The sequence below is a fragment of the Nomascus leucogenys genome, chromosome 18, assembly GCF_006542625.1.
Source record: "Nomascus leucogenys isolate Asia chromosome 18, Asia_NLE_v1, whole genome shotgun sequence".
NCBI classification, from domain to species: Eukaryota; Metazoa; Chordata; class Mammalia; order Primates; family Hylobatidae; genus Nomascus; species Nomascus leucogenys.
In genome coordinates this window covers 100,121,039-100,256,315 of record NC_044398.1, presented here as the reverse complement: position 1 = coordinate 100,256,315, position 135,277 = coordinate 100,121,039, and the positions used below count along the sequence as shown (strand labels likewise).

The window sequence follows — 135,277 nt, the reverse complement described above, 5'->3', positions numbered from 1 at the left end:
TGCACAGCCCAGGGGCTCTCAGCCCCACTCCCTGCCTGCTGCCCTGCCGGGCCCACACAGCTACCTGGAGCCCACCGCGGGGTCTCCTGCCTTGTGGGAGATGTTTCAGGGAACCAAGGTAACAAAGCAGGCCCTACAGTACTAGATGTGAATGGGCCACTGAGTCCAGGTACACCAAGACCTCCTGCAGGGCTCCTGGTACTCAGAAAAACCATCACACTATGGTTAGGGTTTAGAGTCTACAGAGAGAAAGGACTTAGGTTAAAATCAGCAAAGGAAAAGGCACACAGGGCAGAGTGCCAGAGAGACCAGGAGGAAGGCTGCAGTGAGCACTCCAAGGGAGGCCTATGCACGCGCCTCATTCCCCGAGCATGGAAGTGTGACAACCAGGGACGCTGGCCTGAGCCTCAGCGGCAGGGTTTTACTAGAGGTTGGTGGTGCCTGGAGCAGCTGCATGGCTGACGCTAGTCAGTCAGCCTCCAGCCCCTCCAGAGGTCCCCTGATACCACATGGCTTGAGGCCCCACCATCAGTTATGTTTTGAGCACCAGCTGTCTGGCGGGGCCCAGGGATCCAAGTAAGCAGAGGCATTCTTATGAGGCAAGACATTGAAGATCGTAGAGGTTTGGATGGGTAGCATCGGAACACCCCAAGTCTATTGGGTTAACCGGCTGCTGTAAGGCTACCCCGCGGCTCTTATAGCAAAAGGATCATATTTTTCCGAGTTTCCATTACTAGGAATGCAAATAATAGCATGGCTGGGTGAGGTGCGGTGGCTCACGCCTGTCATCTCGGCACTTTGGGAGGCTGAGGTGGGCGGATCACTTGAGCTCAAGAGTTCAAGACCAGCCTGGCCAACGTGGCGAAACCCCCGCCTCTACTAAAAATACAACAATTAGCCGGGTGTGGTGGCAGGCACCTGTAATCCCAGCTACTCAGGAGGCTGAGGTAGGAGAATCGCTTGAACCCAAGAGGCAGAGGTTGCAGTGAGCCAAGATGGTGCTACTGCACTCCAGTCTGGGCGACAGGGCAAAAACTCCGTCTCAAAAAAAAAAACAAAAGAATAACCTATATAAACTATGTTCTAACTGCAACGAGGTTTTTCTTTTTCCCTGGCAGTTACGCAAGCACTGGCCTAGAGATAAGCAATATTAAACCAATTACAACTCATCCATCGACAGACACTGGATAACTGACTTCCCTGTTCCACAAGCCATAACTACAGCTTTGATTGGACAAGAAACTGATTTCAGTCACTTTCTCCTGGTAAGAGGCCTCCAATCAAGGGTTGGTTCTGACTGGTTTCCAGAGGCTGTGCACTTGAGTGCTTTGGTGTCCTGAAAAGACCTTTTGATATATAGGACTTAATGTAATGCATTTAAATGTTAAGTTGCCACCCCAGCGTGAACATGGGATGCATGCAACATACATGCTTGCTTATCACAACTGCGTGCAACTCCCTTTCATAAATATTTATAGTTCCTCCTATATCCTGTTGAGCATGCGTATGTGACAACTGGTTCAGAATAAATTCTTGTCTTACGCACTCCTCCCTCGAAGTGCCTGTTAATAGTCTCTGCTGGATGCTGCACTTATGGCCTGCAGACTGCAACTATTTATTTATTTAGAGACAGAGTCTTGCTGTGTTACCCATGCTGGAGTGCAGTAGCACAATCTTGACTCACTGCAACCTCCGCCTCCCGGTTTCAAGCTATCCTCCTGCCTTAGCTTCCCAAGTAGCTGGGATTACAGGTGCGCACCACCACGCCCAGCTAATTTTTGTGGAGACGGGGTTTCACCACGTTGACCAGGCTGGTCTCCAACTCCTGACCTCAAGTGATCTGCCCACCTCGGACTCCCAAAGTGCTGGGATAACAGGCCTGAGCCACTGCACCTGGCCTGCAACCCTTTGTAAGAAATAGCCTCCTTGGGCCAGGTTCACGCCATTCTCCTGCCTCAGCCTCCTGAGTAGCTGGGACTACAGGCGCCCGCCACCATGCCTGACTAATTTTTTGTATTTTTAGTAGAGAGGGGGTTTCACCGTGTTAGCCAGGATGGTCTCGATCTCCTGATCTCGTGATCCACCCGCCTCGGCCTCCCAAAGTGCTAGGATTACAGGCGTGAGCCACTGCACTCGGCCTAGAAATGTGAATTATTAATTTGAGTATTTAGAATATTATTTTTTGTGTATGGATATCTAAGAACTCTGATGGGGATACAACAGCTTCTGCCTCTCACATCTTCTCAGTGGAATGTGAATTTATCAGTGTAAAATATGCCTATATTTCATACTTAAGACTGCTAACTTGGGTCTTGTTTTATCTAATGTTAATATTTCCACATCTGCTTTCATTCTGCTTGCAAACTGCTTTACCAATATATTTTTTGACTCAATATAAAAATAATAGAAAGAAATTACTAAAAAATTATTAACTACCTCATTAAGCTTCTACTTATTGGAATACATACATTGGAACACACTCTCTGGAATACTTGTAATATTGTAAAGCATTCCCATTAACAGCACCATCAATGTTTGTGATTTCAGAAGAAACCCAAATTTCACATGATTCACAGATGCCTTTCAGGATCATGGCACATACCAGCTGCTTGAGACTTATTTTGAGTTTGTTCTCAGAAATTGTGTTTGAGAATTCCTAGATCAGAGAAGTGAGTTTCACAATAATCTCATCTGAAGACGTCACAGCAGTTGTCATCAGCATAATCATCATCATTATCAATGAGCTGTTATTTAAAACTCACACCCAGGCTGGACAAGGTGGCTCACGCCTGTAATCCCAGCACTTTGGGAGGCCAAGTTGGGCAGATCACTTGAGGTCAGGAGTTTGAGACCAGCCTGGCCAACATGATGAAACCCCATCTCTACTAAAAATGCAAAAATTAGCCAGGCGTGGTGGCACACGCCCGTAATCCCAGCTACTCGGGAGGCTGAGACAGAAGAATCACTTGAACCCGGGAGGCAGAGGTTGCAATGAGCCAAGATCATGCCACTGCACTCCAGCCTGGGCAGTAGAATGAGACTCCATCTCCAAAAATAAAAATAAAATAAAAATTTTTTAAAAATAAATGTTACTTTCTAAGAAACTGGATTTGTCAACCTCTTTCTTCAGCTTCTCAAATACCTTGAACTTTGGGGTAAGTTTGCATAGACCTGCTCACCACAAAACACCTACCAGGACTGAATCATGAAGAAATAGAAAATCTGTAACTCAGCCAGGTGCAGTGGCTCACACTTGTAATCCCAGCACTTTAGGAGGCCAAGGCAGGTGGATCACCTGAGGTTAGGAGTTTGAGACCACCCTGGCCAACGTGGTGAAACCCAGTCTCTACTAAAAATACAAAAATTAGCTAGGCATGGTGGCACATGCCTGTAGTCTCAGCTATTTGAGAGGCTGAGGCAAGAGAATCGCTTGAACCCGGGGGTTTTAGTAAACTGAGATCTTGCCACTGCACTTCAGCCTAGGTGACAGAGCGAGACTCCATCTCAACAATAGAAAAAAGAAAACCTGTAACTAGTAAGGATACTGAATCAGTAATTTTTTAGAAGTCCCAAAAACAACAAAAATACCAGGACCAGATGACTTCACTGGTAAATTCTACAAAACATTTAAAGAAAACTTGGCCGGGCGCTGTGGCTCACACCCGTAATCCCAGTCCTTTGAGAGGCCGAGGCGGGCGGATCATGAGGTCAGGATATCGAGACCGTCCTGGCTAACACGGTAAAACCCTGTCTCTACTAAAAAAATACAAAACCAAAATTAGCCGGGCATGGTGGCAGGCGCCTGTAGTCCCAGCAACTTGGGAGGCTGAGGTGGGAGAATGGCGTGAACCCGGGAGGCAGAACTTGCAGAGAACTGAGATCGCACCACTGTGCTCCAGCCTGGGTGACAGGGCAAGACTCCATCTCAAAAAAAAAAAAAAAAAAAAAGGCAAGGCAAAGAGGGTACGGATCAACATATCCCTGATGAATATTGATGTAAGGTGGGTGAAGTGACTCATGACTGTAATTCTAGCTGTTTGGGAGGCGGAGGTGGGAAGATGAGGTGAACCCTTGAGGAGTTTGAAATGAGCCAGGGCAATATAGCAAGGCTCCTTCTCTACAAAACATTTTAAAAACAGCCAGACACAGTGGCATGTGCCTGTGATCCCAGCTGCTCAGGAGAGTGAGGAAGAAGGACGCTTGAGCCCAGCAGCTCCAGGCTACAGAGATCACACCACTGCATTCCAGCCTGGGTGACAGAGACAGACCCTGTATCTCAAAAAAAAAAAAAAGTTAAAATATTGATGTAAAACTCAACAAAATACTAGCAAACCAAATTCAAAGACACATTAAAAATATTTTATAACATATCCAAGTGGGATTTATCCTTGGGATACAAGAATGAGTGAACATATGAAAACCAAGAAATGTTAATGAAATATGCCATTATTAACAGAACAAAGGACAAAAATCACATGATCATCTCAATTGATGCAGAAAAAGCATCTGACTAAATTCAACACCCTTTCATGATAAACTAGGAATAGAAAGAAAGTAAGCCAGGCATGGTGGTTCACACCTATAATCCCAGTATTTTGAGAGGTGGAGGCAGGCCGATCACTTGACCCCAGGAGTTCCAGCCCAGCCTGGGGAACATGGCAAAACCCTGTCTCTACAAAAAATACAAAAATTAGCTGAGCATGGTGGCACACACCTGAAGTCCCAGCTACTTGGGAGGCTGAGGTAGGTGACTCACTCGAGCCTGGAAGATAGAGGCTGCAATGAGCTGCAATAACGCCATTGCACTCTAGTCTGGGCGACAGATGAAGACCTTGAAAAAAAAAAAAGAAAGAAAGAAAGAAAAGAAAGAAAGAAAAGGAAAGAAAGGAAGGAAGGAAGGAAGGAAGGAAGGAAGGAAGGAAGGAAGGAAGGAAGAAAGAAAGACAAGACCTTAACACAGTAAAGCCCACAGCAAAAATCATACTCGATGATGAAAAACTGAAAGCTTTTCCTCTAAGATCAGGAACAAGGCAAGGATGCCCAGTTTTACCAACGCCATGCAACATTGTACTGAAACTTCTAGCCAGAATAATTAGACAAAAAACAAAACAAAAAAAAAGACATGCAAATCAGAAAGGAAGAAGTAAAATATTTCCATTTGCAGATGACATCTTGTTTGTAGAAGTCTCTAAGGATGTCACACAAGGCCGGGCACGGTGGCTCACGCTTGCAATCCCAGCACTTTGGGAGGCCGAGGCAGGCGGATCACGAGGTCAAGAGATCGAGACCATCCTGGCTAACACGGTGAAACCCCATCTCTGCTTAAAAAAAAGAAATACAAAAAATTAGCCAGGCGTAGTGGTACGAGCCTGTAGTCCCAGCTACTTGGGAGGCTGAGGCAGGAGAATGGTGTGAACCCGGGAGGCGGAGCCTGCAGCGAGCCAAGATCGCGCCACTGCACTCCAGCCTGGGCAACAGAGCGAGACTCTGTCTCAAGAAAAGGAAAAAAAAAAAAAAAACAAAGAAAAATTCCTAGAAATTCCCAGGGTGTGAATAAAATTCCTGAAGGAAAACCTACGGGAAAAGTTCCAAGACATTGGATTGGGCAATGATTTCTTGGATATGACATGAAAAGCACAGGCAACAAAAGCAGAAATAGACAAGCGGGAATACATCAAACAAAAACTTCTGTGCAGCAAAGGAAATGATCCACAGGGTGAAAAGGCAACATATGGAATAGGAAAAAAAAAAATTGCAAACCATATGTCAGATAAAGGGCTGATAACCAGAATACATAAAGAACTACAGACCAATAACAAATAAATAATCCAATTTAAAAATGGACAAAGGACTTGACAGACATTTCTCCAAAGAAGTTATACAAATGTGCTAACAGGCACATGAAAAGATGCTCAGCATTACTAATTGTCAGAGAATTGCAAATTCAAATGACGACAAAATATTCCCTCACACCCATTAGGATGATCATTATCAAAAAACAGAAAATTGGGAGGCTGAGGCAGGAGAATTGCTTGAACTCGGGGGGTGGGGGGCAGAGGTTACAGTGAGCTGAGATCGTGCCATTGCACTCCAGCCTGAGTGACAGGGTGCGACTCCATCTCAAAACAACAAAACAAAACAAAAAATAGAAAATTACAGGTGTGGGTGAGGATGCAGAAAATTTGGAACACTTGTGTGCTGTTGATGGGATTGTAAAAATGGTGCGGCCACTATGGCAAACAGTATGGGGGTTCCTCGAAAAATTAAAAATAGAATTACCATATGATCCAGCAGTCCACTTCTGGGTATATATTCCCAGGAACTGAAAACAGGATCTCAGAACAATATTTGCACACTCATGTTCATTGCAGCATTATTCACAATAGCCAAGATATGAAAACAACCCAAATGTCCATCAACGGACAAACGGATAAAGAAAATGTCGTATACAACAGAATATTATTATTATTGTTATTTTCAGACAGAGTCTTGCTCTGTTGCCCAGGCTGGATTGCAGTGGTGCAGTATTAGCTCACTGCAACCTCCACCTCTCGGGTTCAAGCAATTCTCCTGCCTTAGCCTCCTGAGTAGCTGAGACTACAGGCACATGCCACTACACCTGGCTAAATTTTTGTATCTTTTTTTTTTTTTTAGTACAGACAGGGTTTCACCGTGTTAGCGAGGATGGCCTCAATCTCCTGACCTCGAGATCCACCTGCCTCGGCCTCCCAACGTGCTGAGACTACAGGCGTGAGCCACCGTGCCCAGCCTATTATTATCATTATTATTATTATGATTCGAGATGGAGTTTCGCTCATTGCCCAGGCTGGACTGCAATGTTACAATTTCGGCTCACTGCAAACTCCATCTCCAGGTTCAAGCGATTCTCCTGCCTCAGCCTCCTGAGCAGCTGGGACTGATGGGCACCACCACGCCCAACTAATTTTTGTATTTTTAGTAGAGATGGGGTTTCACTATATTGGCCAGGCTGGTCAGGAACTCCTGACAGAATATTATTTACCCTTAAAAAAGAATGAAATTCTTTCATCTGCTACAACGTGGATGGATCTTGAGGACCTTATGCTAAGTGAAATAAGCTAGTTATAGAACGAAAAATATTGCAAAATTCCACTTATATGAGGTATTTAAAGTAACGAACTCATCGAAGCAGCAAGTAAAATGGTGGCTGCCAGGAGCTGGGGGAGAGGGACACACAGAGCTGTTGTTCAAGTAAGAGAGTTTCAGTCAAGCAAGATGAAAATGCTCTAGAGATCTGTTTACAGCAATCTGCATATAGTTAACAATACTATACCATCCACTTAAAAATTAAGAGGTTATATTTGTTTATTGTGTGTTTTGTTTTTTTTTTGAGACTGAACAGTCTTGCTCTGTTGCCCTGGCTGAAGTGCATTGGCGCGATCTCGGCTCACTGTAACCTCTGCTTCCCAGGTTCAAGCGATTCTTCTGCCTCAGCCGCCCAAGGAGCTGGGATTACAGGCACGCGCCACCACGCATGGCTAATTTTTTGTATTTTTAGTAGAGACAGGGTTTCGCCATGTTGGCCAGGCTGATCTTGAACTCCCGACCTCAGGTGATCCACCTTCCTCAGCCTCCCAAAGTGCTGGGATTGCAGCCACCGCGCCCGGCCAAGATGGTACCTTTGTGTTGTGTGTTTTTTACTACTAAAAAAAAAAAAAAGAGTGGGGCTGAAGGGGAAGTGGGTTTAGCTGAGGGTCTGTGCCTCAGTTTCTCAACATAGGAGCTGAGACGGGGTTGGGTCTGGGGGCTCTTTCCCTCCTCTCCCAAAGATCCAATGTCCAATATTTAACCAGTTGCAGACCCTCCCCTGAAAAAAGCCCATTTTGCCGTGAGAATCCATTTCTTTAACCCAAGCCCTCAGGTGTCCTCAGATCTCCAACCTCCCCCTTCACCCCAAATTGCAACAGGCAGAGACCCAGCTCCCGCTGAACAGGGAGTCCATCCTCCTAGCTGGCTTCCCTCGCAGTGCTTGGCCAAGTCCCCCGGGATGGCTGCATATTCTGAGGGTCCATTGTCACTCTCTTACTGGTCCAGGTCTCCAGCTGCACCCAACCCTGACAGAGAGGGTCGCTGCCCACCTGGCCTTGTCCCCCCTATGCCCTCTCAGGGCAGCCAACCTGGTGTAACAGAAGATTCTGGAGGCTCAGGGAGGGTGGGAGTGTACCTCTTTTATTCTTGCAGGACTTTCCTATTATTTGTCATCTGCTGGGCACTGTGCCAAGCTCTGCATGGTTAACCCCGTTAACCTTTACCACAACCTACCGGGTGGATTTTGCAGATGAGGAAAGCAGGGTAGGTGAGGCTTCAACAGCTCTCCCAAGGACTCAAAGCTGGAGACAGGGGTGCCAAAGCCCAGTTGCAGAGAGCTGGTCTTGAGTGTGGTCCTAAAACGGGGACAGCAGAGGTCAGGCCTGAAGGCCACCCTCTACGTTGCATCCAGATGCTGGCTCTGTGTCCCCACCAGCCCCCTCCTCTGTGTCCCTCAGCCTCATCCCCAGTCTGCCACCCTGCTCAGCTTTGGACACTTATTCCCAAATCCTCAGTACCAGCTCTGTGCTGGGCACTGTTCTGCCCACTGGAGAATGTTATGCACTGAAATGTTTGTGTCCCCTCCAAAATTCATATATTAAAGCCTTACTCACTGGTGTGACTGTATTTGCCCTTATGGAAGTAATTAAGGTTAAACGGGGTCACAAGAGTAGGACCCTGCCAGGCACGGTGGCTCATGCCTGTAATCCCCGCACTTTGGGAGGCCAAGGCGGGTGGATCATCTGAAGTCAGGAGTTTGAGACCAGCCTGACCAACATGGAGAAACCCTGTCTCTACTAGAAGTACAAAATTAGCTGGGCGTGGTGGCGCATGCCTGTAATCCTAGCTACTTGGGAGACTGAAGCAGAAGAATCGCTTGAAACCGGGAGGCGGAGGTTGCGGTGAGCCGAGATTGTGCCACTGCACTCCAGCCTGGGCAACAAGAGCAAAACCCTGTCTTAAAAAAAAAAAAAAAAAAAAAGAGTAGGACCCTAATACAATAGAATTCGTGTCCTTATGAGACAGGATTTGTTCCCTTGACTGTGACCCCCTTCGTGGGCAGGAACTGGAGTGGCTCGTTTCAATCAGCTGTCATTCGTGGATGGCTAAGTATTAACAGTTCAGTGAAGGATCAGGGTGACAGCCTCCTGCACCTGCCTTTTTTGACACCTGAGTTCTTGTTCAGTGTCCAGGAAGAATCAGGTCACACAAGCTATTTGGAGGGTAGTGTATGCGGAGGATTTCAATGGGTGATAAAAGTGGCTGTCAGCAGGGTGGGGAATTGGAAAGGGCATGGTGCGGAAGGAAGGTGATCTTTCCCTGAAGCCGCGCCATCTGAAGTTAGCCGCATCTATCTGTAGCTGAAGCTCAGCCGCATGTATCCCCAAGGCTCAGCAGCTTGTATCCCTGCTGGTCAGCTGCTTGTGTTGCTCTTTTCTTCCTTTTTTTCTGCCAGGTGGTCTGGTTTTTACCGGTACAGGTTAGGGGGCGGGGTGGGCCAAGAAGGCAATCATTTGGGCAGAAAAACAGGGTCAGCTGTTCTCAATTAGCGCTGGGGATCCAGGCTTGAAGGTGGGGTTTAACTGGGAGCCCAGCCGTTCTGTGTCACTCGTAGGAAGTGACAAGAGTGCAACCTGTCTCCCTCCCTCCCCTCATGCACACAGAGGCCACGGAAGCACACAGCGAGATGCAGGCCACCCAAAACGCCAAGAAAAGTGGCCTTACAATGAAAACTCTTACCGGCACCTTGATCTTGGAATTCCCAGGCTCTAGAGTCATGAGCAATAAATTTCTGTTGTTTAAGCCCCCTCGGCTGTGGTTTTTGTTTATGGCAGCCCAAGCGGACTCCTACAGGGACACAGACCCAGACCCTGATGCTGGAGGAGAGACAAGAGGATGTAAATCAAACCTCCTCAAGTCCCTGTCAAAGGACAACTATGGGCTGGCCTCGGTGGCACAGGCCTATAACCCCAGCACTTTGGGAGACTAAGGCAAGAGGATCTCCTGAGCCCAGGAGTTCGAGAACAAGTTGGGCATCATTGCAAGACCCCATCTCTAGAAAAACAAATTGCTAGGTGCTGTGGCATGCACCTGTGGTCCCAACTACTTGGGAAGCTGAGGTGGCAGGATCACTTGAGCCCAGAGGTCAAGGATGCAGGCAGTTGTGATTGCACCACTGCACTCCAGCCTGGGTGACAGAGCAAGACCCTGTCTCTCTCTTTTTTGAGACAGAATCTCACTGTGTCACCCAGGCTGGAGTGCAGTGGCACAATCTCGGCTCACTGCAACTTCCACCTCCCGGGTTCAAGCAATTCTTGTGCTTCAGCCTCCCAAGTGGCTGAGATTACAGGCACCCGCCATCAGGCCCGGCTAATTTTTGTATTTTTAGTAGAGATGAGGTTTCACCATGTTGGCCAGGCTGGTCTCAAACTCCTGACCTCAAATGATCCACCCATCTTGGCTTCCCAAAATGCAAGGATTACAGGCGTGAGCTACCATGCTCTTTAAAAAAAGAAAAAAAAACATGTCTCTTTAAAAAAAACATGTCTCTTTAAAAAAAGAAAAAAAACAACAAAAAGAAAAAAGTAAAAAAAAAAAAAAAAGAAAAAAGTACAACTATGGCAGGGCTGCAAAGGAGGCAGGAGGAGGTGGCAGAGCAGAAGGCTGAGGGACAAGAGGAGCTGACTATGCAGAGAGGGACTTGACAGACTTCTAGGCAGCGAGCACAGTGTGTGAGCCCAAGAGGGAACTAAAGGGCCCTGGATCATCCAGGCCCCGGTCCTCCACAGGCCTCGAGAGAAGGGGAGTCCCTGTCCCCTGACCCCAGCATCTTGCTCTGTCCCGGCCACCCCAAACCAAAGAGTGCACTGGTCCCCAAGGTCAAGTCCCAGCTACTTGGGAGGCTGAGGCAGGAGAATGGCGTGAACCCGGGAGGCGGAGCTTGCAGTGAGCCAAGATAGCGCCACTGCACTCCAGCCTGGGTGACAGAGCGAGACTCCTTCTCAAAAAACAAACAAAAAAAAAAAACGAAAAAAAAAAAAAAAAAAAAAAAAAAAAAGAAATTTTGTAAATTTATGACTGTAATCTCCTTCAAAGAGACTAGGAATCTCAAGAAAATAAAATAGTGCTTGGCCGGGCGCGATGGCTCACGCCTGCAATCCCAGCACTTTGGGAGGCTGAGGCGGGCAGATCACGACGTCAGGAGATCGAGACCATCCTGGCTAACACGGTCAAACTCCCTCTCTACTAAAAATACAAAAAATTAGCCGGGCGTGGTGGCGGGTGCCTGTAGTCCCAGCTACTCGGAAGGCTGAGGCAGGAGAATGCCGTGAACCTGGGAGGCGGAGCTGGCAGTGAGCCGAGATCGCCCCACTGCACTCCAGCCTGGACGAAGGAGCGAGACTCCGTCTCAAAAAAAAAAAAAAAAAGAAAGAAAATGAAACGAGTGCTTTTCTCTGTTTGCTTTTTAGAGATGGGGGTGGGTGGGGGGAGTCTCACTATGTTGCCCAGGGCTAGTGTTGAACTCCTGGGCCTCAAGCATCCCAAAGTGCGGGGATTACAGATGTAAGCCACCACAGCTGGCCTCAATTAGTGCTTTAAACGCTCTCTAAACCCTTACATCACAAAGAATATCCCTCCTCCCCCTGCAGAAAAGAAAGGGGTGGCTGGACGGTATCGACCTCAACAGGTGTGCTACACCAAGGCCAGAAAGAGCTGCTGAAGGAGGAGGTGCCCACGTGGCTTGGACGCGGGCTATGCCAGCTGCACGTGGAAGGCCATTCCTCGCAGCACTCACTTCCAGTGTTTCACACCTGCTTGTCCTGGGCACAGGAAGCAGGGCATGTTTCAGAGGCTCAGAGCCAAGTACTTTTGGGGTCTGGGTACTGCACAGAGAGGGCCCAGGCACTTGTTCTGCTTGCCGTGTGCCCCACCACGCCTGCGCTGAGGACCAGCCTCAGTCCATCCTGCCCAGAAGGCTGGGAGCACACATGCGGCCTGGAAGCCAGAAGGCCTCTCAAGAGACCCTGCTTGCAGCCCTGTGGGAGGTGTTGGATGAGGGCTGGGGTCTCCAGATAAAAAGGTAATTCGAGAAACCCTCCCAGGCAGCTGGGAGGTGGGAGGCTATGGCATTAACCCCAGGTTCTGTCCTTCCTGAAGGTCTGGTCTCCCTCTGGAGGGCAGGATGCTTTTGCAGACATCGTCCTCACCCCCCTACCCTGTTCCCACCCTCCCTAGCACCTGTCCTGGCTGGTAATTGTCTAGTTATTTGTAATGTAAGCTCCAGGAAGCCAGTGTGCAAATGGGAGGGGCTCCACTCACCAAAGCTTCCCAGTCTTGGGCCCCAGGCCAGGCAGGTCTGGAGGAAGGCTTGCACCACAGGGTCCCCCACCAGGCCATGGAACTGGAAGCTGAAGGCCCACAGAAGCCACTGCCTGGGAGAACAAGCATAGGCAAGTGTGCCCATCATGGATTGTCACAGAGCGGAGGGAAAAGAGGCCACAGGAAGGACCAGCCCTGGAAGGCCCAACAAAGGAGTTGTGATGTCAACCTGACGGTGTCTGGAAGAGTTTCAAGCAGTTCAGAAGTTTGCATTTTAGGAACATCACTCCGAGGTGACAGCCACTAGGATGTCAGCGATGGCTGTCTCTGGGGGTGGTGCCCCGTGTGCTTTTTTTCTTTTTGCTGATCTGTATGTTTTCTGCAGTGAATGTGGTTTACCTGTGCATGTTATCTTCCTAGGGCTGCCATAAGTCACCATGAACTTGGTGGCTTCAAAGCACAAAAGTGGGCTCCCCTACAGCTCTGGAGGCCAGAAGGCAGAGACCAAGGTGTGGACAGGGTCGTGCCCCCTCCAAAGGCTCTGGGAGAGGATCTGCAGGGCCTCTTCCAGCTTCTGGCTCCTCCTGGAGATCCCTGGCATGGGCACCACTCCAATCTCTGCCTGGGTCTCCTACGGCCTCTTCCCCGGGGTGCCTGTGTCCTCTTCTTGTAAGGATGTCAGTAATTGGATTTAGGGCCTACCCTAAATTCATGATGATTTCATCTTCAGATCTTTAACTCAATTATATCTGCAAAATCTCTTATTCCAAATAAGGTCACCTTCTGAATGTCTAGGTGGTTGTGAAGTTTTGGGGCACCACCGTCCACCACACTACAATGAATAATAGAAATAAAGTTCAAAGGGAAACTAAAAAATCATTCTAGGGCTGGGTGCCATGGCTCACACCTGTAATCCCAGCACTTTGGGAGGTTAAGGCAGGAGGATAGTTTCAGCCCAGGAGTTCAAGACCAGCCTGGGCAACACAGGGAGACACAATCTATACAAAAAACTCCACCTCTACTAAAAATACAAAAATTAGCTGGGTGGTGGCGTACACCTGTAATCCCAGCTACTTGGGAGTCTGAGGCACAAGAATTGTAGTGCGTGGAGATCGTGCCACTGCACTCCAGCCCGGGTTAGGAGTGAGACTCTGTCTCAAAAAAAGACAAAAGACACGAAGAGAAATTTCTCCAAAGAAGATGTACAAACAGCTAACAAGCACATGAAAAGATTCTCAGCATCATCAGTCATTAGGGTACTGCAAACCAGGTTTTGTCACTATTCATGGGCATTAAATGTGCTGACTCACGCACAAAACATTCCATAAGGAATATCAGTGGATGTACAGGAAAGGGTCTTATTGGAGGTGCTGGGGTCTTTAACCAGAAAGGAAAAGCCTTTGCCACTTTGCTATGCCACTCCAGAGGTGCGTTTGGCTTACAGAAGCACCGTCCACAGATGCACAGTTCAGACACTCAAACCTGCGATCACATCTCCTGCAAGAGATGGGGGTGGTGGGGGTGGGTCTCCCAGCTCTAGCATCTGAGATGAGTACATCCTCCCATGGGCAAGTGAAAAACAAATCTTAAAGCCGGATGCGGGCCGGGTGTGGTGGCTCACGCCTGTTAATACCAGCACTTTGGGAGGCTGAGGTGGGCATATCACCTTAGGTCAGGAAATCGAGACCAGCCTGACCAAATATAGTGAAACCTCGTCTTTACTAAAAATATAAAAATTAGCCAGGCGTGGTGGCACACGCCTGTAATCCCAGCTACTCGGGAGACTGAGACAGGAGAATCACTTCAACCTGAGAGACAGGCTGCAGTGAGCCGACATCACGCCATTGCACTCCAGCCTGGGTGACAAGAGTGAAACCACGTCAAAAAAAAAAAAAAAAAAGAACAACAACAACAACAAAAAACAAGGGCCAGATAGGGTGTCATGCACGGGTAGTCCCAGCTACTTGGGTGGCTGAGGTCAGAGGATCGCTTGGGCCCCAAATTCGAGAACAGCCTGGGCAAGACCCTGCCTCTTAAAAACACCCCCAAATCGTAATATCAAATATAAATCCTTGCACTCAAATGGACAGTTCATTACGTGGTACCGCGTCCTGTTGCGGATCAAGGCCACCTGAGTTGGTTAGGACAGCTAAGCGGGACGTCCAAAGCTGCTCGCCAGCGGTGGGGCTAGATATGAACTTGTGCCCGAGCAGCCCAGCGTCTTACAACTCTGCTGTGAGGAAGGCTGGCTGATTATGAGGCCCAGAATCACGGGCTTAGAAACATTAACAGGAAGTACGGTACCGAAAAGTGGAAACTTTAAGGTGCTTATTATTTTCCTCCTGCCTTGTTCCTGTATGCGCCGCTTCACCGGCATCACGTCCCGGGTCTGGTGGGACCCCGGCCTGACTGCCCTACCGGAAGCTAAGAGAACTCCTCCCCCAGGGGCAGCAGTCGGGCCTCGGCCCGGTCTACAGCGAGAGAGCGTGGCCAATGCCATGGGTAGCTGGTTGGGCCTCTGGTGCAGGTCTAGGGCCTGCAGCCAGGCTCGAGGCCTCCGGGGGTGCCCGCTGGCTGGGGTCTGAGGCGGCTTCTCTCGGGTACGGGAAGGTGGACTGTTGTGCAGCCGTGGGCTCGCTCGGGAAACCCACAGTCACACGAAAGCGGCAACACCACCGCGCCTGGGATATCATCTCCCAACATGGAGAGACAAAATGGCCGCCGCGCCCCGAGCCGAAATTACATCCGGGCTCCGCGACACGCCCGAACCACAACTCCCAGAATGCTCTGCATCGACAGCGGAGACGAGACGCGCTCGGGTACCGCTTAGCTGGCGCTAGGCCCTGTGCTCCTCCCCTCAGCGGAAGGCCTACGAATACGCGGTGTCTTACGTCGCTTCCTCCGTTCTTCGTTGCACTGGCCAACGGGACGCTTAGTCTTTCGGCAACGGGGTGAAACCTTCCTTGTGCCTGAAAAAACGGTACTTCCCGGTGTGGTTTCGGCGCCTGCGCAAAAGCCCGCGGGGCGCACTCCAGTTCCCGGCAGGCCCCGCGACGCGCGTTTGCGTGCTGACGCACGCAGTTAGTCGTGCTGACGTGCAGCACGGCCCAGGCGGGGTGCGAGTGGCGCAGTCGGAGCCCGCTGCGGCCCCTGAGGAAGCGAGGAGGCGTCGGCGTCGGCTGAGGCGGGCGGACCGGCGAGGCGAGGCGGCGGCCCCAGACCCCGAGGGACTCAGAGCTCGAGCAGCGGCAGCGGCGGCGGCAAGACCTCTCCCCCTCGGAGGCGGCGGGCGGAGGCGGCGGGTGAGAGGGTGAGGGAGCCAGCGAGCCGAGTGGGGGAGGGGCGGCGGCTCCGGCGCGAGGCCAAAGCGCGCGGAGAACGGCCCAGGCCGCCGAGCTCCTCCGCGCGCACGCGCGCTCTCTGTCCTTCGCTGGCGCGGACGCCCTCGCCTCCCTTCCCCCTTCCCGCCGTTCCTGTCGCGCGCGGGCTTCGACCCCCCCCGCCCCTCCCCCATGACAACGGCGCTCGCTGCCGCCTGTACTCGGGTTCGCGAGCGCCCTTGGCGAGGGGGGAGCGCGCGCGCCTCGGCTTCACTCCTCCCCCCCACACTTGCGGCCGAGGTGGCCTTCCCGCAGCTGCTGCTTTCAGCCCTTAAGTGGCGGGGAAGGGGCGGCGGCGGGGGGCCTGCTCCTGGACCCTCGCCCCCGGTTCCAGATCTCCTTTCCTCGGGCTTCTCTTCGGCGTTGGGCTGCCCGTGCCGGGGGCCTCCCAGACTGCGGGACGCCGCGCAGCCCCCTCCCCCATTCCGCAAGGGCGAAAATAGGCCCCCGGCGCTGCGGGGAGGGCCTTGAACTCCGTGGGCCGGATTTAAATGGTTTAGGACTCCTGGCTATCAGTCTTTGAGTTGTTAGCGGCGGGGAGAAACCCCAAATCTTAAAAACTGTGAAGAAAGTGAACGTGTTCCGTTTACACTTGTAAGGTAGACCCTGCGTTCCCTTTTTACACTTTTTCACCGTCTCCCGAGAATTCGTGTTAAAACTAAGGAGGCTTTTGGAGACCTTCGTTGGGAAGAAAACGCCGGACTCATAAGTTTTCTGGTTGGTTTCAGGCGTTATTTGGCACACAGCTCTTCTGAAGCTTGGTTTCCACTCGGCTTCAGTTAGGACGAATCTGGATCAGAATTTCCGAGTGTTGGTTGCCTTTCATCCTAAGTGCGTGGGCTTAGGGCTCTTCTAAAGCTACTATTTTCGCTTTCTGGGTTCTTTGTGTCCACTCAGCCGCGCTGGAGCGCCCCGGTGCTGAGCTGGCTGTGCTTGCCGATGTCCATTTTCTTGGACAACCCTTGTCTCCCCTTTTGGTACCGTTTCCTTTTTCGCATATTTTAATGTTGAATTTAAATATGTCTTTCTACTTCCTTGTTATCTTACCACTCAGATAATTTCCCAACAGAAAAGGGTCTTTTTGTCTTCCTTTGTACCTTTCACTTTCTGCTTTTAGCTTGGGTACCTTTTGCATATCCACTGTCTGTGGCCCCCACTTTAAGAGTTTTATAATATCGTTTGGTTTGGTGATTTGTGTGTGGTGTTGATCTTCCTACTTTGTGTCTTAACACACCCCTTAGATGCTGTGGGATCGTCGTCTTTTTTTGTGGGGTAGGGGTGGCTCATTCCCTAAAAGTTCTCCGAAACATTGTGACCTAATATCCCTTGCTTAGCACCTACTGGTTTTCTTTTTTTTTTTTCTGAGACGGAGTCTAGCTCTGTTGCCAGGCTGGAGTGCAGTGGCGCGGTCTCGGCTTACTGCAACCTTTCCCCTCCCAGGTTCAAGCGATTCTCCTGCTTCAGCCTCCGGAGTTGGCTGGGATTACAGGCAGTCGCCGCTGCCCAGCTAATTTTTGTATTTTTAGTAGAGACGGAGTTTCACCGTGTTGGCCAGGCTGGTGTCAATCTCCTGACCTGGTGATCCGCCCACCTCGGCCTCCCCAAGTGCTGGTATCATAGGCGTGAGCCACCGTACCCGGCCTGGTTTTCCCTTCTTAAGGAGTGGGAGGATTTTTGTGTGAGGTGGTATGGAAGTGTGGGTGAATGGTTAAGCTGAAGAATTAATTGCAGGTCAAAAACATGCTGCAGGGGAAGCAGAAATTAGGTGGGGTAGGGGAGAGGCAAAGAAGGACCTAGTTTTAAACTGTGAGGAGAAGTGGTACTAGAAGATGAAAATGAGGATTGGGGTGTAGAGAAATTGATTTTTTGAGCCATAAAGTTTTTCATTTTTTTCCTGGATTTCTGCTTGCCTTATCCAGGTTTAGCCTCTTCTGTCACCTTCTGCTTTCGATATTGGGTCTGCTACTGGGATTGGGTAGGGACCCATCCTTAGGCTGGGCACACACTCTGTGTGCGCGTGCATGCGCTAGTATATTTTTCCAAACATTTGTATGATGCTGCTTCATTTTGGAATTTTCTAAATGCATCCTTCCCTTCTATCCAGTTCTTACACATCTTTAATTACTCTCTCCACTTTGCCTATTCTGTAGGGTTTTTTCTCAGTAGTTTTTCCTCATATGTGTATGTTCTAGGAAACTATCTTGGAGAGGATGAGGATGAAAGAGTGTATGTAATAGGAGAAGGGAATAGAGTATGTGTAGCCAAGGAATCTAACCAGAAAAGCTGTCACTTGAGAACTTTTCAGAATCACGTTAGGGTTGGGACAAGTTGAAAGGCTGGAACCTGGGAGGAGGCATGGGGTTAACACAGGAGAGAAGGAAGAGGCAGGGCTGGGAGATAAAAACTAGGAAATGCTATCCAGGGGATTGGTGGGGAAAGCCAACAGTTGGACATTAATGAAAGTGGGGTGTAGAGAGGGTTTGTAGATAGATTTAGGGCAAGGTATATGGAGAAGGTATGGGAACGGTTGGAACAGAGGAGACTGGTTTGATGTGTTTAAATAGAGCAGAGTTGAAAACAGGTAATATTTGACAGCTGGCAAGACTTGGAGGAACTGCAAATTGTGGTAAATCCTATTGAGAGGAAGGAAATTGAAGGAATAAAATATCAGGATAGTTGATAGGATCTTTAAATATTTGGAATCAAGGAAATGGCCCTTACCTGGGAGGTGAAGCATATGACGATTATCCAAGGCTCGTGTGTGTTTCTCATGTGCATGCTGGCCTTTAGTTGGGGCGTGAGGCTGCACTTTCTGAACCAACTAGTCTGCTGTTCAGATACCTAGGGGCTGTGTAGTTTATTTCGTATTTATATAGGGTGGTCTGAAATCCTTAGGTAAGTTTTTGAGAGAGTCTTTGGACATGGACTAGAGGCCGTTGGGTGCCACAGATCTATGTCTGGTATTTGTTGTGACCAGGAGGCCTTGGTTGGTTACCAGAGGTTAGGAGTTAGAGTAGTTGGTAAAGACACCACTTGTGCATTTTGGGGCCAAAGGAGAACAAAAAGGGACAGTGTGGAGAGATTTTAGAGGAACAAAATCTTTGTTTGCCTAGGGTGGAAAAAGAAGAAAATTTAGGTGCAGGGAGGGATTATTTAGAACTCCGTGCAAGGGCATTGAGAGAAAGGTTAAGAACTGGGCTGTGATTTGGTAGAAAGAAAATTTGGAAGGAGGAAGTGGTTTTCTTGGGAGACCAGGAGGATGGTGGAGCATTATACAGCAAAGACTTAGTGTGAAGATAAATGTTGAATTAGGGATGAAGGAGAGCAGGGACTTGGGTGTGGGGCGGTAAGTGGTTAGTTTGAGGCCAGGGGCCTGACCCGTGTCTCCCCGCTCCCCCTCAGGAGCGGTGGTGCCCCCCCCCGGGCACGGGGCCATGTACAACGGGATCGGGCTGCCGACGCCCCGGGGCAGCGGCACCAACGGCTACGTCCAGCGCAACCTGTCCCTGGTGCGGGGCCGCCGGGGTGAGCGGCCTGACTACAAGGGAGAGGAGGAACTGCGGCGCCTGGAGGCTGCCCTGGTGAAGCGGCCTAATCCTGACATCCTGGACCACGAGCGCAAGCGGCGCGTGGAGCTGCGATGCCTCGAGCTGGAGGAGATGATGGAAGAGCAGGGGTGAGGGAGAGCTGGGGGAGAGTCAAGCACTGAATGAGCGCAGAGCTGGGGGTGTTAGATGGGATGTAGGGAGCTTAGGGTGGTTGAAAGAGGCCTGGCAAGGAGTTGTGGTAGGGGAGGAGGCACATGAGCTCTAGAGAATTGAAAACAGTTAAGGGACAGTGCAGAGTGGGAAATGAGAAGACTTGTGTCTGGGGCATAGATGGGAGCCGGAGGGACTAAATGGAGGCACATGGGAGAAGGGAGGGGCCATTGAGGAACAAAAATGTGTTGTAAGGAGGAGATGGGAAAGCAGAGACCAGGTAGGGGAGCTAGGTAAGCTGATAGGTGTTGTCATTGGTAGAAAAGAAGAAGATAAATGGATGTAAGGGTTGAGGCCTTGGAAAGTAGCATAGGCAGGAAAAGAGAAATTAGAAGAGTACTTGAAGAAGAGGGAATCATGGGCTGGGAAGGGAAATTTTGGAAAAGGAGCACATTAAGGCAGAAAACTCTTTTAGAGCAGTGGTTTTAAACTTCAATGGTGACCTTTTTATACAGTATCCCTCACTTTGGAATCCCAGGAAATAAAAGGCACGTTCTTGTTGAAGTTGGGGAGGAGCACTTGGAACCCTGCTTGCTCAATTTTTTTCTTTTGGCCCCTGAAGTGTAGCATATTTAAAATCCACTGTTCTAGAGGGAGTAGTAAGTAGAGGGAAGAAAGATGATGGGAAAAAATCAGACAGAAGAGAAGGGACTTTTGGGTGAGCGAAAAGTTCTGTGTGTGCATGGAGAGGGAGGGGCCCCTTTTGGGAATGAGGGAAATGGAAACCTGGGACTGGGGAAAGTGTCCTGTCAAGCTTAACCCTGAAGGGATTTGTTCTTCAGGTACGAGGAACAGCAAATTCAGGAAAAAGTGGCGACCTTTCGACTCATGTTGCTGGAGAAGGATGTGAACCCTGGGGGCAAGGAAGAGACCCCAGGGCAGAGGCCAGCGTGAGTGTTGCACTCTCCCTCGATGACTCTGGACTCTACTCTGGCTGCTGGCTGCTGCTGCTGTCCTTTTCCTTACGTGGGACTTCCTCCCTGCTTTCGTCTGCCTTTCCCGTGCCTTATTTGGCTCCTGCTTATACTTGTGTTCTTAATATGGCTCTGTCCTTTATGTTTTTGCCCTTCAGACTTTTGCCCTTCTTTTCTCTAGGGTCACGGAGACTCACCAGTTGGCAGAATTGAATGAGAAGAAGAATGAAAGACTCCGTGCTGCCTTTGGCATCAGTGATTCTTACGTAGATGGCAGCTCTTTTGATCCTCAGCGTCGTGCCCGAGAAGCTAAACAACCAGCTCCTGAGCCTCCCAAACCTTACAGGTATACAAGGCCAAGAAACCACTGTCCGCTTCTTTTCTTGATTGTAAGCGCTTTGCTCTACTTTTTTCCTTTTGTGGGCTGTTTTTTTCCCAAACTCTTCAGATTTTGTTCTTTTGAAGTTGAGGTGTCCAAGAAAATTTGTCCAAGGGTTAGTCACAGTGGGTCACGCCTGTAATCCCGACATTTTGGGAAGCTCAGGCAGGAGATCACTTGAGGCCAGGAGTTTGAGACCAGCCTGGGCGATATAGTGAGGCCCCATCTCTACAAAAAGAAGACTCTGTCTTTTAAAGAAAAGAAAGGAATGTTTGTCCTACCACCTATCTCTTCTGCTTTTCATTTTTCCCCAGCCTTGTTCGGGAGTCTAGCAGTTCTCGCTCACCCACCCCAAAGCAGAAGAAGAAGAAAAAGAAGAAAGATAGAGGACGGTAAGTTAGTTGGAAAGTTACTCTGATAGCCAGAGGACCAGTCCTGTGGTGTACTTTCTCTCTGGAAGTGGACAGTTCTGGCTTCCACAAAGCAGGAGATAGTTGTCAGGGAGGAGGGAGTTACCATTGAGGCCTCAGCTAGAAGAAATATCTGAGTTTTTCAGTGGGGAAGTGTTGAGTTTGCAGTTCTGCTAATTAAGATTGGCCAGCAGCGTTTTGGATTCTGCATTTTTTTTTCATTTTGAGGTTTGTTGACTTAAGGAGTTACTCGTACTTGTTGGAGAAGGAAGAAATAAGTCCTGGGCTTAGGTCTGGGGCATTAGTGCTATTAGGATGTTCAAGTGTTTTAGAAACCTTTTTAGGGGAGAGGTTGTAAGTGGGAGGGCCAGGAAAGAAGCCAAGCAGAATGATCTTGCTTCTGAATCCATCTTTAGCAGGTCAGAGAGCAGCTCTCCTCGACGGGAGAGAAAGAAAAGCTCAAAGAAGAAGAAGCACAGGTACGAGGTGGGAATGGTTGAATGATTGGAGAAGGTTTGCTGAATTCAGGCAGAGGTGTTTCTTATGTTTTTTTCTTTTTATTCCAACAGGTCAGAATCTGAGTCCAAGAAGCGTAAGCATAGGTAAGAGCTCTTTAACTCATAGGGGGCGCAGTGGCATGTGGAGTGGTGATTTCTTTTTCTTGGAGTGAAGCTCAATTCCTTGATCTTTCTTGGGTCAACACTCACTCTTTCCATTTCACTTTTGGTTTTATTTCCTTTTTTAAAGAAGTTGCTTTTAACAACCTTTCCTTATTTCCCAGGTCTCCCACTCCAAAGAGCAAACGTAAATCTAAGGACAAAAAGCGAAAGCGGTGAGTGAATTTGTGGGGAATTTGCTTAGGAAGTAAGTGAACGCCACCTTAGTGGGAGGGGGTTAAGTTATGTCCCTGACTGGGAAAGGGTTGGGGGATAGGTGAGGAGAATCCAGGGCAGGTACAGCAGTACCCTGAGCTGTGGCGGTGGTCTTCCTTCAGGTCTCGAAGTACAACACCAGCTCCCAAGAGCCGCCGGGCCCACCGTTCAACTTCTGCTGACTCTGCTTCCTCCTCCGATACTTCCCGCAGTCGGTAAGGGGTAGTCCAGGAGGAAGGGAGGGAGAGGGAATGATGGGTTAATTAATTTAATATTTATTGAGCGCCCACGGTGTGCTAGGCGCTGCACAGACCATTCGGAAGACACGGTCCCTGCCCTCTAGGAGCTGACAGGCTAAAGCAACAGGATGGACAGACATATACATTTCCCCTTCTCTTTTTTTTTGTTTTTGTTTTTGTTTATTTGTTATTTTTGTTTCGTTCTGATGTATATGGACTGCCAGAATAGGGGGGGTGGTGGTTTGTTCGTGGTGTCTGGGGGAGGAAGGAATCCTTACCCTGGCTTCCTTAATCGGGGAAGGCTTCCTGAAGGAGGTGGGCTCAGAGGTGAGTTGTGAATGCAGCGGGTAGGGAGTGGGTTGGGTGAATGGTTTGGGGGAGGTGAGTAAAGGGGTAGAGGGAGAACATTCTTTGGGATTGTGTTGGGAAGAGAAGAACCAAAGCGGACTGTACTTGCATCTCAGTGAACGATTTGAGTTGTGTGACTAAGAAGGCTTTTTGGAAGAGGGTTGTACAGTTAGGAAAGGTGGGTGGGAGTTGGGGAGGGGGTTTTCTGTTCTCCCTTTGAGCTGATTTCCTTCCTCTCCCGCGTCCTCAATTAACTCCTGCAGGTCTCGAAGTGCTGCAGCTAAAACTCATACAACTGCCTTGACTGGGCGAAGTCCTTCCCCTGCTTCAGGGCGACGAGGGGAGGGAGATGCGCCTTTCAGTGAACCGGGTACCAGCACACAACGGCCTAGTAGCCCGGAGCCTGCTACAAAACAGCCTAGCAGCCCTTATGAAGACAAAGACAAAGACAAGAAGGAGGTATGTTCCTGAGTTGGTGATGGTCGTTGGATTGCAAATGTGTAGATTTAGGGTAGATGTGATGTGAAAGGGAGAGGTAATAACTTACTAAAATAAATTCAGTTTTTTTTTTCTGCATTCCTCTCCCAGTTCTTTTACTGCATCTGCAGAACTTTTAGTATTGTTACTAGACTGAATTGTGAACCCTTTAGAATCAAATCTCGCTGGATATTAGGTTTTATATTGTATCTTGTTTATACGTAGATAGAACTGGAACAAGAGTTGTATTTTACCTGTGTACTCCATATGATGCCTCTAGTTTCTTCTGTTTTTTCATTAAATGCTGGTCATGTCTCACCAAAACTTTTTAATCCATTGGGTTGCCAGCAGTAGTTTGAATGAAACACTGAAATAGTCTTTGGTAGTCTTCTGTTCTAATTTTAAGCATTAATCATTTCCTCTTGCTTCAGTGATTACAGTGTGAATTCTTGGTCTCTGTCATCAATTTTCCATGTCATCCAGGGTTACCTTTCCAAATTACAAGTTGGTTGACCTCAGAAACTTAGCTACTTCCGTATTGCTTTTGAAATATATTTAAGGCTTTTAATAATCTGGTCTTTTTTTCATCTCCTGTGCTCTACCCATCCTGGCCTGCTTTTTTACTCTTCACACAAATCATGTTTTCACATCTTTATTCATGCTGTTTCTTTTCCTTTAATAGAGTTATTCTTCAAAGGTGAAGTTGCCATTCGCTTTAGGAAACTGCTTATTTTTCCATTTAAAGATAGTTTTTTTCCGTTCTTAAGACATTTTGTAGTGGTATTTGTTAAATGTAGTACATTAGTTATTTGCACTTTGTGTTTCTTTCAGTTTTAAGATTCTGACTATCCATATCTTCATATGTTTTCACTGCTTTATATGATTCCTTGTTATTGAATGAAAGTGATCGCTTGTGGTCAGAGGGTGTGTAAAAGAAAAGTTATCATTGGAAAGGGTGTTGGGATCTTAGGGGTGATGTGAAGTTTTGGCGTTTATGAATCTCTATCCCTACTCTCTCTTCCACTCTTAGAAATCTGCAACTCGACCTAGCCCCTCTCCGGAAAGGAGCAGCACAGGCCCAGAACCACCTGCTCCCACTCCGCTCCTTGCTGAGCGACATGGCGGCTCCCCACAACCCCATGCAACAACCCCCTTAAGCCAGGAGCCAGTGAACCCCCCATCTGAGGCCTCTCCAACTCGGGGCCGTTCACCACCTAAGTCTCCCGAGAAACTTCCCCAGTCTTCTTCCTCAGAGAGCAGCCCACCATCCCCTCAACCTACCAAAGTTTCTCGGCATGCCAGCTCTTCCCCAGAAAGTCCTAAACCTGCTCCAGCTCCGGGGTCCCACCGAGAGATTTCTTCTTCTCCCACATCCAAGAATCGCTCACATGGCCGAGCAAAACGGGATAAATCGCATTCTCATACCCCCTCCCGTAGGGTGGGGAGGTCCCATAGCCCTGCCACCACTAAGAGAGGGCGATCTCGGTCTCGAACCCCTACCAAGAGAGGTCATTCTCGATCCCGATCTCCCCAGTGGCGTAGGTCCAGGTCTGCACAGAGGTGGGGAAGATCTAGAAGCCCCCAGCGACGTGGCCGCTCTAGGTCTCCTCAGCGACCAGGCTGGTCTAGGAGCAGAAATACCCAGAGAAGAGGCAGGTCTAGGTCAGCAAGGCGAGGGAGGTCCCACTCTAGATCGCCAGCCACTAGGGGCAGATCTCGTTCTAGATCACCAGCCCGTCGGGGCAGGTCCCGCTCTAGAACACCTGCCAGGCGGAGATCACGATCCAGAACACCCACCAGGCGTAGGTCTCGGTCTAGAACACCAGCCCGGAGAGGCAGGTCTCGGTCTAGAACACCTGCTAGGCGCAGATCTAGGACCCGATCACCAGCACGACGCAGGTCTCGTAGTAGATCACCAGCCAGGAGAAGTGGCAGGTCACGCTCTAGAACCCCAGCTAGACGTGGCCGCTCGCGCTCCAGAACCCCAGCCAGACGTGGCCGCTCACGCTCTAGAACCCCAGCTAGACGCAGTGGTCGCTCACGCTCCAGAACACCAGCCAGGAGAGGGAGGTCTCGGTCTAGGACACCAAGACGAGGAAGATCCCGCAGTAGAAGCTTAGTTAGACGTGGAAGATCTCACTCTAGAACACCTCAAAGAAGAGGCAGGTCTGGCTCATCTTCAGAGCGGAAGAACAAATCCAGAACATCTCAGAGAAGAAGCAGGTCCAATTCAAGCCCAGAAATGAAGAAGTCTCGCGTTTCTTCAAGGCGGAGCAGGTCTCTCTCTTCACCACGGTCCAAAGCAAAATCTCGCTTGTCTTTGAGGCGCAGCCTTTCAGGGTCTTCCCCATGCCCTAAACAAAAGTCACAGACACCACCCAGGCGCAGTCGCTCTGGATCCTCCCAACCTAAAGCTAAATCTAGAACGCCACCCAGACGTAGTCGCTCCAGTTCTTCACCACCACCTAAACAGAAATCTAAAACACCATCAAGACAAAGTCATTCCAGTTCATCTCCTCATCCTAAAGTGAAATCTGGAACACCACCGAGGCAAGAGTCTATAACAAGTCCCCAGGCCAATGAGCAATCTGTAACGCCACAGAGACGGAGCTGTTTTGAATCATCACCTGACCCTGAGTTGAAATCTAGGACCCCTTCTAGACATAGCTGCGCAGGGTCCTCTCCTCCTAGAGTGAAATCTAGCACACCTCCCAGACAGAGCCCATCTAGGTCATCATCTCCACAACCCAAAGTGAAGGCGATAATGTCACCAAGACAAAGAAGCCATTCTGGCTCCTCTTCTCCAAGTCCTAGTAGGGTGACATCGAGAACAACTCCACGGCAAAGCAGATCAGTGTCTCCCTGCCCCAACGTAGAATCCAGATTGTTGCCAAGATACAGTCATTCTGGGTCCTCCTCACCAGATACCAAAGTGAAACCTGAAACGCCGCCAAGACAGAGTCACTCAGGGTCTGTTTCACCATCCCCCAGAGTCAAGGCCCAAACTCCACCAGGGCCAAGTCTTTCTGGATCAAAGTCACCATGTCCCCAAGAGAAGTCTAAAGACTCACTAGTTCAAAGTTGCCCCGGATCCTTCTCTCTGTGTGCAGGAGTAAAATCTAGCACACCACCAGGCGAGAGCTATTTTGGCCTCTCTTCTCTGCAACTGAAAGGACAATCTCAGACTTCACCAGACCACAGATCTGACACTTCAAGTCCAGAAGTGAGACAGAGTCACTCAGAATCACCATCTCTGCAGAGCAAATCTCAAACATCACCTAAGGGAGGTCGGTCCAGGTCTTCATCTCCAATCACTGAGCTGGCGTCCAGATCTCCAATAAGACAAGATAGAGTTGAGTTGTCAGCGAGTCCTATGTTGAAATCTGGAATGTCTCCTGAGCAGAGCAGGTTCCAGTCTGACTCTTCTTCTTCACATCCTACAGTGGACTCGAATTCTCTCTTGGGGCAGAGTAGATCGGAGACTTCTGAATCAAAAGAGAAAATGGCCTTACCCCCTCAGGAGGATGCTACTGCATCGCCTCCTAGACAGAAAGACAAATTTAGTCCCTTTCCAGTACAGGATAGGCCTGAGTCTTCACTGGTATTCAAAGACACACCTAGAACCCCGCCAAGGGAAAGAAGTGGTGCTGGGTCATCTCCAGAAACAAAAGAGCAAAATAGTGCATTGCCTACGTCAAGCCAAGATGAAGAGTTAATGGAGGTGGTAGAGAAGTCCGAAGAACCCGCAAGCCAAATCCTGTCTCATTTGTCTTCAGAACTTAAAGAAATGTCCGCAGGTAACTTTGAGTCATGTCCTGAAGTAGAAGAAAGGCCTGCTGTGTCTTTGACTCTTGATCAGAGCCAGTCACAGGCTTCTTTGGAAGCAGTAGAAGTCCCTTCAATGGCCTCATCTTGGGGTGGGCCACATTTTTCTCCAGAACATAAAGAACTGTCTAACTCCCCACTCAGGGAGAACAGCTTTGGATCACCTTTAGAATTTAGAAACTCAGGCCCACTTGGTACAGAAACGAATACTGGATTTTCTTCTGACGTTAAAGAAGATTTGAATGGACCTTTTCTTAATCAGCTGGAAACAGATCCATCTCTAGACATGAAAGAACAATCGACAAGATCCTCTAGACGCAGCAGTTCTGAGTTATCCCCAGATGCAGTGGAAAAGGCAGGGATGTCTTCAAATCAGAGCGTCTCTTCACCTGTGCTTGATGCTGTACCCAGAACACCCTCGAGAGAAAGAAGTAGTTCTGCATCTTCTCCTGAAATGAAAGATGGTTTACCCAGAACTCCATCGAGGAGAAGCAGGTCTGGGTCTTCTCCAGGACTTAGAGATGGGTCTGGGACTCCCTCGAGGCACAGCCTGTCTGGGTCCTCTCCTGGAATGAAAGATATACCTAGAACACCATCTAGAGGGAGAAGTGAATGTGATTCTTCCCCAGAACCGAAAGCTTTGCCTCAGACTCCTAGGCCGAGGAGTCGTTCTCCATCATCCCCAGAGCTCAACAACAAGTGTCTTACCCCCCAGAGAGAAAGAAGCGGGTCAGAATCATCAGTTGATCAGAAAACTGTGGCTCGGACTCCCCTGGGGCAGAGAAGTCGTTCGGGATCTTCTCAAGAACTTGATGTGAAACCCAGTGCATCCCCTCAGGAAAGAAGTGAGTCAGACTCTTCTCCAGATTCTAAAGCCAAGACACGAACCCCACTTCGGCAAAGGAGTCGCTCTGGATCATCTCCAGAGGTTGACAGCAAATCTCGACCATCCCCTCGGCGCAGTAGGTCTGGTTCCTCCCCTGAAGTGAAAGATAAGCCAAGAGCAGCACCCAGGGCACAGAGTGGTTCTGATTCCTCTCCTGAACCTAAAGCTCCAGCCCCTCGGGCCCTTCCCAGACGAAGCAGATCAGGTTCATCAAGCAAAGGCAGAGGCCCTTCTCCTGAAGGAAGCAGCAGTACTGAGTCCTCTCCTGAACATCCGCCCAAATCCAGAACTGCTCGCAGAGGTTCCAGGTCATCACCAGAGCCCAAGACCAAGTCTCGTACACCACCTCGACGTCGCAGCTCTCGGTCATCTCCTGAGCTAACAAGGAAGGCCAGACTCTCCCGTAGAAGCCGCTCTGCCTCATCCTCACCAGAAACTCGCTCTAGAACTCCCCCAAGGCACCGGAGAAGTCCCTCAGTGTCTTCCCCGGAGCCAGCCGAAAAGTCAAGGTCTTCACGCCGACGGCGCTCAGCTTCATCTCCACGCACTAAGACAACCTCAAGGAGAGGCCGCTCTCCTTCGCCAAAGCCTCGTGGACTCCAGAGGTCCCGTTCCCGCTCAAGGAGAGAGAAAACAAGAACAACCCGACGTCGAGATAGGTCTGGATCTTCTCAGTCAACCTCTCGGCGAAGACAGCGGAGCCGGTCAAGGTCACGGGTTACTCGGCGGCGGAGGGGAGGCTCTGGTTATCACTCAAGGTCCCCTGCCCGGCAGGAAAGTTCCCGGACCTCCTCTCGACGCCGAAGAGGCCGCTCTCGGACACCCCCAACCAGTCGGAAGCGTTCTCGCTCACGCACGTCACCAGCCCCGTGGAAACGCTCTAGATCTCGAGCCTCTCCAGCCACTCACCGGCGATCCAGGTCCAGAACCCCCCTGATAAGCCGACGTAGGTCCAGGTCTCGAACGTCACCAGTCAGCCGGAGACGGTCAAGGTCCAGGACTTCAGTGACTCGACGAAGATCCCGGTCAAGAGCATCCCCAGTGAGCAGAAGGCGATCCAGATCCAGAACACCACCAGTAACCCGCCGTCGTTCAAGGTCCAGAACGCCAGCAACACGCCGCCGCTCCCGTTCTAGAACTCCACCAGTGACTCGCAGAAGGTCCAGATCTAGGACTCCACCAGTAACCAGGAGGCGATCTCGAAGCAGAACTTCACCTATCACTCGCAGAAGATCAAGATCCAGAACATCTCCGGTCACCCGAAGGAGATCTCGATCTCGCACATCTCCAGTAACTCGAAGAAGGTCCCGCTCTCGAACCTCACCAGTGACACGCCGCCGCTCTAGGTCCCGGACACCTCCAGCTATTCGGCGCCGCTCTAGATCTCGAACGCCACTGTTGCCACGCAAACGTTCTCGGAGTCGCTCACCACTTGCTATCCGCCGCCGCTCCAGATCCCGTACTCCACGAACAGCTCGGGGTAAACGGTCCTTAACAAGATCTCCTCCAGCCATCCGCAGGCGTTCTGCATCTGGAAGTAGTTCTGATCGTTCACGATCTGCTACTCCTCCAGCAACAAGAAATCATTCTGGTTCACGGACACCTCCAGTAGCACTCAACAGCTCCAGAATGAGCTGCTTCAGTCGTCCTAGCATGTCCCCAACACCTCTTGACCGCTGCAGATCACCTGGAATGCTTGAACCCCTTGGCAGCTCTAGAACACCCATGTCTGTCCTGCAGCAAGCCGGTGGCTCCATGATGGATGGTCCAGGTCCCCGAATACCTGACCACCAGAGAACATCTGTGCCAGAAAATCATGCTCAGTCCAGGATTGCGCTTGCCCTGACGGCCATCAGTCTTGGCACCGCTCGGCCTCCTCCGTCCATGTCTGCTGCTGGCCTTGCTGCAAGAATGTCCCAGGTTCCAGCCCCGGTGCCTCTCATGAGTCTCAGAACCGCCCCAGCAGCCAGCCTTGCCAGCAGGATTCCTGCAGCCTCTGCGGCAGCCATGAACCTAGCCAGCGCCAGGACACCTGCCATCCCAACAGCAGTGAACCTGGCCGACTCTCGAACGCCAGCTGCAGCAGCGGCCATGAACTTGGCCAGCCCCAGAACAGCAGTGGCACCTTCGGCTGTGAACCTGGCTGACCCTCGCACTCCCACAGCCCCAGCTGTGAACCTAGCAGGGGCCAGAACCCCAGCTGCCTTGGCAGCTCTGAGTCTCACAGGCTCTGGCACACCACCAACTGCTGCAAACTATCCCTCCAGCTCCAGAACACCACAGGCTCCAGCCTCTGCAAACCTGGTGGGTCCTCGGTCTGCACATGCCACAGCTCCTGTGAATATTGCCGGCTCCAGAACCGCTGCAGCCTTGGCCCCCGCGAGCCTCACCAGTGCTAGGATGGCTCCAGCATTGTCTGGTGCAAACCTCACCAGCCCCAGGGTGCCCCTTTCTGCCTACGAGCGTGTCAGTGGCAGAACCTCACCGCCGCTCCTTGACCGTGCTAGATCCAGAACACCACCGTCTGCCCCAAGCCAGTCTAGGATGACCTCTGAACGGGCTCCCTCCCCTTCCTCTAGAATGGGCCAGGCTCCTTCGCAGTCTCTTCTCCCTCCAGCACAGGATCAGCCGAGGTCTCCTGTGCCTTCTGCTTTTTCAGACCAGTCCCGTTGTTTGATTGCCCAGACCACCCCTGTAGCAGGGTCTCAGTCCCTTTCCTCTGGGGCAGTGGCAACGACCACGTCCTCTGCTGGTGACCACAATGGCATGCTCTCTGTCCCTGCCCCTGGGGTGCCCCACTCTGATGTGGGGGAGCCACCTGCCTCTACTGGGGCCCAGCAGCCTTCCGCATTAGCCGCCCTGCAGCCAGCAAAGGAGCGGCGGAGTTCCTCATCGTCGTCGTCGTCTTCTAGCTCGTCCTCTTCATCATCGTCGTCATCATCGTCATCGTCCTCCTCTGGCTCCAGTTCTAGTGACTCAGAGGGCTCTAGCCTTCCTGTGCAACCTGAGGTGGCACTGAAGAGGTGAGGGAGCTTGACTTTTAGAAATCTTCAGTGGGGAGGTATTGGGGATAGGTTGGGGAGCGGGGAGGGAGAAACCATGTCACAGGTGCTTGGCTCTTGGAGGAGGTATGGGGACCTTGACCCTCAAGCTGGGGGTAGGAGAGAATGCTGGGGCAGGGGGCGGGGGGAGGAGGAATGGGACGATAAAAGTCTCCGAAGGTTCATTCTCTAGAGGATAATGATGAGTTTTCCGTCTCTACAGAGGACAGAACTAGAGGAAATGGACTTAATTTTACAGCAGGAGGGATGGCAGTTAGACCTCAAGAGGAACTCCCTGGGCTGGAAGGATCTTCAGAGGTCATCCCATCCCTCTCCCTGCCTCCAGGCAGGACGGCCCCTTCCCCAGCCAACCTGCACTCACAGGGGCCTCCCCAAGCTGCGGCTCTCCGAGGAAGGAGACTACCCAGCTTCAGCTTCCACACCTGAGCCCAGAGGCCTTATTCCTCCATTAGGGACATTCTTGAGGTTTAACCTTGATCCCTTATGCTGCGGGCCCCAGCCTGTTGCTTCTGTTAGGAGAGGTTGGGTCAGCTCGCACCACTGCTCTCCAGAGAATTGCTGGCTCACATGGCTCGGAGAGCTCCCAGCGCCTTTCTCAGGCACCCCTCCCCCCACTGCCGTTCCTCCAGGCCAAGGAAGGTAGGGTTGGGGCTGGGGCAGCTTGTCTCCTTGTGACACTCTTCTCCTCCCACAGGGTCCCCAGCCCCACCCCAGCCCCAAAGGAGGCTGTTCGAGAGGGACGTCCTCCGGAGCCAACCCCAGCCAAACGGAAGAGGCGCTCTAGCAGTTCCAGTTCCAGCTCCTCCTCTTCATCTTCCTCCTCCTCCTCCTCCTCCTCTTCTTCCTCCTCCTCTTCCTCTTCTTCCTCTTCCTCCTCATCTTCCTCCTCCTCCTCGTCTTCCTCCCCTTCCCCTGCTAAGCCTGGCCCTCAGGCCTTGCCCAAACCTGCAAGCCCCAAGAAGCCACCCCCTGGCGAGCGGAGGTGAGTGCTGCCTTGCCTGAGATGGAAGGAGGGTGGGGGAGTGACTTGTCCAGAGAAGGGGCCCTGGGGTGTGAGCTCCCCGCTGGCTGTCTCACGTGGCCTTGGGCATCTGGTTGTAGGGGATGAGGCAGTTGCTCTCCTCTCCCCATGCTCGTTGCACCCTGTTCTGGCGAAGGGCTGCGCCATCCACAGTGGCGCTCAGGCCAGGACCAGGGGGTCCTTGGTTTCTTCCTCTCCCTCCCTCAACACATAGCCTGTTCCCAGGGTTCTAGCTTTGTCTCCCTGTTGCTACTGCCAGGGCTCTGGTCTGGCCACCATCATCTTCTCCCGACTCTGTCCACAGCCTCCTCCCTGTCTCCCCGTCTCCACGCCATTCTCTTCCACATGTAGCCAGAGGGACCTTTCTAAAACGCACATCTGGCTACTTCCCTCCACTCCACAAATCCTTCGGGACGCCCTGTGGCCTGCAGGACAAAGCCCCACCTCTGCGGGAGTGGCGTGTGAGGCTCTTCACCAACGGGCCTTGCCCGCCCTGTGTTCTCCTCCTGCCCGCCCCCACACATGCCCTGTGCTCCAGCCACACCCAGCGCCTTGCAGTCTAAGGAGAGCCCATGCCTTTGGACATGCTGTTCCTTCTGCCTGGAATTTCCTTGTCCGCCTGGTGAACTCCTCGTTCTGCAAGACTCCGCTCAAAACAGCACCTTCGAGAAGACTGCCCTGCCCCTGCCCTGCCCCGTGTCCCCCTCCCTTGGGTCCCCAGAGCCACGCACATCCAGCCCTGCTTCCCACACATGGGGCCGTGCGTGCCTTTCTTCACCACTGAGCTCCTTCAAGGGCAGGGACTGTCTTTTATCTTTGCATCCCCCGCTGCACCCTGTGCCTGCCCACTGGGCACTCGGTGGATGGTGTGCGGGCGGATGGGTGAGTGAGCGGACAAAGGTGGGTCTGAGGCTGGCCCTGTGTGGTGTGAGGTTTGGTGGTCAGGACCTGGGCGGGTGGTCCTGAGTGCTGGCCGGTGTGCTTGAAAGGGTGTGGTGCTATTGGGTCCTACTGTGTTCCCAGGTCCCGAAGCCCCCGGAAGCCAATAGACTCCCTTAGGGACTCTCGGTCCCTCAGCTACTCGCCTGTGGAGCGTCGCCGTCCCTCGCCCCAGCCCTCGCCACGGGACCAGCAGAGGTAAGGCCAACTGCAGGTGTCAGCACCCAACCCTGTCTGGCCGCCACTGCTTTCTACAAAGAAGAAAGCTTTGTGGCTCTGTAGTGCCTGAGGTGGTGCCACCCTGTGGCCTGATGTCTGTCCTGTGTTGCAGCAGCAGCAGTGAGCGGGGTTCCCGGAGAGGCCAGCGTGGGGACAGCCGCTCCCCCAGCCACAAGCGCAGGAGGGAGACACCTAGCCCTCGGCCCATGAGACACCGCTCCTCCAGGTGCGTGTCCTGGAAGGCTGAGGCCCCCTTCCAGGAGCCAGTTGTGGTGGTGGGTGGTGGCCCCATTTTGGGAGTGGACCAGAAACTGGCCTTGAGGGCTGGGGTGGGAACTCCCTCTTGACCCATATCTTCTGTTGCAGGTCTCCATAAATTGTCTTTGGGGGATTCAACCACACCCAGTGCTCTGGAGCCACAGGGAGTGTCCCTTCTTCCCCAGCAGAGCCATGGGAGGGTCCTTGTCTGCTCTCCTTTGAACCTTGGCAGCCCTTGGATGGAGGGCTCCCTTTCCCTCCCTTTTTTTTTTTTCTTTGTTCCTGTGAAATGTTAATCTCCGTGAGTTCTTCCTGGTTCATGTGTTCTGGGGGGTTTGGGGTGGGAGGGAATGCAGATTGGAGTTGGGGGAAGGGGAGGATACAGTTCAGGACACCCCAGCCTGGAGTCAGGGCCAGGGAGGCATGGCCCCACGTGTATCCAAAAGTTCCCAGGGGTGATTGTGATGGTGGTTGGGACTGGAGGTGTTGTGTAAGGTGTTCTTGGAAGGGGCAGGATTTGGAATTAGTTGGTCCCTACTGTCCCCCATGAGGTTGTGTACCCCTCCCCCCAACTTTTCACGTTTCTTAAAGGCATTTTGGTTTTTTAAAATCTGTACAGCAAGAGCAACTTTTTCTGTCAAATAAAAATGAGAAATGCAGGAACTGGGTCTGTAGACTGTTTATTAAAGGTGTGGTAAGGGGGCAGCCACTTCCCTCCCTGATTACAGCCCCCAGTGTGGGTGGACCTGTGTGGGTCCACCTTGGGGTTCCCTCATTGAACATGCTGTCAAACCAGGACACTGGCTCCAGCTTTTGTTTCTGCTCTTGGCCATCGTCCTCAGGACAAGAGGCCCATAGGAGTGGACATGTAGGCTATGGGGGTGGGGGGCGCTTAGAAGGAAAAAGGCCTAAAACTGGAATCTCTTGTCCCTGAGGCTGGCTCAGGTCTTTGTGTCCCTCCCAGTCCTCCCCTCCCCCTGGAGTGGTTGATGTGGCTGGCTAGCTGCTAACAATGGCTTGGGTCTCAGGGCAACCCAGGTCCCCATGGTGCCTTTAAGCAGCAGGCTGGGCCAAGTTCTCAGCCAGGGTCCCAGGGTCTGGGAGGCAGGACAGCACAGGAACTGCCAAGCACAAGCCCCCAAAGGAGCCCACAGGGAGTGGGACCCATCCCAGGGAGGGGCGGGAAAAAGAGGCAGCAACCAGGCAGACTCCCAAATCTCTTTTATTGGGGGAAATGGGCCTCTTGGGGGTCCTCACTGCACGGCTTGTTCATTGGCACTGCTTCCCGAGTCCTGGGGCTTCATCACATCGGGCAGCTCGGGCGGGCTGGAAAACGGCTCGATGCACAGGGCCTCAAAGGTGTCATCTGTGGGGGAAGGAGCAGAGCTGGAGGGGGGTATCCCAACTCTTGCCCCAGCTGGGGCCTTGGTGTTCACATGTGATCATCTGCAGCTTTGGGGATCTCCATGCAAACGCTCGTCCACACGGCTGGTCTCCACAGCGCTGACCTCCCTGTTCCAGCTACCCTCCGTGGGCCCAACCTGAAGGTCCCCAGCCCTTCCCACTGACCATGCTGGGGCCCCTTTCCTCATCTTCCACGTCCACTAGTGAGTCTGAGGGCTGACCATCTGCAGCCAGCATCACCCTTCACCCAGAATATATCTCCTTGTTCCCTTCACACACTTTGGGAGGCCGAGATGGGCAGATCACGAGGTCAGGAGATCAAGACCATCCTGGCTAGCACAGTGAAACCCGGTCTCTACTGAAAATACAAAAAAAAAAAAAAAAAAAAGCCTGACATGGTGGCGGGTGCCTGTAGTCCCAGCTTCTTGGGAGGCTGAGGCAGGAGAATGACGTGAACCCGGGAAGCGGGGCTTGCAGTAGCTGAAATCGCGCCACTGCACTCCAACCTGGGCAACACAGCAAGACTCCGTCTCAAAAAAAAAAAAAAAAATCAAACTAGACTATTCCTCCCCTGCTTAAAACCATCCAGTGGCTTCCCATCATGCCCTGAATACCATCAAGTCCTTGCTGTCTGTCTCTCCCTCTGCCTCCCATGCTCTCAGGCTCTGGCTTTCTATGTTCTGTAAGTTCTTTCCTAACTCAGACCTTCGCACTTGCTGGTCCCAGCACTCGGAATGGCTGGCTGCTTCTGGACTTTCAGGGTCCAACTCAGGTCACCTCCTCAGATGAACCTCCAGTCCACCCACCCCCAAAAGTCAAGACATCCTGACAGTCTGGGCATAGGGGCACTTAGCACTGGACAAACTGCCCTTTTGACTGGCTCCAGGAAGGCAAACGCCTTCCCTGTCTTGTTCCTACTGTCACCCCAACACATAGCAAACAAACCCACAGCTTTTCTCCTGTGCTTTCTTCCAGCTAGGAGACCCATCTCTGCTTGGCTCAGGGTTCTCAACTGATCAGGCATCCCAGGGAAATCTGGAATGCCTGATGACAGTTGTGGCAGTCACAACTGGGGAGGTGGGGTGCTCCAGCGATATCTAGTGGGTAGAGGCCTGGGATACAGCTCCACGTGCTATGGTGCACAAGGCAACCCACACAGCAATCCAGCCCAATGTGCCCACTGTGCCGAGGTTCAGAAACTGACGCAGCTCAATCTAATGCATCTTCCAAGCTATAAACCTGTGACAATTCGTGCCTTCGCTACCTCCCTCATTCTTTCGTGATGAGCCCGGACAATGCCCTTTAACATTTGATTTGAAACACTGTCATCTTATCTCCTTGAGTGGTAAGCTTGGGGGAGGGGAGAGGTGGAGGGTGGAGCACCCATTCAAGGCCTGGGAACAACATGATGACGGGTTGAGCTGCACCCAGAAGTGTGTTTCTGCAAGCAGTCCATGGGGAAGCAAAGAGCTGACAGCCCATGCTGTGCCCCCTATCAAGACAGCCATCACCTGCAAGAGGGATGATGTGACCTGGGCTCCAGAGTCACCACCACATTCCATGCCATATTAGGGGTTGTGGGAGAAAAACAAGTCACCTTCCTTAGCCTTGATTTTCTCATCTGCAAAATGGGTCTATCAGTATCTTCCAAGTCACAGCAAACCTCTAGGGGTACCACTGTTGCAATTAGAGAAAGGGACACTTCTGGGGGAATGCAGCTCAGCTTCGGTTCAGGAAGCAGACCAGATACTCTTGGCACTCACTTGCTCTCTTCAGACAGGCACCCCTGGGCCAGGCGCCGAGGCTCAGGCCTGTAATCCCAGCACTTTGGGAGGCTGGGATGGACGGATCACCTGAGGTCAGGAGTTTGAGACCAGCCTGACTAACACAGTGAAATCCCATCTCTACTAAAAATACAAAGATTAGCTGGGCGTGGTGGCACGTGCCTGTAATTCCAGCTACTCAGGCCACTGAGGCAGGAGAATCGCTTGAACCCGGGAGGCGGCAGCTGCAGTGAGCTGAGATGGCGCCACTGCACTCCAGCCTAGGCAACAGAGTGAGACTCTGTCTCAGAAACAACAACAAAAAAAATGCACCCATGTACAGGGCACAACCTGTATGTCTGTGCCAGCCCTGCACCTGACTCTTAACATCACCATCTCGGCAGAAAGAGCCCACAGAAAGGCTCTGAAGCTTCCGATCTGTTGGGCAATGGCAGCATGCCAGACCTGGGGTGCATGAGGACTCACACCACCTTGCTGTGAAGCCAGTCTCATCACACCCCTTTAAGGAGAAGGGAACACTGGGGCCAGGACGGGCAGGAGGGCAAGGTAGCTGGCCAGAGGATATAGCTGCTGAGACTGAGGCCTAGCCTGAACTTATGGAACAGAAAGGTGGAGCTAGGACTGTACTCTTCCTCTTCAGCCTTTGCTATGTTCCCTTACAGGCAGAAAAATAATAATTCCTTATAACTTTATCCAAGTTTTCTCAGCCATCCACACAGCTGCTGGGTCCACAGCTGTGAAAACACAGCTCTATAACCTCTCTTCAAGTTCCCAGAGACAAAATAGTTTAAATCTCCCCTCCCTTTCCCTTGGGTGGAAGAAGATATCTTGGCGAGTAGTAAACCACTCCCTAATCCCCAGGTTTCTAAAGCTTGGGCAGGGGTGGGGTATGGCTGATGGAAGCACAGGCTCTGGATCTGAAACCTAGATGTGGCAGTCCCAGCAGGTGACCTAACCTCCCCATGCTCACTTTACTGAACCTGAAAACTGGCAAAATCCAAATCTCAGCCACACACAGATGCAAAGGGATTCGGTGATACACAGCATAGAGCCTGGCATGATGTCTGACTCCAGCAAGGGCCCGGCAGCCAGCATCCTAACCGTGGCTCCCTACGTGACTGCCGGTAAACCTGTGTCCTCATCTGCAGAACACGGATGATGGTATGTGGACCTCCCAGGGCTACTGAGAGGATGAGACAGGGCAGTGGAAGCCACACATAGAGTAACATGCAGAGCACAGAGCCAGGCACTCAGTCAGCCTCCTGTAAATGTGAGCTGGCTTCGGGAAATAAGCTTTGGTTGCTGTAAGCATCTCATTTGGTTGCTTCTTTAAAAAAAAAAAAAAAAAAAAGAGGAAACAAACACATTGTGAAAGGATATTGCCAGCCCTTTAGGCACGAGGAAGACACTGCCCTGAAGGCTTCAACTCCAGGCTCCCTGATGACCCTCTTTGGAACAGTGTTCCCAACCTGCTTGGCTACCACCCAGCCCAGTGGGTGGTGGGCCTCTCACCTGCCCGGAAGGCCAGCCCCACTGTGGCTGGGGCCTGTGGCCGTGCTGTTTGACTGGTGAAGCCACACTCGCCCAGTGTCTTGCCATCATCCAAGAGTTGGTCATCCTGAGGAGAGAAGCAGGATCTTGGGAGACGCCCCATGTGGGGCAAGTCCCAAGACCTCTGACCAGCAACTACACGGGAAGTCAGAGGAGGGAAGAAAGAGTTCCCTCAGTGTGGCCCAGGACCACCACGCTGCTTGTCAAATACACAGATTCCTGGGTTATATCCAAGAACTTCTAAATCAAAACCTCCCAGGGTGGGGCTTTAGAATCCGGTTTTATCCAAATTCTCCAGGCAAATCTAATTTGAGGAGCCACTGAACTAATCTGGAGATAGGCAGACCTGGGTTTCAACCCCAGCTCTGTCACCCTGGACTAGGCATTTGAACATTTTTTTATTTTAGAGACAGGGTCTCACTATGTTGCTCAGGCGTGCAGTGGCACAGACCCAACATAAGCGCTATCATAGCCCCCTCCAGCTTGGAACTCCTGGGCTCAAGCAATTCTCCTGCCTCAGCCTTCAGAGTAGCTGGCACTACAGGACCACGCCACCACGGCTGACTGGTAGTTGAGCCTTTTGATGCAAAGTTTCCTCATCTGTAAACTAGGAATTACTAGAATTCTCAATTCGCAGGGCCACCAGAGGGTTTCAATGAGCTAAGAAGAAACATAAAGCACTAAGTAGACATGTGGCACACGGGACAGGACATGCACAGGCACGGTTATTTAATATTCGCTAAGTCCCAGTAGTTATCAGTGAGGAAAGGCCTTTAGAGACCATGGGAGCTGAAGCTCTGAGCCTGGAGCTAAAAGTCAGTTTCCCAGTTTCCAGCTCTAGAATCTGATCAATGCACTTAGGCGACAACCTCACGATGTTGGGAGACGTAAATCAGAGGCTGATGCATCTGATTCCCCAATGCAGACCCCAAACCCCAAGCCATTCTGCCTGAATAATCTCAGTTCGCTTGCAAGGGGAAAGGGGGGCTTCCAGAACATCAGCAGGAGGTCGGGAGGTAATAACAAACGGTTGCTTGGTGAAGAACGAGTGGGACCTGACTTTCTTTGCATTAACTGAGTCCCCCACCCTCCACCCCAAGGAGTGTCCGGGGGGACAGCGTGATTCCGATGGGCCTGCGAAGAAGGGTGGGGATTAAGGGGTCGTGGTTCGAACCCTGGCGCTGCCAATGACGTTCGGCTGGTTAAGCGACCAAGCCGAACCTCAATTTCGCCAACTGCACGGCGCGGGCGATACCGTTGCAGGGGTTGGATGCCACGGTGCCCTCGGCGCCCGGGGCCCGGCACGAGGTCTAAACATCGCCCCCGGACCGGAGATCCCCGCGGCGAGCGCAGCTCGCGCTTCACCCGCACAACGGATGTCCCAGTCCCGCGGCTCGAGAGCCCGCAGGCGTCGCCGGCCGCCACTGTTTACATCGCGGACAGCGTAGGCGTCAGCCCCGTGCCCGGCGCTGGGTACCCGCTCCCCTCGGCCCGCCCGCGGGACCCACCTTGTACAGCCGCTGCTCGTCAGGAGGCCGCTTGAGGATGCCCTCGACGATGCGCTTCAGTTCGAACACCGTGCTGGACTCCTTGGCGTCCGTGAAGATGGTGGTCTTGTGGCGCCGGATCATGAGGAACACGTCCTGGGGGCGGCGGGCCGGCGTGAGCACGAAGCCCGGGCCCCCCGCGCGGCCCAGCCGCCCCCCGCCGCCCCCGGCCCGGCCCGGCCGCCCCTCCCCCACGCCCGCTCACCATCGCGGCGGCTGCCTCTCCCCTCGACGCGCCGGCGCAGCCGCGCTCCGCCCCGTTCCCGGCAGCCCGCGCGTGGTCCAGCATGCCCCGCGCCGCCCCGCCTCCCCCGGCGCAGCCCCGCCCCGTGCCGCCCCGCAGCCGCCGCCATTTTAAGTGATCTGGAAGCGGGAGGTACCGAGGGGCGTGCGGCCGCCATCTCGACGGCGGGGATGGCTGTTGGAGGCGGTGACGCCGTCTCGGGAGTGGCAGAGGGGAGGTTCCCGTGTTGGTGCGGTCCGGCGGGCTCCAAGCTCGGGCACAGCGAGCTCGGGTCCGCCTTGTCGCAGGTAGTCGTGGCCGCCATCTTGGGCAGGCTCCGCATTTGGGGCCTTCTGGCCGCCGTGCCGGGGACAGTCACCCCAGCTCCCAGCCGCGGGCTGGATGCGAGGACTGTCGCGGCGCAGAGGGGCTTATGACCTGTGAGGAGCCCTGGGGGCTGCTGTTGGGCTTAGGGATGACGCGGGCGAACTCCTTGGGCTAGAAGAGGAGGCACGGGAGCGGTTGGCGACCGCTCTCCGCAGCAGGAGGGAAGGGGCAGCTCCTTGCCCCAGGAGCCCTGAGCGCCTGTCCGCCTTCCCGCTTGGCTGCGTTTCGGCTCTGAAAAGGCCTAGAGACTTGATTCTCCTGGCTGGCCGTTCTTTCCACCAAGGCCCTTTTTTCCTGAATGCCGGACACTATCCTGCATCGCCCCAAGTTGCATTTACACGAGAGCGAGAGCCCCCCCACTTGACCTCTCCCCTGCAGAGAGACACCCCAGGCTGGGTCGTGCTGGGCGGGTGTCGGAGGCGGCGTTCGAGAGATGAGCCAGAGGGTGGCCCTGGACGCCAAACCGCCCTGCAGCCATCCGAGCTGCGCTTTGAGGGCTTTTGAGAGTGGGTGGAACGTGGAGGTGCCATTGCTGCCTCGGCATCTAGAGTGGCTAAGGAGCAACCCTGGGCTCCGCTGCTGACTGCGGCCATGGGCCGTTAACCTCATCAAAGCCCAGTTTCCTCCTGTTCTAGATGGGAGAGGAACAGTTTTTGAACTGTGTAGAACCTCGGCAAGTCTTAGCGCTGCATTTGTGTTTTCTAAGCTGTAATTCTAGTTATTGCTGCTTTTGACTTGTGGCATCTGGCTCCTCCCTGGGGAGTCCTCCAAAGTCCCTTCCCTCGTGTGACTTCCTTCACTGCAGCCCCTACCCCTGCTCCCAGGGTCCTCAGCACCCCAGCCCCTGCAGAACCTGTCTCTTCTCCATGACTTGAGTCATGAGGCATTGGACACGTAATTGCTGGAAAGAGCTCTTGGCCAGGCTAAAATTTCTTTCTCAGTCTCAGTGTCTGGCTGGGTGCGGTGGCTCACGCCTGTAATCGCAGCACTTTGGGAGGCTGAGGGGGGGTGGATCACTTGAGCCCAGAAGTTCAAGACCAGTTTGGCCAACACGGTGAAACCCTGTCTGTACTAAAAATACAAACAAAATTAGGTGGGCATAGTGGTGCACGCCTGTGGTCCCAGCTACTCGGGAGGCTGAGGCAGGAGGATTGCTTGAACCCGGAGGCGCAGGTTGCAGTGAGCCGAGATCGCGCCACTGCACACCAGACTGTCGACAGAGTGAGACTCTGTCTCCAGTTAATTAATCCCAATGTCTTTACGTACATAGAGCTGGCAACTTTAAATACTGTGCTTATGTGGAGGGAGAGCGAAGGAAGAGTGTGGACAGTGGGGGCCAGGAAGTTCTCAGGTAGCCCAGCAGCCCACGCAGAAGTCAAGGGGTGTAGGTACAGGAGGGGCCGTCTCCACAGGGAGACGCCTGGATCCCTACTCCATCCGGGCTTCATCTGCAGAGACCAGGAGTGGACACCTCGCCTGTGGGGACCGTCACAGCTGATGCCCCAGCTCAGGATGTCCACCAGAAACCAGGAGTCACCATCCTCTTAAGGATGGTGCCTGTCCTCCAGAAAGCAGATCACTGGGTTCAAACCCCAGTTCTTACTGGCAAAGCCCGGGGCCTCCACCTGGGTGTTCCCATCCATGAAGTGGGGATACACAGTGTGGAGCCCTTGGGAGGTTGGGGAGTGTGCCTGCCCTCACCGCGCATCAGCTCATAAGTACAACAATTGCATTCTTGTGCTGATGCTCAGTGAGCAGTGGCACAGTTCCCCAGCTGGTGCAGTGAATGGTGCCTGTCTGCTGTCAGAGGTCACCTGGACCCAGCACGAGTCCTTGCCCCCAGAGGGGTCTCCACACACCCCACGACGCTGTCCTTGCTGTGGGATAACTACACGAGGAGATGGCAGGCCGTCGTGTCATTCAATGCAGCAATACCTCCTGCAGTGGGAATGGGGTCAGGAGGGATTTTCCCGGAGCAGGGCCACTCGCTGGCCTAGCCTGTGGTCTCCACTTTTGGAAGTGTGATCTTGTGGGGTCCAGGTTCTCCGTAAGGGCCTTTACAAGGAATGGGAGCGTCCAGTGGTGGAGAGGAGCTGGCTGGCTGCGCCTGCTACTCCACACGGGAATGTCCTCCTGGGCTCCTTTCTTCAACTGGCCTTCACCTCTCCGCCTCACAGATTTCACTCAGAGAATCCGCCTTGCAGGCTGTCTTCTGCTCCCTCCCGTCTACCTTTTGTTTTTTTTGAGACGGAGTCTTGCCCTGTCTCCCAGGCTGGAGTGCAATGGCGCGATCTTGGCTCACTGCAGCCTCTGCCGCCCGGATTCTCCTGCCTCAGCCTCCCGAGTATCTGGGATTACAGGCATGCACCACCATGCCCGGCTAATTTTTGGTATATTTAGTAGAGACGGGGTTTCACCATGTTGGCTAGGCTAGTCTCCAACCCGTGAGCTTGTTATCCACCTGCCTCAGCCTCCCAAAATGCTGAGATTACATGCGTGAGCCACCACGCCCAGCGTCCATCTACCTTTTTTATTCCCTTCACTCCCCACCCCAGACAGGGTGTTGTGTTATGATGGGGAAGGCCCTTGTGTCTTTTGGGTGTGTTAGACCTGGGAAACAATCTGTCTCCTCCTTTCACGTGCCCCAAAGCAGGACTCGAATCTTCCCCGGGCCTTTCTGATTGGGAGTCTTAAGACCCTCCCCAGAGAGGGCCCCGCCCTGTTCCCTGGGAAAGGAATGCTGACAAAACCCTACAGAACAGGGTTTGGAGACAGGGTTAGTTCAACTCGTGTGTGTCCCCAGAGGGTGACACCACAGGGATGAATGGGAGCTCCAGGCCCCTCCCCAGCACCTCAACCTGCACATCGCTTCATCTGGATCCTTTGTAACGTCCTTTATAATAAGCCAGTGAAAGTGTTTCCCTGAGTTCTGTGCATCGCTCTAACAAATTAATTGACCCCACAGAGGAGAGTCATGGGAACGCCAACCTGAAGCCAGTCAGTCAGAAGTTCCAGAGCCCAAACTTGCGACTGGGGAATGGGGAGGCAGTCCTGTGAGCCCCCACCTGTGGGACCTGAGGCTGGCACTGGGCAGATAGTGTTGGAATTGAACTGAGGACACCCTGCTGATGTCCAGTGCTTAGTATGTGGGGGAAAAACCCCCACAACTGTTGGTCACAGGAGTCTTCTGTGTTGATGATTGTGGTTTTGGTGTGAGAGTGTTAGGGACCTCTGCTTACCAGGCCTCTGGTTTAATAAAACAACCAGAGTGACTCCATCTTAAAATGTGTAGCTAAGCACTCACAAGGCAGCTATAAGGTTCATGCTGTCTGAAAATAGCCACATTCGTTTTGTTTTTGAGACAGGGTCTCCTTCTGTCACCCAGACCGGAGTGCAGTTGCCTGATATTGGCTCAAATTATCCTCCCACCTCAGCCCCTGGAGTAGCTGGGACTACAGGCATGCACCACCACATCCGGCTAATTTTTGTAGTTTTTGTAGAGATGGGGTTTCACCATGTTGCCCAGGATGGTTTCAAACTGAGCTCAAGCAATCCTCCTGCCTCAGCCTCCCAAAGTGCTGGGACTACAGGCATGAGCCACCCAGCCTAAAATAGCCACATCTTAAGCTGGCCACCAGTTATGATTACGAAATGTTTATGGCCATACAGGACGTCTCCCAGAAGGCCCATAGAATGTCCGCACGTCCTGAGAATGCAGCCCACTTTACTAAGATAGTGTCAGTAAGCAGGCTAAGGCAGAGGATTCACAGTTACCGATGGCACCAATAGCCCCGACTTTAGCGAGCACATCTCTGCACACTCCAGGTTTATTTACCGCTCCTTGTAGTTTCTTTTTTTAAATTAATTTTTTTTTGCACACAAAACAATAAACATTTTCTAAAAATACAAACAAAAAGATGCATATCAAACATATTAGGAAGGTTGCACATGGGAAGATGGGGAATAGAAATGGGGGGTGGGAATGAAAGAAAATAAATGAGAGAGGGACTTTGTATGGATCAATGATAATAAGTCAATCCTCTATGTCTTTGACAAGAAGGAAGAGGAAGAAAAAGAAAGTGGGATAAAGGATCATAAAGGGAGGAAAATAGAAAAAATTAGAGTATGACTCCAGGGCAGACCTGTTTTGTTGTTGCTGGGTTGGTTGGCTGGTTGGTTTGTTGTATTTTTCATGTATTTCACCATGTTGGCCAGGCTGGTCTCGAACTCCTAGCTTCAGGTGATCAACCCGCCTCAGCCTCCCAGAGTGCTGGGACTACAGGAGTGAGCCACCACGTCCAGCCCCCACACTGCGTCTGGCCTCCGTGGTAGACCTCCCAGACGGGGCGGCCGGGCAGAGGCACTCCCCACATCCCAGACGGGGCAGCCGGGCAGAGGCGCTCCTCACATCCCAGACGGGGCGGCCGGGCAGAGGCGCTCCTCACTTCCTAGATGGAGTGGCCAGGCAGAGGCACTCCTCACATCCCAGACGGGGCGTCAGGCAGAGGCACTCCTCACATCCCAGACGGGGCGGTCAGGCAGAGGCGCTCCTCACATCCCAGACGGGGCGGTCAGGCAGAGGGCTCCTCACTTCCTAGATGGGGTGGCCGGGCAGAGGCGCTCCTCACTTCTCAGATGGGGCGGCCCGGCAGAGGCGCTCCTCACTTCCTAGATGGGGTGGCCGGGCAGAGGCGCTCCTCACTTCCCAGACGGGGCGGTCAGGCAGAGGCGCTCCTCACTTCCTAGATGGGGTGGCCAGGCAGAGGCGCTCCTCACTTCTCAGATGGGGCAGCCGGGCAGAGGTGCTCCTCACATCCCAGATGGGGGTGGGGGGGGCAGGCAGAGGCGCTCCTCATATCCCAGACCATGGGCAGCCAGACAGAGACGCTCCCCACCTCCCAGACGGGGCGGCGGCCGGGCAGAGGCTGCAATCCTAGCACCTTGGGAGGCCAAGGCAGACGGCTGGGAGGCAGAGGCTGCAGCGAGCCGAGACCACGCCACCGCACTCCAGCCTGGTGCGTGCCTGTAGACCCAGCTACTCAGGAGGACCAGGCAGGAGGATCACTTGAGCCTGGGAGGTGGAGGTTGCAGTGAGCCAAGATCATACCACTGCACTCCAGCCCGGGCAAGAAAGCAAGACTCTATCTCAAAAAGAAAAAAAAAAGTTTATCTGAAAAAATTTAAAACATAAGAAAGTTTATTTGAGGCCAGGTGTGGTGGCACAGACCTGTAATCCTAGCACTTTGGAAGGCTGAGGTGGGAGGATCACTTGAGTTTCAGAGTTTGGGACCAGCCTGGGCAACATAGTGAGACCTCATCTCTATTTATTAAAAAGTTAAAAAAAAGAAAGAAAGTTTATTTGAGCATGTATTGCTCAATGAACCCTCCTATCACAAGACTGTGGGTGACTAGCACTCCCAGGGGCAGCCAGGAGGACACTTACCAAGCATTTGCAGAAGCAAACCCAGGAAAACAACTCGACGGTTCGAGTGGAAAGTCTCTCGTTAGGGCTGGTGGTTTCAGGCTGGCGCCATTTCTGGAATAACTGTGTGGTTCCCATAGGGCATGGTTTCTTCATGGAGAAATTGAAGGACTGGAGCCACCGCAGCCCAATGACTTCCCAAAGAGGATTTTTACAAACAACGTTGTCCTTCCAGTCAGCCTATCCGTGATGAGAGATTGGCCAAAATGTAGGCATGAGCAGCACTCTGTCACCATCGTGGGCGGGTGGTGGTTGTCTCATTCAGGGACTTGAGGTCACAGCGTGAGGCTCTTTGAGGAGAGATTTCTTTTATTGTTCATCTCATTGTAGTTTCTTTTTCTTTCTTTTTTTTTTTCTTTGAGACAGAGTTTTGCTCTTGATGCCCAGGCTGGAGTGCAATGACGTGATCTCAGCTCACTGCAACCTCTGCCTCCTGGGTTCAAGCGATTCTCCTGCCTCAGCCTCCTGAGTAGCTGGGTTTACAGGTGTGTGCCACCACGCCCAGCTAAGTTTTGTATTTTTAGTAGAGACGAGGTTTCACAATGTTGGTCAGGCTGGTCTCAAACTCCTCACCTCATGATCTGCCCACCTCAGCCTCCCAAAGTGCTGTGATTACAGGCGTGAGCCACCGCGCCCAGGCTCACTGTGGTTCTAATGACACACGATCTTGGCTTACTGCAACCTCCGCCTCCTGGGTTCCAGCAATTCTCCTGCCCCAGACTCCTGAGTAGCTGGGATTACAGGCATGCGCCACCAAGCCTGGCTAGTTTCTGTATTTTTAGTAGAGACGGGGTTTCTCTGTGTTGGCCAGGATGGTCTCGAACTCCTAACCTCAGGTGACCCGCCCACCTCAGCGTCCCAAAGTCCTGGGATTACAGGCGTGAGTCACTGCACCCAGCCAAGAAACAACTTTTGAATGTAGATATCAACTGCTTTTAGAAAATGATCCAAACACGACCAGGTGTGGTAATCTCAGCACTTTGGGAGGCTGAGGGGCGTGCATCATCTGAGGTCAGGAGATCGAGACCAGCCTGGCCAACATGGCAAAATCCTATCTCTACTAAAAATACAAAAATTAGCCAGGCATGGTGGCAGGTGCCTGTAATCTCAGCTACTCAGGAGGCTGAGGCATGAGAATCACTTTAACCCAGGAGGCGGAGATTGCAGAGTCGAGATTGCACCACTGCACTCCATCTAGCCTGGGCAACAGAGTGAGATTTTGCCTCAAAAAATAAATAAATAGGGCTGGCATGGTGGCTCACACCTGTAATCCCAGCACTTTGGGAGGCTGAGGCGGTGGATCTCGAGGTCAGGAATTCAAGACCAGCCTGGCCAAGATGGTGAAACCCTGTCTGTAATAAAAATACAAAAATCAGCCAGGCTTGGTGATGGGCGCCTGTAATCCCAGCTACTGAGGACGCTGAGGTAGAGAACTGCTTGAACCCGGGAGACAGGGGTTGTAGTGAGCCGAGATCTGGCCACTGCACTCCAGCCTGGGCAACAGAGTGAGACTCCGTCTCATAAATAAATAAATAAATAAATCGGAGAAAACCAACTTCTAGTTTTACACCAATGTACTTTTGACATTAGGGCTCTTCTATAAAACCCTCATAATAAATTCATTCAATTGTAGCCAGTTTGACAAAACATGAAGCTCCTCCTTTAAATGTATTCTCTCACGACCTACAATTTTTTTTTTTTTTTTTTTTTTTTTTTGAGACAGAGTCTCGCTCTGTTGCTCAGGCTAGAGTGCAGTGGCTCAATCTCGGCTCACCGCAACTTCCACCTCCGGGGTTGAAGCAATTCTCCTGCCTCAGCCTCCCGAGTAGCTGGGATTACAGGCATCTGCCACCACGCCCAGGTATTTTTTTTTTTTTTTTTTTTTTTTTTTTTTTTTTTTTTTGAGACGGAGTCTCGCTCTGTCGCCCAGGCTGGAGTTCAGTGGCGCAATCTCGGCTCACTGCAAGCTCCGCCTCCCGGGTTCACGCCATTCTCCTGCCTCAGCCTCTCCGAGTAGCTGGGACTACAGGCGCCCGCCACCACGCCCGGCTAATTTTTTGTATTTTTAGTAGAGACGGGGTTTCACCGTGGTCTCGATCTCCTGACCTCGTGATTCGCCCGCCTCGGCCTCCCAAAGTGCTGGGATTACAAGCGTGAGCCACCGCGCCCGGCCCATTTTTTGTATTTTTAGTAGAGACGGAATTTCACTATGTTAGCCAGGCTGGTCTCGAACTCCTGACCTCCTGATCTGCCTGCCTCGGCCTCCCAAAGTGCTGGGATTACAGGCATGAGCCACCGCACCTGACCTTTTTTTTTTTTTTTTTTTTTTTTTTTTTTTTTTTTTTTTAAGAGATAGGGTCTCATTTTGCCACCCAGGCTGGATTGCAGTGGTGCAGTCATAACTCACTACACTGTGGTATGGAACTCCTAGGCTCAAGCAACTCTCCCACTTTAGCCTGCAGAGTAGCTGAGACTATAGGTGCATGCCACCACACCTTGTTGTTCATTTTTTAATCTTTGTGGAGACAAGCTCTCACTATTTTGCCCAGGCTGGTCTCAAACTCCTGGCTTCAAATGATACTCCCACCTCTGCCTCCCAAAGTGCTGGGATTATAGACATGAGCCACCATGGTCAGCCAGCTTTCTCATATCCATTTAATTTGTCTTGTACTTTTTCCTCTTTCCCAATGTGGAATAGTCACTCTATGTTAGGACAAAAATGATTATCCTTCTTTAATGAAAATTCATTGATATACTTATAACTTCCCTTATAAAACATGCCTTCCCTCGCATACAGAATTGCTTTCCCTTTCCCTATTATTTCTGTGTGTATGTATGTGTGTGTATATATATATGTATATGTATATGCATGTATACATGTATATATGTATATGTATATATGTATATGTATGTATACATGTATATATGTATATGTATGTATATATGTATATATGTATATGTATATATGTATATGTGTATATATATGTGTATATATATGTATATGTGTATATATATGTGTGTATATATACATTTTTTTTTTTTTGGAGACGGAGTTTTGCTCTTGTTGTCCAGGCTGGAGTGCAGTGGCAAGATCTCGGCTCACCACAGCCTCTGCCTCCCAGGTTCAAGCAATTCTCCTGGCTCGGCCTCCTGAGTAGCTGGGATTACATGCATGTGCCACCACGCCCGGCTAATTTTGTACTTTTAGTAGAGATGAGGTTTCTCCATGTTGGTCAGGCTGGTCTTGAACTCCTGACCTCAGGTGATCTGCCCACCTCATCCTCCCAGAGTGCTGGGATTACAGGCGGGAGCTTAATAAACATCTCATAAGCCTGGCTTATTTCTAGATGTTTTAATTACATATATTGATTATAATTTTTTACTCTTACTAACCTTAATTTCTTTTTTTTTTTTTTTTTGAAACGGAGTCTCACTCTGTTGCCAGGCTGGAGTGCAGTGGTGCGATCTCAGCTCACTGCAACCTCTGCCTCCCAGGTTCAAGCGATTCTCCTGCCTCAGCCTCCCAAGTAGCTGGGACTACAGGCACGCACCACCATTCCCAGCTAATTTTTGTATTTTTAGTAGAGACAAGGTTTCGCTATGTTGGCCAGGATGGTCTCAATCTCTTGACCTCATGATGCACCTGCCATGGCCTCCCAAAGTGCTGGGATTACAGGTGTGAGCCACCGCACCTGGCCATGGAGTGTTTTATGTTAGCTTTTTGCAGATGAACTCCAACTCATAATAGAATTTTTCATCTCTTTCATTACCAGGGCCAAATATATTTAGCTTTGCTAAACTCTATTAAAAAAGACACCAGAGGCCGGGCATGGTGGCTCAAGCCTGTAATCCCAGCACTTTCGGAGGCCGAGGCGGGCGGATCACGAGGTCAGGTGATCGAGACCATCCTGGCTAACACGGTGAAACCCCGTCTCTACTAAAAATACAAAAAATTAGCCGGGCGTGTTGGCAGGCGCCTGTAGTCCCAGCTACTCGGGAGGCTGAGGCAGGAGAATGGCGTGAACCCGGGAGGCGGAGCTTGCAGTGAGCCGAGATCGCACCACTGCACTCCAGCCTGGGGGACAGAGCAAGACTCCGTCTCAAAAAAAAAAAAAAAAAAAAAGACACCAGAGTATATATGCTTTAAATGTATGTTCAGCAATTAGTGCTTCAGTAATTTGACTTACTGTGAAATGACTCAGACATTTAATGAATACCTATTATTTAACTTAATGTAACATACCTTTAAGATTTCAATTTGGCCGGGGGTGGTGGCTCATGCCTGTAATCCCAGCACTTTGGGAGGCTGAGGCGGGCGGATCACGAGGTCGGGAGATCGAGACCATCCTGGCTAACACGGTGAAACCCTGTCTCTACTAAAAATACAAAAAAAATTAGCAGGGCGAGGTGGTGGGCGCCTGTAGTCCCAGCTACTCGGGAGGCTGACGAAGGAGAATGGCGTGAACCCCAGGGGGCAGAGCCTGCAGTGAGCCGAGATCGCGCCACTGCACTCCAGCCTGGGCAACAGCGAGACTCCGTCTCGAAAAAAAAAAAAAAAAGGTTTCAATCTCGCCAGGTGCAGTGGCTCATGCCTGTAATCCCAGCATTTTGGGAGGCCCAGGCGGGCAGATCACGTGAGGTCAGGAGTTTGAGACCAGACTCAACATGGAGAAACTCCACCTCTACTAAAAATACAAAATTAGCCGGGTGTGGTGGTGCATGTCTGTAATCCCAGTTACTCAGGAGGCTGAGGCAGGAGAAGTGCTTGAACCTGGGAGGCGGAGGTTGCGGTGAGCCAAGATCGCGCCATTGCGCTCCAGCCTGGGCAACAAGATTGAAACTCCGTCTCAAAAAAAAAAAAAGAAAAAAAAAAGATTTCAATTTACCAAAAACCGTTTTGTTTTTATTTTTATTTATTTGTTTGTTTATTTTTGAGACAGAGTCTCACTCTGTCACCCAGGCTGGAGTGCAGTTGAGCAATCTAGGCTCACCAAAACCTCTGCCTCCTGGGTTCAAGTGATTCTCCTGTCTCAGCCTCCCAGTAGCTGAGACTACAGGCGTGTGCTACCACGTGTGGCTAATTTTTGTATTTTTAGTAGAGACGGGGTTTCGCCGTGTTGGCCAGGCTGGTCTCAAACTCCTGACCTCAGGTGATCCACCCGCCTCGGCCTCCCAAAGTGTTGGGATTACAGGTGTCAGTCACTGCTCCTGGCAAAAATGTTTTTAAACTACTTTTATGTAGACATATGTTGTAAAATATAACTATTTTGAAAAGTGTATTTATAAAGTTTTTTTTTTTTTTTGAGACAGGGTCTTCCTCTGTCACCTAGGCTGGAGTGCAGTGGCACAATCATGGCTCACTGCCACTTCAACCTTCTGGGTTCAAGCAGTCCTCACACCTCAGCCTCCCAAGTAGTCGGGACACAGATGCATGCCACCACACCCAGCTAATTTTATTATTTGCAGACACTGGATCTTGCTTTGTTGCCCAGGCTGGTCTTGAACTCCTGGGCTCAGGCGATCCTCCTGCCTCAGCCTCCCAAAGTACTGGGATTACGGGCGTGAATCACCACAACTGGCCCTATTTATAAACCTTTATTTCATTTTCATTTACCTAATTCACTTGTTCTTCATAATTGTGCATGGATTGCCCATGAAAAATTTCATGAGACATTAACCACAGGTAGCCATTGATGGATTTCAGGAAATGCCACCCCATATCACCCAAAGATATGATGCTTTGGTACACTCATCATTTCTCGCTAAAAGCACTTGGAAAAATAACAAATGCAGAGAGAGGCTTTCTCTGCCTAAAAACACATCCTCCGTAGGAACTCAGTCCCCTGCCCAACACCATCAACACCATCAACTAACGCTATTGTATTTTTGTTCATACATCAGCCAAGTTTCAAAAATATCACAGAAGCAAAGTAATTTAAAAGTGACCCATGATTCTTCCCAAGGTGTTTTTGGCTTACCTTCCATGACTCATGCACCAAATGATTCCTTTCCCTGCTTTTTTTTTTTTTTTTTTTTTTTTGAGACAAAGTCTCACTCTGTTGCCCAGGCTGGAGTGCAGTGGCGTGATCTCAGCTCACTGCAATCTCTGCCGCCCGGGGTTCAAGCAATTCTCCTGCCTCAGCCTCCCGAGTAGCTGGGATTACAGGTGCCTGTCACCACCCCTGGCTAATTTTTGTAGTCTTAGTAGAGACAGGGTTTCACCATCTTGGCTAGGCTGGTCTTGAACTCCTGACCTCGTGATCCACCTGCCTCGGCCTCCCAAAGTACTGGGATTACAGGCGTGAGCCACCGCGCCTGGCCTTTACTGCTCCTTTTTTTACTCTTAGTTGGGATTTATGGTTGAATAGTCATAAGCATCTAGCAGAGACAGCACAAACCTGTCTCACCCCAACCCAGGAAAAACCAGCAATTCTGAAAACACCCCTATTTTTATTTCACCAACAATTTTAAAACTATATTTACCAGAGATCTCCTTCATGTGACCTTAGAAAAAACTACATATTTTGGATTAGTTTCAACATTTCTGTGCGTTTTCAGAGTAACTTATAAGAGTGCTCATTTACCCCCAAGCCAATTTGAATACAAGTCCCTTAAAGGATTGTATAAATTGGTTTAGTAACGCCATCCAAAAATATCATATAAATTCACATATAAACATACATACATTCACAGAAAGACGCTCAAACATGCAGACATAAGCTGACAAATGCTGATTTAAGTTACTTATTAGGAGAAATGCAAAGGTCATTCTAGGCTGTTGGTTGCCCTGATTTTGCTGTCACTGCAAGACTGTTCATTTAGAAGCATTTTTGTTTTGTATCTTGTACTAAGGTCCTTTGAAAATGTTCAGCTAACATAGATGAGTCTGTAGCTTCCCTCCCTATCTTTTCTCTCTTTCTTTTATGTGTCTACTAGTGTGCAGGTAGAGTTCATTTGCCAAGAGAGCAGCGAGGGCTGACTGAATTGACCCCAATGCTGGAAGAAAAACGAAACCTCCAAGAGGGCTTTGACATCAGTTACGGGTTCATCCTTCTTGCATTTGCAGGTCTGCTTCACTGACCAGTCAGCACAGGTAGGAAACAGTAGAAATGGCTTTCAAAACTTTGCCATTTTTGGCCAGGCATGGTGGCTCACACCTGTAATCCCAGCACTTTGGGAGGCTGAGGCAGGCAGATTACTTGAGGTCAGGAGTTTGAGACCAGCCTGGATGACATGATGAAACTCCATCTCTACTAAAATTATAAAATTAGTGGGGCATGGTGGCTGGTGCCTGTAACCCCAGCTACTTGAGGGACTGAGGCAAGAGAATAATCACTTGAACGTGGGAGGCGGAGGTTGCAGTGAGCCCAGATCACGCCACTGCACTCCAGCCTGGGCGACAGAGTGAGAGTCTGTCTCAAAAAAAAAAAAAAGTTTGCCATTTTTGGGGCTTTTTCTGATCTATAAATTGACCACATGGTGTCTCATGACTACAGATGTTATCTTCAGAAGTGATACTATTCTGCCTCGTACATCTGTCTTGGAGCACCTCCAGATTCTATCAACATGTGTTTATATTGCTAAGTTCAGGATATAACCCATTAACAAATAGGGCAGATGAAGCATTTCCTATGCCATGCAGGATACCTTTCGTTATGGCTGTGACCTCAAGATTTTAACCAAGGCACAGGGTGTTTAAAAAGCCCACTTTGGCCAGGCGTCATGGCTCATGCTGTTAATCCCAGCTTTGGGAGGCCAAGGCAGGAGCATTGCTTGAGACTAGGAGTTCAGGACCACCCTGGAAAACATAGTGAGACCTCATCTCTTCAAAAAAATCAAAAAATTAGCTGGATGTGGTGGTGCATGCCTGTAGTCTCAGCTACTGAGGAGGCTGGGGGATTGAGGCTGCAGTGAGCCATGATTTTGCTGCTGCACTCGAGCCTGGGTGACAGAGCAAGACACTGTCTCAGTCAATCAATCAATAGCAGACCTGATTGATCTGAAGGCCTAACTTTTATAAAAACTTATCTAAGAGCAGGTGCTGTGGCTCATGTTTATAATCCCAGGACTTTGGGAGGCCGAGGCAGGAGAATTACTTGAACCCAGGAGTTCCAGATCAGCCCGTGCAACATAGGGAGACCCTGTCTCTACAAAAAATTTAAAAATTAGCCAGGCATTGTGGCAGACGTCTGTAGTCCTAGCTACTTGAGAAGCTGAGGCAAGAGAATCTCTTGAACCCAGGAGTTTGAGGCTGCAGTGAGCTCTGATCATGAGACTGCACTCCACCACAGGCAACAAAGTAAAATCCCAGCAAAACTTACCTAGTTACTTCTTCCCTTCAGTGTGGGCAGGAAAGCAAGCAAAAAAGTCAGGAGATTCAGAGTAAGCAGAGAAGGAAAGATAATTAGAATCCCTTACCTGCCAATCAAAACTACAGCCCTTTGTTTCTGAAGTGTCTGGGGTCACTTTGTGTGTGTGTCCCATCAATGAGCAATTTTATTTGAGTTAAAACATCCCCATTTTGGTCAAGTGCCGAGACCAGCTCGGTCGGGGAGACCCTAACCCAGCAGCGCTAGAGAAATTAAAGACACACACACAGAAATATAGAGGTGTGAAGTGGGAAATCAGGGGTCTCACAGCCTTCAGAGCTGAGAGCCCCGAACAGAGATTTACCCTCATATTTAGTAACAGCAAGCCAGTCATTAGCATTGTTTCTGTAGATATTAGATTAACTAAAAGTATCCCTTATGGGAAACAAAGGGATGGGCCGAAATAAAGGGATGGGTTTGGCTAGTTAACTGCAGCAGGAGCATGTCCTTAAGGCACAGATCGCTCAGTTTATTGTCTGTGGTTTAAGAACGCCTTTAAGCAGTTTTCCGTCCTGGGTGGGCCAGGTGTTCCTTGCCCTCATTCCGGTAAACCCACAACCTTCCAGCGTGGGCGTCATGGCCATCATGAACATGTCACAGTGCTGCAGAGATTTCGTTTATAGCCAGTTTGGGGGCCAGTTTATGGCCAGATTTTGGGGGGCCTGTTCCCAACAACCAAGATTCTAAATTATTTCTGGTAACATTTACTCATTCCACTAGAAAGACTCAGTTTCCAAGATGGAGACCCAGACTCTTTGGATGGATTGATTGGTTGATTGATTTTTTTGAAAGAGTCTCATTTGGTCACACAGGCTGGAGTGCAGTGGTGCAGTCACAGCTCACTGCAACCTCGACCTCCCCAGGCTCAAGCATTCCTCCCACCTCAGCCTCCTGGGTTGCTGGGACTATAGATGCACACCACCATACCCAACTAATTTTTTTTTTTTTTTTTTTTGAGTTTTGTTCTAGTTGCCCAGGCCGGAGTGCAATGGCACGATCTCGGGTCACTGCAACCTCTGCCCCCCGGGTTCAAGCAATTCTCCTGCCTCAGCCTCCAGAGCAACTGGGATTTCAGGCATGTGCCACCACACCCAGCTAATTTTGTATTTTTGGTAGAGACGAGGTTTCACCATGTTGGTCAAGCTGGTCTTGAACTCCTGACCTCAGGTTATCTGCCTGTCTTGGCCTCCCAAAGTGCTGGGATTACAGGCGTGAGCCACTGTGCCGGGCCTCTTTTTCTGGTTTTTTTTTTTTTTTTTTTTTTTGAGGCAGTTTCACTCATCACCCAGGAGTGCAGTGGCGCGATCTCGGCTCAGTGCAACCTCAACCTCTCAGGTTCAAGAGATTCTCCTGCCTCAGCCTTCCAAGTAGCTGGGATTAAAGGCATGCGCCACCATGCCTGGCTAATTTTGTACTTTTAGTAGAGATGGGGTTTCATGATGTTGGTCAGGCTGGTCTTGAACTCCTGACCTCTGGCGATCTACCCGCCTCGGCCTCCCAAAGTGCTGGGATTACAGGCGTGAGCCACTGCGCCTGGCCTCTTTTTCTGTTTTTTGTTTTTGTTTTTCGAAATAGAGTTTCACTCATCATCCAGGCTTGGCTCACTGAAACCTCCACCTCCCAGGTTCAAGCAATTCTCCTGCCTCAGCCTCTAGAGTAGCTAGGATTACAGGCACCCAGCACTACGACTGGCTAATTTTTGTATTTTTAGTAGAGACGGGTTTTCACCATGTTGGCCAGGCTGGTCTCAAACTCCTGGCCTCAGGTGATCCGCCCCCCTCGGCCTTGCGGCCTTTCAAAGTGCTGGGATTACAAGTGTGTGCCACTGCACCCAGTCTTTTTCTGTACGTTTTAGAGATAGGGTTTCACCATGTTGCCCAAGCTGATTTGGATTTCAATAAGCCCATTATTTTGTGTCTTCCTGGAAACTTGTTTTTTTTTTTTTTGAGACAGAGTCTCGCTCTGTCATCCAGGCTGGAGTGCAGTGGCTCAATCTTGGCTCACTGCAACCTCTGCCTCCCAGGTTCAAATGATTCTCATGCCTCAGCCTCCCAAGTAGCTGGGAGTATAGGCATGCACCACCACACCTGGCTAATTTTTGTATTTTTAGTAGAGATGGCGTTTCACCATGTTGGCCAGGCTGGCCTCAAACTCCTGACTTCAAGTGATCTGCCCGCCTTGGCCTCCCAAAGTGCTGGGATTACAGGTATGAGTTACTACATCCCCAGTGTTTTGGAAACTTTTTAACCAAAGGTTTTTAACTAAACCCAGTTAAGTTTCTGTACACCTCAGTCAGAAACAAGAAACCTTTCTATAGGACAGAGTCTCATTTATGTCATGATTTTCAAACCCAGTCCAGGTTTTAAAATGTTTAAATAAACCCAGAGATAGCAACACAAATTGTGAAGTTCATGTATCCAAGTGGGCTTTCCTGTGATGGCCTCCAAATGCATTGTGAGCAGCAGTGAACACAAAGGAGACAGTGAGGTATCCACACGTGTTTGTTCATTGCTCCTGGAGGCCGTTATTGGGTGCTCTCCTGTGGCTCCCACTGCTGATACCAGACCTGATAAAAGAAAACCTTACAAGTTTGGCAGCCACAGTGGTGCTCACCTGTAGTCTCAGCTATTCAGGAGGCAGAGGCAAGAGGATCATTTGAGCTCAGGAGTTTGAGTTTAGCCTTGGTAATATAGTAAGACCATATCTCTAAAAAGAAAGAAAGAGGCCGGGCGTGGTGGCTGATGCCTGTCATCCCAGCACTTTGGCAGGCAGATCACGAGGTCAAGAGATCAAGACCATTCAGGCCAATAGGATGAAACCCCGTCTCTACTAAAAATACGAAAAATTAGCAGGGGGTGGTGGCGTGTGCCTGTAGTCCCAGCTACTCAGGAGTCTGAGGCAGGAGAATTGCTTGAACCCGGGAGGCAGAGGTCGCAGTGAGCCAAGATCACACCACTGCACTCCAGCCTGGCAACAGAGCAAGACTCCATTAAAAAAAAAAAAAAAAGAAGAGAGAGAGAAAGAAAGACAGACTTAGGCACATTTATATTTTCAAGAGTTTATTTCATGGTGAGACCCTGTCCCGATTAAAAATGTAAAAATTAGCTGGGCACAGTGGCATCCACCTGTAGTCCCAGCTACTGAGGAGGCTGAGGCAGGAGAATGACTTGAACCTGGTAGGCAGAGGTTGCAGTGAGCTCAAATTGTGCCACTGGATTCCAGCCTGGGCAACTCAAAAAAAAAAAAAAAAAAAAAAAAGAGTTTATTTGAGCACTCAGTGATTCATGACTCAGGGTAGCACCACAACTGAAGTGGCCAGCACTCTGCTGGGAGGGCAAAGAAGGAACACTTGTATTAAGTATTTATGGACGCAAAACAGAAAAATTTGATTGGCTGAAGTGAATATTTCTTAGATGTTGACTAGGGCAGTTTCTAGGTTCAACTTACCGTTTACATTGGGCTTTGGTTCGTTCATGAAGCAATTTAAAGTGCCAGAGCCACCCCAGTCGAATGGCCTCACCATGAGATTTTTCCAAACAAGGCTGTATGTTTTAAACACCTTTTTTCCTTTTTTTAGTATTAAGCAACATTGACTCCCTCTGAAAAATCAGAGCATGATCAGGACATTTCAGCATTTCTTGTATTAATTTCTCTCTCTCTCTCTTTTTTTTTTGACAGAGTCTCACTCTGTCGCCAGGCTGGAGCGCAGTGGCGCAATCTCGGCTCACTGCAGCCTCCGCCTCCCAGGTTCAAGCAATTCTCCTGCCTTGGCCTCTCCAGTAGCTGGGATTATAGGCACCCGCCACCACACCTGGTTAATTTTGGTATTTTTTAGTAGAGGTGGGATTTTGCCATCTTGGCCAGGCTGGTCTTGGGGTTTCACCATGTTGCCCAGGCTCGTCTTGAGCTCCTGACCTCGGGTAATGCACCCGCCTCGGCCTCCCAAAGTGCGGGGATTATGGGCATGAGCCACCGCGCCCGGCCTTGGCTTCCATTTCTGATGCTTTAAGTCAACAACAGTCACCCTGTAGACCAGGAAATAGAACAGGCCTTGGCTTCTGGAGCCTTCTGCTCTAGCAGTGTTCCTCACTCTCTGGCCCTGTCTTCTCCAACTGTGTGGACCCCTCTTCTCCCTCCTGTGAAAATTGTCAGAATCAAAATAGAGTCACTAATGTTAAGAAAACCCTGGGAAATAGAGCCAGGTAGGCCATGAAGAGTGTATGCGTGATAACAAGAACCATCACAAATGGGCATCGCGACCTTACACAAGAATACTTCCGGCTGGGCGCGGTGGCTCACGCTTGTAATCCCAGCACTTTGGGAGGCCGAGGCGGGCGGATCACGAGGTCAGGAGATCGACACCACGGTGAAACCCCGTCTCTACTAAAAATACAAAAAATTAGCCGGGCGTGGTGGCGGGCGCTTGTAGTCCCAGCTACTCGGAGAGGCTGAGGCAGGAGAATGGCGTGAACCCGGGAGGCGGAGCTTGCAGTGAGCCGAGATTGCGCCACTGCGCTCCAGCCTGGGTGACAGAGCGAGACTCCGTCTCAAAAAAAAAAAAAAAAAAAAAAAGAATACTTCCACCAGGACATCTGCCTAGCAACTGCCTATCCAACCTTGGACTGGCGACACCCTTGTTCTTGACCTTTGTAGCCAGAGATAACTATTCCAAACAATTATCTAATCCGCCTTTTTTCCTTTAAAACCATATGCCTACCGGGCGCCATGGCTCACGCCTGTAATCCCAACACTTTGGGAGGCCAAGGCGGGTGGAACACCTGAAGTCAGGAGTTCAAGACCAGCCTGGATAACATGATGAAACCCCGTCTCTACTAAAAATACAAAAATTACCCAGGTATGGCCGGGCGCGGTGGCTCACGCTTGTAATCCCGGCACTTTGAGAGGCCGAGGCGGGTGGATCACGAGGTCAGGAGATCGACACCACAGTGAAACCCCATCTCTACTAAAAATACAAAAAATTAGCTGGGCGTGGTGGCAGGCGCCTGTAGTCCCAGCTACTCGGAAAGGCTGAGGCAGGAGAATGGCGTGAACCTGGGAGGCGGAGCTTGCAGTGAGCCGAGATTGCGCCACTGCACTTCAGCCTGGGCAACAGAGCGAGACTCCGTCTCAAAAAAAAAAAGAGCAGCCTGGCCAAAACGGTGAAACCCCGTCTCTACTAAAAGCACAAAAATTACAGTGCGCCTGTAATCGCAGCTACTCGGGAGGCTGAGGCAGGAAAATCACTTGAACCTGGGGGGCGGAGGTTGCAGTGAGCCAAGATCGTGCTACTGCACCCTAGCCTGAGTGACAGAGCAAGACTCCATATCAAAAAAAAAAAAAAAAAAAAATTAGCCAGGCATGGTGGTGCAGGCCTGTAGTCCCAGCTACTCCAGAGACTGAGGTGGGAGGACTGCTTGAGCCTGGGAGGTTGAGGCTGCAGTGAGCCATGATGGTGCCACTGCATTGCAGCCTGGGTGACAGAGCAAGACCCTATCTCAATAAACAAGAAGGGGCCGGGCGCAGTGGCTCACGCCTGTAATCCCAGCACTCTTGGGAGGCCAAGGCGGGTGGATCACGAGGTCAGGAGACCATCCTGGTTAACACAGTGAAACCCCGTCTCTACTAAAAAATACAAAAAATTAGCTGGGCGCAGTGGTGGGCGCCTGTAGTCCCAGCTACTTGGGAGGCTGAGGCAGGAGAATGGTGTGAACCAGGGAGGTGGAGCTTGCAGTGAGCCGAGATTGCGCCACTGCACTGTAGCCAGGGCGACAGAGCGAGACTCCGTCTCAAAAAAAAAAGGAAGGAAAGAAGAGAAGGGAAGGGGAAGGGGAAGGAAGGTTAGGTTCAAGCTATATTTATCCCACGATTGAAACCAAATACTTTAGGAATGAATGTGGATGTGTGTGCCTGGGCTTTGTGCATTGGTAATTTGATTCTGAGCTGACATCCACTGAAATAAACATTCCTTCCTCACCCATAAAGGCCAGGATTTTTTCAACACTTAAAGCATCTGCTTGAAAAAAGACAATAGAAGGCCGGGCGCGGTGGCTCACGCTTGTAATCCCAGCACTTTGGGAGGCCGAGGCGGGCGGATCACGAGGTCAGGAGATCGAGACCACGGTGAAACCCCGTCTCTACTAAAAATACAAAAAAATTAGCCGGGCGTGGTGGCGGGCGCCTGTAGTCCCAGCTACTCGGAGAGGCTGAGGCAGGAGAATGGCGTGAACCCTGGAGGCGGAGCTTGCAGTGAGCCGAGAGCGCGCCACTGCACTCCAGCCTGGGGGACAGAGCAAGACTCCGTCTCGAAAAAAAAAAAAATTTTTAGCTTTACTTTCTGGTATTTAAGATGAATTATGTGGAAAAAGTGAAATTACTGATGTTCAAACCATTTTTGAGGGGCAATTTTAATAGATCTGCCACTTTCTTGACCATTCCTTTCTTCTTTTTAAATTGACATTTAATTCACATGCCATAAAATTGACCATTTTATTTTATTTTGAGATAGGGTCTCATTCTGTTACCCAGGCTGGAGTGCAATGGTGCGATCTCAGCTCACTGCAGCCTCGACCTCTCTGGCTCAAGCGATCCTCCTGCCTCAGTCTCCTGAGTAGCTGGGACCACAGGCACACACCACCACACCCACTCTATTTTTAGTAGAGATGAGGTCTCCCTATGTTGCCCAGGATAGTCTAGAACTCCTGATCTCAAGTGATCCTCCTACCTCAAGCCTTTCAAAGTGCTGGGACTACAGGCATGGGCCACTGAGCCCGGCCAGAAAATTGACCATTTTAAAGTGTACACTTCCGTGGCTTTTGGTCTATTCACAAAGTTGTGCATCGATAATCATTAATTCCAAAATTTTTTCATCACACCCAAAAAGAAAACTAGTACCCAGTAGCAGTCACTCCCCCAAGCCCCTGGCAACCAGTAGTCCACTTTCTGTCTCTGAATTTGCCTGTTCCAGACATTTCACATAAATGAACTCATGTAGCATCTCGTGTGTGGCTTCTCTCACTTGGCATCATGTTTCAAGGTTCATGCACCTCGTAGCATGTATTGTATTTCCATTGCAGGGATAGACCACATTTCATTTAATCATCATTTAAATGATTAAATGGACATTTGCCTCACTTCATATTTGTTTTTCACTGTCATAAATAATTCAAAAATCCGTGTGGCTAAATCCCTGTCACGTGTGGACAGTCCAAAGCAGTCAAATTGCCATGAAACCACCAAGTTGAAGGGATCAACAGGACCCACTCACCGCGTGGGTGCCTTCAGCAGCCTGCACCCCAGCAAAGCTGAGGTGTTTGGATTAAGAAATTGGGGAGGGGCAGGGCGTGGTGTCTCACGCCTGTAATCCCAGCACTTTGGGAGGCCGAAGAGGGCGGACTCTTTGAGGTCAGGAGTTCAAAAACAGCCTGGCCAACATGCTGAAATCCCATCTCTGCTAAAAATCCAAAAAAATTAGCGGGACGGAATGTTACACACCAGTAATCGGGAGGCTACTCAGGAGGCTGAGGCAGGAGAATGGCTTGAACCCAAGAGGTAGAGGTTGCAGTGAGCCGAGATCACGCCACTGCACTCCAGCCTGGGCGACAGAGACACCGTCTGGAAAAAAAAAAAAAAAAAGAAAGAAAAGAAAAGGAGAAAGGGAGAGGGGTGTACAGACGAACAAAAGACTCCTCTCTTGTGCATGCAATGTCTGCTCTTTTCCTTGGGCTGCACAGAGCGTTGGGCAAGGACTCATCCGGGTCAGAGCCGGAACCTGGGGACATTCTGGCCGATGCTCTTGGCGGCCAGGAGAGGGCGCGCGCGGACTCAGCGGCCGCCCGACTGCCTCACCAGGACCTAGTCCCTTCTCAGGATGGGGAGAACTTGCTGATAATTTTTTTTAACACAAAAGACTATAAATCATGCTGCTATAAAGACACATGCACACGTATGTTTATTGCGGCACTATTCACAATAGCAAAGAGTTGGAACCAACCCAAATGTCCAACAACGATAGACTGGATTAAGAAAATGTGGCACATATATACCATGGAATACTATGCAGCCATAAAAAATGATGAGTTCGTGTCCTTTGTAGGGACATGGATGAAACTGGAAAACAACATTCTCAGTAAACTATCGCAAGGACAAAAAACCAAACACCGCATGTTCTCACTCATAGGTGGGAATTGAACAATGAGAACTCATGGACACAGGAAGGGGAACATCACATTCCGGGGACTGTTGTGGGGTGGGGGGAGGGGGGAGGGGCAGCATTAGGAGATATACCTAATGCTAAATGACGAGTTAATGGGTGCAGGAAATCAACATGGCACATGGATACATATGTAACAAACCTGCACATTGTGCACATGTACCCTAAAACCTAAAGTATAATAAAAAAAAAAAAACACAAAAGACCATTATCAACGGTATAAACAAACACACTTATGATGATCTGCGTCCCCCAATATTCATGTGTTGAAACTTTTTTTTTGAGACGGAGTTTCGCGGAGGCGAGCGGATCACTTGAGGTCAGGAGTTCAAGACCAGCCTGGCCAACATGGTGAAACCCCGTGTCTAACAAAAATACAAAAATTAGGCCAGGCGCAGTGGCTCACGCCTGTAATCCCAGCACTTTGGGAGGCCGAGGCGGGCGGATCACCTGAGGTCAGGAGTTCAAGACCAGCCTGGCCAACGTGGCAAAACCCCATCGCTACTAAAAATACAAAAACTTAGCCAGGCATGGTGGCAGGCACCTGTAATCCCAGCTACTCAAGAGGCTGAGGCAGGAGAATTGCTTGAACCCGGGAAGCGGAGGTTGCAGTGAGCCGAGATCATACCATTGCATTCCAGCCTGGGCAACAAGAGTGAGATTCTGCCTCACAAAAAAAAAAAAGTTAGAAAACTTGTATTTGACACCATTCATTTCACAACCTCCCAGTACTTCAAGACTTTTTCAATGAGATTGGTGGCAATGAGAACGAATGTTATATTCTTATATTATATAATAAAATATGTCAACATTTCATAAGATGTGCATTATTCAATGAACCAATATTTTCTAAAAAGCCAATGCATGGTGTTATGAGACCACACATGGGTACAAGATCCCTCCAAAGTGCTAAAAGACCAGTGGATTATTATTTTGAGACAGGGTCTCACTTTGTCACCCAGGCTGGAGTGCAGGGCGCAATCTCAGCTCACCGCTGCCTCAAACTCCTGTGCTCAAGGGATCCTCCCACCTCAGCCTCCTAAGTAGCTGGGACTACAGGCATGCATCACCACAGCTAATTTTTTTTTTTTTTTTTTGAGATGGAGTCTCGTTCTGTGGCCCAGGCTGGAATGCAATGGCATGATCTTGGCTCACTGCAAACTCTGCCTTCCAGGTTCAAGTGATTCTCTTGCCTCAGCCTCCTGAGTAGCTGGGATTACAGGCATGTGCCACCACGCCTGGCTAATTTTTGTATTTTTAGTAGAAACGGGGTTTCACCATGTTGGTCAGGCTGGTCTCGAACTCCTGACCTTGTGATCCACCCGCCTCAGCCTCCCAAGTGCTGGGATTACAGATGTGAGACACTGCATCCGACCACACCCAACTAATTTTTAAATATTTTGTAGAGATGGGTTTTCGCCATGTTGTCCAGGCTGGTCTCAAACTCCTGGACTCAAGAAATCCACACTCCTCAACCTCCTAAAGTACTGGGATTACAGGCATAAGCCACCTCGCCTGGCTGACCAATGGATTCTAATGTAATCGAATACAAAAATTGTACTGATGCCATTTCAGATTCCACACTGCAACTAACCTTTAAGAACCACCACATGAGTTTTGATGTAGTATCAAGGAAGAATATCCACAATTATCTGAAAAGGCTATTAAAATATTCCTCCCTTTTCCAAATATTTATCTGTGTGGGCTGGATTTTCTTTGCGTACTTCAATGCAAACAACACATCACAGAAGATTGAATGCAGAGGCAGCTGTGACAATGCAGCTGTAGTCTCTTAAGCCAGACACTAAAGTGATTTTTTTTTTTTTTTGAGACAGAGTCTTGTCCTGTCCCCCAGGCTGGAGTGCAGTGGTACAATCTCAGCTCACTGCAACCTCTGCCCTCCGTGTTCAAGCGATTCTCCTGCCTCAGCCACGTGAGTAGCCAGGATTACAGACTAGAGCCATTAAGGCCAGCTAATTTTTGTATTTTTAGTAGAGACCGGGTTTCACCATGTTGGCCAGGCTGGTCTCCAGCTCCTGACCTCAGGTGATCCACCTGCCTTGGCCTCTCAAAGTGGTGAGATTCCAGGCGTGAGCCACTGCGCCCAGCCTAAATTTCTATATAGTAAATATTGATAGATGTAACCCACATGACTAAAATCTCTCTGAGCTCCTCGATAACTAACACTGTAAATGATGGTGGCAGGAGGCAGACAAATCCCCAGGCGGACAGAGACAGATCCCATCCCTGGTGAAACCAGCCTTCAAACCAAAGACATTTTAAAGCCTGAAAACCAAGCTACAAGTCTCTGATAAATTCACGGAACATACTGAGAACCTCTCTTCCCCTGTGGCCCACTTTCCTCTGACTGATCCCCACCCTTCACCTATTTTACATACACCTACCCTTCCCTAACTGGTTTTTTACACTGTCATGCCCAATTTTGAGTGCCTTTTAAGCCTTTTGGCATATTCAGAAACCAATCAGCATGCACTCCCCCATTCTGAGCCAACAAAAACCCTGGACTCAGCCACACTTGGGGTCTACACACCATGGTGGGGGGAACTACCCAACTTTGAGAGGGTCCCTTCTCCACCGAGAGCTGTTTGTTCGCTCAATAAAACTCTTCACCCTGCTCACCCACTGGCTGTCAGCATAACCTCATTCTTCTTGGATGTGGGACAAGAACTCCAGAGGGCCTACCACTGGTAGGAAAAGGCTGTAACACTGTAGCCCTCCACCCACCGCCAGAACCCGCCCAGGCAAGAGAAAATAGCAGTGGGCTGGGCCAGCCCTGAAGCTAAGGACCCGAGAGGGGCAGCGGGATTGAAAGAGCTGTAACATGACACAAACGGTGGAATGGGTCGGGTGTCTCTTGCACCGAGTCCAGGCCAGGGGAGGCCTGAGCAGGGGTGCTGCTGGCCATGGAGGTCTCTGGCTGGGTAAGCAGCACTGAAAAATCCTGTGTCATAAGGGGTTCTGAGACCAAAAAGTTTGAGAATTGCTGGACTAAGGAATGTAAATTTTAAAAGCAAGACTCACTGGGCACGGTGGCTCATGCCTGTAATCCCAACACTTTGGGAGCCTGAGGTGGGTGGATCACAAGGTCAGGTGTTCAAGACCAGCCTGGACAACATAGTGAAACCCCATCTCTACTAAAAATACAAAAAAAGTTAGCCAGGCTTAGTGGCAGGCACCTGTAATCCCAGCTACTTGGGAGACTGAGGCAGTAGAATTGCTTGAACCCGGGAGGCAGAGGTTGCAGTGAGCCGAGATCACACCACTGCACTCCAGCCTGGGTGACAAGAGTGAAACCCTGTTTCAAACAAAAACAAAGCAAACAAAAAACAACCAAGACTCTTATCAGCCCACATGACAATACTCTGTGAATTCTCACAATGGCTGTAGGAGGTGGGTGCCTTATCACCCCCATTTACCAGGTAAAGACACTGAGACACAGAGAGGGGATGTAATTGCTCATTCACACAGCTGGCAATCGACACAGCAGGGACTTGAACCCAAGCATCTAACCCCAAGCTTGTGCACTTCCTTGGGGACAATTTGGCTACATGTTTAAAAAAGTTTTAAAAATATTTGCCTCCTTTGACCTCTTTTAAGACTTTCAAGAAATCTTAGGCTGGGTGCGGTGGCTCACACCTGTAATCCCAGCACTTTGGGAGGCTGAGGCGGGTGGATCACGAGGTCAGGAGTTCAAGACCAGCCCGGCCAAGATGGTGAAATCCCGTCTCTACTAAAAATACAAAAAAATTAGCTGGGCGCGGTGGCAGGCGCCTGTAATCCCAGCTACTCGGGAGGCTGAGGCAGGAGAACCACTTGAACCCAGGAGGCAGAGGTTGCAGTGAGCTGAGATCGTGCCACTGCACTCCAGTCTTAAGAACAGAGTGAGACTCTGTCTCAAAAAAAAAAAAAAAAAAAAAAAAAATCTTTAACATCTCGCCAGGCAAGGTGGCTCACATCTCTAATCCAAGCACTTTTGGAGGCCGAGGTGGGCAGATCACCTGAGGTAAGGAGTTTGATACCAGCGTGGCCAATATGGTGAAATCCCATCTCTACAAAAATATAAAAATTAAGCGGCGGGCGGTGGCTCACGCTTGTAATCCCAGCACTTTGGGAGGCGAGGCGGGCGGATCACGAGGTCAGGAGATCGAGACCACGGTGAAACCCTGTCTCTACTAAAAATACAAAAAAAAATTAGCCGGGCGTGGTGGCGGGCGCCTGTAGTCCCAGCTACTTGGAGAGGCTGAGGCAGGAGAATGGCGTGAACCCGGGAGGCGGAGCTTGCAGTGAGCCGAGATCGCGCCACTGCACTCCAGCCTGGGCGACAGAGCGAACTCCGTCTCAAAAAAAAAAAAAAAAAAAAAATTAAGCATGATTACCGGTGCCTGTAATCTCAGCTACTCGGGAGGCTCAGGTGGGAAAATCGCTTGAATCCGGGAGGCGGAGGTTGCAATAAGCAGAGATCACGCCACTGGACTCCAGCCTGGGCGACAGAGCAAGACTCCATCTCAAAAAAAAAAAAAAAAAAAAAAAATCTTTGACATCAGAGATTCATATACAAAGATATTTATAACATCATCAAGTTAAAAATAACCATTAATCTGTGAATGATTAATAGATAACAGCAAATAAATGCGCAAAGGTGGCTGGGCGCGGTGGCTCACGCCTGTAATCCCAGCACTTTAGGAAGCCGAGGCGGGTGGATCACCTGAGGTCAGAAGTTCGATACCAGCCTGGCCAACATGGCGAAACCCGTCTCTACTAAAATTACAAAAATTAGCCGGGCGTGGTGGCGGGCGCCTGTAATCCCAGCTACTCAGTAGGCTGAGGCATGAGAATTGCTCGAACCCGGGAGGCAGAGGTTGCAGTGAGCCGGGATCAGGCCACTGCACTCCAGCCTGAGCGACAGAGCGCAATTCTCGTTTCTAAAAAAAAAAAAAAAAAAAAAAAGTACAAAGGCCTTGAATGACACTCGACAATGCCTGGGGAGATAGGATAGTGGGATGGGGGCAGCGGGAGCCTTGGTAGCGGGGTCCAGGGTGGGATTCAGCGACCTGCAGAGCCAGAGCCGCGAGGGGCAGGGCAGAGGAAGGGCGTGCAGCGACGCTGGCACTCGGACGTGAGAAGGCGGAAGGTGCGGGAGGCCCCAGAGGACCTCGACCTGGACCCTGGAGCCCTCGGGCGGTGGCACATTCAGCGGACGCTTTAGAGCGAGGGGGGCGGGGCGCGGAGCCAGGCTTGGGGGGACCAAGGTGGCGGGCGGAGTGGGGGCGACCCCGCGGGGCTGGGAGAGCCGCGGTGAGCCTAGGGGGATGTGCCGGGGCCGCTCTGGACGCTGCAGCCAAGTGTCCCAGGAAAGCAGCGCCCAGGGCCCCGCAGCTCCCTGTGCCCGGAGCCAGCCTAGTCCCATTGCAGTGGGTGGCTGGAGAATGGCGAGTGTCCCGGGCACCCCTTGGGCCGGGTGAACGTGGTTGGGCACGGAGAGGGCGGGGCCCGTGGGCACGGGTGGGCCCAATGGGCCAGGGCTGGACCAATAACGAGAAAGGATGAATGCACAGGGGCTGAACTACAGCGCGAGGGCGGGACTAATGGGCGAGGGCTGGACCAATGGGCAGGGGCTAAACTAATAGACGAGGACTGGACCAATGGCGCGGATGAGGCTGCTGCGTCGTGAAGGATGCAGAGCTGAAAGCAAGGCAGTGGCTTCCATGAGCCTAAATACCTTCCCTCCGCACGCTCGGTATCACGACGGGGGAGAGCAGAACCCTTAAACAAATGCTCCAGTTTTCCCCGCAGAGAGCCGGAGTCAAATCCGTGAGGAAGCCCGGGGGTCGCAGTGAAGCCCAACCCACTGGTGCTGGGAGAACCTCGCCGGGGACCCGGATCCAGGCCGCAGGTTCCCCGAAGCTCCGCCCCTGACGGCGACACCCAATCCCGGGTGTCCCTGCCCCGTTACTGAATTTTGGCCCCGCCTCCGCCCTCCGATTGGCCGAACGCCAGCTCTACGCCGCACGGGCAAGACCAGGAGGAGCGGCCCCCGCCAGAAGACAGAGCACCCGCGGCCTTGCTGCGCATGCTCGCGCTGTGACCCCGGCTTGAGGTAACGGCGCGAGCTGAGGCGGGGGCCCTTGGCGCGGAGGCTGAGGGACCCGCCGCGGCGCTGTCGCCGGAGAGGGAGGGCACCGCTGCCATCGGTGAGGACGGGCCCCGGCGGGCGGGGAGGGTCCTGCGTCCTCGGCATGGACGCGTCCCCGGCCTGGCTCTCCCGGGGGTCCCGAGGGCTGTGGGTGCTGAGGAGGGGTCCGCGTCCCGGCGCTCAGGCCGCCTCCTGTGGGGTCTCCTGCGATTCCCTCCTTGCCTCTCGCACCTCCTTCCCCACCCCCTCCAGTCCCCTGTCCAAAGCTTCAACACCCCCACACGAAGGAGCTCCGCACTCGCCCGCCGGCTCCTGGCGGTGTCCGCTGCGCCCAGCGCTGCCTTCGTGGCACCCCCCAACCCCCGCCGGCACCGTCCCACGGTTGCAGCTCGGGAAGTCCCTGCAGGGACAGCAGCGAGTTGGAGGCGTGAGATACTGGGGCGGGGGAGACACTCGGGGCCTCAGGGTGTGCGTATTCTTGGGAGAGGAGAGAGCCGGGGAGCTGGGACCATTTGGGCGCAGCCCAGCCCAGCCCGCGTTTGATGCCAATTGCATTGGGTAAAGGAGCGAAATAAAGATTCTGAGCCCCGGTGATTAGGGGAAGGAGCTGCCATGACTGAAATTCCCATCGTGGGGAAGCTCCGCGCTGCACACCTTAGAGTAGCAATTCTTGGCCTCCTTAGGGCGGGGGTCACTGCGGGTCTTTTAAATCTCCATGTAAGGACGTGTACTGCACACCTTAGTGTCCCGTCATCCTGTCGGGGTCAATCACAGCCCCGCTGTGGACTGCGTGGAGCAGTAATCACTGGGGAGCAGCTGTCCATATCGCTTGGGAACTTTTGCAGTGACTTCACCCTTGCCTATCAGCTATTAACATCCCCTGATAAATTCACCACTATTTGCGTTATGCGGATGAAACCTGCCGGGAGGGTAAGGGATTTCTCCTCGCAGCTGAGGGTGCCGGTGCTGGTGGACATTAATGATGTTTCTCTCCCGTGCATATGAAGATGATTCTGTGGGTCCACCATGAGGCACCAGGCAGGGGTCCTGTCTTCCAGAACCTCGTCAGTAAGGGATTGAACCTTGTATTAGTTTCCTATTGCTGTCCTAACAAATAAGGTGGCTTAAAGCAACACAGGGTGGGCGCGGTGGCTCACGCCTGTAATCCCAGCACTTTGGGAGGCCGAGGCGGGCAGATCACAAGGTCAGGAGATAGAGACCATTCTGACTAACACGGTGAAACCCCGTCTCTACTAAAAAACAAAAATACAAAAAATTAGCCGGGGCCGGGCGCGGTGGCTTATGCCTGTAATCCCAGCACTTTGGGAGGCCGAGGAGGGTGGAACACCTGAGGTCGGGAGTTCGAGACCAGTCTGACCAACATGGAGAAACCCCATCTCTACTAAAAATACAAAATTAGCCGGGTGTGGTGGGGTATGCTTGTAATCCCAGCTGCTTAGGAGGCTGAGAGAGGAGCATGGCCTGAACCCAGGAGGCAGAGTTTGCAGTGACCCAAGGTCGCACCATTGCTCTGCAGCCTGGGCGACAAGAGCAAAACTATGTCTAAAAAAAAAAAGAACTCCGGGTGATTCTTAGGGATAGTGACGTTGGGGGACTGCTGTTCATATGTTCATAGACTCAATTTACCTTTTTCTGAATATTTAACAACTTCATTGAGATAATTCACATACCGTGCAATTTACCCCTTTAAAGTATTCAGTTCGGCAGGGCGCGATGGCTCAGGCCTGTTATCCCAGTACTTTGGGAGGCCAAGGCGGGCGGATCACGAGGTTAGGAGATCGAGACCATCCTGGCTAACACGGTGAAACTCCATCTCTACTAAAAATACAAAAAATTAGCCAGGCATGGTGGCGGGCACCTGTAGTCCCAGCTACTCGGGAGGCTGAGGCAGGAGAATGGCGTGAACCCGGGAGGCGGAGCTAGCAGTGAGCCGAGATTGCGCCACTGCACTCCAGCCTGGGCGACACAGCGAGATTCCGTCTCAAAAATAAAAAAGTATACGGTTCAGTGGCTTTAGTGTGATCACAAAGTTGTGCAGCCCACATGAAAATTCCTTTTAGGACATTTTCATCACCCCAGAAAGCACATACCCACTAGTAGTCACTCCTCATTCGCCCCTTCCCCACCCCAACCCCGAGATAACCACAAATCTACGTTCTGTCTCCATAGATTTTCCTACTCTGTAGCTTCTCTAGACTCTAAGTAATTTCATGTAAATGGAATCATATAATACGTGGTCTTTTGGGTCTGGCTTCTTTTACCGAGCATAATTTCTTCCAGGTTCATTCATGTAGCGTAGTTTTTTTTACTGCCAAATAATATTCCATTTTATACGTGCACCACATTGGACTTATTCATTCATCCTTTGATGGATATTTGGGCTGTTTCCACGTTTTGGCTTTCATGAATAGTGCACCCTCAGCAGTGTATGAGGGTTCCAGTTTCTCCTCATCGTCACCAACACTTGCTATTGTGTGTTTTTTTGTTTGTTTTATTATGTCCATCCTAGTGGTGTGAAGTGGTATCTCTTTTTTTTTTTTTTTTTTTTTTTTTTTTGAGACGGAGTCTCGCTCTGTCGCCCAGGCTGGAGTGCAGTGGCGCAATCTCGGCTCACTGCAAGCTCCGCCTCCAGGGTTCACGCCATTCTCCTGCCTCAGCCTCTCCGAGTAGCTGGGACTACAGGCGCCCGCCACCACGCCCGGCTAATTTTTTTGTATTTTTAGTAGAGACGGGGTTTCACCATGGTCTCGATCTCCTGACCTTGTGATCCGCCCGCCTCAGCCTCCCAAAGTGCTGGGATTACAAGCGTGAGCCACCGCGCCCGGCCAGTGGTATCTCATTGTGGTTTTGATTTGCATTTCCCTGGTGACTAATGATGGTCAACATCTTCTCATATGTTAGCCATTTGTATATCTTTAGATATACAAATATACAATACAATAGATATACAAATTTATCAGGGGATGTTAATAGGCTTTAGAGAAAAGCCTATTTGGAGCCTTTGCCTATTATTATTATTATTATTATTATTATTATTATTATTATTATTTGAGACGGAGTATCACTTTGTTGCCCAGGCTGCAGTGCAGTGCAGTGGCGCCATCTCAGCTCACTGAAACCTCCACCTCCCGGGTTCAAGCAATTCTCATGCCGTGCAGCCTCCTCAGTAGCTGGGATTACAGGCATGTGCCACCATGCCCAGCTAATTTTTGTATTTTTAGTAGAGACAGGATTTCACTATGTTGTCTAGGCTGATCTCGAACTCCTGACCTCAGGTGATCCTCCTGCCTCAGCCTCCCTATGTGCTGGGATTGCAGGCATGAGCCACCTTTGCCCTTTTGTTTTCTTTGAGGTGGATTTTGCTCTTGTTGTCCAGGCTGGAGTGCAATGGCTCAATCTCAGCTTACTGCAACCTCTGCCTCCTGGGTTCAAGCAATTCTCCTGTCTCAGCCTCCTGAGTAGCTGGGATTACAGGCATGTGCCACCATGCCCGGCTAATTTTGTATTTTCAGTAGAGACAGGGTTTCTCCATGTTGGTCAGGCTGGTCTCAAACTCCCGACCTCAGGTGATCCAGCTGCCTCAGCCTCCCAAAGTGCTGGGATTACAGGTGTGAACCACCATGCCCGGCTACCCATTTTTAAATTGTTTGTTTGTTTGCTTGTTTATTACTGAGTTGTAAGAGTTCTTCATAAATTCCAGATACAAGTCCCTTATCAGATATATGATTTGCAAACATTTTTTCCCATTCTATGGGTTATCTCTTAACTTGAAAAGTTTTATGGCTAAAGCACAAAACTCTTAAACTTTGTTGAAGTCCAGTTTATTTCTTCATTGGTTGTTTGTGCCTTTCATTATACTGAAGAAAGTTTTGCCTAATCTAAGGTTATCAGAATTTAGTTTTTCTTTTAAAAAAAGTTTTATTACTGTAGCTCATATAATAAACTGTAATTTTTTGTTTTTTCGTTGTTGTTTTGAGACAGGATCTCACTCTGTCACCCAAGCTGGAGTGCAGTGGTGCAGTCTCGGCTCACTGCAACCTCTGCCCCACTGGCTTAAGCAATCCTTCCACTTCAGTTTCCCAAGTAGCTGGGACCACAGGTGCACACCACCATGCCCAGCTTTTTTGGTTTGTTTGTTTTTTGTATTTTTAGTAGAGATGAGATCTCGCCATGTTGCCCAGGCTAGACTTGAACTTCTGAGCTGAAGAGATCCGTCCACCTCAGCCTCCCAAAGTGCTAGGATTATAGGCATGAGCCAACATACCTAGCCATATAATTTATTTAGAGTTAATTTTTGTATATACTGTGAGGAAAGCATACAACTTCATTCTTTTGTTTTGGATATTCAGTGGTCGTAGCATTTAATGTTTGTTTTTATTATTATTATTTTGTTTGTTTTTTTGAGACAGAGTCTTGCTGTGTCACTCAGGCTGGAGTACAGCAGCACAATCACAGCTTACTGCAGCCTTGACCTCGCAGGCTCAAGCAGCCCTCCCACCTCAGCCTCCCAAGTTGCTGGAACTACATATGTGCCCCACCACCCTGGCTAATATTATTTTTTGTAGAGACGGGATCTCACTATGTTGCCTAGGCTGGTCTGGAACTCCTGGGCTCAAGCGATCCTCCTACATCACCCTCCCAAAGTACTGGAATTACAAGCATGAGCCACCACGCCTGGCCCAACATTTGTTGTTAAGACTATTTTCCCTCCACAGAACTGTCTTGTCACCTTTGCTGAAAATCAGTTCACCGTATATGTAAGAGTGTATTTCTGGACTCTCAGTTCTATTCTGTTGGTCTCTGTGTCTGTGTTTTTTTTTTTTTTTAAGAGGTGGAGTCTTGCTCTGTTGCCCAGGCTGGAGTCCAGTGGCGTGATCTCTGCTCACTGCAACCTCTGCCTCCTGGGTTCTAGCAATTCTCCTGCCTCAGCCTCCCAAGTAGCTGGGACTATAGTTGCATGCTGCCACACTTGGCTAATTTTTTGTATTTTTATTAGAGACGGGGTTTCACTGTGTTGCCCAGGCTGGTCTCGAACTCCCTGAGTTCAGTCAATCCACCTACCTTGGCCTCCCAAAGTGCTGGGATTACAGGCATGAGCCACTGCGCCCAGCCTGTGTCGGTCTTTATGCCAGTACCACATTGTATTGATTACTGTAGCTTTGTGATAATATATTTTGAAATAGAGATGTGTCAGTCCTGCAAGTTTGGTTTTTTTTTTTTTTTTTTTTTTTGAGATTGTTTTTGCTATTCTGGGTTCCCTGAATTTTCATATGAATTTTAGGACCAGCTTGTCAGTTTCTCCAAAAAAAAAAAAAAAAAAAGCCAGCTGGAATTAAGAATCTATAGATCAATGTCAGAAGTATTGTCATCTTAACAATATCAAGTCTTCCAATCCATGAACACGGGATGTCTTTCGATTTGTTTAGGGCTTCTTTAATTTCTTACAACAATGTCATGATCTTCTTGGGGAACCTGAAGCCCAGTAGGTGCTCCAGTCTTGTGGGCTGACCAGCTTGACCAGCTAAGCCTCTTATCCTGGAGGAAGTCCCAGGACTAGCTTCTTCTTGGCTACCTTGTCCTCCAAATGGAGAGTACGAGGAGATCTTCATAACCTTCACTTCTCTGAGATTCTGTGGAACTAATTCTCTGCTGCTTCATGAGCTAGAGCAAATACGGTTTTTAAGAGCAGCAGTAACTTTTTAAGTTAAAAAGTCATTGAAGCAAATTTACTATTGCACTACTTAGGAGGTGTGCATGGGACTAATTGTAGAAAAGAAATATTTGTCATTTTTGAAAATGAGGTATTAAACACTATGATTAACCGAAATTTGATATTCAGAAGAGTATCACTTGTGTTTTTCCAGAACACATGAAAATGATTCATAAAACACAGTTCCTACCAGGCAACCTTTGTCAGGGCCATTTTGCTCAAACTTTGGTGTTTGTTGTTGTTGTTGTTTGTGTGTGTGTATGTATACACGTGTATACAGTCATTTTTCAATCTGTCCTAACCTTTACTTTTTTTTTTTTTTGAGACGGAGTCTCACTCTGTCACACAGCTTGGAATGCAGTGGCCCGATCTCAGCTCACTGCAAGCTCGCCGTCCGGGGTTCACGCCATTCTCCTGCCTCAGCCTCCCGAGTAGCTGGGACTACAGGCGCCTGCCACCACACCCAGCTAATTTTTTGTATTTTTAGTAAAGATGGAGTTTCACCGTGTTAGCCAGGATGGTCTCCATCTCCTGACCCTGTGATCTGCCCGCCTCAGCCTCCCAAAGTGCTGGGATTACAGGCGTGAGCCACTGCGCCCAGCCAACCTTTACTTTTAAAGAGAAAGCACTAGAAAAGACTATGTTAAAAAAAAAACAAAAACCTGAAAAAGAGCAAAGGTGCTTACGCTGGGTTTTCTGTGATAAAATAGTTAATGTTTCGGGTCATATTAATGCAGCTAGCTACTTACCTTTAAAAAAAAACTTTTTATTTTGGAATTATTTTAGCTTTATAGCAAAGTCCCAGAGGCAGTACAGAGTCCCCATAGATCCTCCCCACCCCCAGCTTCCCCTCATGTTAACATCTCATATAATAAATTATTGTTGGTACAAACTACAGAACTAGGCACAGTGGCCCACACCTGTAATCCAGAACTTTGGGAGGCCAAGGCAAGCAAATCACTTGAGGTCAGGAGTTCGAGACCAGTCTGGCCAACCTGGTGAAACCCTGTCTCTATTAAAAATATGATAATTAGCCAGGAGTGGTGGTGCATGCCTGTAGTCCCAGCTACTTAGGAAGCTGAGGTGGGAGGATCGCTTTGAGCCCATGAGTGTGAGGTTACAGTGAGCCATGGTTGTATCACTGCACTCCAAGCAATATACCAAGACCCTGTCTCTCAAAAAAAGAAAAAAGAAAACTAACCTATAGACTTTATTTGCATTTCATCGGTGTTTTCACTAACGCCTTTTTGTGTTCGGGGGTGTAATCTAGGATCTGATCCCACATTCATTTTTGTGTGTGTGTGTGTGTGTCTGTGTGTGTGTGTGTGTGTGTTTTGTTTGTTTTGTTGTTGTTTTTTGTTTTTTTTTTTGAGTTGGAGTCTTGCTCTGTTGCCCAGGCTGGAGTGCAGTGGCGAGATCTTGGCTCACTGCAACCTCTGCCTCCCAGGTTAAAGCAGCTCTTCTGTATCTGCCTCCTGAGTAGCTGGGATTACTAGGTGTGCAGCACCATGCCTGACTAATTTTTTTTTTTTTTTTTTTGAGACAGTGTTTTCCTCTTGTTGCCCAGGCTGCAGTGCACTGGCGTGATCTCGGCTCACTGCAACCTCCACCTTCTGATTTCAAGCGATTCTCCTGCCTCAGCCTCCCGAGTAGCTGGGATTACAGGCACCTGCCACCATGCCTGGCTAATTTTTTTTTGTATTTTTAGTAGAGATGAGGTTTCACCATGTTGGCCAGGTTGTCTCGAACTCCTGACCTTGTGATCCACCCACCTCGGCCTCCCAAAGTGCTGGGATTACAGGCATGAGCCACCGTGCCCAGCCATGCCTGACTAATTTTTATGTTTTTACTGGAGACGGAGTTTTGCCATGTTAGCCAGGCTGATCTTGAACTCTTGACCTCAAGTAATCCACCCATCTCAACCCCCCAGAGTTCTGGAATTACAAACGTGAGCCACCTGGCCCAGCCCAGATTGTCATGTTTGGAAATGAGGCACTAAGCCCAGCCAACAATCAAGGGAGGGGACTTAAGCTGCACTAACTGGAGGGGGAAAGTGTCTGCACATACCGTTTAGAATTCCTCTTAAGGAAGATTTGTCCCTTCTCCAACATTTATTTGTTCAGTTATTTATGTCAGCTTGGACTCATGGATATTTATTTTATTATCAGGGTTATAATTCCGACCAGTGGCTTCCAAGGCAGGACCTCAGCTCTGAGGATCAGTTTTCTTGGTAACTGGCATTTCTGACTTCAAGCATCTGCTGCCCAAGGTCATTGGCTCTGGACCAGGCCTCCATCTCTCCAGGGACAGAGTGGAGTGATGGGGACACTGGGAAGGGAGGTTGTTGGGTGGCAGTAATAGAGGTCAGGGTTGACATAATAGGACTTTTTTCCTGACTCAGGTCCCAGGTCAAGGACCAAGTACGTGGCTCTGGGCAGGTCACTTCTGTGCCAGGTGCAGGCAGGAGGACCAGAGTGGCAGGGTTCTCTCTTTCTCTTTTTTATTTTATTTAATTAATTTATTTATTTTTTATAGCGATGAGGTCTTGCTATGTTGCACAGGCTGGTGTCGAACTCCTGGGCTTAAGTGATCCTCCCGCCTTGCTGATGCTTCTGACCAGCCAGCTGCAACCTCAGGTTGCTATGACCTCTTCCTTGGGTTAAATCATTTGCTAGAGCAGCCCAAAGAACTCAAGGAAACAATGCCAGGCACGGTGGCTCATGCCTGTAATCCCAGCACTTTGGGGGGCTGAGGCGGGTGGATCACTTGAGGTTGGGAGTTTGAGACCAGCCTGGCCAACATGGTGAAACCCCGTCTCAACTGAAAATACAAAGATTAGCTGGGCGTAGTGGCCGGCACTTGTAATCCCAGCTACTCGGGAGGCTGAGGCAGGAGAATTGCTTGAATCTGGGAGGTGGAGGTTGCAGTGAGCTGAGATTGTGAGATTGCACTCCAGCCTGGGTGACAAGAGTGAGACTCCATCTCAAAAAAACAAACTATTTACAGGCCAGGTGTGGTAGCTCATGCCTGTAATCCCAGCACTTTGGGAGGCTGAGGCGTGTGGATCACCTGAGTTCAGGAGTTCGAGACCAGCTTGGCCAACATGGTGAAACCCCATCTCTACTAAAAATACAAAAAATTAGCCGGGCATGGTGGTGCGCACCAGTAATCCCAGCTACTTGTGAGGCTGAGACAGGAGAATATCTTGAACCCAGGAGGCAGAAGTTGCAGTGAGCCAAGATCACACCACTGCACTCCAGCCTGGGAGACAGCGAGACTCCATCTCAAAAAAAAAAAAACAACTTATTTACATTTACCATTTTATTATGAAGGACACAGATGAAAATATAAATGTAGCCGGGCATAGTGGCTCATGCCTGTAATCCCAGCACTTTGGGAGGCTGAGGAGGGTGGATCATGAGGTCAACAGATTGAGACCATCCTGGCCAACATGGTGAAACCCCGTCTCTACTAAAAATATAAAAATTAGGCGGGCGTGGTGCATGCCTGTAGTCCCAGCTATGTGGGAGGCTGAGGCAGGAGGATCACTTGAACCCAGGAGATGGAGGTTACAGTGATCCGAGATCGTGTCACTGCACTCCAGCCTGGCAACAGAGCGAGATTCTGTCTCAAAAAATAAAATAACTAGGCCGGGCGTGGTGGCTCACGCTTGTAATCCCAGCACTTTGGGAGGCCGAGGCGGGCGGATCACGAGGTCAGGAGATCGATACCATGGTGAAACCCCGTCTCTACCAAAAATACAAAAAATTAGCTGGGCGTGGTGGCGGGCGCCTGTAGTCCCAGCTACTCGGAGAGGCTGAGGCAGGAGAATGGCGTGAACCCGGGAGGCGGAGCTTGCAGTCAGCCGAGATTGCGCCACTGCACTCCAGCCTGGGCGACAGAGCAAGACTTCGTCTCAAATAAAATAAAATAAAATAACTAAAAAATATATATATTTTAATATATATAATATATAACGTATATTATGTAATATATAATATATAATGTAATATATATTATTATATAATATATAATGTATATATAATATGACATAATATAATATATACCATATATTATATATTATATGTCACATATATACATATATTTTATTTATATATACACATATTTTATTTATATATATATATACACACACACACACACATATATAAATGCAGCAGCACGTGTGGGAGGGGCTCAGTTTCCATTCCCACCCCATTCCCAACTCCCACACACCCCTCCAAGGACTCCATGTATTCCTGGAAGCTCTCAGAACCCTCTCCTTTTGGGTTTTTATGGAGGCTTCATTACATAGGCATGACTGATTGAACCATAGGCCATTGGTGATCAACTTAACCTTCAGGCCCTCTCCCCTTCCTGGAGTTTGGAGGTGGGGCTGAAAGTCCCAACCGTGTAACCCTGCCTTGGTCTTTCTGGTGACCAGCCCCACTGAAGCAGCCCTGCCAGCCATCAGTCATTCAGTGCCTAAGCATACAAAAAGACATCATTCTGGAGATTCCAGGAATGTTAGGAATTATATACTGGGAGAGAGGGTCAAAGACCAAATATATATTTCACAATATGAAAGAGCCCAATTTACGTATTTCAGGATTCCGTTCTTGTTACAGCTTAACGAGACTTTTTTTATTTTCCTGACTTTTCGCTTTGGAGAATTAGTCAATAGTTTAGGTCTGTCTTGTTCCTTTAGTATGGGGTTTGAATTTGAGATGGGGCTAACGTCACTTTGGGGCCCTTTTCTTTTCTTCTTTTTTTTTTTTTTTTTGGGACGGAGTCTCGGTCTGTCGCCCAGGCTGGAATGCAGTGGCGCGATCTCGGCTCACTGCAAGCTCCGCCTCCCGGGTTCACGCCATTCTCCTGCCTCAGCCTCCCGAGTAGCTGGGACTACAGGTGCCCACCACCACGCTGGGCTAATTTTTTGCATTTGTAGTAGAGATGGGGTTTCACCATGTTAGCCAGTATGGTCTCGATCTCCTGACCTTGTGATCCGCCCGTCTCGGCCTCCCAAAGTGCTGAGATTACAGGCGTCAGCCACCACGCCCGGCGCCTTTGGGGCCCTTTTCTACAGCTCAGAGTTGGCGTGGCTGCAGGGCTGGGACTATGGAATGGCAAGGAGGTGCCTCAGATGCCAAATATTAGGTTGGTGAAAATTATTGCGGTTTTGTCATTGAAAGCAATGGCAGTCTGGGGGTCAGAGTCAGTGTGGAGGTCTCGGGGAATGGCCGCCGCCCTGGAGGAGGCTGCTAGGTCTGGGTCCCTGCCAGCCTTGTGGGGACCAACTGCTGTATCTTGCATGAATTTGCACGCTGGGTATGCAAGAGGCTGCATCTTTTTTGGAGTCTGGGAGCGCTGCGGTGGCAGAACCGACACGGCGGGAGGCGCTAGAGGACCCGGGGTGGACTGGGACGTGGGTCCAGGGAACCTGGCATTTATTCCTGCCTGGACCGCCCATTCATGCTGTGGAGTGTGGTAGGCGTGGGGAGATCGGCCGCCAGAGGGACGTGCGCTGGAGCCAATCAGCGTGTGAAGCAGGGCGCTATGTGGTTGGGCCTCCCGTAAACCTTTTCCACCCCAGAGTGGCCGGCGGGGTCTTCGCCACCGCAAGTTCCCAGGGCTTCCCAGGTCCCCGGCATCCCCACATCGCCCTGTGAGGCAGATGAGCAGAGCCGGAAGGGCCGCACGGGAGGAACAGGGGTTGGTTTGTCCGGAGGCGGAAGGATAACGCGACCCCGATCCCTGCGGTACTCTGCAGTCATGTGACTCGCCGCCTGGCGCATTTCTTCGAGTGCCCACCCCCTCGAGAAGGTGCCCGTGGGGTGACGGCTTCAAATCTGCGTTTGTTTAGTGGTCAGAGGACTACAGAGGGGAGCTCTCAGGACAAGGCCCCCAACCCCCTACTCCAGCCCTGCATCCTTGGGCCCCTCTCGTGGACAACAGGGTCTTAGAAAAAACGCCAGAGTGCGCGGCCTGGACCCCTCAGGCCAGACGCATTGGGAGGGGTCCAAGGAAACCATGAGAACCTCAAGCCCAGGTTAGGGGATCGGCCCCAAGGGAAAAGTGGGCATCTTTGGGCCTTGTCCTGCCTGGGTCCTGGACAGGGGCTAGGTGGCTGCCCAGGCTGCAGTCTTGTGTCTAGGCTAAAACTGTAAGCTGGGAAAGACCCCATCGTCTGCCCACCACCCAGTCGCCCCCCGCAAAAGACAGAAAGGGCACCCCACACTGGTGCTGCAGCACCTCAGGACCGGGTCTCCAGGCCAGCCAGAGCCCGGCACTTGCCCCTACAGGGTTATAACCCATCCTTTCTGCTTCTCCAGGCCAGAAGCCAAGGAGCCCTCAGTGACCGTGGGATCCACGAAATCTCCACATCGCTGTCCCCACCCAGCCAGGGCAGCGCCAGCACCAGCTCAGACGCAAGGTTGGTGTGAGAACCAGCGGGTGGAGGAGCCTGCGGGCCTCCAGACAGGGATGCAGCTGGATCTGGTTGTCCCACCTGCCAGGGCCAGCTGCAGTGCTGTGGTCTGCAAAGTGCTGGCAAGTGCCTGGCCCATGCTCCCTGTGACCACACAAACTGAGCTAATGTCCCCGAAGTGTTTAGCTCTGATGCTTGGTGCCCAGGGACACCGTATCTGTTAACATGGGCAAAGTACGCCAGATGCTGTGTGGTCACAGGCTCTGTGTCCACTCCAGCTCTGCCATTCCGTGGCTGTGTGGATCACGCTGGCATGTCTCAGTGTCCTCACCTGTGACTGGGTCCATAAGAACAGCCTGCTGTCATAACAGGGGTGGGAGGGGGGGAATGGAAACAGTCCACAGGGTGGAAACCCTTCGTCCGTGCTCAGCACGTGAGAGGCCCATTGGTAGTGGCTGAGCTCTTAGTCCATTAGTCACTCTGATGGCCCCTTGTGGAGGGTGTTTATTGTGCACATTTTCCTGATGGGGAAAGTGGGGTTGGATGGGGGTGACGTACCCAAGACTGCCAGGAGAGGAACTGGCGGAGCAGAAGCCTAGTTCCATCAGGCCCCCCGCCAGCCTTGGCCCCAGTGAGCAGTGAGGCAGCCCCATCTGCCCCACCTCCCTCCCAGATCCACGTCTAGAGTCCCCCAAGGGCTTCCTCCACTGATGGGATTTTGCTTCCTTCCTTAGGACGGAACCAGTGGACTCCAGGTTCCTTGCCTGGGAGTAGGAGAAATCCACCTGCTGGGGGCTGAGTGTGGCCTGAGGGACAGGCCCTGGGTCCCGGGATGCCCCTGCCCGAGCCCAGCGAGCAGGAGGGTGAGAGTGTGAAGGCCGGCCAGGAGCCATCCCCCAAGCCAGGCACAGAAGTTGTCCCGGCAGCCCCCAGGAAGCCCAGAAAGTTCTCCAAACTGGTCCTGCTCACAGCCTCCAAAGACAGCACCAAGGTGGCGGGGGCCAAGCGCAAGGGCGTGCACTGTGTCATGTCCCTGGGGGTGCCTGGCCCTGCCACCCTTGCCAAGGCCCTCCTCCAGACCCACCCCGAGGCCCAGCGGGCCATTGAGGCAGCCCCTCAGGAGCCTGAGCAGAAACGGAGCAGGCAGGACCCAGGTGAGGCTCCACAGTGGCCCCCCAGGACAGCTCGGCCCCTCCCAGGGTGGCACCACAGCCGCGCTGGCTCCATCAGGCCCTTCTCCCTGTCGTGCGGGTCCTCGTTCCCTGATTTTGACCACGTGTGGAGAGCAGTGGCACAGGGGTTAGGGCACAGGCCTGGGCATCCCCTGACCTCCAACCCTGCCTCTGAGCATCCTTGCCTCTCTGCGTCTGTTCCCCACTCTGGAATGCGCTGCCCACTGGCTCCTTCACAAGGGAGCGTCTGAGGGTTCGGTGGGGCCCACGGGCAGCTGCCGTCAGCTTCAAGGTCTTGGCTCACAGCTGCTCGATGAGGGTCTCTAAGGCCAGGGGCTTGATGGATCACCTTTCCATATGTTCTAGAAAGCTCCTTTTGTCTCGCCCACCGTTCAGTCACTTAGTAACATCCACTGAACAGCAGCTGTGTGCAGGCTGGGCTCTGGAGACTTGAGGCACGCAGGATGAGACCCCCAGCAGACCAAGGCAGTGACCTCAGCCTGGCTCTCCAGGACTGCCCCTGCCCTCCCTACCTCTGCGCAAGCAATCACCCCCCGACCAAACCTCCAGGGAGATACAGCTCGGGGCTCACAGGTCCCATGGGGGAGTGGGGCTGGGGGTGCGGCCCTACCTGCTGCGGGCTGGCTGGAGGTGATGGGGCACGTTCATTCCCTGTGCTTTACTGTGGGAGTGATGGGATGGATGGAGGCACTGAGCGTCTTCAGCCCCCGCTCCCACTCCCCAGGGCCCTTGGCTCTGCCCCTGCTGTGTACTAGACCTTTCAGCTAGACGTGGGGGACATAGCCAGGTGGGGCATGGTAGCAGAGATGGGATGAGAGCAGGGCTGCCCCTTTCCCTGCACCCAGCTCTCTCTGAGGTGGCCCAGGCCCTGCCCTGCTGTCCCCTGCAGGAGGACAGGTCCCCTCCTGGCCCCACAGCAGATCCTCAGGACCACAGGTCCTGCCTCTGGGCTCTACCAGGGCAGGCAGCGGTGGGGGCAGGGCCCTAGGCAGCAGAGGAAATGGGCTGGGTACACCTTTTGAACTGGAAGTTCCAGAGAGATGGGGCAGGGGGCTGCCCAGTGGGTGGGAAGAAGATGAGTTGGGGTTTATTCCCGACTGGGAGTGGGCTCTGCCATGCCCTAAGAAGAAGAAAAGTCGTAGCAGGTGGCCTTGGCTAGTGACCTCTGAACAGGTGGACCCTGGGGTCAGCCAGGTTACTCAGCCTGGCAGCCCATTGTAAGAAAAGGGGGTGCTCTTAGGGTTCCTTCAGTTTGCTGGCAGTGCAGGGACCCTGCCTCACTGATGGAAATTGAGGGGTGAGTGGCCTGAGGTCACAGAGGGTCACAGCCCCACAGCCTTTCCAGGGCTGAGACCCGAGAATTCCTGAGACGGTGGTTTCTGCAGCCACAGGCTTGGAGCTTTCAAGGAACCTAATGGACCCCTCGACCTCCATTCCTCTGCTGGAGTCTCAGGCCTGGTGCGAGCAGTGCTCCGGGACTCAGAGGGACCCTGTCCTCCCAGAGCCGGTGGGAGTGCCTGGCTCTCACTGCGAAGCCCCCACCATCCAGTCCTGCTCTGAGAGCTTCCGCGTGTTCCCCTGGCTTCTCCTGCCAGCCTTGGGCGGCGGGTGCAGTCCCCATGGCCTTTGGGAGGCAGGGCTCAGAGGAGTGAAGTCGCCACCCTGACGCCACCAGGAGGTCCCTGCAGAGGGCAGAGGGGGTTGGAGTCTGGCTCAGGGTCTGTTACACCTGAGCTCTGTGGAATGAGACCATCTCAAGGTCCTCCCAGCCCCTTTGAGACTCCTGCTCACTGCTGGGATCCATCTAGGCCTGGGGCCATGGTGCCTTTGTGAGAATTGGAGGGCAGCCATCTTCACCAGGTGAAAGGCAGAGCAGGGCTCCATCAGGCACCAGGGGCCCCTCAGGCAGTCACCCTCGGGCATCGACCACCCCCACCTGCCAACTCCTCCGTCCTTCCATCCCCACCCCAGGTCCAGCAGAGGTGATGGCTGCAGCTTCCCAGTGTTCAGCACAAACTTGGCCTCAAGTTTCCTGGAAATGACTTTAGCAGCTTTTGTGGCCCTGGGCTGGTGGCCTTGGGAGCAGCGTCCCTGAGTGGCAGTCACTTCTCAGTCAGGCAGAGGCTTCTGGCCCTGGAACATCGGCTGGTTGGGGTGAGAGTGAGGCCTAGTAGACCCCCAACAGCCAAGCTGAGCCCTCCCTTCTCCACTGACACCAGCCTGATCCACCCTCTTCTCTTGCAGGTGCAGACAGAACAGAAGACAGTGGATTAGCAGCGGGGCCTCCTGAGGCTGCCGGGGAGAACTCTGCCCCCTGCTCTGTGGCGCCCCGCAAGTCTCTGTAACCTTGACAACAGGCGCATCCTCCCAGGCCACCAACCCAGCTATAGGCTCTTCTCTGTCCGCAGGGCTTCTGGGGCCCAATCGGTGAATCTTTGCTTTCAGCATTGTATAATTTCTTTCTTTCTTTTTTTGTTTTTTTTTAGATCAAGTATAAGTTACTTTTGTAAGCAGAAAAATACTTTCAAACAAGAATAAAAGAAGCTGTTCGCTAGACCCCATAATGGGCAGGTTTTAAACATTCCAGGCTTCTGGGTCCTTTGAGGCTCAGTTCTGATGCCACCACCCCTGGGTCTTCCCACCCCAGCCCTTACCAGGCCTTTCCAAAGTGCCCCTTAGTCACTGCCCTCCCTGACCCAAGTCTGGCTTCCTCCATGAAGCCTCCCAGACTGACAGCTCCCTGGCACTAAGGGAGCTCAGGCTTGCTGAGAATGGTAGCTCCAGGATTCTGCTGAGGGAGAGGTGGGCCTGCAGCTCATGGGTGGGTTCAGGGAGGAACCTGACAAAAGCACATGTGGCCTGCCTGTCATGTTCTTTCCAGGGGGTTTGTGGGCTGAGGGAACCTGAGTTCCTGCCCTGGCCCCCTGGGTGCCACCACTGCTGGTGGGGAGATGAAGGAAGCACAGCCACCCTACTTGAGCTCCCAAGTCAGCGAGAAGCTTCCCATGAAGCTTCCCATGAGTTCTCATTCTTTGAAAACTGCCTCTGGGCTCAAGGCAATGTTAGGGTTTTGTTTGTTTGTTTGTTTTGAGCTGGAGTTTCACTCTTGTCACACAGGCTGGAGTGCAGTGGCACGATCTGGTCTCACTGCAACCACCACCTCCTGGGTTCAAGCGATTCTCTTGACTCAGCCTCCTGAGTAGCTGGGATTACAGGCACCCGCCACCATGCCCAGCTAATTTTTATATATTTAGTAGAGATGGGGTTTCACCATGTTGGCCAGGCTGGTCTTGAACTCCTGACCTCAGGTGGTCCACCCGCCTCGGCCTCCCAAAGTGCTGGGATTAAAGGTATGAGCCACTGCTCCAGGCCTATTCCCAAGCACTCTTGGTTATCTGTTCTTGTCAGATGTTAAGGACACCTGAGGATTTCAGGGCAGGACGTTTCGGGTGCAACCTCAAGAAGTGGGAGTGAGGAAGAGGAGTCCAGGGTGGGTCAGAGGGCAGGGTCACTGTGGGGCGCCTCTGTCCTGTACTCAGTGTGGCACCATCGGGCCCCTCCTGCTGTTGCCTGGGAAGCCTTACCCGGCAGTAAGGGGTGGCTGTGGAGCAGCAGGGCCGGGATGGGGGGAGCATTTTTGGTGCCCCCTTAAGTGGAGTTGGGGGAACAACAAGGGTGCACCTGGGCCTGAGTCTTTCAGCAGTGGCGCTGGCAGTCGGCCGGGAGGGAGACGCATACTGGGGAGGTGGAGCCTGCACGCTGGGCCTGGCCACATCACTATTTTCCTCACCCTCTGGTTTTTCTTTTTTTTTTTTTAGACGGAGTCTTGCTCTGTTGCCCAGGCTGGAGAGTGCAGTGACGCCATCTCAGCTCACTGCAAGCTCCGCCTCCCGAGTTCACACAATTCTGCTGCCTCAGCCTCCCCAGTAGCTGGGACTACAGGCGCCTGCCACCACGCCCGGCTAATTTTTTTGTATTTTTAGTAGAGACGGGGTTTCACCATGTTATCCAGTTATCCAGGATGGTCTTGATCTCCTGACCTCGTGATCCGCCCATCTCAGCCTCCCAAAGTGCTGGGATTACAGGTGTGAGCCACCGCGCCCGGCCCCTCTGGTTTTATTTTGAAACATTTGGAGCATAAAAGTTGCAGGAGCACGCAGTGCAGACTGTATAGCCCTGGCCTGGGTTCCCCGGCTCTCCTTCCCGCTCTCTCTCCTCTTTTTTCTCTCTCCCTCCCTCTATCTCTCCTCCATGCACTTCTGTTTTGCCAAACCATCCAAATGCAGGCAGCAAACTCCAAAACCATTCTGCCTCCAGCTCTGAGCACACCCTTCCCAGTCATAGCCATGTTAACGCGAGTGTGCCTGAGAGGATTGCCGCTGGTTCCGTGACGTCACCCAGCATCATCCACACCACATCCCAGTGAGCAGTGAGGACAAAAATGGCCAGGTTAGGACCCCATGTTGCCTTTTTTTGCCACCCATATCCTGGAGCCCCTCTCCTGTTCTTTTTTATTTTTATTTTTATTTTTGAGACAGGGACAGGGTCCTGCTCTGTTGCCCAGGCTGGAGTGCAGCAGACCTTCCAGGCTCAAGCAATCATCCTCCTACCTCAGCCTCCTGAGCAGCTGAGACTACAGGCAGGCATCACAACGCTTGGCTACTTTTTTGAGTTTTTGAGGAGATGGGGTCTTGCTGTGTTGGCCAGGCTGGTCTCAAACTCTTGGGCTCAAGCGATCTTCCCATCTCGGCCTCCCAAAGTGCTGGGATTACAGGTGCAAGCCACCGTGCCCAGCCTAGTGTTAGCAATTTGATATTAAAATTGAAATAATAGGCCAGGTGCAGTGGCTCATGCCTGTAATCCCAGCCTTCGGGAGGCTGAGGTGGGCAGACCAGCTGAGGTCAGGATTTCAAGACCAGCCTGGCCAACATGGCAAAACCCCGTCTCTACTGAAAAAAAAATACAAAAATTAGCCAGGTGTGGTGGTGGGTGCCTCTAGTCCCAGGTACTCGGGAGGCTGAGGCAGGAGAATGGCTTGAACCCAGGAGGTGGAGGTTGCAGTGAGTTGAGATCACGCCACTGCACTCCAGCCTGAGTGACAGAGTGAGTCTCCATCTCAAAAAACAAATAACTGTTTAAAATATTGCAATTATGGGCCGGGCGCGGTGGCTCACGCTTGTAATCCCAGCACTTTGGGAGGCCGAGGCGGGTGGATCACGAGGTCAGGAGATCGAGACCACGGTGAAACCCCGTCTCTACTAAAAATACAAAAAATTAGCCGGGCGTGGTGGCGGGCGCCTGTAGTCCCAGCTACTCGGAGAGGCTGAGGCAGGAGAATGGCGTGAACCCGGGAGGCGGAGCTTGCAGTGAGCCGAGATCGCGCCACTGCACTCCAGCCTGGGTGAGAGAGCGAGACTCTGTCTCAAAAAAAAAAAAAAAAAAAAAATATTGCAATTATGGCCGGGCATGGTGGCTCATGCCTGTAATCCCAGTACTTTGGGAGGCCGAGGCAGGTGAATCACCTGAAGTCAGGAGTTGGAGACAAGCCTAGCCAACATGGTGAAACCCTGTCTCTACTAAAAAATACAAAAAATTGGCCAGGTGTGGCAGTGGGCACCTGTAATCCCAGATACTCAGGAGGCTGAGGCAGGAGAATCACTTGAACCCAGGAGGTGGAGGTTGCGGTGAGCCGAGATCATGCCATTGCACTCCAGCCTGGGTGACAGAGGAAGACCCCGTCTCAAAAAAAAAAAAAAAAAATGTAATTATGGATATCCATTCACATTTTAAATCCAAACACAAATTTTAAAACATTAATTTTTTAAATTAAATTGAAAATTTTAAAAATTCTGCCACTTTCTTGCCCCTTCACTTCTTGTGGACCTTGATGTACAGGCCCAAGCAGGGTTCCCAGGATCTAGTGGTAAACAGGTCACAACCCCATCCCCCGCAGAGCCACAGGGGAAACAGAAATCCCTGACTGATGAGTCTATGAACCTGACACTAAGGGCCACCGAGGAGTCTGGGTGCCCCGGGGTGTATGACAGAGGCCAACCCAGGGGGAGCCAGCCTGGGCAACATAGTGAGACCCTGACTCTACAAAAAAATACAAAAATTGGCTAGGTGTGGTGGTGCGTGCCTGTAGTCCCAGCTACTAGGGAAGCTGAGCCAGGAGGATCACCTGAGCTCACCTATAGTCCAGCTACTCAAGAGGCTGAGGCTGGAGGATTGCTTGAGTCTAGCAAGTCAAGGCTGCAGTGAGCCATGATGGCACCACTGAGCTCCAGCTTGGGTGACATGGTGAGACCCTGTCTAAAAAAAATGTATATAAAGTGGATTTTTGGAGCAGGGGGTTGCAATAGGAGCTTACTCAGTTCACTTCATGCATTGACCTGGTATTGCAGTAGCTCCAAGAACGGTGCACCCCTCCCATATGTGTGGTTGCTGAGTGTAGATGTCATTAATTTTAATTTTGAAAAGGAGAGAAAAATTACAAATTACTTCCAGTAATTCCACTACTTAGAGGTAAATTTAAAAATATATATGTGTGCGTGTATATTTTATATATATATGTATTTAGCCAGAGTTTCACTCTTGTTGCCCAGGCTGGAGTGCAATGGTGCGATCTTGGCTCACTACAAACTCTGCCTCTTGGGTCCAAGTGATTCTCCTGCCTCAGTCTCTCCAGTAGCTGGGATTACATGCATGCACCACCACACCTGGCTAATTTTTTTTTTTTTTTTTGAGACGGAGTCTGGCTCTGTCGCCCAGGCTGGAGTGCAGTGGCGCAATCTCGGCTCACTGCAAGCTCCGCCTCCCGGGTTCATGCCATTCTTCTGCCTTGGCCTCTCCGAGTAGCTGGGACTACAGGCGCCCGCCACCACGCCCGGCTAATTTTTTTGTGTGTGTGTTTTTAGTAGAGACAGGGTTTCACCGTGGTCTCGATTTCCCGACCTCGTGATCCACCCGCCTCGGCTTCCCAAAGTGCTGGGATTACAAGCATGAGCCACCGCGCCCGGCCAATTTTGTATTTGTAATAGAGACAGGGTTTCTCCATGTTGGTCAGGCTGGTCTCGAACTCCTGACCTCAGGTGATCCGCCTGCCTCAGCCTCCCAAAGTGCTAAGATTACAGGCCTGAGCCACCGCACCTGGCCAAAATATATATATTTTTAAATTTGTTTTATTTTCAGAAAATCAAGGTGATGCCAGACAGTTGTTGTTGAGACAGAGTCTCGCTCTGTCCTCCAGGCTGGAGTGCAGTGGGGAGACCTTGGCTCACTGCAACCTCTGCCTCCCGGGTTCAAGTGATTCTCCTGCCTCAGCCTCCTGAGTAGCTGAGACTACAGGTGCGCGCCAGTATGCCTGGCTAATTTTTGTATTTTTAGTAGAGACGGGGTTTCGCCATGTTGGCCAGGCTGGTCTTGAATTCCTGACCTCAAGTGATCCTCCCGCCTCGGCCTCCTAAAGTACTGGGATTACAGGCATGAGTCACCGTGCCCGGTCCACATGTTTTTTCATAATGTGTTACAAATGCCTTCCCTTTTATGAATGCGGCACAACATTCTTTTTGCTGCTTGATGCCCACTGCAGGGATGCGTGAAATCCACCAGCTCCAATGGGAAGATACATCCCAGTTGCTTCCAGGTTGTAAGCAATCCTGAAATAGCCTCGTATGTTCCTAGAACAGAGTTCTAGAAGTGAGATTGCCGCACTGGAAGAATGCAAGTTACATTCAACCCATGTCCTGCGAATGCCGAACTCTCCGGCATTTGTCAACACCTGGTTTTATCATCAAGAAGAAAACAGTAATAACGCATCCTCCGCTTGGCCCTTGCGTGCACAGCCTCAGCGCTTTTCACCTCGCGGTCTCATTTTCCTTGCACAGCACCGAAAGCTGGGCAGGGCCTCATCCGGGTTCAGGGCCGAAATCTGGAGACGTTCTGGCCGATGCTCCTGGCGGCCGGGAGAGGGCGCGCGCGGACTCAGCGGCGGCCCAGCAGCCTCCCCAGGACCCAGGCAGTGCTGGCAGCCAGGAATGCGGTTCCGCCCCGCAGCCTCAGTCCCGCTCCGCCCACCCGCCTGACCCCTACCCAGGCTCCTTAAGGCCCAGACACCGGCTCTAAGGTGCCTTCTGCAGGGATGGGAGGTGGGCGACTGGGAGGGGTGGAGGGGGCCTGTGTGTTGACCTTGCGGGTGGCAGCCGTTGGGGAATTGCAATGGGGTCCACAGTGTCGCTGCACAGGGCGCGAGCCGCAGCCCCTCCTCCCGTCTCGCTTCCTCCGACAGGCGCCCGACTTGGACACATGGCGTTCCTGTGGTTACCACATCCAGTTTTTTGGTCTCCTCACCCCACCCCTTAACATAAATTCGACGCCAGGGAAGGCATCTTGGACGATTTTGGTCCCCGAGGGTCCCAGTGCGGAGGGCAGGGATAGAGGGAGCGGTGTGGTGCAGGGGGATACAGAATGCGGAGGACACCTGGGGGCTGGGGATGCGGGGACGAGGAGCGCGCGGAAGAGTCGAGGTTCCGGGGTTGGGGGGTGCGGATTTCAGAGGAACTGCAGGGGATGTGGACGGACTCAGGGAAGGAAGGGGTCCCAGAGAGGACGCGGGCGGCTGCAGGACACAAAAGGTGCGGGACGCAGGAGGCTGTGGGTCGTGCGGGAGCCCAGGGCACCTCGACATGGACCCGCCAGACTTGTGGCTCCTCCAGCGGCCGCTTTAGAGCGAGAGGAGGTGGGCAGGCCGTGAGGCGGGTCTCCCTAGGGTCTCCCAGGGAGGAGCGGCGCCATCCCCGAGCCAGCCGAGGACGCGCAGCCAGAAGGGGGACTCGGGCGGGGAGAAAGGTGCGGGCGGACCGGGGCGACCCCAGGGTGATAGGAGAGCCGCAGTAAGCCCAGGGCACGGTGCAGGGGCCGCCCTGGCCGCCGCCACCAAGCGTCACAGGAAAAGAGGAACCAGGACCCCGCGGCTCCTGGCGCTTGGAGTCAGCCCGATACCGCGCCGCGTTGCTGGAGAATGTGTCCTCGGCGCGCGATGAGCCAGGGAGGAACAGCGGGAAGGGCGGGGTCCGTGGGCAGGGGAGGGACCAATGGGCGGGGACCGAATCAATTCGCGAGGGGTGAGCCAATGGTCGAGGGCTAAACCACTGGGCAAGGCCTGGACCAATGGGCGAGTACTGGACAGCAATGAACGGGGGCTGAACTAATGGGCGGGGCGGGGCCAAAGGGCGGGGCTGAGCCAATAGAAGGGAGCGGAACCAACGGGTGGCTGAACCAGTGGGCGGGGCTGAACCAATGGGCGGGGCTGGACCAATGGCCGAGGGCTGGGCCAATGGGCGGGGCTGGACCAACGGGCGGGGCGGGGCAAAGGGCGGGGACTAAGCCAACAGAAGGGGACGGAACAAATGGGCAGGGCTGGACCAATGGGCGAGGCACGGGCCGGGGCTGGGCCAATGGGCGTGGCTGGACCAATGGGCGAGCGAAGGGCCAATGGGCAGGGCGGGGCCAAAGGATGGGGTCTGATCCAGTGGAAGGGGGCGGTACCAACGGGCGGGGCTGAACCAGTGGAAGGGTTGGACCAATGGCAAGGGCTGGACCAATGCACGAGGGATGGGCCGGGGCTGGACCAATGGGCGACGGCTGGACCAATGGCCACGGGCTGGACAGTGGCTGGACCATTGGGAAAAGGATTTCACCTCGTGGAATGCTCAGGGGATGAAGGGAGTATTCCTTTGTCCAGCTTCTACTTTGACATAATTTCTCACCTACAGAAAAGTTGCAAGAATCCGAAAAGGAGGCTGACTGGCGTGGCTCACGTCTGTTTCCCAGTGCTTGGGAAGGCCAAGGCGAGAGAATTGCTTGAGCTCAGGAGTTTGAGACTAGCCTGGGGAATATCGGGAGAACACGTCTCCAGTAAAAATTAAAATTAAGACCGGGAGGGGTGGCTTACGTCTGTAATCTCAGCACTTTGGGAGGCCAAGGCGGGCGGATCATCTGAGGTCGGAAGTTAGAGAACAGCCTGACCCAACAAGGAGAAACTCCGTCTCTACTAAAAATACAAAACTAGCCGGGCCTGGTGGCACATGCCTGTAATCCCATCTACTCGGGAGGCTGAGGCAGGAGAATCGCTTGAATCCGGGAGGCAGAGGTTGCGGTGAGCCAATATCGCACCATTGCACTCCAGCCTAGGCAAGAAGAGCGAAACTCCGTCTCAAAAAAAAAAAAAAAAATTAAAAAATTAGCCGGGGTGGTGGTGCGCACCTGTAATCCCAGCTACTCGGGAGCCTAAGGTGGAAGAATCTCTTGAACACGGAGGCAGATTTGCAGTGAGCCGAGATCGCGCCATTGCACTCCAGCCTGGGCAACAAAGCAAGAGTCCGCCTCAAAATAATTATAATAATAATAATTGCGGCCGGGCGCGGTGGCTCACGCCTGTAATCCCAGCACTTTGGGAGGCCGAGGCGGGCGGATCACAAGGTCAGGAAATCGAGACCATCCTGGCTAACACGGTGAAACCCTGTCTCTACTAAAAATACAAAAAATTAGCCGGACTTGGTAGCGGGCGCCTGTAGTCCCAGCTACTCGGGAGGCTAAGGCAGGAGAATGGTGTGAACCCGGGAGGTGGAGATTGCAGTGAGCCGAGATCACGCCACTGCACTCCAGCCTGGGAGACACAGCAAGACTCCGTCTCAAAAAAAAAAAAAAAAAAAAAAAAATTGCGGTGTTCTCAATGATGTAAAATTAAAGGTAGTGATTCATTTTCACAAAGATTGACAAGAAAGATGACAACTGGAAACTCAAGAGACCCAGAGGTGGCAAAAGAATATTGAAAAGGAATAACAGGCAGGACGCAGTGGTTCATGCCTATAATCCTAGCACTTTGGGAGGCCGAGGCAGGTGGATCACCTGAGGTCAGGAGTTCGAGACCATCCTGGCCAACATGGTAAAACCCCGTCTCTACTAAAAATACAAAAATTAGCCAGGCGTGGTGGCGTGTACCTGTAATCCCAGCTATTTGGGAAGCTGAGCCAGGAGGATTGCTTGAACCAGGGAGTCGGAGGTTGCAGTGAGCTGAGGTGGCACCACTGCACTCCAGCCTGGTAAAAGAGCGAGACTCCGTGTCAAAAAAAAAAAAAAAAAAAGAAAGAAAAGGAAGAACAAAGTTGGAGGACTCACATTCTCGGATTTCAAAATTTACAAAGCAATAGCAATCAAGACAGTGTGGTGCTGGCATAATAATAGATACATTTGGCTGGGCACGGCGGCTCACACCTGTAATGCTAGCACTTTGGGAGGCCAAGCGGGCAGATCACTTGAGGTCAGGAGTTCGAGAGCAGCCTGGCCAACATGGTGAAACCCCGTCTCTACTAAAAACACAAAAATTAGCCGGGTGTGATGGTGCGCGCCTGTAATCCCAGCTACTGAGGAGGCTGAGGCAGGAAAATCGCTTGAACCCGGGAGGCGGAGGTTGCAGTGAGCCGAGATCCTGCCACTGCACTCCAGCCTAGGCGACAGAGCCAGACTCTGGCTCAAAAAGTAAATAATAACAATAATAATAATAGATACATAGCAGGGCGTGGTGACTCACACCTGTAATCCCAGCACTTTGGGAGGCCGAGAGGGCAGATCACCTGAGGTCAGGAGTTCGAGACCAGCCTCGCCAACATGGTGAAACCCTGTCTCTACTAAAAATACAAAAATTTAGCCGGGCGTGGTGGTGAGTGCCTGTAATCCCAGCTACTTGGGACCCTGGAGCAGGAGAATCAGTTGAGCCCGGGAGGTAGAGATTGCAGTGAGCCAAGATCGCACCATTGCACTCTAGCCTGGGCAAGAAGAGCAAGACTCTGTTTCTAAATAAATAAATAATAGATACATCAATGGAATAGAATAAAAAATCCAGAAACAAACCACATTTATGATCAACTGGTTGTCAACAAGGGTGCCAAAGGTAGGGCACGGTTGCTAGCACTTTGGGAGGCTGCAGCGGGTGAATAACTTGAGCCTAGGAGTGTAAGACCAGCCTGGGCAGGATAGGGAAACCCCGTCTCCACAAAAAAAAATACAAAAATTAGCCGGGTGCGGTGGTGTGCACCTGTAGTGCCAGCTACTTGGGAGGCTGAGGCAAGAGGATCGATGGAACCCAAGAGTTTGATTGAGGCTGCAGTGAACCGTGATCTCACCACTGCACTCCAACCTGGACGACTGAGGGAGATACTGTCTCAAAAACCAAACAAAACAAACGAAGAAACAAAAACAGCATCCTGGCCGGGCATGGTGGCTCGTGCCTGTAATCCCAGCACTTTGAGAGGCCAAGTCGGGCGGATCACCTGAGGTCAGGAGTTTGAGATCAGCCTGAACAACGTGGTGGAACCCCGTCTCTCTTAAAAATACAAAAATCAGCCAGGCATGGTGGCGCACTCATGTAGTCCCAGCTACTGGGGAAGCTGAGGTGGACAATCGCTTGAACCGGAAAGCAAAGGTTGCAGTGAGCCAAGATAGCGCCTTTGCACTCCAACCTGGGCATCGCAGTCAGACTCCTCTCAAAAAAAGCCGGGCGTGGTGGCAAGTGCCTGTAATCCCAGCTGCTCAGGAGGCTGAGGCAGGAGAATCACTTGAACCCGGGAGGTGGACGTTGCAGTGAGCTGAGATCGTGCCACTGCACTCCAGCCTGGGCGACGGAGCAAGACTCCATCTCAAGAAAAAAAAAGTAATTAAGTTCTGCTACTTTTTTTTTTTTTTTTTTTTTGAACAGGGTCTTGCTCTGTCGCCCAGCCTGGAGTGCAGTGGCATGAGCGCAGCTCACAGGAGCCTCGAGCTGCCAAGCTCAAGTGATCCTTCCACCTCAGCCTCCTGAGTAGCTGGAACTACAGCGCATCACCACATCCAACTAATTTTTTCTTGTTCCTCTTTTCTTTTTTTCTGTAGAGAAAGAGTCTCACTATGTTGCCTAGGCTGATCTCAAACTCCTGGGTTCAAACGATGCTCCTGTCTCAGCCTCCCAAAGTGCTGGGATTACAAGCAAGAGTCACTGTACCCGGCCAACATGGATGAACTTTCAAAGTGCTATGCTAAGGCTAGGTGAAAGAAGTCAGTCACAAGAGACCACATATTTGTTGCATGATTTCATTTATATGAAATGTGCAGAATACACAAATCTATAAAGACAGAAAATAGATCATATTACTTAGGGCTGGGGTGATTAGCGAATTAGACGGTGATGGCTAAAGGTTTCTTCCTGGAGTGATGAAAGGTTTTAAAACTGACTATGGTGCTGTTTGCACAACTCTGTGACTATACTAAATATCATTTAATTGACACTTTAAATGGGAGAAATGCATGGTATGTGAATTATGTTTCAATAAAGCTCTTACAAAAAAATAGTAAACTGATTGTGTTAACATAGTTTTATGAAAAACTACAATATTTTCCCAAAGAAATTTAGTGAGAAGAGTGACATAGTTATACATTTTTGCAAATATCTTTGTTGCTGGCTTAAAAGAAGACTACTGGCTCTCAAACATGCTTCTACATTCAATGTGTTACATCACACGTCATGCAGACTTTGTAATACTATGTAATATTTCTTTTTTTTTTTTTTTTTTAGACACAGTCTCACTCTATTGCCCAGGCTGGAGTGCAGTGGCGCCATCTCAGCTCACTGCAACCTCCGCCTCCCGGGTTCAAGTTATTCTCCTGCCTCAGCCTCCCGAGTAGCTGGGATTACAGGCGCCCACCACCACGCCTGGCTAATGTTTGTATTTTTAGTAGAAACGGAGTTTCACCATGTTGGCCACGCTGGTCTCGAACTCCTGACCTCAGGTGATCCACCCGCCTTGGCCTCCCAAAGTGCTGGGATTACAGGCGTGAGCCACTGCGCCCGGCCCAGGTATTTTTTTTTTGTTGGCTTTCTGATGTAAGAAAGAACTGTCCCTTCTCCCCCATTGACTTATTTCTTTCAGTTTGGACTCGTATCGTAGTCAAGGTCATAATCCGTTGCTATCGCTGTTTATTTGAATCTCACACTGGTTCTGCTCTGGGGTAGGGTCACTGGGGGGCGTCAATGAGATGCATGAGAATCGCCTTCCCACGGGGTCAGGAAACTGACAGGCCCAAGGGTGCATCTCAGCAAACGCTCCGCTTCCTGCGGGCAGCCTCAGATACTGGGGACGGTCCCGGGGTCTCAAGCGCCCCCTACTCCAGCCCCTTTACGCCAAGAGCGTCCTGTCCTGCACCCCCATCCTAGCTCCGCCCCTGGACGCCGCCGTCCAATCGCGGGATGGCCCCGCCTTTTCCGTGAGTTATGTCCCCGCCCCCATGCGCTGATAGGCCAGGCCTGTGGTTCTGCGCCTCGCAGGGAAGACCCGGAGGAGCGGATTTACCTAAGGAACGGCCGCGCGGTCTTGCTGCGCATGCTCTGAAGTAGCCCGCCTGAGCGTTCCGCTAGGCAGGCTCCCCGGCCGGGTCGCGCGCGCGGTCACGGGGCTCGCTCCCGAGGGGCAGGTCGGGGCTGGGAGCAGGCGCCGGGGTTGGGGTGGCGGCGGCGGCCTGGGCCGCGAGGTCGACGCCCGCTGCTGCAGTGGCAGAGGCTGAAGGACCCGCCGCGGCGCTGTCGCCGGAGAGAGAGGGCCCCGCTGCGGTCGGTGAGGACAGGCCCCTACGGGCGGGGGAGTCCCGCGTCCCCGGCGTAGACGCGCCCCCAGCCCGGCTCTCCCGGGGGTCCCGAGGGCTGCGGGCGCTGGGGAGGGGTCTGCGTCCTGGCGCTCAGGCCGCCTCCTGTGGGGTCTCCCGCGATTCCCTCCTTGCTCCTCGCTCCTCCATCCCCACCCCCCAGTCCCCTGGCCTAAGCCCGACACCCCCACATCAAGGATCCCCGCACTCGCCCGCCGTTCCTTGGCGGTGTCCGCCCCGCCCAGCGCTGCCTTCCCGGACCCGCAGCATCAGCCCCGTCCCACGGTTGCAGCTCGGGCGGTCCCAGTGACCTTGCACTTTTGCGGGTCGGGACGCACCCCGCTCCCGCTTCTGACCCTATAGATCTCCGGTGGCGGCTTTCGAACTTTGTTGACCCACAGCCGACACTGAGAAATGCCTTTTACGCGTATACTCTGTGCCTCTGGGTCTGGATGCCTGAAGCACAAGTTTAAAGGGTGACGCTTGTTTAAGCTCACATGACGCAGCTGGATCTGTTCGGATTCAATTCCGTTCCATTCTCTTCCACCCCGTTTCAAAAGACTGCTGCTAACCAATGGAGCCTGCACATAACGGGTCTGACGTAGTTGAAACCCTCGCTCTAAACCCTGCCTGTTGTTCCTTTATTCCTTGTACTGGGAGGAAGCTGAACTCCCATAGTCAGCTAATCATGTGCAAACTCCAATTCCAAAGAAATGGCTTATTTTTATTTTCATATTTCTGCTTTCCAGGGCCAATATGATTTCCAGGGCTTGATCTAGATTTTCTCGTGTGATTCTACCATGTTTCTCTTGGTCCTTTCCCAAGTGCTACTGGCGGGACGTGTGGAAGGAACAAGGCTGAGGTTGGGGCTAGATTGCGGACAGTTTATGACGCCCAGCTGATGATGCACTAAGGCTGGAGATGATTTAATTGGCTGTGATTTAATTGGGGAGAGACATGCTGAAAGTTAAGCTTTAGGAAGAGTGACCTGTCGGCATCCTATGTGGGGAACTGGAGTGGCTGCTGCCAAAGCTGGCCAGATCGTTCAGAGGGTTTGGCTTGGGCTGCAGAGGTCGTGGTAAGGGATGACGTCCTGAGGTGGCGGGAGTGGAAAGGAGAGGGAAGATGGGTAGATCAGGCATCAAGGGAGAGAGATTTGAGGACGCATTAAGCTATGGGAAGGAGTAAATAAACTTAGATTTTGATGGAGGGTGATTGGGGAATACTGGGCTGGGGGGTCTCATTGGCCAAGCTCTCCCTTTCTGTGCCTGCTGATTTCTAAGTTGCTTTGGAGCTGTGGCTCTCGGGCAGTTTTGCACCCCAGGGAACATTCTGTAGTGTTGATGGTCACAGCGTGTGGTAGGGCATGACAGTGGGATCTGGCAGGTAGAGACCGGGGATGCTGCTGAACAGGACAGCCGCCCACAGCAGAATCATCCGGCCCAAAATGCCAACGGTGCTGAGATTGTGAAGCTCATTTTTAGAGTAAATTTTAATTATCTGGGCATTTCTGCCACCTTCAACCTCTTCAGGAGGAATGTCTGTGTGCACCCACTGAGCGTGTGATGTCACCTTAGTGGTTCATGTCCGAGGCAAGTGCACCTCCAACGCTCATGGGTCAGTTGTGGGTAGGTGGGAGGTGGGTAGACATTGGAGTCATCCAGGAGCTTTTTTTGAAAGAAAAAAACATTTGTAGAAATAGGGGGGCAGGGCTCACTATGTTGCCTAGGCTGGTCTCGAACTCCTAGAGGCAAACAATTCTCTCATCTGAGCCTCCCAAACTGCTGAGATGACAGGTGTGAGCCAATGTGCTACTGGCCCATTCGGAAGCTTTTTAAACAGAGGGCCTTCCCTCCTCCCGCTCCTATCACTCAGGACCCGTACTGCACCTGGATGCAGAACGCCTTGTTCTTGTGTAATGGTCGACAGTTCATGGAATAATTTCACTTGCAGTATTTCATTTGCCACTTTTCTTTCTTCACAGGTGAAACCAGCCCAGAGAAGTTATGGGATTTGCCCCCGGGTCTCCTGCCCAGCAAGCCAGCACCATGACCCAGGTGTGGGGGATGATGGTGACGCCTCTGACTCACATGTGAAGGTAATTCTGTTGCTCCATCAGCTGCCGACAGAGCCTCCTGGTTTTCCAGCCTTACTAATTAGAGTTTGGACCCCTTAGTGTCTGAGAGACACCTGACAGCTGCTAACATGTGACGCTTAGGTCTACACTGAGCCCTTGTGGTCACCAGCAGGACCGCAGTGTCCCAGCAGGCCATCTGGCATTGCACTCAAATTGCTCCGCACCCTCAATTCTGGGAGAAGGGGAGAGAGGATAAGAGAGTGATGCACCATGAACTGAGACTTCGGAGCTTTCCATGCAAATCTGCCGGCCTGTGCTCCATTCACTGAAGAAATCTGTACTGAGTGTAGCCAGGCATGGTGGTTCACGTCTGTAATCCCAGCACTTTGGGAGGCTGAGGTGAGCAGATCACCAGAGGTCAGGAGTTTGAGACCAGCCTGGCTAACTGGTCTCTACTAAAAATACAAAAAACTTAGCTGGGCGTGGTGGCGCACACCTGTAATCCCAGCTACTCGGGAGCCTGAGGAGCAGAATCGCTTGAACCTGGTTCAAGGATTCAGTGGAGGTTGCAGTGAGCCAGGATCGAGCCACTGCACTCCAGCCTGTGCGACAGAGTGAGACTCTGTCTCAAAAAAAAAAAAAGAAATTTGTACTGAATGAAGATTGAACATTACAAAAGAAACACATTAGGGCCCCTGTATCTACTGCAAAACGATGGGTATCTACTGTAAAAAAAAAAAAAAAAATGCACTTAAACTAGAGTAACAAAAGTTTCTCATTTTTATTAAATGAGAAATTTATTAAATTTATTAAATACAATATAAATGTATTAAAATATACTCATTTTTATTACATGCACTGAATTTTTTTTTTTTTTTTTTCCCTGAGACAGAGTCTCATTTTGTTGCCTAGGCTGGCGTGCATTGGTGCGATCTTGGCTCACTGCACCCTCCATCTCTCAGGTAGGTTCAATCAGTTCTGCCTCAGCCTGCTGAGCAGCTGGGATTACAGGCATGAACCACGCCCGACTAATTTTTTTGTGTTTTTAGTAGAGACAGGGTTTTACCATGTTGGCCAGGTGGTAAACTGGGATTACAGGCCTATGCCACCAAGCCCAGCTAATTCTTGTATTTTTAGTAGAGACAGGGTTTCACCACGTTGGCCAGGCTGGTCTCGAACTCCTGAGCCCCAGCTTACTGGCTGTCTAATGGTAAGTAAAATCTTTAACATGTGTTTGCTTTATATGAGTATAAAAGAGTTGTATTTCCTTTGTTTTGGTCTAGGGCACTGTTTTTCAAACTGCTTAGTCATTGGTCCTAAAATCATTAGGTTCCCGTCAGCAATTTTTAAAATTACATGGGCTGGTCGTGGTGGCTCATGCCTGTAATCCCAGCACTTTGAGAGGCCAAGGTGGGCGGATCACGGGAGGTAGAGGCAAGAGAATGGCTTGAGCCCGGGAATCGGAGGTTGCAATGAGCTGAGATCTAGCCACTGCTCTCCAGCCTGGGAGACAGAACAAGATTCTGTGTCGAGAGAAAAAAAGAGAAAATCCAAAGAATCTAGAAGATTCTAGATCAGGAATATTGAAATGAATGTGCAAATGGAGGCAAAACTGGCCTCTTCTACAGTGGCCAAGGAAACATATTTTTTATTATAAGGCTGATCTCATCATATTTGGCCTGATTATGTAGTGCAGCAATAGTGCTGATTCACCAGATAAGCCTACCTGAGTTTGCCTGCCTGGAAGTCTCCATAAGGAACCTTAGACTTTTTAAAGTCTGTTGTTTCGGCCAGGTGCTGTGGCTCACACCTGTAATCCCAGCATTTTGGGAGGCAAAGAGGGGCTGATCACTTGAGGTCGGAAATTCGAGACCAGCCTGGCCAACATGATGAAACCTCATCTCCACTAAAAACAAAAGTTAGCTGGGCGTGGTGGTGCACACCTGTAATCCCAGCTACTCAGGAAGCTGAGGCAGGATAATTAACCTAGGAGGCAGAGGTTGCTGTGAGCTGAGATTATGCCACTGTACTCCTGCCTGGGCAACAGAGTGGGGCTCCATCTCAAAATGAAAATAGAGGCCGGGCGTGGTGGCTCACGCCTGTAATCCCAGCACTTTGGGAGGCCGAGGCAGGCAGATCACGAGGTCAGGACATTGAGACCATCCTGGCTAACATGGTGAAACCTGTCTCTACTAACAAAATACAAAAAATTATCCAGGCGTGGTGGCAGGTGCCTGTAGTCCCAGCTACTCGGGAGGCTGAGGCGGGAGAATGGCGAGAACCCAGGAGGCAGAGCTTGCAGAGAGCCAAGATCGCACCACTGCACTCCAGCCTGGGTGACAGAGCCAGACTGTGTCTCAAAAAAAAAAAAAAAAAAAAAACGAAGAAAGCAAAAAATCTGTTGTTTGATATCCTGAGACACAGAAGCCAAGCCCAAGATGCCTTCTCCATCCGATTTTACCTGTAGCAGCTACAATTTGGGCAAATTCCTCTCTTCTTGAGGTTCCCCACAGTACCCCTAAGGTTCTTGAAACTTGTTACATTGCTAATACTTTCAAAAAAGAGGAAATCGGCCAGGCATGGTGGCTCACTCCTGTAATCCCCACCCCCCAAAATCTGGAGTCTTTCCCCCCCCGCCCCCCCGAGATGGAGTCTCAATCTGTTGCCCAGGCTGGAGTACAGTGGCACCATCTTGGCTCACTGCAACCTCTACTTCCCGGATTCAAGTGATTCTCCTGCCTCAGCCTCCCGAGTAGCTGGGATTCCAGGCGCCCACCACCATGCCCAGGTAATTTTTGTATTTTTTAGAAGAGATGGGGTTTTGCCATGTTGGCCAGGCTTGTATTGAACTCCTGACCTCAGGTGATCCACCTGCCTCAGCCTCCCAAAGTGCTGGAATTAGAGGTGTGTGCCACCGCGCCTGCCCTTGGATTCTTTTTTTTTTTTTTTTTTGAGACAGGGTCTCGCTCTTTCGCCCAGGCTGAAGTTCAGTGGTGCGATCTCTGCTCACTGCAAGCTCCGCCTCCCGGATTCACGCCATTCTCCTGCCTCAGCCTCTCCGAGTAGCTGGGACTACAGGCGCCCGCCACCGCTCCCGGCTAATTTTTTGTATATTTAGTAGAGACGGGGTTTCACTGTGTTAGCCAGGATGGTCTCGATCTCCTGACCTCATGATGGTCCTGCCTCGGCCTCCCAAAGTGCTGGGATTACAGGCGTGAGCCACCACGCCCGGCTTTTTTTTTGAGACGGAGTTTCACTCTTGTTGCCCAGGTTGGAGTGCAGTGGCGCGATCTTGGCTCACTGCAACCTCCACCTCCCGGTTTCGAGTGATTCTCCTGCCTCAGCCTCCTGAATAGCTGGAATTACAAGCATGTACCACCACGCCCATGTAATTTTTGTATCTTTAGTAGAGACGGTTTCTCCACGTTAGTCAGGCTGGTCTCAAACTCCCGACCTCAGGTGATCCGCCTGCCTCAGCCTCCCAAAGTGCTGGGATTAGAGGCATGAGCCACCATGCCTGGCCTTAAATGTTTTTAAGTTATAAACATGTAAAATAAAATTCACCAATGAATAACAAATATGACCAGAATAGACAGGAAATAAGAGGAAAGACCAGTGGATTGAGAGCTAGAAGGTAGTGTCTTGTCCAAGTAATATTTTGGTCTTTCTTGGGAAAAAAAAAAAAAACTTGTTTAGAAAGATAGTCTTTACTGAATTTGTTAATTGGATTTTGCTTCCTTTTTTTTTTTTTATTTTTTGAGGCGGAGTCTCCCTCTTTTGCCCAGGCTGGAGTGTAGTGGCATGATCTCGGCTCACTGCAACCTCCAACTCCTAGGTTTAAGCAATTCTTCTGCCTCAGCCTTCCAAGTAGCTGGGATTACAGGCGTGCACCACCATTCCTGAGTTATCTTTTGTATTTTAGTAGATGTTAGCCAGGGTGGTCTCGATCTACTGACCTTGTGATCCCCCCGCCTCAGCCTCCCAAAGTGCTGGGATTACAGGCGTGAGCCACTGCACCCAGCCACTCTAACTCTTATATATGTGTATATATTTATTCATTTGTTTTAATTTTTTGTTTCTCTTTTTTTTTCTGAGATGGAGTCTCGCTGTGTCTCCCAGGCTGGAGTGCAGCGGTGTGGTCTCGGCTCACTGCATCCTCTGCCCCCTGGGTTCAAGCGATTCTCCTGCCTCAGCCTCCCGAGTAGCTGGGACTACAGGCGCCCGCCACCACACCCAGCTAATTTTTGTATTTTTAGTAGAGACGGGGTTTCACCATGTTTGCCGGGATGGTCTCGATCTCTTGACCTCGTGATCCGCCCATCTCGGCCTCCCGAAGTGCTGGGATTACAGGCGTGAGCCACTGCGCCCGGCCTATTTTTTTTGTTTCTTGAGATGGGCTGTTGTGATGTTGCCCAGATTGGCTTCAAACTCCTGGGCTCAAGCCATTTTCCTGCCACAACCTCCCAAGTAGCTGGGACTACAAATACGCACCACCATGCCCAGCTCTAAGTAATGCTTTTTGTAAATATAGCATTTTGGAAATCCTCTTGAATTGTTTTTCCAACTTGGAAAAATTTCCAAATTCTTGTTTGAAAACATTGCCACCCGTGTTAGTTTACCAAGGCGATAGGAACATTTCAGGAGCAACACCACCATCTTGTGGCCATGTCGAGTATTGCTGCTGAGGATTTAAATTTTCGCTTCCCCATTACGGGTGGTCCTGCCTTATATAATGGTCCTTTAGAAAGACTCCAGGTGGCCTCTGGTGGGGGCTCCCTGCTCTCAAGAGGGATACAGTAGCAGACATGATTGAATGCAGTGTGTGCTACAGAAAAGCGCCTTAAAGGCATTAATTCAACAACGGAAGTAGTTGTGCATTTGAGTGGCCGGGTTAGGGGTAATTTACTAGTATTACAGTGTTAACATTCTGAAATAGTTTCTATATATTTTTAGAATATGATATTAGAACTTAGAAAATTTCACAACATATAATGCATGCCACCCCTTCTTTGGTGAGTAAACCAAACCCAAGAACAAGAAGCTTCTGCTGTTTAGTAGAGCGCCTGTAATCCCAGCACTTTAGGAGGCGGGTAGGTAACTAGAGGCCAGGAGTTCGAGACCACCCTGGCCAAAATGGTGAAACTCCGTCTCTACTAAAAATACAAAACAAAATTTAGCCGTGTGTGGTTGGGGGTGCCTATAATCCCAGCTACTCAGGAGGCTGAGGCCTGAGAATCACTTGACCCCAGGAGGCGGAGGTTGCAGTGAGCTAAGATCGCGCCAGTGCACTCCAGCCTGGGTGGCAGTGAAACTGTCTTAAAAAAAAAAACAACAAAAAACTTTTTCACCCAGAGACCCTTGGAATGTGAGTCATTCCGACCATTGTTTTTTGTTGTTGTTGTTTTGTTTTTGTTTTTGTTTTTGGTTTTTTGAGTTGGAGTTTTGCTCTTGTTGCCCAAGTTGGATTGCAATGGCATGATCTCCTGCCTCAGCCTCCTGAGTAACTGGGATTGCAGGCATGTGCCACCATGCCCAGCTAATTTTGTATTTTTAGTGGACACGGGGTTTCTCCATGTTGGTCAGGCTGGTCTCGAACTCCCGACCTCAGGTGATCTGCCCACCTGGCCTCCCAAAGTTCTGGGATTACAGGCGTAAGCCACCACACCCGGCCCTTTTTTTTTTTTTTTTTTTTTTTTTTTTTTTTTTTTTTGAGACAGAGTCTCACTCTGTCGCCCAGGCTGGAGTGCAGTGGTGCGATCTCAGCTCACTGCAACCTCTGCCTCCCGGGTTCAAGCGATTCTTCTGCCTCAGCCTTCCGAGTAGCTGGGACTACAGGCGTCCACCACCATGCCCAGCTAATTTTTGTATTTTTAGTAGAGATGGGGTTTCACCATATTGGCCAGGCTGGTCTCGAACTCCTGACTTCATGATCCGTCTGCCTCGGCCTCCCAAAGTGCTGGGATTACAGGCATGAGCCACCATGCCCAGCCAGGGATTGTTTCTCAATAACTTTCCTGAGATATAATTTACATACCATATAATTTCTCCATCTAAAGTCTACAATGCATTGCTTTTAATGTATTCAGAAAGCTGTACAAGCATCACCACCATCAATTTTAGGACTTTTTTTTTTTTTTTAGAAGGAGTCTCACTCTGTCGCCCAGGCTGGAGCGCAGTGGTGCAATCTCCGCTCACTGCAAGTTCTGCCTCCTGGGTTCACGCCATTCTCCTGCCTCAGCCTCCCGAGTAGCTGGGACTACAGGCACCCGCCATTGCGCCCGGCTAATTTTTTGTATTTTTAGTAGAGACGGGGTTTCACCATGTTAGCCAGGATGGTCTTGATCTGCTGACCTCGTGATCCGCCTGCCTCGGCCTCCCAAGGTGCTGGGATTACAGGCGTGAGCCACCGCGCCCGGCCAATTTTAGGACATTTTTATTACCCTAGAAAGGAACCGCATGCCCCTCAGCCATCACTCCCAATCTCTCAGGCCCTCCCCACCCTAAACAACCTTCCACCACCTTTCTGTCTGGAAAGGTGGTGATTGGCCCATTCTGGACACTTCATGTAAACTGAATCATGTGACACTTAGTCTTTGTGACTGGCTGCGTGTAACGTGTATCAGAACTTCATTTCTTTTTAATTTGCTGCGTAGATTAGAAGAGACCACGTGTTGTGACGTATCACCTCACACAGAGGACTCTCTTCCCTGAAGGCCAGGCCCAGGCCGGAGCAGGTGTGTGTGAGGGAGATCGGGACTGGTGGAATGACCAAGCTGGTTCCACCTGCACGGTGGCCTCAGAGGAGGCTGATGTCTGTAGAGCTGGGGGGCAGCCCAAAGACAGCCGAGGTGACAAGGAAGTGGGGCACTGCAAATATGGGTGGTTGAGGGAGGGAGGAGTTTTTGTCAGATCTCCCGTGTCCTTAAAAAAATAAAATAAAATAAGTACCTTGACGAGCCCAGTGGAAATAAAAGAGCAGAGGTGTGAGAGCTCTGGAGACAGGGAAGCGGAATGGAGAGGGGTGCATCGGGGAGCTGGTAGAGACTCTTCTAAACCAGAGGGAGGATGGATGCTCCCTTTCCCCGGACAGGGAAGAGGGTGAGAAGAGCTTATAGAGGCATCCATCCTGTGCTTGGGAGGCTGAGGTGGGAGGATCGCTTGATCCCAGGAGTTCAAAACCAACCTGGAAATATAGCAAGACCCTGTCGTTACCAAAAAAAATTTTTTAAATTTAATTAGAAAACCAGGCTCTACAAAGAATACAAAAATTAGCCAGTCATGGTAGTGTGCGCCTGTGGTCCCAGCTACTCTGGAGGCTGAGGTGGGAAGATGGCTTGAGCCTGGGAGGCAGAGGCTGCGGTGATCACGCCACCACACTCCAGTTTAGGCCATAGTGAAATCCTGCCGCTAAAATAAAAAGTAAAAGTATCCATTCTGGCCGGGTGCAGTGGCTCACACCTGTAATCCCAGCACTTTTGGAGGCCAAGACGGGCAGATCATGAGGTCAGCAGTTCGAGACCATCCTGGCCAATATGGTGAAACCCCATCTCTATGAAAAAATGCAAAAATTTGCTGGGTGTGGTGGCGCGTGCCTGTAGTCCCAGCTACTCAGGAGGCTGAGGCAGGAGAATCACTTGAACCCGGGAGGCAGAGGTTGCAGTGAGCCAAGATTGTGGCACTGCACTCCTGTCTCGGCAACTGGGTGACAGAGTTAAAAAAAAAAAATCCATCTTAAATGGGTACATTTTGAATCAGATAAAAATCATATTCTGAATCATGGAGGGATAACTTTAGTTACTAGAAAATCTACCTTGTAGGGAGAATCTTATTCACTGATAATGTTAGGGAAATGGGGTGTTTAGTGTATAGTTTGTTACAGATAGCTCATGTGGGTGTGTTTGTGTGGTTAAATATACATGATGTAAAATTTACCATATTGGTCATTCATGTAAATTGCATCCTACAACCCTTGGTCTTTGTGAGCAGCTGCTGCCCTGAGCTCGATGTTGACGTGTCCGGGTCAGCGGTTCGCATTCATTGTGCAGCCGTCACCACCGTCCATCTCCAGAACCTTTTCATCTTCCCCAACGGCTACTCTGTCCCCATGAAACACTCACTCCTCATCCTCCAGCCCCTGGCACCCCCATTCTACTTTCTGTCCCCATGAGTTTGACTGCCCTGGGGACCTCATACAAGTGGAATCGGACAGTGTTTGTCCCCTCGTGCCTGGCATGTCATATGTTGCAGATTTTTTTTTTATGGTGAAAAGAATACATATATTTGGAATTAGCCAGCCGGACTCAGTTTAGATGATCTCCATTTTGTTGGCAACACCCAAAGCATCGTGATCAGGAGCCGGTGGAACATGTGCCTTCTTCTCTCCATCAGGCCCAATCAGGCTGTTGACCTTGGCCACATCCGTGTCACCGAGTTCTTCACAGCCTGTTTGATCTGGTGCTTGTCGGCTTTAACAGCCACAGTGAACACAAGTGTGTTGCTGTCTTCTGTCTTCTTCGTGGCAGTGGCAGTGGTCAGTGGAAAACCGATGATGGCATAGAGGTCAAGCTTGTTTCTCCTGGGGGCGCTCTTCCGAGGATATTTGGGCTGCCTCCCGAGTCGCGGTGTCTTGGGCTGCCAGAAGGTGGGTGATGCACGGATCTTTTTTTGTGTGTGTGGCTGTGGACACCTCTCATTACTGCCTTCTTGGCCTTTAAAGCCTTCCCTTTGGCTTCAGCTTTACAAGGGGCAGGAGCTCCCTTCTTCGCTTTTGGCGCCATCTTGTGAAGAGGCTGTTTTATTTTTATTTTTATTTTTGAGATGGAGTCTCATTCTGTCACCCAGGCTGGAGTGCAGTGGTGCGATCTCTGCACACCGCAACCTCCGCCTCCTGGTTCAAGCGATTCTCCTGCCTCAGCCTCTCGAGTAGCTGGGATTAGAAGTGTCCGCCACCACGCCCAGCTAATTTTTGTAATTTTAGTAGAGACGGGCTTCTGCATGTTGGCCAGGCTGGTCTCGAACTCCAGACCTCAGGTGATCTGCCCGCCTTGGTCACCCAAAGTGCTGGGATTACAGACGTGAGCCACCGCGCCTTGCCAATGCAGATGTTTTAAAATGCGTGATTCTCCTTTGCTGTCCCTTCTACTTCGTATTTTTGTTTCTCTCATTACAAGCCCTTTACATGAACCCATCTGGGGGATGTGGCGTTTGTGTAGCATAGCATGGCACTCTGGAGCTCACAAATGGTTTTATGTCAGGTATTTTATAACCATTCGTATTCTATTAAAAAGCCAGAATCGGCCCGGCTCACACTTATAATCCCTACACTTTAGGAGGCTGAGGCGGGTGGATCACTTGAGGTCACGAGTTCCAGACCAGCCTGACCAACATGGTGAAACCCCATCTCTACCAAAAAATACAAAAATTAGCCAGGCATGTTGGCGGGCACCTGTAATCGCAGCTACTTGGGAGTCTGAGGCAGGAGAATAGCTTGAAACCCAGGAGGTGGAGGTTGCAGTGAGCTGAGATCGTGCCACTGCACTTAGCCTGGGCAACAGAGAGACCCTGTCTCAAAAAAGCAAAAAGCCGGCCAGGCGCGGTGGCTCACGCCTGTAATCCCAGCACCCTGGGAGGCCAAGGCAGGGGGATCACGAGGTCAGGAGATCAAGACCATCCTGGCTAACACCGTGAAACCCCGTCTCTACTAAAAACACAAAAAATTAGCTGGGTGTGGTGGTGGGCGCCTGTAGTCCCAGCTACTCGGGAGGCTGAGGCAGGAGAATGGCGTGAACCCGGGAGGCGGAGCTTGCAGTGAGCTGAGATCCAGACACTGTGCTTCAGCCTGGGTGACAGAGCAAGACTCCATCTCAAAAAAAAAAAAAAAAGTAAAAAGCCAGAACCCACTAGAGTCACTTATTTGCCAAGTGTATCAGCTATTGTTGTGTAGCATACGACCCATGATCTTACTGGCTTAAAGTAATAGGAGTTCCCCAGTGATCAGGGTTCTCTGGGGTCCCCAGGCTCCTTCATGTCTGTAGGCAGCTAAGAGACTGCTGGGCTGGAGGGTACAAGGTGGCCTCCGTGAATGTGGCAGTGCCCTGCACATGGCCACTCCTACAGCTGCCTTCCCTGCAGACTCAGGGCCCTGGCCTGTGAGGCGTGGGAACGTGTACCCTGCGCTCCTGCCACACTGTTGGTCACGCAACCCCCCCAGGCCAGTCAAGATTCAGGTAGATGGAGACAGAGCCCGGTTGCGAAGGGGCCTGTGGACTTTAATGGGCGGAGTGGTGGTGGGTCAGCATTTACCATCCAAGAGCCTACGTGGTCAAGAGTGGGAACGGGTCCTCAGCCTCCACTGGCTGGTGGCCAGGGCCTTTTCTTGTATTGGAACTTTTTCCAGGTCTGTTGAACCACATGGGTCTTGGAAGCCCTTTAAACAGAAGTGGGAAGTGTTCGCCGGAGGACCGTGCTCTCTCCTGTTACCTCCTGTGACTCGGGTACAGCTCCATGGGAATGTAGGGCTTTCCTTGTCAGGCCAAGCTCCACGCAGTCCCCACCTTCACTCTGACGGCCTGGGACGAGGCCCCCGCCCGCCCGCACTCCCATGGCGCAGCTATGTCCTGCAGGACCAGCTGGCGGGGTGAACGGTGTGCGAGTCGCTGTGCCGGCATGCATAGTCTGGGAGGCTTCTGTCAGGAGCGACCTGGCGTCCCCATGCCTCGCCCTGGCTGGGAGGGAGGCCACAGGGAGGCCGGGAAGCATGGCAGTTCTCAGGGAGGTGCCTGACCTCCCCGGGAACAACGGGGACTTTCTCCAGAGGGCGGGGGCCTCGCGGGACCTGGGCTGGGGGAGCCGGGAAGGGTGCACGGTCAGGGAACTGCCACGTCCATCGTCCATCCATTCCCATACATCCCCGTTCATCCTGTCCTGCCTCGTCCTGCCCTTATCCTCATCCTTCCTGGTTTAGCCTCACCCGGTCCCACCCAGTCCCATTCATCCCCATTCATCCCTGGAGCTCAGAGCGAGGGAGCGGGAGGGGCGGGCTGTCGGTAGAAGGACTTGCGCCGAGGCCAATCAGCGCGCGGAGGGGGTTGGGGGGGCGGGTACGGGGCTTCCCGCGGTAACCTTTTCCTGCCTGCAGCCGCTCTGCTCGGGAGGCGCCTGCGAAGTCAGCTGGGGTTGCCGACAAGTCCCCTGTACCTCGTGTCACCCTGTGGGGCGGGATGAGTAGGCCCAGAAGGATGGCATGGAGGAACAGGCTGGGCCGGGGCTGGGGGAGGTGTGGTGGGATTGGCCCTCCTGGTACCTGTGATTTCCTGGGAACTGGGCCTTAATGGAGTTAAGGAGCCGCTCCCCTCTGCGTCGTCCCCGGAGCCGACCAGGCCTTCGGGAGTGGAATGTGGGGTCCCAGGCCAGGGAACTTTGGATCAAAGTGGGAGGCCAGTGGGAACTGGAGCTGCACCATGTGAGGTGGAGGTGAGGACGCTAAAAATGTCAGGGACTGCAGTCTCGATTCCAGGCTGAGAGGTGGGAAAGACCCTACCATCTGCCCACACTCAGTTGCCCCAAAAAGCCCCACCCCCCACCATGACTGCCACTGACTGCCCCCAGGCCCCTGTCCCGGCCCTGCCCGGTTCCCCGTTATCTGTCCTTTCTGCCTCTCCAGGCTGGAACCCGTGGTGACCTCGGGATTAAGTTAGAGCATCTACAGAAGATCTAATTATGCTATTTCAAACAATAGAACAATTCTGCCCATGGTTTCCAGAACAAGGAACTTTAGATCTAAAGGAATGGGAAAAAATTGGCAATGAATTAAAACAAGCAAATAGGGAAGGTAGAATCATCCCAGTTACAGTATGGAATGATTGGGCCATTATTAAAGCAGCTTTAGAACCGTTTCAAACAGGGGAAGATAGCGTTTCAGTTTCTGATGCCCCTGATAGCTGTGTAATAGATTGTGAAGAAGAGGCAGGGACAGAATTCCCGAAAGGAACGGAAAGTTCACTTCGTAAATATGTAGCAGAGTCTGTAATGGCTCGGTCAATGCAAAATGTTGACTTAAACAAATAAGGGTTATTTGCCTCAGGGCCTGGGAAAAAAATTCATGGACCCAGGAACCACCTGCCCATCTTTTAATTCAATTAGATAAGGCTCTAAAGAGCCCTACCCTGACTTTGTGGCAAGATTGTAAGATGCTGCTCAAAAATCTGTTACGGACGATAACACCCGAAAGGTTATTGTAGAATTAATGGCCTATGAAAATGCAAATACGGAATGTCAATTGGCCATAAAGCCATGTTGACTACAATCAATTACAGGAGGTAATAGATCCTGAGTCATCAAAATTGGGGGGAAAACTCCGGAATTACTGGGGCCGTCAGAGTCTAAACCACAATGGCCAACTCCTCCTCCCGTGGTTCAGATACCTGTAACATTACAACCTCAAATACAGGTTAGACAAGTACAAACCCCAAGAGAATATCAAATAGAAAAGGATAGTCTCTATCTCGGCAATGCCAATCCAGATACAGTATCCACAATATCAGCCAGCAGAAAATAAAACCCAACCGCCGTTAGCGTATCAATACTGGCTGCCAGCCAAGCTTCAGTATTGGCCGCCTCCAGAGGTCCAATACAGACCCCAAGTGGTGTGTGCCAGACTGCACGGCGTCATACAAGCAACGCATGGCGGTGGTGTTTAATCCATCAGCACCACAGGCCGGGGCGCTGTGTCCTCAGCCACCCACTATGAGACTTAATCCAACATCACCACCTAGTGGGCAAGGTAGCACACTGCATGCGGTCGTTGATGAAGCTAGAAAACGGAGCTCTTCAGGCGTGGCAGTTCCCGGTAATTTTACAACTGGTACTGGCCGGGGAAGGGGCCCCAGAAGGAGCACCTGTGGTGGCTAATGCTAGATATGAACCTTTCACCATGAAAATGTTAAAAGACATGAAGGAGGGAGTTAAACAATATGGACCCAACTCTCCTTATATGAGCACATGATTAGATTCCCTTGCTCCAGCGGGAGTTGATGTAGTTACAGAATGTGTGAAGGCTTGTAATAGGACTGGAGGAGCCATACATAAAGCTATCCTAATGCCTCAAGCAATGACTGGGGTCGCTTTAGCAGGACCAGTTAGAACATTTGGGGGAAAATGTTATAATTGTGGCCAAATTGGTCATCTAAAAAAGAATTGCCCAGCTAGCTCAGTCAGTAGAGCATGAGACTCTTAATCTCAGCGTCGTGAGTTCACGTCCCACATTGGGCACCAGGTGAAGGAGGCCTGCCCCTCCACACCTATGGGTGTTTCTCGTCAGGTGGAGATGAGACTGAGAAAAGAAATAAGACAGGCCGGGCGCGGTGGCTCACGCTTGTAATCCCAGCACTTCGAGAGGCCGAGGCGGGCGGATCACGAGGTCAGGAGATCGAGACCACGGTGAAACCCCATCTCTAGTAAAAATACAAAAAAAATTAGCTGGGCGTGGTGGCGGGCGCCTGTAGTCCCAGCTACTCGGAGAGGCTGAGGCAGGAGAATGGCGTGAACCCAGGAGGCAGAGCTTGCAGTGAGCCAAGATTGCGCCACTGCATTCCAACCTGGGCGACAGAGCGAGACTCCGTCTCAAAAAAAAAAAAAAAAAAGAAATAAGACACAGAGACGAAGTATATAGAAAACAGTGGGCCCAGGAGATGGGCGCTCAACATGCAAGGACCCGCACTGGTGTTGGTCTCTGAGTTCCCTCAGTATTTATTGATCACTATTTTTACTATCTTGGCAAGGGGAGTGTGGCAGGGCAACAGAGTGACGGTGGGGAGAAGATCAGTAGGGAAACGTGAGCAAAGGAATCTGTATCATGAATAAGTTCAAGGGAAGGTACTGTGCCTGGATGTGCATGTAGGCCAGATTTATGTTTCACTTCACACAAACATCTCAGTGTAGCAAAGAGTAACAGAGCAGTATTGCTGCCAGCATATCTTGCCTCCGGCCACAGGGCGGTTTTCTCCTATCTCAGAATAGAACTAATGGTCGGCTTTACACCAAGACATTCCATTCCCAGGGACGAGCAGGAGACAGAAACGTTCCTCTTACCTCATCTGCAAAGAGGGTTCCCTCTTTCACTCGTCCTCCTCAGCACAGACCCTTCACAGGTGTCAGGCTGGGGGATGTAAAGTCTTTCCTTTCCCATGAGGCCATATCTCAGGCTGTCTCAGTGGGGGGAAACCTTGGACAATACCTAGGCTTTCTTGGGTGGAGGTCCCTGTGGCTTTCCACAGTGCGTTTTGTCCCTGGTTAATGGAGAATGGCGATGACTTTTACCAAGCATACTGTCTGCAAACATTGTTAACAAGGCACATCCTGCATAGCCTTAAATACATTAAACCTTGATTCAATACAGCACATGTTTCTGTGAGCACAGGGTTGGGGTTAAAGTTACAGATTAACGGCATCTCAAAGCAGAACAATTTTTCTTAGTACAGATCAAAATGGAGTTTCTTATGTCTTCCTCTCCTGCGTAGACACAGTAACAATCTGATCTCTCTCTTTTCCCCCCACACAAAAAGCCCCACCCACACCATGACTGCCACTGACTGCCCCCAGGCCCCCACTCCAGCCCTGCGCTGGTTCCCCATTATCTGCCCTTTCTGCCTCTCCAGGCTGGAACCTGTGGTGACCTCAGGATTCTCCAGACACCACCACAGCCCCGTCCCCGACCAGCCGAGGCATCAACAGCAACAGCTCTGGCACAAGGTGGCTGCCCCGGTGGGGCCCTGACATCTCCCGAAGGGGGTTGGCCTGGGGCCTCCAGGCTAGGATAGGGACTGGGTCTGCCTGAGCCCAGAAAGGGCTTTCTGCCTCCCAGGCCATGATGTGGCGCTGTCCTCTGGAAGGGGCTCTGCGCGCCAGGCCCACGCTTCTGAGACAGGTGCCTGGTGTCCTGGTGAATCGCATGGTTTCCAAGAAGGTCCTGGCAAGTCCCTGGGCATCTGAGCAGAAACAAGTCTCAGCTTCCCGCCTGTTCAGCCTCAGCCGTATCACAGGTGTCTGTGCCTCACTGTCCTCATCTATAACTGGGTCAATAAGAACGTCCTGCCGTCATAATGTAGGGGCTGGAGGGGGGACTGGAAATGCAGGTGGAAACCCTTCTTCTGTGCTCAGCATGTGGCTGAGCTCTTAGTCCATTAGTCACTCTGATGGCCCCTTGTGGAGGGTGTTTATTATGCACATTTTCCAGGTGGGGAAAGTGGGGTTGGATGGGGATGACGCACCCAAGGCTGCTAGGAGAGGAACTGGCGGAGCAGAAGCCTAGTTCCATCAGGCCCCCCGCCAGCCTTGGCCCCAGCGAGCAGTGAGGTAGTCCCATCTGCCCCACCTCCCTCCCAGATCCACGTCTAGCGTCCCCCAAGGGCTTCCTCCACTGATGGGATTTTGCTTCCTTCCTTAGGACCGAACTGCTGGACTCCAGGTTCCTTGCTGGGGGCTGAGCGTGGCCTGAGGGACAGGCCCTGGGTCCTGGGATGCCCCTGCCCGAGCCCAGCGAGCAGGAGGGCGACAGCGTGAAGGCCGGCCAGGAGCCATCCCCCGAGCCAGCCACGGACGTCGTCCCGGCTGCCCCCAGGAAGCCCAGAGAGTTCCCCAAACTGGTCCTGCTCACAGCCTCCAACCAAGATGAAGATGGGGTGGGATCCAAGCCCCAGGAAGTGCACTGCGTCCTGTCCCTGGAGATGGCTGGCCCCGCTACCCTCGCCAGCACCTTGCAGATCCTGCCAGTTGAGGAGCAGGGAGGGGTGGTCCAGCCAGCCCTGCAGATGCCTGAACAGAAGTGCAGCAAGCTGGACACAGGTGAGGTGTGGCCTGGTGCCCCTGCCCAGCCACCCCGTGGGTTCTGGTGCTCACAGCAGGCCCTCTACACCTCCCCTCTAGCATAGTGTCTTGTCCTTGCTCCAAGCTGAGCCTCTTGGCCTCTGATCTTGAGCCTGTCCCAGGCTGGTGTGACGATCACACTCAGGTGCCAGGAGCTCATGGGAGTTGCAGTGAAGTGCAGAATTCCTTCAGCTCCCTAAAAACATCCGCTACCACCCCCAAAATAAAAACCAGCCCTGAGAGTCTGGGCTTCTTGCTTGGGAGCAGGAGGAGAAGGCACCTGCTACACTCAGGACCCCCACGCCCTCTCTGGCTCTCTGTGCCTGCGACCTTGAGCTTTGCTCTAGGTTAGCTAACCCAGCCTTCCCCTTCCCCCAGCAGCCCCTCGGTCCCTGGAGTTCCTGAGGACACCATTCGGGGGCCGCCTCCTGGTGCTGGAGTCCTTCCTGTACAAGCAGGAGAAGGCTGTGGGGGACAAGGTGTACTGGAAGTGCCGCCAGCATGCTGAGCTGGGCTGCCGGGGCCGGGCCATCACCCGAGGCCTGCGGGCTACAGTGATGCGGGGCCACTGCCATGCACCCGATGAGCAAGGCCTGGAGGCCCGGCGCCAGAGGGAGAAGCTGCCCAGCAAGGCCCTGCCAGAGGGCTGCGGAGAGCGCAAGGGTCCTGAGGGCCCTGGAGGCCGAGTGGAGGAGCCACTGGAGGGGGTGGGCCCGTGGCAGTGCCCTGAGGAGCCAGAGCCAGAGCCAGAGCCCACTCCTGGGCTAGGGCTGAGCAAGCCAGCCCCGGAGGAGGAGGGACCCCGAGCCCTGTCACTGCTGAGCCTGCCGCCCAAGAAGCGCTCGATCCTGGGGCTGGGTGAGTACAGTCCACCTCCCTGCCACGTCCACTCGGGGCAGGGGACCCGAGGGCCCTTCCTGAGCCCAAATAGAAATGTGGGTTCCCACAGGGTCTTTTAAAATGTACTCGAAGCTAAAATGACTTTTAAAAATGTAAATGTGGCCGGGCACAGTGGCTCACGCCTGTAATCCCAGCACTTTGGGAGGCCAAGGCAGACAGATCATGAAGTCAGGAGTTCGAGACTAGCCTGATCAACATGGTGAAACCGTGTCTCTACTAAAAATACAGAACTTAGCCGGGCGTGCTCATGCGCACCTGTAATCCCAGCTACTCAGGAGGCTGAGGCAGGAGAATCTATTGAACCCGGGAGGCAGAGGTTGCAGTGAGCCCAGATGGCTCCACTGCATTCCAGCCTGGGCAACAGAGCAAGACTCCATCTCAAAGAAAAAAAAAATTATCTATATATATGGCTGGGCCCAGTGGCTCACACCTGTAATCCCACAACTTTGGGAGGCCAAGGCAGGTGGATCACCTGAGGTCGGCAGTTCGAGACCAGCCTGACAAACATGGGGAAACCCCGTCTCTACTAAAAATAAAAAATTAGCCAGGCATGGTGGCGGATGCCTGTAATCCCAGCTATTGGGGATGCTGAGGCAAGAGAATCGGTTGGACCCAGGAGGCGGAGGTTGCAGTGAGCCAAGATTGCACTATTGCACTCCAGACTGGGCAACAGAGCAAGACTCCATCTCAGTAAAAAAAAAAGAAAAAAATGTATATAAATGTGGACTAGGCACAGTGGTCATGCCTATAATCCTAGCACTTTGGGAGGCTGGGGCAGGAGGATCGCTTGAGCCCAGGAGTTCAAGAGCAGCCTGGCCAATATATTGAGATACCATATCTACAAAAAGTCAGCCAGCTGTTGTGGTGTGCGCCTGTGGTCCCAACCACTTGGAAGACTGAGGCGGGAGGATCACTTAAGCTAGGGAGATGGAGGCTGTGGTGAGCCGAGATCATGCCACTGCCCTCCAGCCTGGACAAGAGACCTGGACCCTGTCTCAAAAAAAAAAAAAAAAAATCAGATTTTTATCTGGTTCCCAGGCGATTCTGGTGTCCTTTTTTTTTTTTTTTTTTTTTTTTTTTTTTTTTTTTTTTTTTTTTTTTTCCAGACGGAGTCTTGCTCTGTCGCCCAGGCTGGAGTGCAGTGGCGCCATCTCGGCTCACTGCAAGCTCCGCGTCCCGGGTTCACGCCATTCTCCTGCCTCAGCCTCTCCGAGTAGCTGGGACTACAGGCGCCCGCCACTACGCCCGGCTAATTTTTTGTATTTTTAGTAGAGACGGGGTTTCACCGTGGTCTCAATCTCCTGACCTCGTGATCCGCCCGCCTCGGCCTCCCAAAGTGCTGGGATTACAAGCGTGAGCCACCGCTCCCAGCCTTCTGGTGTCCATTAAGTTCAGGAAAGACACCTAGGCCGGGTGCAGTGGCTCTTGCCTGTAATCTCAGCACTTTGGGAGGCTGAGGTGGGCGGATCATGAGGTCAGGAGTTCAAGACCAGCCTGGCCAACATAGTGAAACCCTGTGTCTACTAAAGATACAAAAAACTAGCCAGGCAAGGCTGGGCGCGGTGGCTCACAGGAGGGAAGCTGCCAGCAACAGAATTCAGGTTCTTCTCCACCACAGCCAGGCCATAAAGCAAGAGTCCATTATTTTATTGAGATGGAGTCTCTCTGTTGCCCAGGCTGAGTACTGTGGCGTGATCTCAGCTCACTGCAAACTCTACCCTCCGGGTTCCAGCAATTCTCCTGCCTCAGCCCCCTCATTAGCTGGATTACAGGCATGTACCACCACGCCCAGCTGATTTTTGTATTTGTACTAGAGATAGGGTTTTATCATGGTGGCCAGGCTGAGTCTCAAACTCCTGACCTCAAATGATCCGCCTGTTTCGAGTCTCCCAAGTGCTGGGATTACAGGCAAGAACCACTGCACCCAGCCTTGTTATTGATTTGTAATTACATCCCACTGTGGTCAAAGAACATACCTTATGTGATTTCATTCCTTTCAAGGCTGGATGCAGTGGCTCATACCTGTAATTCCAGCACTTTGGGAGGCCAAGGCAGGCAGATCATTTGAGGTCAGGAGTTCAAGAGCAGCCTGGCCAAGATAGTGAAACCCTGTGTCTACTAAAGATACAAAAAGCTAGGCAGGCAAGGCTGGGTGCGGTGGCTCACGCCTGTAATCCCAGCACTTTGGGAGGCCAAGGTGGGCGGATCACGAGGTCAGCAGATCGAGATCATCCTGGCTAACACAGTGAAACTCTGTCTCTACTAAAAAAAATACAAAAAAAAATCAGCTGGGTGTGGTGGTGGGCGTCTGTAGTCCCAGCTACTTGAGAGGCTGAGGCAGGAGAATGGCGTGAACCCGGGAGGCAGAGCTTGCAGTGGGCTGAGATCGCGCCACTGCACTCCAACCTGGGTGACAGAGCGAGACTCCGTCTCAAAAAAAAAAAAAAAAAGAAATTAGCTGGGCGTGGTGGTGCGTGCAATCCCAGTTACTCGGGAGGCTGAGGCAGAAGAATTGCTTGAACCCGGGAGGCGGAGGTTGCAGTGAGCCAAGATCGAGCCATTGTACTCCAGCCTGGGCAACAGGGTGCGACTCTATCTCAAAAAAAAAAAAAAAAAAAAAAAAAAAAAAAAAAGGCTGGTGGGAGAGTCTTGGGTTTTGGATCCTAGGTTCAAATTTCAGCCCTGCCTGATGGTAGCTCTGTAGCCTCAGAAAATTGGCTTCATTTCTGGCGTTCCAGGAGCTTTATCCTAAGGTGGCTGTGATAACCTGGATTGTTGTGTAAATTGCACATTTGGGGCTTGGCAAGTGGCAGATGGGAGTTCTGGCTGTTTTATTACCAGTAACTAGGAGATGGGCTTGTGTTCGAGGAGGCCAGGTGCCTCCTGACACAGCCTTAAGGATCAGAGGTGGCGCCTGCCCTGGGCACCTGGGGCAGGAAGGGAGGGGCAGGGAACAGGGAGATTTATTTTTCACTGTGATCTTTTGGAACCATTTGAGTGTATTATACCTTGTGTGTTTTATTCAAAACTGGATAGGTTTTTTAAACCCTAAAAAAATATGAGCAGTAGTGACAGAAAACAGAGGCCGCTGCATCCGAGTCCAGGTTGGCCCCTCCAGATGTGACCTTGTTGCAACATTGAACAGGCCTGAGCTGGGGCGACCTCACTGACTGCTAGGAGAGGAATAAGACTCCTCTCCGGGGCACTTGGTAGTAGGGGTTCAGTGGGAATGGGTTTGGGGGCTCCGACATATCTGGCTCAGGAAGCCAGGGTAAATTTCAGCCTTAAAGGAGAAAGGCTCGTGTCGGCCCCCAGAGTCTGCAGGGGCTGTCCCTCCTGGGCTCCTCTCCACCTGCTGGTGGCTGTGACCACTTGGGTCCCTCCTCTAGGACAGGCCCGGCCCCTCGAGTTCCTGAGGACGTGCTATGGGGGCAGCTTCCTGGTACACGAGTCGTTCCTCTACAAGCGGGAGAAGGCTGTCGGGGACAAGGTGTATTGGACCTGCCGGGACCACGCGCTGCACAGCTGCCGGAGCCGGGCCATCACCCAGGGACAGCGGGTGACCGTGATGCGTGGGCACTGCCACCAGCCCGATATGGAGGGCCTGGAAGCCCGGCGGCAGCAGGAGAAGGCCATGGAGACGCTGCAGGCTGGGCAGGACGGCCCTGGGAGCCAAGTGGACACGCTGCTCCCAGGCGTGGATAGTCTGCTGTACCGCAGGGGTCCGGGTCCCCTGACTCTCACCAGGCCTCAGCCCAGAAAGCGAGCAAAGGTCGAAGACCAGGAGCTGCCAACCCAGCCCAAGGCCCTGGAAGGATCCCCAGACGAGGACCAGGACGTGGATGCAGACCCTGGTGAGCTGCCTTCCTTTGGGGCTCACCAGCCCTGCCTTGACTCTTGCCTCCAGAGATCCAGGGAGGGAAGGGGGTGCGATCAGGCCTGCCCAGCCCCCGCCCCCTCCCCTGACTGCCTCTTGAACCTCCCCAGGAGGCCCTGAGTTCCTGAAGACGCCCCTGGGGGGCAGCTTCCTGGTGTATGAATCTTTTCTCTACCGACGGGAGAAGGCAGCCGGGGAGAAGGTGTATTGGACCTGCCGGGACCAGGCCCGCATGGGCTGCCGCAGCCGCGCCATCACCCAGGGGCGACGGGTGACTGTGATGCGTGGTCACTGCCACCCGCCCGACCTGGGGGGCCTGGAGGCCCTGAGACAGCGGGAGAAACGCCCTAACACGGCGCAGCGGGGGAGCCCAGGTACCTGGGGTTGGGCGGGGAGCTGGGCCCCAGGAAGCAGGCAGGAGCCCCACACTGCCTTTCCCCCTCCACCCTGGCCTCCTACTCCTTGGCCCCCCGATGCCGCTTTCAATGGGTCTCACCTTCCTGCTCAGCCCAGCCTCACCCTTCCAGCGTGACCTGCCCCACGGTAGCAGCAGCAGGGATAGACCTCCCTGCCCTCCTCTTCCTCTGTTTGACTGCACGTGGTCAGTCTCGTTGCTATGGTGTGAACCTGTCTTAACCTCTGAGTGGTTAAGGATGGAGGAGGTGATATTTCCATACAGCCGGTTTCTCCTCTCGGCCAGCGGTTCCATAGATACCCATAATGTCCTGAAACGCTGGCCCGAGGAGGGTCACGGCTGTCTCCATCTTTATCCACACGGTCGGCCCCCCGCCGTGCCTGGTGTTTTGACTTCACAACCATAGTTGTGTAAATGTCCCCATCCCGTCTGGCTGAGGAGCCATTTCATCGTGGCCTCCTCCACTCCCCTGCTCTTCCTTCGTGGCCCCGAGGCGCTGGCCTGTCTCTCTGGTGGCTATTCCCGATCCTGCAGCTTCTGGGTCATGTGAGTTGCCTCATGGCCATAAACTTCTCTGAGACTTGAGAGCTGTGATTCTCTTTCTCTTTTTGTTCCATCTCCAGAGAGACAGTGCTGCAAGGTACGCAGCTGTCCCCACCTCGTCCTCACCCCTGTTCCTGACCCCACAAATAACTGAGCAATTGTTTCTTAAGGTCTTGGCTGCCCTATTTCCTAAAATGTGCCTCCACTACCATTAATTGGTTTTTCCATTTCCTTGTCAGCCACTCAGTGCACTTCTTGCACAGGCTTTTTTTTTTTTTTTGAGACGGAGTGTCGCTTTGTCACCCAGGCTGGAGTGCAGTGGCATGATCTCGGCTCACTGCACCCTCTGCCTCCTGGGTTCAAGCAATTCTCCTGCCTCAGCCTCCTGAGTAGCTGGGATTACAGGCAGGTGCCACCTCGCCTGGCTGTTTCTGTATTTTTAGTAGAGACGGGGTTTCACCCTGTTGGCCAGGCTGGTCTCAAACTCCCGACCTCAGGCGTGAGCCACCGTACCCGACCATGTTTGGTTTTACTGTAGCCTAGAAACCTGCTCGCTGTTGACCGGGGAGTGCTCTGTGGTCCCATTTTCCTAACACAGCTCTGTCTTCTCTGTGGGGTGGCAGCTGCTGCATTTGTTTGCCTGGTTTTGTGTGTCCAGGTCGACCCCACCTAGATCTGATCATCCACAACCCCGGGTTGCTGGAGCCGCCCAGTGGAGCCTGGCCTGGGGGCAGAGGCTGGGCCCAGCTGTCCCTTGGGGTTCACTGTGCTGACTCCCTGCTTCTGGGCCTGCCTTTCTCTTTCTTGGTTTTCTTCATGGTTTTGTGGTTTGGAGAAGTCCTGCCTCTGGTCGTTTCCTGAGCTGGTCCCGGGAGGTAGCTCGATGAGGCCTTGCATGTCTGAAGTATCTGTCGCCTCCCTCTCCAGAGGGGCAGCCTGGCCTCCGTGGTGTCACAGGTGCAGAGCCTGCCCTTGAACGTCACTGCAGCTTTTGCGTGACTGATCCTGTGTGTGCCGTCAGCTTTGCTTGAGGTTTTAGGGTCTTTGCTGCCTCCTAGCTGTACCGGGCTGTGCTGGGGGCACCAGGGGCCTTTTTAGGCCTCCGGCTCATGTCCTTCATCATGGGGTCATCCTCTCGTGCTCTTTGTTAACTTCCCCATCATCGTCCCTTTCTGTTGCTCCTGTTAATCAGATGTTGATCCTCCCAAATGAGGGGTCTTTTTTTTTGAGACAGTTTCACTCTTGTCGCCCAGGCTGGAGTGTAGGGGCGTCGTCTTGGCTCACTGCCTCTCAGCCTTCTGAGTAGGTGGGATTACAGGTGCACACCACCACACCCAGCTAATTTTTTTGTATTTTTTTTAGTAGGAATGGGGTTTCACCGTGTTGGCCAGGCTGGTCTTGAACTCCTGACCTCGTGGTCCGCCTGCCTCAGCCTCCCAAAGTGCTGGGATTACAGGCGTGAACCACCGTGCACAGCCCCTTGCTGGATGTTTTCATCCGTGTGGAAGGGGATGAAGCGTGCCCCATGGTCACACTGCCCCCTCCCGTGGCCTGGGGTCCCCACCTTCCTCCTGACCTGTTCTGTCTCGTGGGCCCCAGGCTCCTGTGCTGCTGTACCCTGCAGGGTCCTCCTGCCTCCCGAGCCTCCCCACTCCACAAGGCCCCTGCCCTGCCCTCTCCATCCCTCTCAAAGGTAGTTCCACAGCCAGACACCCTCCCGCCCCCGCGCCGGCCTCTCCTCTAGGGCTTGCTACCCACCCCATCCCCTGCTTCCACTGCCCCCTGATGTGTCCACGATGCCCCAGGCCGCCTCCCCACCTCTGTGGCCCCTGAGCCTGCACAGAGGAAAGGGTGTCCTCCGGGCAAGGCACAGCCACCCACCAGGGTCCTCCCTCTCACCACATCCAGGACAGTGGACGCTGCTCCCTGCCTCTTCCTCACAGTCCTCGGGTCACATCTCCACCCGTGCGGCTCTCTGGGGCCACCCCTCTCAGCCCCATCCAGCTCTGAGCAGCTTTGTCCCCCGAGGGCCCTGGGTCATTCCTCTGACCAACCAGGCACCGCGCACCCTGCATGCGAGCCTGGGCGGGTGCTGGGGATGGATGAGTGACGCAGCAGACACTGCCTCCCTGAAGGCATCGCAAGGTGGGACGCTTGGCCTCCACCTGCAGGGGCCTCACCTGACCAGTCCCCAGCCTCAGGAGGGGGACCCCAGCAGCTGGAGCCCCAGCGGAGTTGGGGGGATGGTGGCATCTGTATCCTGGGCTCCGGGGGCACCTCACTGTGAGGAGGGGGTGTGGGCGTTTGGGGAGGTCTCATCTCGGGGCCATGCTGAACTTGGCTCAGAGCTGGTGTCCGCTGTTCCTCCCCTCCCACTTCTCAACAGGAGGCCCCGAGTTCCTGAAGACGCCCCTGGGGGGCAGCTTCCTGGTGTACGAGTCCTTCCTCTACCGGCGGGAGAAGGCGGCCGGGGAGAAGGTGTATTGGACCTGCCGGGACCAGGCCCGCATGGGCTGCCGCAGCCGCGCCATCACCCAGGGCCGGCGGGTCATGGTCATGCGCAGGCACTGCCACCCACCTGACCTGGGCGGCCTGGAGGCCCTGCGGCAGCGGGAGCACTTCCCCAACCTGGCGCATTGGGACAGCCCAGGTGCGTGTGGAGGGCGCTGGGCCGGGTCTCCCTGGTCTCCTGGGACCTGTGCCCCACACGCCGGCTGGAGGCTGCCCGTGGGATGTTGTGTGTGTGTTGTGCATGGTGGTCTGACAGCCTGGGCCATAAACTCCCCCAGAGCAGGAGGCTCTATCTGTGGGCTCCAAGCTCCTGCAGCTGGTCCTCTGGGCAGCGGGGACTGGCTCTCGGGGGTAGAAACCCACTCAGCTCTCTAGAGGAAGAGGGTGGCGGCCAGGGGTGGCACTGGCAGCCGCAGAGAGTGCTTGGCATCTGCTGACAGGCCGTACGGTGGATCCCGGACACTCTTGGTATACCCCCACGCCACCGACACTGCTTCTAGTCTCACGGGGTTCTCTCTGGCCACCCCAACATCATGTGACCTTTTAGTTCAGCTTGTTAAAAGAGTCCAGATGGCTGCCAGCTGGCTGAGGGGTAGGTGGACAGGGAGCCAGGAGGCCCTGGTGCCCACAGCCCAGAACGGCTCAGCCCCCGCCCTGGGGGATGCGCCCGCAAGCCTGAGGTCTGAGGGGTTGGGAGAGTCCTTCAGGAGCATTCAGGGTCCAGTGCTTGCCAGGCTACCTGCCCAGGCATCCCCAGAGCCCTTGGAAAGGGCCAGCCAGCACGGGAGTCGGGGCTGCAGGGCCCAGAGGGGAGGACGGCAGGGATCACCATGCGGCCTGCTCGGGGATTGCAGATTCTTGGTGGGGCCTGGGCTGGGGGGACAAATCAGACCCCCAACCCTGACACCCAGGCCCCTGTGGCCCCACTCACAGTGTCACTTTCCCTTTCAGATCCTCTCCGGCCCCTGGAGTTCCTGAGGACTTCCCTGGGGGGCAGGTTCCTGGTGCACGAGTCCTTCCTCTACAGGAAGGAGAAGGCGGCTGGGGAGAAGGTGTACTGGATGTGCCGGGACCAGGCTCGGCTGGGCTGCCGCAGCCGCGCCATCACCCAGGGTCAGCGCATCATGGTCATGCGCAGCCACTGCCACCAGCCTGACCTGGCGGGCCTGGAGGCCTTGAGGCAACGGGAGCGGCTCCCCGCCACAGCCCAGCAGGAGGACCCAGGTATAGACAGGGGGTGGGGCAGAGGCAGGGGTGTGGGCATCCTCATCTCTTCCAGCTCAGAACTGATGCCCCAGGCCAGGCACCCACTGAGGAGACTGTGCTTTTGTGCACACACAAATTATTCACATAAACAGAATGTAAAACCAGTCTTTTTTTTTTTTTTTTTCTGAGACAGAGTCTTGCTGTGTCACCCAGGCCGGAGTGCAGTGGCGCGATCTCGGCTCACTGCAAGCTCCGCCTCCCGGGTTCACGCCATTCTCCTGCCTCAGCCTCTCCAAGTAGCTGGGACTACAGGCGCCCGCCACCACGCCCGGCTAATTTTTTGTATTTTTAGTAGAGAACGGTTTCACCGTGTTAGCCAGAATGGTCTTGATCTCCTGACCTTGTGATCTGCCCGTCTTGGCCTCCCAAAGTGCTGGGATTACAGGCGTGAGTCATTGCGCCTGACCTTTTTTTTTTCTCTTCTTGAGTCAGAGTTTTGCTTTTGTTTCCCAGGCTGGAGTGCAATGGAGCCATCTCGGCTCACTGCAACCTCCGCCTCCTGGGTTCAAGTGATTCTCCTGCCTCAGCCTCCCGAGTAGCTGGGATTACAGGCATGCACCACCACACCCGGCCAAAACCAGTCTTTAGAAAGCTTTGTGTGTCTCACTGTCATTCATGTGAATATTAAGGGCCATGTCCTGTATAACAGTAACAAATCCAAGGTGGCCAGGCACAGTGGCTCCCGCCTGTCATCCCAGCTACGCTGATCACCTGAGGTCAGGAGTTCAAGACCAGCCTGATCAACATGGAGAAATCCCGTCTCTACTAAAAATACAAAATTAGCCGGGCATGGTGGTGCATGCCTGTAATCCCAGCTACGCTGTAATCCCAGCTGCTTGGGAGGCTGAGGCAGGAGAATCCCTTGAACCTGGGAGGCAGAGGTTGCAGCGAGCCAAGATCGCATCACTGCCCTCCAGCCTGGGCAACAAGAGTGAAACTCCATCTCAAAAAAAAAAAAAGAAAAAAAGAAAACAGCCTGGCCAACATAGTGAAACCTTGTCTCTAAAAAAAAGGTTTATAAATCAGCTGAGCATAGTGGTACACGCTTGTGGTCTGAGCTCCTCAGAAAAGGGGAGGATCACCCGAGTCCGGGAGGTGGAGGCTGCAGTGAGCCATGCACTGCAGTCCTGCCTGGGTGACAGAACAAGACCCTGACTTTACAAAAAATTTTTTTGAAAAAAGGATTTCTTTGAGAAAGCCACTATTTGGCTTACAGAGAAAGTTGTGCTGGAGGCCTGGCCTTTCATCTTTGATGTCTAGTTGACCCCCAGTATTTTCCATGACAGCAGCTGAAGATCAGCTCTTAGGAGCTCAGCCAGCTCCTCTTACCTGGGAAGGTAACTGATGCGTTGAATTCCCAGCGTTGCTTCACCCGGTTGTCTTTCTCCTCACAGCCTTGAGGGCATCATTAACAAGCTGTGTGTCCTTGGTTCTGTCAGCTTCAACAAGAGAAGAATTATTAATTCATGTTTTCAATTTCTTTTTCCTCAGAAAAGATTCAAGTTCAGCTGTGCTTCAAGACGTGTACTCCTGAAAGCCGGCCGATTTATGGGTAATTGTATTAGTTGTTTAATGGTGCGTGACCAATTACAACAAAACGTAGTGGGCTTAAAACAACAAATATTTGCTGTCTCGGCTTTTGTGGGTCAACGTTATGGGAGTGGTTGGGCTGGGTGGTTCTGACTCCTGAGGTTGAACAGAATTTGTCAGCCAGGGCGGCAGTCATCTGAAGGCCCAAGTGAGGCTGGAGGCCATGCTCCTCCCCATAGGGACCCCTCCTTGGGCCCACTTGAGCATCCTTCACATGATAGCCATGGGACAGAGAGAGAACAGGAGGGAAGCTGCCAGCAGCAGAATTCAGGTTCTTCTCAGCCACAGCCAGGTCATAAAGCAAGAGTCCATTATTTTATTGAGATGGAGTCTCTCTGTTGCCCAGGCTGGAGTACCGTGGCGTGATCTCAGCTCACTGCAAACTCTACCCTCCGGGTTCAAGCAATTCTCCTGCTTCAGCCCCCTCATTAGCTGGATTACAGGCATGTAGCACCACGCCCAGCTGATTTTTGTATTTGTACTAGAGATAGGGTTTTATCATGGTGGCCAGGCTGAGTCTCAAACTCCTGACCTCAAATGATCCGCCTGTTTCGAGTCTCCCAAGTGCTGGGATTACAGGCAAGAACCACTGCACCCAGCCTTGTTATTGATTTGTAATTACATCCCACTGTGGTCAAAGAACATACTTTATATGATTTCATTCCTCTCAAGGCTAGATGCAGTGGCTCATACCTGTAATTCCAGCACTTTGGGAGGCCAAGGCAGGCAAATCATTTGAGGTCGGGAGTTCGAGACCAGCCTGGCCAACATGGTGAAACCCCGTCTCTACTAAAAATACAAAAATTAGCCGGGCGTGGTGGCACATGCATGTAATCCCAGCTATTCGGGAGGCAGAGGTTGCAGTGAGCCAAGATTGTGCCACTGCACTCCAGCCTGGGTGACAAACAAAAACCAAATCAAAAACAGAGAAATTTGGGAAACTCAGAAATATGTAGAAATTAAACAACACACAAGAAACCAGTGAGTGAGACTGGGCACCGTGGCTCATGCCTGTAATCTCAACACTCTGGGAGGTAGAGGCAGGAGGATCACTTGAGCCCAGGAGTTTGAAACCAGTTGGGGCAACAGAGCATGACCCTGTGTGTAATTTAAAACAAACAATGAGCCAAAGAAGATAATTATAAAATACTTTGAAATAAAACTTATGGGATGCACTGAAAGCCGTGCTTAGAGGGAAATCTATAGCTAAAAACACTTCTATTAAAAAGGAAGAAGCCTGGGCAACATGGTGAGACCTTGTCTCTACCAAAACCTTAGCCAGACATGGTAGCATGTGCTGGTAGTATTGCTTGAACCTGGGAAATGGAGGCTGCAGTGAAGCGTGATTGTACCACTGAACTCCAGCCTGGGAGACAGAGCAAGATCCCGTCTCTAAGTGAATAAACAGGGCCAAGCACGGTGGCTCACACCTGTAATCCTAGCATTTGCGGTGGCTAGGGTGGGAGGATCTCTTGAGCCCAGGAGTTCCATACTAGCATGGGCAAGACCTCATCTCCACAAAAAATACAAAAATTTAAAAAAAAAAGAACTAAAAGCCCGGGCGTGGTGGCTCACACCTGTAATCCTAGCACATTGGGAGGCCGAGGGAGGTGGATCACAAGACCAGGAGTTCCAGACCACCCTGACCAAAATGGTGAAACCCCATCTCTACTACAAATACAAAAATTAGCCATGCGTGGTGGTGGGTGCCTGTAGCAGGAGAATTGCTTGAACCCGGGAGGCGGAGGATGCAGTGAGTCGAGATTGCACCACTGCACTCCAGCCTGGGCAACAGAGCAAGACTCATCTCAAAAAAAAAAAAAAAAAAAGGAAGGAAATAAATAATAAATAAAACCAAAAGGTGGTTCTGTATAAGGATCAATAAAATTGACAAATATTTAGCTCTACCTAAAGATCAAAAAATTGAAAAGCGAGAATACTGAAAATACTAAGATCAGGAATAAAGATGAGACCTTACTATGGACCTCATTCTGACACAGTCTCACTGACACCCAGGCTGGAGTGCAGTGGCGCCATCTCAGCTCACTGCGACCTCACCCTCCTGAGTAGCTGAGACTACACGCACGCACCACCACGCCTGGCTAATTTTTCTATTTTTAGTAGCAACGGGGTTCTGCCATGTTGTCCAGGCTGGTCTCCAACTCCTGGGCTCAATCAATCCACCTGCCTTGGCCTCCCAAAGTGCTGGAATTACAAGCATGAGCCACAGTGCCTGGTCCCCAGCTCATTCTCTAAGACCAGTATCACCCTGATACCAAAACCAAGCAAAGGAATCACAAAGAGAAAACTACAGACCAGTATTTCTTAGGAACATAGAATACCAGCAAACAGAATCCAGCAACATAAAAAAGGATTATATACCACGACCAAGTAAGATTTATCCCAGGAATGCATTAACATGCAAAACCAATTAATGTAACACAGCAGCTGTACAGATCAGCCTTAACACGGCAGGCCTGAGACTGCTGCCCTCAGAACAGCCTGTGTGCAAGGCTCACCCTTGGCTGGCATCTGGGAACTTTTTTTTTTTTTTTTTGAGACGGAGTCTCGCTCTGTCGCCCAGGCTGGAGTGCAGTGGCATCATCTTGGCTCCTGCAAGATCACGGTGAGGGATCAGCCTCCCAAGTAGCTGGGATTACAAGTGCACACCACCATGCCCAGCTAATTTTTGTATTTTTAGTGGAGACGGGGTTTCGCCATGTTGGCCAGGCTGGTCACAAACTCCTGACCTCAAGTGATCTGCCTGCCTCGGACTCCTAAAGTGCTGGGATTATAGGCGTGAGCCGCCACGCCCAGCTGGCATCTGAGAACTTGACCAGTAAAGAGCTCCTATGTGGATACAATATCCCCAAATAACAGTTGCTCACTCTTTTCTGTGCAAATCATGTGATATTTGCTGAACACTTGCTTTTCTACTGAGCCTGGAATTTCGGTGACCATATTCAGTCACACAGCCACAACGTACCTACATGACCAACCCCCAGTAAAAACCCTGGACTCCTAGGCTCAGGCAGGCCTCCCTGGTAGAGAACACTTTGCACATGTCACAGCTCGAGGCTGGAGGATTCAGCACATTCTGCGGGAGAGGACTCCAGGGGAGAGGACTCTTCGGGAGGGGACTTGGGGGGAGAGGACTCCAGGGGAGAGGACTCTTCGGGAGGGGACTCTGGGGGCTTGTACCTGGTTTCCTCCGGCCCTCACCCCAAATGCATTTTCCTGTTGCTGATTCTGCATCGCATCTTTTCACCGTAGTAACTCTCAGCCAGTAGTATGCTGGTAGGCCAAGCCCTGTGAGTCCTTCACGTGCAGTCACCAAGCCTAGTGTGTGAGGAGGATGCCTGCACACCAGATCAGTAGAGAAAAGGACAAAAACCGCGTGACCACTGAATAGACACAAAACATTAGACAACGTCCAACACCCTTTCTTGATAAAAACACTCAACAAACTAGGAATAAAAGGAGCTTCTTCAACCTGATGAAGAGCATCTGTAAAAACCCCACAAGCAGGCCAGGTGCGGGGGCTCACGCCTGTAATCCCAGCACTCTGGGAGGCCGAGGTGGGTGGATCACCTGACGTCAAGCGTTCGAGACCCGCCTGGCCAACATAGTGAAACTCTGTCTTTACTAAAAATACAAAAAATTAGCCAGGCGTGGTGGCAAGCACCTGTAATCCCAGCTACTTGGAAGGCTGAGGCAGGAGAATCACTTGAACCCGGGAGGTAGAGGTTGCAGTTAGCCAAGATCACGACATTGTACTCCAGCCTGGGCAACAATAGCGAGATTCCATCTCTACAAAAAATTTAAAAATTATCTGTGTGTGGTGGTACATGCCCAGCTACTTGGGAGGCTGAGATGGAAGGATCACCTGAGCCTCGGAGGTTGAGGCTGCAGTGAGCTGTGATCATGTGTCTACACTCCAGCCTGGGCGACAGAGACAGTACCTGTCTCAGAAATAAAAGTAGAGCACAACAGCTCCCGCCTGTCATCCCAGCACTTTGGGAGGCTGAGGCAGGCAGATCACCTGAGGTCAGGAATTCGAGACCAGCCTGGGGAACATGGAGAAACCCCGTCTTTACTGAAAATACAATAGCCAGACATGGTGGGGCGCACCTGTAATCCCAGCTACTCGGGGGGCTGAGGCAGGATAATCGCTTGAACCTGGGACGTGGAGGTTGTGGTGAGCCGAGATTGTGCCATTGCACTCCATCCAGCCTGGGTGACGAGTGTAATTCCGTCTCAAAAAAAAAAAAAAGATCACATACAATTATGTATAGTACATAATATTTGATAATAACTATGTTACTAGATTATTTACTATACTTTTTATCATTACTTTAGAATATGCTCCTACTTATTTAAAAGGTCCACTGTAGGCCAGAGCAGTGGCTCACACCTATAATCCCAGCACTTTGGGAGGCCGAGGCAGGCAGATCACCTGAGGTCAGGAGTTCCAGACCAGCTTGGGAAACATGGTGAAAACCCGTCTCTACTAAAAATACAAAAATTAGCTAGGCATGCTGGCGCCAGCCTGTAATCCCAGCTACTTGGGAGGCTGAGGCATGAGAGTCGCTTAACCTGGGAGGTGGAGGTTGCAGTGAGCTGAGATGGTGCCACTGCACTCCAGCCTGGGCAACAGAATGAGACTCTGTCTCAAAACAAAACAAAACAAAAGTTAACTGTAAAACGGCCTCAGGCAGGTCCTTCAGGACTTTTTGGAGGTATCCAAAAGAAGGCACTGTCATCATAGGAGATGACAGCTCTAAGTGTATTATTGCCCCTGAAGACCTTCCAGTGGGACAAGATGTGGAGATGGAAGATGGTGACATGGATGACCCTGACCCTGTGCAGGCCTAGGCTAGTATGTGTCTTAGTTTTTAAGCAAAAAATTAAAATCCTTGGCCGGGCACGGTGGCTCACACCTGTAATCCCAGCACTTTGGGAGGCTGAGGTGGATGGATCACTTGAGGTCAGGAGTTCAAAACCAGCCTGGCCAACATGAAGAAACTCCACTTCTACTACTAAAAATACAAAAATTAGCCAGGCATAGTGGCTCACGCCTGTAATCCCAGCACTTTGGGAGGCCGAGGCAGGTGGATCACAAGGTCGGGAGATCGAGACCATCCTGGCCAACATGGTGAAATCCTATCTCTACTAAAAATACAAAAATCTGCTGGGCGTGGTGGCACGTGCCTGTAATCCCAGCTACTCGGGAGGCTGGGGTAGGAGAATTGCTTGAACTAGGGAGTCGGAGGTGGCAGTGAGCCCACATTCATGCCACTGCACTCCAGCCTGGTGGCAAAGCGAGACTCCATCTCAAAAAAAAAAAAAAAAAATTAGCCAGGCATCGTCGCACACACCTGTAATCCCAGCTACTCGGGAGGCTGAGGCTGCAGTGCACTGAGATCGTGCCACTGCACTCCAGCCTAGGAGACTCCATCTCAAAAAAAAAAAAAAAAGTCCAACTTAAAAATTTAAAAATGCTTAAAAATAAAAGCTTATAGAGGCTGGGCACAGTGGCTCATGCCTGTAATCCCAGCACTTTGGGAGGCCAAGGCAGGCAGATCACGAGGTCAGGAAATCAAGACCATCCTGGCTAACATGGTGAAATCCCATCTCTACAAAAGAAAAAATTAGCCGACCGTGGTGGCAGCTGCCTGTAGTCCCAGCTACTCGGGAGGCTGAGGCAGGAGAATGGCATGAACCTGGGAGGCGGAGCTTGCAGTGACCCAAGATGGCATCACTGCACTCCGGCCTGGGCAACAGAGCGAAACTCCATGTCAAAAAAATAAATAAATAAACGCTTGTAGAATGAGGTTCTAAAGAAAATATTTTTATATAGCTGTACAATGTATTTGTTTTAAACCAAGTGTTATTAAAAAAAGAAGCAAAAAGTTTAAACATCAAGTTACAGTAAGCTTATTACTGAAGAAAATTTTAAAAAATGAGCATAGCCTGAGTGTTGTCTCGTGCACTAAGTCTGCAGTATATACAGTAATGCTTTAGGCCTCCACATTCACTCACCCACAGCAACTTCCCACCCCGCAAGCTCCATTCACAATTCATGCCCTGTGTAGGTGGACTGTACCTTTTTTTTTTTTTTTCTGAGACGGAGTCTTGCTCTGTCCCCCAGGCTGGACTGCAGTGGCGAGAGCTCGGCTCACTGCAACCTCTGCCTCCCGGGTTCAAGCTGAGGTGAGAGAATCACTTGAACCCAGGAGGTGGAGGGTGCAGTGAGCCAAGATCGCACCACTGCACTCCAGCCTGGCGACAGAGTAAGACTCTATCTCAAAAAAAAAAAAAAAAAAAAAAATTAGCTGGCCGGGCGTGGTGGCTCACACCTGTAATCCCAGCACTTTGGGAGGCCAAGGTGGGTGGTCACTTGAGGTCAGGAGCTCGAGACCAGTCTTACTAACATGGCAAGACCCCGTCTCTACTAAAAATACAAAAAATTAGCTGGGTTTGATGGTAGGTGCCTGTAATCCCAGCTACCTGGGAGGCTGAGGTGGGAGAATTGCTTGAACCTGGGAGGCTGAGGTTGCAGTGAGCGGAGATCATGCCACTGCGCTCCAGCCTGGGTGACAGAGCAAGATTCTGTCTCAAAAATAAATGATCTAGACTGTGGTATCCCCAGGAAAAAGGATTCCAGGAATCCTGAACTTTCTGTGTTATCTATTTCCACCATGTTTTGATGTGTGCAATGAACATGTGTCTCTTTGTAATTAGGGACATCAAAGACGTCAGACTGGATGGCGAGTCCCAGTGAGGCGATGTGGGCAGAGGAGCTCTGAGCCGCCCACCCGAGGTGGCTTCACGTCCACACAGGCACTTCCCATCCACTTAGATTTGCTTGGCAGAAACTTCTTTTCATTCTTCCAAAGCGTCGATGGTGTTCGCGTCTCCCAGGAGGAATTCTTGGATGGTGTCCTTGTGTCGGTGGAGAACAGTGCTCAGAGCTGGCGCTTGCAGACGCACCTGTCGTGGGGCAGGGCGGTCGCGCCTTCCTGACTTTTGGAAGACGTGACGAAAGTGCCTGGACACGGACGCCCCTGCTGTCCGGCCACAGCACCCCTGGGTTTGCAGAGCACGCAGCCTTCCCAGGGCTTTCCGCCTGGCGAGGCCCCGCTCTGTTCAGCACGGTGCAAAGTGAATGCCCCTGTCTTGGAGCCTGGGCACATTTGGGGAAGTTCCTGCTTCAAACTGAGCTGCCCCGCATAGGCCAGGTCAAGCCACACCAATCTTTTCTGGACAGGTGCTGGGTAGGCCTTCCTGGTCTCTGGCCGCCTGCTGCCAGGGTGCGGCCATCCCCAGCAACCCGAGCTGGCCAAACCAGAGGCCTCGCTCCGCGCTCCACACTTTCCCTTCTGTGCTCCTTCCAAGTTAAACTAAACCCCCTCTCCACGATTCCCACGGCAGGCGTCATTCCCGAGATGGGAGCCAGCCCAGGGGTCACCAGGAGCCCATGCTGGGCACACGTGCCCTGCCTGAGGCCAGCGGCATCCTGGGTGGCCCAGGTCCATCCTGGGCAGCAGAGGCATGTCCCCTTCTGTCAGAAAGCTTCACAGAGTGTGGCTTCGCCAGTCAGAGGGAGCAGTCCGGAGAGGCAAGGTGACCCCACCGGGACTACAGAGCCTCCTGCTTACTAACAAGGACCCGTCCTCAGCCGCGAGGTCCTTCACTCCCACCCTGTAATTGTGGGGGGAGTGCCAGCGACAGGCCTGTCCCCTGGCAAGTTGGCCACGGAGCCCACCATCCACTGCAAGGCTGTGACAGCCCGGGCACCCCTGCTTCTCCTCTGCTTGTACGGTTCCCCCAATAAATCCTATTTTCCATCTCACTGTGTGGAGCTGGTACTTGTTCACATCCCCCTTGCAGCAAGAGTTGGCCACCGTGAAGCCACACTCCATCATGTCTCCATGCGAGTGCCCAGGAAGAGACCCTTCCCCATGCCTGGGCAGTTACGGTCACCTGGCCCAGATATAACCTGGACCAAGAGTAGACGGAGACACCTGGAGTTGGGGCCTCTGGAAGGGCTGCTGAGGGGCCGGCTGCAGCCTGTGGCCTCTCCCAGGCCCGGATATGGCAGGACGTTTGCGTCATGTCGCTGGAAGAGGCAGGATGCTCTCTGTTCTGGCCATCAGCCTGCGTTACCCCTGGACTCATTTCCATAAGCCTGGGCAAGTGGCACCCCTGGGCCAAAGGCAGACGTGCCCACCCGTCCATCCTTTGCCTATGGCAGAGGACACACAACACGGTGGCTGCGCTTCGGGCGGTGTTCTCGGCCCTGAAGCGTCCTGCCCCGAGGCTGACCAAGATGCCCCCAGCTGGACTCACGGCCAAGGCCACAGAGCCAGTACTCCCATCCCAACTCCCACCGTGTGGTACAGACGTGCCCGCCCCCGGGAGGCAGCCATGCCCGAGGAAGGCACCCACTGAAAGATGGTCTAGTTCGTGTCGCCACCAGCCGGACCTCTGGTCTGGCTCCCTGCAGAGGGGGAAGCTCCACACGCGCCCAAGATACGAGAGAAACGCCCAGGTCACGGCAGCCTGAGTCACTGCAGCCTCTGCCACCTGCCAAGCCTGCGCCCTCTGCACCACTGGACTCCTTGCCTCTGTGATGGGGCCTCCGCGGCCAGCGTCTTCCCGCCATGGTCACATGATGCCACGCCCTGTCACCTCGGCTGGGCTCTGGGCACCCCTAAGCGGGTATGAGGCGAATCAGAGGCAGGATATCGGCTTCTCTTCCGTTTTGGACATTTGTGTCATTGACCGGGTCTGGCCCACTCTTCCTCTGCCTCACGCCTGCTCTGACCGTAGAGGACAGGTGGCAGCCCGCATTGCTGGGCGGAGACTCCCCAATGGATGTGAATTTGGATGACGCTGTTGTCTTGGGTGGCTTCACGGCCACCAACCCGCACCCTGGTGGCCGCTCAGCCATGACAAAGGCCTGAGAGCCACTAAGTGAGCTTCAGAGCCTTCCCCTTGGAAAGTTCCAGGGCCACCAGATGTCCCCTGCACAGTCACTGTCACAGAGTTAAAGCGTGTGGGTGAACGCTGGCCGCGGAGTGTGCAGCCCAGCAGTGGCTCAGCAGGGCAGCTCCTGCTTCCAGCCCCGGCTCTGCTGGTGCTTCGCCCACAAACCCTGCTGTATGACATTTGCACCACGTGTTGTGTGTCTGTGCCCTTTGACGTGACAGTGCCAACAACACCTCATGAAATTTAAAATTCCCAAGGCATCAGAAACGTATCAACAAAGAACTCTAAGTTTGAAAATGGGGGTGGGGCAGTGGCCAGTTCTGGGAGCCCCTGGCCCCCCCGGGACCTGACCCACAGTCATAAGGTGGGCCCCATCCCCCAGTGGTCCCAGCCTAGCCTCCTGTCCCACCTCGTCTGCCAAGACAGAGTGGCACAGGACCCCTGTCGCTAAGGCCAGCAGGTGTGTCTCTGAGCTGGCCATGGGCACTGACTGCCCTCCCAGGTCCCCTCCAGTGCCAGCTCCTCTGGCTTCCCCTCCCAACCCCCTTCATGAGCGCCTCGATCCAGCCCAACCTTGGAGTGGGGGTTGGTGATTTGGGGGCTGTACCTCAGCCCTCTTCTGCTCTGCCACATTTGGGGTTCACGGTTTGTCAGCCCTCCCTTCTGCAAATGAGACCTGGACGTCATCTCCAGCTGCCTCCTGGGCTCTGCCCGGCATCTCCCATGAGTACCATGCAGCAC

General features: G+C 51.8%; 4 protein-coding genes and 1 pseudogene across 26 annotated transcripts; 3 read left to right on the top strand and 2 right to left on the bottom strand.

Moving 5' to 3' along the window:
- Positions 1-12,722: 12,722 nt before the first annotated feature.
- Positions 12,723-34,037, top strand: SRRM2 (serine/arginine repetitive matrix 2). 11 transcript variants are annotated; one of them, XR_004026791.1, is made up of 15 exons: positions 12,723-12,730; positions 19,173-19,443; positions 20,308-20,415; positions 20,621-20,785; positions 21,133-21,210; positions 21,645-21,707; positions 21,798-21,830; positions 22,010-22,060; positions 22,223-22,315; positions 22,951-23,146; positions 24,195-30,898; positions 31,632-31,919; positions 32,263-33,095; positions 33,229-33,342; positions 33,483-34,037. XR_004026791.1 is itself a non-coding variant. In XM_030798906.1 (14 exons), the coding sequence occupies exons 1-14, from the start codon at positions 19,202-19,204 to the stop codon at positions 33,490-33,492; spliced, it is 8,256 nt and encodes a 2,751-aa protein (XP_030654766.1). In that variant the 5' UTR covers positions 17,416-19,201; the 3' UTR covers positions 33,493-34,037. The 11 variants fall into 11 exon arrangements, 4 of the variants coding, with proteins under 4 accessions (XP_030654769.1, XP_030654767.1, XP_030654766.1 ...); XR_004026790.1 differs by lacking the exon at positions 12,723-12,730 and adding an exon at positions 15,468-15,697 and having other exon boundaries at positions 19,170-19,443; XR_004026793.1 differs by lacking the exon at positions 12,723-12,730 and having other exon boundaries at positions 17,414-19,443; positions 32,497-33,095.
- A 1-nt stretch (position 34,038) lies between these two features.
- On the bottom strand, positions 34,039-39,977 carry ELOB (elongin B). The gene is made up of 4 exons (XM_030798910.1): positions 39,866-39,977; positions 39,622-39,756; positions 38,075-38,180; positions 34,039-34,740 (listed from the first exon to the last, which is right to left on the bottom strand). Exons 1-4 carry the CDS (start codon positions 39,947-39,949, stop codon positions 34,628-34,630), a joined length of 438 nt encoding a protein of 145 aa, XP_030654770.1. The 5' UTR covers positions 39,950-39,977; the 3' UTR covers positions 34,039-34,627.
- A 28,003-nt stretch (positions 39,978-67,980) lies between these two features.
- Positions 67,981-84,396, top strand: FLYWCH2 (FLYWCH family member 2). 5 transcript variants are annotated; one of them, XM_003269185.2, is made up of 4 exons: positions 67,981-68,448; positions 80,545-80,645; positions 81,374-81,793; positions 84,077-84,396. In XM_003269185.2, exons 3-4 carry the CDS (start codon positions 81,472-81,474, stop codon positions 84,175-84,177), a joined length of 423 nt encoding a protein of 140 aa, XP_003269233.1. In that variant the 5' UTR covers positions 67,981-68,448; positions 80,545-80,645; positions 81,374-81,471; the 3' UTR covers positions 84,178-84,396. The 5 variants fall into 5 exon arrangements, 4 of the variants coding, with proteins under 4 accessions (XP_003269233.1, XP_003269232.1, XP_030654449.1 ...); XM_003269184.3 differs by having other exon boundaries at positions 67,981-68,542; positions 84,077-84,393; XM_030798589.1 differs by lacking the exon at positions 67,981-68,448 and adding an exon at positions 79,632-80,035.
- An 11,841-nt stretch (positions 84,397-96,237) lies between these two features.
- FLYWCH1 (FLYWCH-type zinc finger 1) lies at positions 96,238-134,807 on the top strand. Of its 9 annotated transcripts, XM_030797687.1 has the most exons (12): positions 96,238-96,474; positions 98,487-98,600; positions 105,233-105,313; positions 108,976-109,072; positions 114,022-114,419; positions 114,819-115,298; positions 118,730-119,194; positions 119,328-119,591; positions 122,562-122,825; positions 123,638-123,910; positions 125,444-125,504; positions 132,287-134,799. In XM_030797687.1, exons 5-12 carry the CDS (start codon positions 114,095-114,097, stop codon positions 132,324-132,326), a joined length of 2,172 nt encoding a protein of 723 aa, XP_030653547.1. In that variant the 5' UTR covers positions 96,238-96,474; positions 98,487-98,600; positions 105,233-105,313; positions 108,976-109,072; positions 114,022-114,094; the 3' UTR covers positions 132,327-134,799. The 9 variants fall into 9 exon arrangements, with proteins under 9 accessions (XP_030653547.1, XP_030653551.1, XP_030653545.1 ...); XM_030797691.1 differs by lacking the exon at positions 105,233-105,313 and having other exon boundaries at positions 114,822-115,298; XM_030797685.1 differs by lacking the exon at positions 105,233-105,313.
- LOC115831140 lies at positions 106,256-107,387 on the bottom strand (annotated as a pseudogene).
- Positions 134,808-135,277: the final 470 nt, after the last annotated feature.

Coding starts and splice junctions, on each gene's coding strand:
- FLYWCH2 (XM_003269185.2), top strand. CDS start 81,472: ATGCCCCTGCCCGAGCCCAGCGAGCAGGAGGGTGAGAGTGTGAAGGCC. Junction 81,794..84,076: donor ACGGAGCAGGCAGGACCCAG/GTGAGGCTCCAC, acceptor CTTCTCTTGCAG/GTGCAGACAGAACAGAAGAC.
- SRRM2 (XM_030798905.1), top strand. CDS start 19,202: ATGTACAACGGGATCGGGCTGCCGACGCCCCGGGGCAGCGGCACCAAC. Junction 21,211..21,644: donor AAGAAGAAAGATAGAGGACG/GTAAGTTAGTTG, acceptor ATCCATCTTTAG/CAGGTCAGAGAGCAGCTCTC. Junction 23,147..24,194: donor AAGACAAAGACAAGAAGGAG/GTATGTTCCTGA, acceptor TTCCACTCTTAG/AAATCTGCAACTCGACCTAG.
- FLYWCH1 (XM_030797686.1), top strand. CDS start 114,095: ATGCCCCTGCCCGAGCCCAGCGAGCAGGAGGGCGACAGCGTGAAGGCC. Junction 119,195..119,327: donor GGACGTGGATGCAGACCCTG/GTGAGCTGCCTT, acceptor GAACCTCCCCAG/GAGGCCCTGAGTTCCTGAAG. Junction 122,826..123,637: donor GGCGCATTGGGACAGCCCAG/GTGCGTGTGGAG, acceptor TTTCCCTTTCAG/ATCCTCTCCGGCCCCTGGAG.
- ELOB (XM_030798910.1), bottom strand. CDS start 39,949: ATGCTGGACCACGCGCGGGCTGCCGGGAACGGGGCGGAGCGCGGCTGC. Junction 39,757..39,865: donor GAGAGGCAGCCGCCGCGATG/GTGAGCGGGCGT, acceptor CGCCGCCCCCAG/GACGTGTTCCTCATGATCCG. Junction 34,741..38,074: donor GGGGCTGGCCTTCCGGGCAG/GTGAGAGGCCCA, acceptor CTTCCCCCACAG/ATGACACCTTTGAGGCCCTG.